The 124,160-nt window shown below is 41.6% G+C and overlaps 1 protein-coding gene and 1 long non-coding RNA gene across 7 annotated transcripts; one reads left to right on the forward strand and one right to left on the reverse strand.

Moving 5' to 3' along the window:
• The first annotated feature begins 5,098 nt into the window (after nucleotides 1–5,098).
• Nucleotides 5,099–68,375, forward strand: LOC109254081 (uncharacterized). 5 transcript variants are annotated; one of them, XR_002074640.2, is made up of 6 exons: nucleotides 5,099–8,877; nucleotides 8,973–9,094; nucleotides 13,513–13,628; nucleotides 15,131–15,263; nucleotides 53,418–53,570; nucleotides 67,752–68,375. It is a non-coding gene; the product is annotated as an uncharacterized LOC109254081 (long non-coding RNA). The 5 variants fall into 5 exon arrangements; XR_002074636.2 differs by having other exon boundaries at nucleotides 15,181–15,263; XR_002074637.2 differs by lacking the exon at nucleotides 13,513–13,628 and adding an exon at nucleotides 60,800–61,187 and having other exon boundaries at nucleotides 15,181–15,263.
• Nucleotides 68,376–94,884: 26,509 nt separating this feature from the next.
• On the reverse strand, nucleotides 94,885–117,976 carry RNASEL (ribonuclease L). Of its 2 annotated transcripts, none has more exons than XM_053909176.1 (7): nucleotides 117,812–117,976; nucleotides 113,192–114,705; nucleotides 103,504–103,589; nucleotides 102,083–102,288; nucleotides 101,063–101,195; nucleotides 98,223–98,356; nucleotides 94,885–97,119 (listed from the first exon to the last, which is right to left on the reverse strand). In XM_053909176.1, exons 2-7 carry the CDS (start codon nucleotides 114,666–114,668, stop codon nucleotides 96,981–96,983), a joined length of 2,175 nt encoding a protein of 724 aa, XP_053765151.1. In that variant the 5' UTR covers nucleotides 114,669–114,705; nucleotides 117,812–117,976; the 3' UTR covers nucleotides 94,885–96,980. The 2 variants fall into 2 exon arrangements, with proteins under 2 accessions (XP_053765151.1, XP_019283206.1); XM_019427661.2 differs by having other exon boundaries at nucleotides 113,192–114,872.
• Between the last annotated feature and the right edge of the window lie 6,184 nt (nucleotides 117,977–124,160).

The raw sequence follows: 124,160 nt of genomic DNA on the forward strand, positions 1-124,160 counted from the left end.
CTAGGCTAAATATTAGGCATGTAGTGTTGATACAGTAAAAGATGTCTTCTCCCATCCTGAAATTGTTATAGAGGCATCTTATTATTTTGTTTAATTTGATGTAATATGCCTTTTCCTTTGGTCACTCTGTAGGTTTTATTAGTAACAGGTGCTATAATTTCCCGAACACTATATATACCATTATTTTTCAAAACTAATACTTTGCCTTTTGATGTAGATTCTGAGGTGTGATTATTGCTAGTTCTTATCTCTGTGAATGCCTGTAATTGTCATTCAATCAGAGTTTTTCCATCTTTCTGTAACTATGGCCTAGAGATCTTGTCACCTCCCAGATAGTTTTAGTCCAAGCTTCCATATCTAGATTGTTAGTAAGCAACCTAAGCTTTTGCTTCAGCAAGCCATTACGCCATTCAATTGATCCAGAAGTGGTAGGACTATAAAGTAAGTGGAATTTCTACATTATGTCTTGTCTTAACCCATTCTTGTATTCACTTTTCTGTGAAGTGGGTGCCGTGATCTGATTATATGATGGATAGGATATCATCCAGATTTTAATGCTCTACTGCTGGATTTTTAAAAATAATTTTTCCTGCAAGGATAGGGTGATCCTATTCCTAATGATGTGTCTACAGTGGTGCAAGCATACAATTTATTCTGTGATGTAGGCAAGTGTCCTATATAATCAATCTGCATAATTTGGGAGGGTCTGTCACCTTTGACTTTTTATGTAGTATTCAATAATGAATAACCTCTAAGCTTTAAACTGTTGGCAATTCTCACCTTTTTTAAAATTTTCAAATTGGAGGTATTTGGTAGGTAAAACATGTTTATTTTCTCTATCCATGTTCTAGTGCCATATGTGCCAACATGAACTGTTTGATGATGTGCCCGTGGAATGATCCTAATATTTGCTGCATCTATGGGTTCAGTTTGTATATTCCATTGTCCTTCTTGTTTGTGTATGGTTGGGTTTCGAAATGATTTTTTCTTTTGCCATGAATTATTTTGTTTTTAAGGTAAATTTTAGCAATCTTTGGGGTGCCTGGATGCCTCAGTCAGTTAAGCATTGGACTTCGGCTCAGGTCATGATCTCAAGGTTCGTGAGTTCGAGCCCTACGTCAGGCTCTGTGCTAACTGTTCAGAGCCTAGAGCCTTTTTCGGATTCGGTGTCTCCCTCTCTCTCTGCCCTTCCCCTGCTCACACACTCACTCTCTCTCTCTCTCTCTCCCCCTCTCTCAAAAATAAACGTTAAAAAATTTTTTTAGGAATCTTTGCCTAAACCTGTTGAGTTTGCCTACCTAGTTATTAAATTTGGTTACTTCAGAGTTGTCCTTCTGAGGTACAAAGACATGTGTTATGAGTGCGGAGATGTCATATGGTGCTATTTTCTACCATATGTCCTTACCCTATGCATTATTTCCTATTTTCCACTTTCCCACCATGTTCCTGACCAAAATTGCTACTCAATTAGCTTCTGCCCATGAGTATGAGAAAATGTATACCTCATTCTGATTTTCTTTCAGATTGTTCATTCTTCCATTTTATGACCATTAGTTCAACATATTGTACTGATTCTCCTGAGCCTGATTGTGTCAGGTAAGACCACCATTAGTCCTCAAGACTGAAGCCTGCTAGTGTACTCCCTGTGGTGTCATGGAGGCATGTGTTGTTGAGCTCTACGGACCAAGGTTCCTATTGCCCAACTGCTTGAGCTTGGATAGGCTCACCCCATGGAAATTCCAGAGACTCCACTGGCATTGCTGGGATTTCCTCAGTTAACATAGGAAATCAACACCCAGAAATATACAATTTCCGTGTTAGAGCTTTCTGGTCAGAAGTATTTCCCCTCTGTCAGGGGTCTGCTTTACTCACTCCAGAATAGGCTGTTAGAATTTAAGTATAATTGGTTTATTTTCTGTTAGTGGTTCTGTATTTTATAGGGCCTTATCCAGCGCCCAGGTGAGACTTTCAAATGATTGATACCTGTTCTTGGACCATAGGTACTTAGGACCAAATGCTATCAGGTAAAATTTGGGGTCCTGCAGTGTTTTCATTCACAAACACCATGTTGCAATCTTCTGGGAATATAGGCACTTTCATTTATATTTAGAGTCCTCACAGGCTGGTACCAATGTATTAAAAGTTCTGACAGCACTTCTGAAATAAGTTAAGGCTTCCTCTTGAGTCTCTGTCCATCTGAATCCCCTACTCTTTCTTGTTTTAAGTTTATTTATATATTTTGAGAGAGAGAGAGTGTGTGTACGAGCAAGCGGGAGAAGGGCAGAGAGCGAGGGAGAGAGAGAGAATCCTAAGCTGACAGTGTGGAGCCTAACTCGAGGCTTGAACCCACGAACTGTGAGATCATGACCTGAGCAGAAATCAAGACTCAGAGGCTTAATTGACTGAGACACCCAGGCACCCCTCCCTAGGGTGACTTCCCTATAAAATAACCTTCCTAGTTATTTTATAAATATGTTTTAATACGATCCTCATCTGTGGTATGTGCTCTTTCCAGGACCCAAACAGTCCTATCAGTTTCTGAGCTACTGCTTTTGTGGTAGGAGTTCATATGCTGTCTTCTTTATAACTGTGTTGGTTATTTTTCTTCCTTCAGAGGATCAAATTATGCCTAGAAATTTTACTGTAGTGTGGGGTCCTGGAAAATTATGTGGGTCAATTGTTCATTCTCTGAGTGTAAGGTATTCTATTAACTGTATTGTGACTCTAGTCTGTTCCAAGTTATCCCCACAAGTAAGGGTGTCATCATATAACAAGTGCTGGTTTGTGTGTGTGTTTTGTGTTTTCCTGAAAGGCCTGGATGCCTTGTGTTAGAAGGTTGTGGGCTATTACTGGCTGTTAAGTTATTCTGTTAGTAACCTAATAAACTGATATCATCTGCTTTCTCACGTGAATGAAATCATGGGTTAGCTCTCCTTGTCTATTCCTATGTAATCAGTTCCAGATTCAGTAGTGATATTGCTTATGAAAGTGACTATATCTGGGTTCTGCCCCCTAATTTGGGGAGGTTATTTGTTTAAATTCTTAAATCTACTGTAAACCTATAACACTCGTCCAGCTTTTTATTTTTTGAATGTTTATTTATTTTTGAGAGAGAGAGAGAGAGACAGAGCATGAGCAGGGGAGGGGCAGAGAGAGAGGGAGACACAGAATCCGAAGCAGGCTCCAGGCCTCGAGCTGTCAGCACAGAGCCAGACATGGGGCTTGAACTCATGAACCATGAAATCATGACCCGAGTCAAAGTTGGACACTCAACCGACTGAGCCACCCAGGTACCCCTCATCCAGCTTTTTAATAGGTTTGATTGGGTTATTATAATGTGAACTAATAAGCACTATAATTTGTTCCTTTAGGGGTTCTTGAATATTTTCCTCAAATTTTATGTCCTATTACCTCTATTCCTAGAATGAGTTCTAAATTGGTATTTATAAGCAATTAGCTTTAATGCACACTCTATCCTCAATTGTTAAAATCTATATACCCATTCCCTGGAATTAATTTTCCTCCTAATCCTTCAATTAATCCATTTTTATTGTTAAAATTTTCTAAATGAGTAGGATATCCCTGTATCATTGTTACCTGGGACCCTGTATCTAACAACATAGTAGTTTATGTATATCTCTGCTTGCAAAAGGGGTTTCTATTGATATGGCCATTGTAATATATGGGCGATTGTCTCTGACTCCGGCCAAGAGACAGAGACCACTGAGTCCCCATGGGGGGCTCGTGGGGTGTGCATTCCTTTGGCTATCAGTGGCTTGTCTATTAATGGGATTAGGTTTTATAAAGCAGTTAGTATTTACAGTAAATGGGTTGGTGGTTATGTGTAGGTTTATTTTCTATAGGTCTAACATAAAAGCTTGGCTGTTTCCATTTCTCTGCCACTGTACACACTTTCTCAGGTTCTTATTTGAGTTTCTGTTTTTATAATTTGTTTCCAAGAGCGGTGGTCTAAATGGTTTAGGGAATCAAAAGGGCCTTATAGATTTAGGTCTAAATGGTCTATTTTAATTTGGTTTATTTTCATTAGGTGTAAGCCTGTTATGTCTATATACATGAGGCTTAAAACTATAGCCTTATCTTTTTTTTCTAATGTTTTATTTATTTTTGAGAGACACACACAAAGTGTGAGTGGGGTGGGTCAGGGAGAGAGGGAGACACAAAATCCAAAGCAGGCTCTAGGCTGTCAGCACAGAACCTGACACGGGGCTTGAACTCACGAATGGTGCTATCAGACCTGAGCCGAAGTTGGAAGCTTAACCAACTGAGCCACCCAGATGCCCCAAAGCTATCGCCTTTAGCTTAAGTTAGCCTCTCAGCTGTTCTTATCAAGTCAATCAGTTCTGTTTTTCTGCCTCACACAAATACTGTAAATAATGCTGTTCTATCCTGTAGTGCACAGCTTTTAGGCTGAACTTTTAATTTGCTTTGTTGCTTCCACATGTATCAGTAAGGATGTCCGCCCCTATCATAAATCATAGTTAATAGTCCTAATTTCATACTACTGAAATATAATAATGAAATGAAATATATTAATAGCATTCACTGTTTTCCATGGAGATATTGTTAAGAGATGATATATTAGGTATAGGTCATCTTAATCTCCAGTTTGCTGCCATATAAACAAAGATCTTTGTAAACTAATATTATTTCCCCCAGATGTTCTGAGTATTGATTCATTTTAGCATCAATGATAATGGGTTTTAGGTGCATAATCTCTACCTTTGTGAGGATCAGGTTTTGTCTTCCTTTGGACCACAAATCTAATAGCCACTGAGTTTCTGTGTCCAAATCTGTTGGAATTCCATTCTAATTTTTGTCATTTCTTATCTGGTTTTAGTTCTCTCTTCAATGACTCTGATTGGTTCCATATTAATCATTTGTTGTAGTTTTGTCTATTATCATGGGCTTTTAGCTTCTAGTTCGCTAATGTTATGAGGGTCAAAATGGTTGAAATGTAGATTGGTGCCCTTAGAGGCAAAAGGGTATGGGTTTCTTCCTAACCTGGAGATAACTTTTTTTTAAGTTTATTTACTTATTTTGAGAGAGAGAGAGAGAGAGAGAGAGAGAGAGAGTATGCGAGTGCAGGAGAGGCAGAGAGAGAGGGAGAGAGAGACCTGTGCTGTGAGATCGTGACCTGAGTGGAAATCAAGAGTCAGACACTTAACTGGGCCACCCAGGCATCCCTGGAGATAACTGTTTGTGCTGGTACTTTTCCTTTCTGCCTGTTGGCATCTGTGTTACTCTAATGCTTCTAATAAGAGCACTAGAAGATCTTCCTTACTTGCTCTAATACAAGATATAATTGACTGCATTGGTTGATCAGGCCAATATCTGGAGTTTCCTTAATTTTAACTTTTGCCCAAAGTCTTCAATAGGTCTCTATGGATCCTCAGATGGTAATATATAATCCGTTCTATCCCTAAATCACCTCTTGGATCATTTTGGAAGGGTTCGTAAGTCGGGTATATTTGCTATTGTTCTGCTGCCTTTCACAAGTATGTTCAATATATGTTTTATCAGAGAGATGCCTAATCAGATTCCAAATGATTTGTACTATGGTAAAGCAGAATAAGATAATTGTTGCGGACAACATTAGCATCCAAATTATACTAGCCCTATCAATTTTGTCTATTCAAAGGTTGGTTATAATTTCAATAAGATGCCATAAATAGTAAACAGTATCTTAAGTTTAAAATTTGTCAAGCCATTAATGGGCTTTTTAAGATTTTTGTTAATATAAATTTATTACAATTTATCACTTGTTTCAAATTTAAATGGAATATGACATATTTCACAGCAATGACTGCTGTTAATTATTATTACTTTGGTTCAGGTTGCAGACTATACCAATTGTTTTGTTTGAGGAGGTGAATTAAAGCTCAGTGACTGAGTTTGTCTTTGCCAAAAATGTACCCAACACAGCTTCACTGGGAATTTTACAAGCCACCTGCACACAGGGTAGTAATGTCTTTTAATAAAGCCAATAAAGAAATGCTATAGCCCGAACCAATGATAAATGAACCACACTATTGTCCCAGGAAAAGGGAGATGATAGGAATAAAGTCCAAATTTAGTTGAGGCATACTTTTGTTAAAAAAAAAAAGTTAACTGAGTAAATTAGAATATCTAATTGATTTTATTAAGCAATTTATGAATCCAACAGCATCACAAATAGCAAGTAGAGAGATGCTCTGAGGAGTTGTACAAATGGAAGGTTTTTATAGGAGGGAGAATGGGGCAAGGAAATTATCAGCAAAAGAAAAGAAAGTTTAGTCTCAGGCCATGACAGCTTCTTTGAAGAGGGGAGGGACCAGCAGGGTTTGTTATCATGCAGATCAACTCACTGATGCCAATCAGGAAATTTCAGATTGACTTAATTTTTTTTAAGTAGGCTCCACACCCAGTATGAAGGCCAGTTTGGGCTTGAACTCATGACCCTGAGATCAAGAGTCCGAGGCTTAATCAACTGAACCATGGAGGTACCCCCAGATTCACTTTTAAAAGGTCACATTGTTGGGGCAACTGGCTGGCTCAGTCAGAAGAGCATGCCACTCTTGATATCAGGGTCATGAATTAGAGCCCCATGATGGGTGTTAGAGAGTACTTTTAAAAATAAATAAAAGGCCACATTCCTGGGATAGGGTGAAATTGTAACTAAATCTTGGTTTGTTGTTGTTGGGGGCAAAGGACTCCATTTTGGATTTCTCTTTTTAACACTTTATAGGAGTTGACACTCAAGAGAGGCTTAGTCAAGTGAAAACTGACATCCAGAAGTCAGTGCAAAAGTTCTGTGTTGCTAGAGCTTGTTGCTAGGGAACAAGGGCACAGGTGTTGTTTGGCAAGATGATCTTCCCTACGATGCTACTTGGCTTTGCCCCTGCTTCTAAGAGAGTTGCCTTTACTGGGGGCAGAAACTAATTGTTTCAGGGTCTTTGGGAACTATTTTAAATCAGCAAAGTTTATGATTGCTCAGAGCGAGCATTCTCCAATAGTCCCCACAGCTCTCACTATTTATGGTCTCATGTCTCCTTGACAGTTACATCATCTGTTTTCATTGATAAGCTGCCAGCCAGGCCCCTCAGCAGCTGAGTTGCTGAGTTCTGATGGGAGAGAACAGATGAGACGATGATGTCCTGACACAACTTCCTTCATTCTTATATCAAAACAACTTTACCTCTGAAAACAGTTTGTCCTTCTCATAAACAAGTGGACTTGACATCATACCAAACCAATACACAACATAGGCAGAGCTGGAAGAATCTGGACTGTCTGGCCATTGGGGGCCGGGAATAATATCCTTGGATGATAGATACCTGGGAGGCTGGAGAAGCCTAGGACCCCCATCAGACAGCCAATCCAAATGAGCACAACCTGTCACAAATTTAAAGCTGCCTCCTGACAAAGACTTTCATGTGGAGGGTTCCCTATACCCTGAGGCAATTCAGGTGACTGGGTTCTGAACAGAATTTCACAGGCTTGGAGCATCCCCTGTAGCCCTAGTCCTGCTGATGAGGCGTGGACTGCATGTGCCCACTGCGTGGGTCAGGATAGCCTGGAACGAGGCAAAGTTGAAGGAAGCCAGGTCACAGGATGGGGCTATTCAGAGTATGAGTCAGCAGCCTAATATGCACGGCCTACAAGCCCATATGGAGTTTTCCCCACAAGGCAGAGCTGAAGGTTTTCCATCTGCTTTGCCAGGGAGGGAACACTGGCAGGACAGGATATCCTCCATTTAGACATATCTGGGTGTCCTGGTCCCTAGAGAAGCCTAGGACACCATTGGCTGCAAGTTCACATGGGGACCATTGCCCATTCGCAGCTTTCACTCAGGGTGATTTTTGAAAGGTGGGCTCCCTCCATGCTAAAAGCTATGAGGGTGATTGGAGCCTGGTGGGAGATTGACAAGTTTAGAGAGCTGCGTCTGCCCAAGTCCAGCTTCTGGGTGCATAATTCGCATGTACAGGCTACACAGGTAAAGCCAGGGACATGGAACAGGGCAATGTTGGGCAAGATCCAGTCACCTGAGGAGGCTTTGGAGGTAACGGACATGTGCCTAATCCCAAACTTTCACCTACACAAATAGACGTTCTCACTGAAGGCAGATCTGGAGTAATCTGGAGTGCCTGATCAGGTTTAATCAGCGGTCTGGCTAGAGTATCCTCTAATAAGGACACCTGGCAACCTTGATTACTGCAGAAGCCCCAGAACCCAGCAGACACTAAGTCTTCATGGGCTCTGCCCAGCTCCCATTTCAGAGGCTGTTCAGGGTGTTGGGTCGCTGCACCCTTGAGACTATGCAGGTGGTTGGGGATGGGTCTCAGCTCCAAAGGCCTGGTGGCCCCAGCTGCTGAAGGACAGCTAATGGGGTACATGCTCCTCATGATGTGGGCTGTGCAGGTTAATGTAGCCATGGACCTGAGAAAAGGTGAGTGTCTTGTAAGGCCAGGTCACAAGAGCAGACTATTAGAAGTATCAGGCATCTGTCTAATTATAAGGCTTCACCTAACAAATGTGTATTTTCCCCTTTAAGCAGAGCTGGAGAAATCTGGACGGCCTTACTAGGACCAGCTGGAATGCCCCCTTATAAGACACAGCTGGGATCCTTAATTGCTGGAGAAGTCAGCTCCCTTTCAGACAGTTCGAACGGGGCCTGAGAGTTCCCAGTTTAACTTAGGGCTTCAGAAAAATTTGGGGGGTGTGGACTCTCTCCACCCTGAAGGCTAGCAGGTGATAGGCAACTGGTTCGAGCCTCACAGGCCTGGAGGATTCCAACAGCCAAAAGCTGGCAGACGGTGTGGAGTGTACATTACAGCTGGCAGGTCATGATTGCCAGTGTCCCGGAACAGAGCATATCAGGTGAGACCGGGCCACAGGAGGGGGGATTGGGGGTACAAGGCATCGACCTCATGCATAAGACCTACCTATGCATTGTGCGATTTTTCCCTCTGAAGGTAGAACTGGTTGTTTTCAACTGCCTTGCCCGGGTGGGGACCTGCCAGCAAGACAGCTTACCTTTCATTTGGAGACACCTTGAAGTCCTGGTCCCTAGAGAAGCCCAGGACCCCATCAGGCAGTAAGTCCACATAGGGACTGACTATCACCCATTTGCAGCTTTCGGCTCAGAGCAATTTTTGGAAGATGAGCTCCCTCCATGCTGAAGACTATGTAGGTGATTGGGGCCTGGCCAGAGGTTCACAAGCTTGGAGGGTCTAATCTGCTTGATGCTTACAGGGTGGGGACTGTGCATGTGTGGGTCACCAGGTGAGGGTAGCCAGGGACCTGTAAAAGGGTTAGTGTCATGTGAGGCCTGTCCACAAGGACACAGGTACTTGTGAGTGCCTGGCATTTGCCTAATGCAAGCCTTAACCTACATAAATGCACATATCTTGTGCCTGAAGACAGAGCTAGAGGAATCAGGACTGCCTTGCCTGGGTGGGGCCCAGCAGGATGGCTGGGAATCTCCAGTGACACCTAAGAGACTTGATTATTGGAGAAGCCTAGGACCCCAGCAGGCAGCCAGTCCAAAAGGGGACAGACAGTCACCACTGTAAGCTGGGGCTTCAGAAAGATTTTCTGGTGGTGGCCACCATCCACCGTAAGACGACTGAGGTAGCTGAAGTTTGGCCAGAGCTCCACAGGCCTGGAGTGCCCTGGGCAGCACTATACCAGCTGGCAGTATGCAGGCCACACCTGAGCAGCCTGCATAGGTCAGTGTAGCCCTCTGAAGCCCAAGACTGGGGGTGGGGACTGTAAGTGCACAGGCCCTGCAGGTCAGGGCAGCCCAGGACCTGGAACAGGGTAATATTCCACAGAACAGGGTTACAGGAGGGGGCTATTGGGGGTGTCAAACAAAAAATAAAATTGCAAGTTATTTTGCTAGCAAAATGAGTTTGTTTGGGAATAGCAGAGGAATTGCAATTCAGGACAAGCAAACGATGGCAAGCCACAGGCAAGTTGGAAGAGACAAAAGGAAGGTCAGCTTTTATTAGGTTTTAGGAAGAAACTTGGGAGGGTTTTTGAACAAAATTTCATTAGAGAAAAGTTCAAGGTTGTGATGGTTTCTCATGGGCTGTAAGAGGTGGTCAGTGCACTGTTGCTGGGTGGGGAGAGCTCTTCCTTCCTCAAATGCAGGAAAGAAACTCCTATGTGGAAAGTGTCCTCCCTTGCTGAGATAAGAATTCTCTTCCTTCCCCTTGCTGGTTATGCAGGCTGCTCCCTCTTCAGGGATGCCCCTGAATATTTAGTAAGGTTTCCTTTACTCAGTTTCACAGGGGTAGCTGGATTCTGCCTAATTCCAACCCTTAACCTCCACAAATACAAAGAACTCCCCTGAAGGCAGGGCTGGAGGGATCTTAAGTGCTGTGCCTGGGTTGGATGGGGGGGTTGGAGGAGGCACTGCTGGCTGGGATGTTCTCCCATAAGAGACACCTGGGAGGATTGATTGCCGTAAAAGCCCAGGGGGTGTTTGACATGAAGTCTCCATGGGGTCTGTCACTTACTTTAGCAATCACCTCAGATGACTTTGACGTGATAGGTCTCCTCCACCCTTGAGTAATGCAGGTGGTTAGGGATGGCCTGGAGAGCCCTGGGTGCACAAAGGGGACATTCTGGGTTTATCGCATATGTGCAAACCCCACAAGTTAGAGTATCCAGGGACCTGTAACAGGGCAAGTGTCAGGGGAGTCTGGGTCACATGAGCTGGGTAGGGGTACCTGGGTTCTATCTTCTTCCAAAGTTCAACCTATGCAAATGTACATAGTCTCCCTGAAGGTACAAATGGGGAAATCTGGACTGCCTTGCCAGGGCATGACTGGTTGGGATGGCCAGAAGTCTTGATTGCTGGAGAAGCCTGGGACCGCATCAGGCAGCCAGCCAGTCCAAATAAGGACAGACTATTGCTGGATTGAAGTTGCTACCTCAGGACAGCCTGGGGGGAGGGGAGTGCTCCCTCCACACTCCTCAAGCCTCCTCAAGCCATTGAGGTTACATTATGGTCTGGAGTGTTTCCTGCATCCCAAGGCCAGGTGACATGGTATGAAGTGCACTGGCATGAGCCCCACAAAGTAAGATAGCCAGGGACCTGAACTGGGCAATGACTGGCAAGGAGGCTGGTCATAGGGGGATGCTACCGTGGGAACAAGGCATCAACCTAATGCACAAGGCCCACCTACCCATTGTTTAATATTCCCTCTGAAGATAGAGTCGGAGGTTTTCCAAATTCCCTGCCAGGGAAGGGCCATGCCTGCAGGACAGGGTGTCCTCCAATGGGAGACAGCTGGGAGTCCTGTTCCTAGAGAAGCCTGGGACCACATCAGGCAGCAAGTCCACATGGGGACAGACCATCACCAGGTTAAAGCTGCCACCTCAGACAGATTTTCAAGGTTCCTTGCATCCTGAGGCCATTCAGGTAGTCGGATTCCAGCCAGAGTTTCAGAGCCTGGAGAGCCCTCTACAGCCCAGAGTTCACTGACAGAGTGAGAAGTGCACAGGCTGTGAAAGTGAAGGTAGTCAGCTACCTGAACTGGGCAGCGTCAGGAGAGGCTGGGTCACAGGAGGAGGCATTCTGGGTTACAAGGCATTGGCCTAATGCGCAATGACAACCCGTTCTGGAATATTCCCCCAGGAGGCGGAGCTGTAAATTTTTCAACCGTATTGCCATGGAACAGCCATGCCAGCAGGACGGGGATCCTCCTTTGAGAAACACCTGGGAGTCCTGGTCCTAGAGAAGCCCTGAATCCAACAGGCAGGAAATTCACATGGGGACTGTCACCCATTCGCAGCTTTCTGATTAAAGCAGTTTTTCAAAATGTGGACTCCCTCTACGCTGTGGTTGGGGCCTAGCCAGGGTTTCACAAACTTGAAAAGTCCGGTCTGTTCAAGGCTGGCTTACAGGATACAATTATGCATGTGTGTCTCCCCAAAGTCAGGGTGTCCAGGTATTTGGAACAGGGCAAGCATCCAGGGAGGGCAGCTCATAGGTTCAGGCTCTTGGGTTACATGGCATCTGCCTAATTACCAGCCCTAACCCAGCACAATGTCCCACGGAAGGCAAAGCTAGAGTAATGCATCTTGCCTTGCCATGGCTGGATAAGGTTACCCAGCCAGGGTATCCTCCAATAAGACACCTCTTAGAGGCTTGATTACTATAAAAGTCAGGGACCACAGTGGACAGTAAGTCTAAATGGGGACTGAAGTAACTAATGCCCACCTCAGAGCCATTTTCAGGAAATGAGCTCCTTCCACCAGTGTTTTAAATGTATGTTTGAAGTGCAATGGTTGGAAATAAATTTTAGTTCCACAGTTCTGGAGGGCCCCAAGTACCCAAGGGTGACTTTCAGGGCATGTACTGTGCATGTGTGGATCATGTAGGTCATGGTAGCCAGGAACCTGAAATAGGGCAAGATTTGGCAAAGGGCAGGTCACAAGAGTGTGGAATTAGGGTATCTGGCATCTCCCTAATTCTAAGCCCTAACCTACACAGAAAGTGCATATTCCCACTGAATATAGAGATGGAAGAATCTGGCTTGCCTTTCCAGGGTAGAACCAAGTGGGGTGCTGTGGGATACCCTCAAATAAGAGATACCCAGGAGCCCTGATTGGTGCAGGAGACTGGGACCCCAGCAGACATTAAGTCCACATAGGAAGTATCTCATTTCAGCAGCCACCTCAGTAATTTTCATGAAATGGGTTCCCTCCCACATGGAGGCTATGCAGGTAGTTGTAGAGGGGCCTTAGCTCCACAGTTCTGGAGCGCCTGGGTTGCCCATGGGCAGCTGACAGGATACATACTGCACATGTGTAGGCACACAGGTCAGGCTTGCCAGGGACCTAAAACAGGGCAAGTGTCTGGGGACACTGGGTCATAAGAATGGGTTATTGGCAGTCCCTGGCATCTGTCTAATTCCAAGCATTAATGTGCATATTGCCACTGAGGGCACAGCTGGAGGAATCAGGTGGGATTTCTGGAGTGCCCTCTGAAAAGATATACCTGGGAGCCTTGATAGCTGGGGAAACTCAGGATCCCATCAGGTAGCCAGTCCAAAGGGGGACTGACAATGCCAGTTTAGGATGGAACCTCGGAAATACGTTTTGGGATGAGCTATCACCACACTGAATGCTTTGCAGATGGGGCACTGACCAAAGCTCCACAGGACTAGAGGGTTCTGGTTGACCAAGTCTAGATGACAGGAGACATACTGAGCATACATGGGATGTTCAGGTAAGGAAGCCAGGACCTAGGCAATGTCGGAGAATCCCTGTTTCATGAATGGGCTTTTGGAAGTCTATGGCATCTGGCCTATTGCAAACCCTAACCTACACAAATTTGCATATTTTCCTTGAAGATAAAACTATTAATCTGGACTGCCAAGACTGAGCCAAGTGGCCTGACTAGGAAACATTTACTAATGGCATCTAGGAGCCTTGCTTGTTGGTAAGCCCAGGACCTCATCAGGTAGCTGGTCCAAATGGGAGCTCTTTCTACCCTTAAAGCTAATGCCTCAGAAAGACTTTTTGGGATTCTGCACACTCTGCCCTGTAATGCAAGTGGATGAGGACCATTTGGAGCTGCAGAGGCCTACAGTGCCCCAGCTACCCAAGGCTGACAGGTGGGTACATACTGCACATTGCAGGCTGTACATGTCAGGGTAGCCAGGAACCTGTTGCAGGAAAAATATGGGCACAAGCCCAGTCACATGAGGGGGCTGTTTAGGGTACAAGGTATCTATTTCCAAGCTCGAACTTAAACAGATGTTCATATTTCCCATGAAGGCAGATCAGAAGTAAGACGTCCTGCCTTACCAGGGTAGGTCCTGGCAGATGGCCAGATGTCCTCTGATAGGAGACACCAGTTACCTTTGATTGCTAGGGAAATCTGGAACCTCATCAGAGAACCAGTCCAAATGTGGACTGCCTTTCTGTTCAAAGCTGCCTCCTCAGAAAGACTTTCAGGTAAGGGATTCTTCCACCCAGGGAGCTATGCAGAGGTTGAGGACTAGCCTGAGCTTCACGTGCCTGGAGGGCCTTGGATTCCTGTGGCTGGATATTGGGGGGCGGGGGGACATACAGCATATGTGTGGGCCATGTGGGTCAGGACAGCCAGAGACCTGGAACAGACCAAGTATTGAAAGATGGCCTGTTGGCTTTTGTGGATTATAAGCATCTGCCTAATTCCAAGCCCTAATCATCACTAATGCACATATTCCCCCTGAAGTTATGGTTGGAGGAAACTAGATGCCTTTCCAGGGTGAGGCTGGGCAGTCTGGCAGAGGTATCCTTCAGTAAGAGACACCTGGGTGCCTTGATTGCTGAAAAAAATTGGGTCCTCATCAGGGCGGCTAGTCAGATGTAGACTGACTGCTTACAATTTAAAGTTGATGCTTCAGAAGGTTTTGAAGGTAGGTTCTGCCTTCCCTGGAGGCTGTATAGGTGGTATAGACCAGCCCAGCCTCCACACCGGAGGGCCCCAGCTGCAAAAAGGTGGCTGTTAAAATGCATACCACGTACATGCCTGCTGCACAGGTCTGGGAAGCCAAAGACCTAGAACTGAGCAGTGTCTGGAGTATCCTGGTCTAAAGAGCAGTCTCTTGAGGGTCCATGGCATCTGCCTCATTCTAAGTCCTAATCTACACAAATGTGCATACGGGGGTCAGGGGTAGTCTGCCCCAAAATGTGCCATTTTGGCATATTGATCATTTTGAATTAGAAGTCATTTAATAAATAGTGCAAGAAGAACACCCAAAGCCCCTCTTGTCTCAAGAAAGCAGGAAATAGATCTCTCATGTGAAAGATACCCTTCCTGTACAGAAAGTAGAAAGTCATCATTAACACCAGAAATAGCGAATTCAGAGCACAAAAGGCTATTTACGTAAACATTGTTACTTTTACTAATTACTACCCCAGCCCAAATTCTGTTTAGAATTCCTTACTAATTGAAGGTCTCAGACATAAATTTTGTTTTTACTGCCAATTCCTCAAGCTTATTGTAATATGAAAGCTACCTGCTCAGTCATTTCTTTGGATCTCAATTTTACTATTGAGCCTCCATGCACAGTTAATTAAATTTTGTGTTATCTTCTGTTAATCGGTCATGTGTCCATTTAATTCTTAGGCCAGCTAGAAGAATCTTGAATAATAGAAAAAATTTTTCCTCCACAACAGCATAGTTGGCAGGATAAACTTTCCTAGCGGGATACTGCTGCAGCTGAGAAATCCTGGGACATCTGACAAAAAGCCAGCAAAAGGTAGGAATTCTTGCCATATCTGCCCCTGGGAGAGTCCTTTTACTCTCTCTCTAAATTTAGATCAGTAGGAGAAAATATTCATGGAACTGGTTCCTTGGGCTGAGCAACTCTGGTAAATTGGTAGCATACCCTTGGTTTTCTTCCAGAGATGGTCACAGTTTTTCTTTGTATTCGTATCATTTGTCATAAAAGGGAATCGCCATAGAGGAAGGCAGGTATGGGATCTATCAGCCTTCTGTTTGAACCAACCTCACAAAGTGGAGAGTTCATGATTCTCATAAGGCTGGAGTCTGTTTAGACAAATTTTGCTGTGGTTCCTATAGTAAAAACTGGATGAGGTTTTTCATTTTGCCTTGTTCTATGTCCTAAGAGCCTGGCTTTGTGACCTGTGAGAATATTCTCTCTGGTCTCCACCATCAGGAGGGTATATTTACTTGGGTGTACCTTAGTGGCTGATGAAACTGACCAGGGTTTCAGGACACATAATTGCTAGCAGTATTGATGCTAGCTCTCAGGAGAATTTCTCATAAGAAGTCCCAGCCCTGGGGCCCCTGGGTGGTTCAGTCAATTAAGCAACCGACTCTTGATTTCGGCTCAGGTCATCATCTCACAGTTCATGAGTTCAAGCCCAGCCTTGGGCTCTGTGCTGGTGGCACAGAGCTTTCTTGGGATTCTCTCTCTGTCCCTCCCCCAGTCACATTTTCTCTTTCTCTCTCTCTCTCCCTCTCTCTCAAAAAAATAAACAAGAAGTCCCAGCCCTTTAGGGACCTTTATTATCTTAACCTTTGTTGTTTACTGGTGCTGGAAACATATCAGTAGCATGTGCCCAGCATCACAAGTTAGCAGGTCTGTGATTGGGGGTGTCTCAAGTTTCCCTGGGACCAAAGACACCATATTTACTACACCATCCAGTAGTAAGCCAGTACAACAAAGGCTTTTGCTTTCTTAAACTATTTTTGGTAGTAAACTCTTGGATCTTTCGGTCCACATCATCTATGCCCTCTCCAGGGATACCTCTTGCATCCATGGTCTAAGCCTGGAAAATTGCCTCCAGGTCATTCCATAAAAAGGCTTATGGGTAGCTATTGATGATAAGTAAGATCCTACTTGTCAATGGCTGGACAATGGATCCTTCAAAATGGCTATATTTGAAAGAAAAAAAAATCCTTATAGAGCTCTCAAAATTGTCTTATAAGTAAGTATGACAGCTAGCCTTAGGGATTCCCTTGATAAGGTGAAAGAAAAGAAATTAGACTCAACACAGAAAGTAATGTCCACACCTAATGTCAATTTCCCTTCTCACAATCTGGTGTCATCTGCCTGTTTTAACTTCCCTTTCTCTACATGATTTACAGGGAGTGCTCTGGACTGATCTCTAGGTTCAAAGTGTATAGGTTTCTCATATAAATGCTGAAAGCGAGGAAATGAGTTTAATACAAGCTCCTGAGACTGGTAGTAAGGCTGGCTTTGTGCCTACTGTTCAGGGCCCTGTTATCTGGCTCTGCCAGCTTCAGACATTCCTATGCAATGTCCTTCGCAGATGTATCCTAGACCCCCACCAAAATGAAATTCATGTCCCCTGAACAGCAGATCTTTTAGATTATACAGCCCTTTACCTCCACTTTCAGAAGATCTTACTAAATTAGGAATTAGAAAAATTAATGGCCATTCTCAACATTCTCCTCACAGATAAAACAGGCGACCAAAATCTCCTACAAAAGATCAACGGAAGGCCACGTTTAGGGACTAATAGAAACCAATGTTGAATTGTGTATTCAGAAACAAGGCTTTTGTTGAAATGCTCTATACAGACCTTGCAAAGGCATAAGTCTTTTGATACCTATTTTAGTTAAAAATCTCTCTAGTATAAAGTAGCAAGTTTGATTAAAAAGGTGAGTCAGTCCCCTAATACTTAGGCTGTAATTCAGGTCTTTGGGGGCAATTAAAAAACCTGTCTTTGTCTTGTAAATCTCTGCAAAACCAGAAATGTAACTCTTTACTAATGTATCTTTACTAACCTCCAAACCTCACCTATTTCTCTGAAAATGCTGTAGATAAAGATGAGGATATTGAAGCAAAATTGTCCTGTACTTCTAAAAGGTATAATACAATTATCCTGAAACTCTTAGAAAAAAAAATGCATTCTTTCTCTGTTCCCCAAAGTTAGAAATCTTACCAAGTCTTTGAAATGTAAACAGTCCACAGTCATGTGAGCTTGAAGGAAAAAAGGCATAGAGGCCTTTTTAAAATACACACAGCTGAAAGGGATCTTGTGCCCAAACTCTACCAGCACAGCCTTCTTGAGGTTACTTCCAGGGACAAAGAAAAATCTTAAAAGTCATCTCCACATGTGTATGTATATACATTATATATATGGTATTTTTCTACCTCTGGAAGGTATTGCCAAAATTAATTCATAAAGGAACTCCATTTACTTGGCTTAAAAAATTTAAACACTTGTATAAATCCAATATTCATAAAATTCTCAAAAATAGAAACACTAACAAATGAATTTTAGGTTTATATGATCTGGGAAAATATTTAGTATTAAAACTAATTTAAGATTGTTGGTTTATTGAAAATAGACCTGTCTTTAAAAAAAAAAAAAAGATATGTCTTTAGAGTTATCAGTATTAAATATAATACTTTTATTCTATCCAGGTTTATTAATCAAATAAGTTCATGTTATCCCTGTAGCAAAATTTGTCAGCAAAAAATAACTTAGAATAATAATTTGTCTAATGTCTCATGAAGTTTTTGTGGGTAATCTAAACATAATTCTTGGGAGCAAAGGATTTAAATAGATGTAAGTAATATAAATATTTATAGATTAAAAAACAACAATGGTATTTTATGGTATGCATACTTAAAAATAGCTTCCAGGGTACCTGGATGGCTCAGTTGGTTAAGCCTCCAACTTCGGCTCAGGTCATGATCTCACATTTGAGCTCTGTGCTGACAGTTCAGAGCCTGGAACCTGCTTCCGATTCTGTGTCTCCTTCTCTCTCTGCCTCTCCCTGTCATGCTCTTTCTCTCTCTCTTTCTCTGTCAAAAATAAACATTAAAAAAAAATTTTTTTTAAATAGCTTCCAAAAAATTTTGGTAACCTGGAACTATACAATTTTGCTAAGTTAGGTGATAATTTAAATTCATTGAATATCCACATTATTTCCAAATAAGGTAAAATAGTGAAACATTAATTACTGAATGTAGGTTTATCTACTTTGGTCTTCCCAATTAAAAGAAACTAAAGAGGGGGTGCCTGGATGGCTCAGTTAAAGCATCCAACTGTTGATTTTGGCTCAGGTCATGATCTCACGGTTGGTGAGTTCAAGCCCCTTATTGGGCTTTGTGCTGACAGCACAGAGCCTGCTTGGGTTTCTCTCTCTCCCTGAGCTCGCTCTCTCTATCTCTGTCTCTCAAAATAGGTAAATAAACTTAAAAAAAAATAATAAAGATACATTTTGGGTTTGTGAGTAGACATGTTTTATGTTTATTTGAAAGATTGTACTATGAAGAAGCACATATTTCTAGAATAAAATGTATTCATAAATTTGCCAATCAAAAAAAAGCAGGTGTAACAGTTTATAATTGGTTACTACTAAGATCTCACTAGAAATTAGTTTCTAAGAGTTAAGAATTTTAATTAATATGAGTCCTCACTTTGGCAGCACATATGCTAATTAATATGTGTGGTTAAAGCTGCTAGAAATAAGAAAGGAAACATCTCCATATAAAATAAAAAGGAGGATGTATGCTTTCAGTTAAAAGAAGGTATGAAAAATGGAAATGCACTTTTGTTGAGGGGAGAAAAAAAGTAAGTTTCTCCAAACAGAGGCTGGAAAAGAGCGATAACATGAGACAAAGTCTTAGTGTAAAAAAGAAAGTTGTAAACGGTTTATGGAAAAAGAATCTTTGAAAAGGAAATTTATATCTGGTTAATACTGGCTAAGATGGGAGTAAATTTTTTTTTGTACTGTGTGTGTTCTTTTTTAATATGAAATTTATTGTCAGATTGGTTTCCATACAACACCCAGTGCTCATCCCAATAGATGCCCTCCTCAATGCCCATCACCCACTTTCCCCTCCCTCCCACCCCCATCAACCCTCAGTTTATTCTCAGTTTTAAGAGTCTCTTATGATTTGGCTCCCTCCTTCTTTTTTTTTTCCTTCCCCTCCCCCCATGGTCTTCTGTTAAGTTTCTCAGGATCCACATAAGAGTGAAAACATATGGTATCTGTCTTTCTCTGTATGACTTATTTCACTTAGCATCACACTCTCTAGTTCCATCCACGTTGTTACAAAAGGCCAGATTTCATTCTTTCTCATTGCCAAGTAGTATCCCATTGTATATATAAACCACAATTTCTTTATCCATTTATCAGTTGATGGACATTTAGGCTCTTTCCATAATTTGGCTATTGTTGAGAGTGCTGCTATAAACACTGGGGTACAAGTGCCCCTATGCATCAGTACTCCTGTATCCCTTGGGTAAATTCCTAGCAGTGCTATTGCTGGGTCATAGGGTAGATCTATTTTCAACTTTTTGAGGAGCCTCCACACTGTTTTCCAGAGTGGCTGCACCAGTCTGGATTCCCACCAATGGTGCAAGAGGGTTCCCGCTTCAAGATGGGAGTAAATTTAAGTAAATGAGTTTTCATATCAAAAGTACACTGATGCAAAATTGAAACTGGGTTTTCTCTTTGTTAAAAAGTAAAGTTTTCTTGGGGTGCCTGGGTGGTTAAACATCCAAGGTCAGCTCAGGTCATGATCTCATGGTTCATGGGTTCAAGCCCCACGTCAGGCTCTGTGCTGATAGCTCAGAGCCCGGAGCCTGCTTCGAATTCTGTAGTCTCCCTTTCTCTGTATCCCTCCCCCATTCATTCTCTGTCTCTGTCTCTCATAAATAAATAAATAAGTAAATAAATAAAATAAAGTTTTCTTGGACTGTCAGTTTGCTTTTAAGACATTGTAAAAAGTTTTTTCCTTTTCATGTTTTAGTTATTATTGAAGTATAATTGACATACAATGCTACATTAGTTTCAGGTGTACAGCATAGTCATTAATTCTATACATTACTCACCATAATAAGTATAGTCACCATCTGTCACATACAACATTATTACAATATTGACCATATTCCCTGGGTTGTACTTTTCATCTCCATGACTTTTTTTATAATTGAAAGTTTGTACCCATTAATTCCCCCTTATTTTGGCCAAGCTCTCCACTGTCTCCTCTCCGGCACCCACCAGTTTGTTTTTTGTATTTAAGACACTGTTTTGTTTTTTAGATTCCACATATAAATGAAGTCATAGATTTGTCTTTCTCTGTCTGACTTATTTCACTTAGCAACATATTCTCTAGGTCCATCCATGTTGTCACAAGCAGTGAGATCTCATTCTTTTTTATAACTGAGTAATAGTCAAATACACACACACACACATACACACCATATTTTCTTTATCCATTCATCTATGGATGGACACTTGGGCTTCCCATGTTTTGGCTATTGTGAATAATGCTGCAATAAACATAGGAATGCATATATCTTTTCAAATTAGAGTTTTTGTTTTCTTTGGGGAAATACTCAAATGAAATTACTGGATCATACAGTATTTCTATTCATTTCTTGAAGAAACATCCTTACTGTTTTCCACAGTGGTTGCACCAATTTACGTTTCCACCAACAGTATAAGAAAGTTCCCTTTGCTTCATACCCTTGCCAACACTTATTTTTTTGTCTTTTTGATACTAGCCATTCGACTGTTGTGAGGTAATACTTCCTTATGGTTTTGATTTGCATTTCCCTGCTCATGAGTGATGTTGAGCTTCTTTGTATGTGTCTGTTGGCCATCTGTCTGTTTTCTTTGGAGAAATACCTATTCAGGTCCTCTGCCCATTTTTTAATTGGATTGGGGTTTTTTGGTTTGTTTTTTGTTTTTTGGTGTTGACTTATATAATTTCTTTATATATTTTGGATATTACCCTTTATCAGATCTATCATTTGCAAATATCTTCTTCCATTCAGTAGGTTGCCTTTTCATTTTGTTAATGAAATGTGCAAAATGTTTTTATTTTGGTGTAGTTCCAATAGTTTGTTTTTTTTTTCCCCTTGTCTAGAAAGACATATCCATAAATATGTTGCTCAGGCTGATATCAAAGAGATTACTGCCCATGTTTTCTTTGATGGTTTCAGGTCTCACATTTAGATCTTGATTCCATTTTCAGTTTTTGAGTATGGTATAAGAAAGGGGTCTAGTTTCATTCATTTGCATGTAGCCATCAGTTTTCCCAACAACATTTATTGAAAAGACTTTCTTTTACCCATTGTATATTCTTTCCTCCTTTGTCATAGATTAATTAATCATCTATGCACGGCTTTATTTCTGGACTCTCTGTCCTGTTTCATTGATCTATGTGTCTATTTTTGTGCCAATACCATACTGTTTTGAATACTGTAACTTTGTGATATACCTTGAAATTTGAGATTGTGATACCTCTAGTTCTGTTTTTCTTTCTGAAGATTGCTAATGCTATTTGGGAGTATCTGCTATTCCATACAAAGTTTAGGACTATTCTAGTTCTGTGAAAAGTGCTCTTGGTATTTTGATGAATCTGAATGTGCATGAGTAGTATGGGCATTTCAACAATGTGGTATCACTATTTGTGTCATATACAATTTTTTTCATCAGTTTCTTACAGGTTTCAGAGTATAGGTCTTACACTTCCTAGGTTAAGTTTATTCCTGGGTACTTTATTCTTTTTAGTGTAATTGTAAATAGGATTATTTTCTTAATTTTTATTTCTGCTACTTCATTATTAACATGTATAAATTCAACATATTTCTTTTTATTAAAATTTTTTTAATGTTTATTTATTTTTGACAGAGAGAGACAGAGCATGAGCGGGAAGGGGCAGAGAGAGAGGGAGACACAGAATCTGAAAGAGGCTCCAGGCTCTGAGCTGTCAGCACAGAGCCCAACGCGGGGCCTGAACTCACAGACAACGAGATCATGACCTGAGCTGAAGTCAGACGCTCAACCGACTGAGCCACCCAGACGCCCCATTTTTTAAAAAAAAAATTTTTTTAATGTTTATTTATTTTTAAATGCAACATATTTCTGTATGTTAATTTTGTATCCTGCAACTTCACTGACCTTATTTATCATTTCTAATAGGTTTTTTTTTTTTGGTGGAGTCTTTAGGATTTTCTATATATAGTGACAATTTTACTTATTCCTTACCAATTTATATGCCTTTTAATTCTTTTTTTAAATTTATTTATTTCAATTTAATTTAGTTAACATACAGTGTAGTAGTGGCTTCAGGAGTAGAACCCAGTGATTTATCACTTACATGTGATACCCAGTGCTCATCCCAACAAGTGCCCTCCTTAATGCCCATCACCCATTTAGCCCATCGCTCCAACAACCTTCCCTCCAGCCACTGTCAGTTTGTTCTCTATGTTTAAGAGTCTCATGGTTTGCCTCCCTATCTGTTTTTACCTTTTCTTTCCCTTCCCCTATGTTCCTCTGTTTTGTTTCTTAAATTCCACATATGAGTAAAATCTTATGGTATTTGTCTTTCTCTGACTATTTCACTTAGCATAATACCCTCTAGCTCCATCCATGCTGTTGCAAATAGCATGATTTCATTCTTTTTGATCACTGAGTAGTATTCCAGTGTGTTGATGGACATTTGGGCTCTTTCCGTAATTTGGCTATTGTTGATAGTGGTGCTATAAACGTTGAGGTACATGTGCTCCTTTGAATCAGCATTTTTGTATCCTCAGGATAAATACCTAATAGAGCAATAGCTGGGTCATAGGGTAGTTCTGTTTTTAATTTTTTGAGGAACTTCCCTACTGTTTTCAGAGTGGCTGTACCAGTTTGCATTCCTACCAGCAGTGCAAAAGTGTTCCCCTTTCTCCGCATCCTCGCCAACATCTGTTGTTGCCTGAGTTGTTAATTTTAGCCATTCTGACTGGTATGAGGTGGTGTCTCATTGTGGCTTTGATTTGTATTTCTCTGATGATGAGTGGTGTTGAGGATCTTTTCATGTGTCTGTTAGCCATCTGGATGTCTTCTTTGGAAAAGTGTCTATTCATGTCTTCTGCCCATTTCTTCACTGGATTACTTGTTTTTGGGTGTTGAGTTTGACAAGTTCTTTATAGATTTTGGATACTAACCCTTTATCTAATATGTCATTTGCAAATATATTCTCCTATTCTAATAGCAGTCAGCTTACCCTGCACCACTCCCCTGCGTTTTTTTTCTTTGGCATGTGGCTGGGATTCAAAACCCAAAGTCTTAAAGGACCTGGCACTGTGCAGATCCACTCCCCTCCTCTGGAGTAGAGTCTCTCCATGCTGTGTCTGAAATCCTGTCCCTGAAAAGCAGTCCCACACCTGCACAGTATGTGGGATCTATGGTGTAGCACCCCTGAAGGTTATATTCCTCTGGGTGCATGTCTGTCCCCTGCTGATGAAAGGCCTTTGACTAGTGCCTGCAGGGTTTTTGTCCTTGGGAAGGCAATATGCCCTCTTCCAAAAGTACTCCAGGAAGGGGAATGTTCTCTCCCAGTGCACCCCAGAGATCCCCACATGACACTATGCACTCCAGGGCCAGCTCCCTACTCCCCAGGTGTGCTCTCCCCAGAGAGGTTTTTCTCTTGTGCGAACTCAATGCTGCACTTTCTCAACCTCTCTCTCTTTCTCTCCCTTTGTCTCTCCATGAAAAGGGTTCCCTTCCTTCCACAGCACTGCTGTTTTTCTCTCTCTTAATTCACTTCCACACACCTACTACTGTCTCCCTCCAACTGTGGAGGTCAAACTGTCTCTCTCCAACTGTGGAGATCCTTCTGCCACTCCAGAGATCAGTTTTCTGGGTGTTCCAAGTGATCTGACCTCAAGGCAGTTGTGTTTGAGGGGAATGGAAAGCTTAGGGTCCTGATACTTTTCCACCATCTTAACTCCTCCCACCCTAATTATTTTTCATGTCTGATTGGTATGGCTGGGAATTCCAGCATTACGTTGAATAAAAGTGGTGAGTGGGTATTCTTGTCTTGTTCTGATCTTAAAGGAAAAGCTCTCAGTTTGTCAACATTGAGTATGATGTTAGCTGTGGGTTTGTCATATATGGCCTTTATTATGTTGAGGTATATTCCCTCTAAAACCCACTTTGTTGAACATTTTTATCATAAACTTGAATTTTGTCAAATGCTTTTTTGGCATCTATTGAGATCATATGGTTTTTACTCTTTCTGTGGTTAATATGTTTTATCACACTGACTGATTTGTGAATATTGAACCACACTTGAATCTCTGGAATAAACCCCACTTGATTCTTGTGAGTTATCCTTTTAATGTATTGTTGAATGCATTTTGCTAATATTTTGTTGAGGATTTTTAAATCTATGTTCATTAGAGATATTGGCCTGAAGTTTCTTTTTTTATCGTAATTTGGATTATGGCATCAGGGTAATACTGGCCTCATAAAATGTATGTGGAAGTTTTCCTTCCTCTTCTATTTTTTTGGAATGCTTTGAGAGTAATATGCATTAACTATTCTTTAAATATTTGGTAGACTTTATCTATGAAGCCATCTGGTCCCAAACCTTGGTTTGTTCCCAAGTTTTTTGATTACTAATTCAATTTCATTACTAGTAATTGGTCTATTCAAATTTTCTATTTCTTCCTGATTCAGTTTTGGGAGATTGTAGGTCTTTACAAATGTATCCATTTCTTCTATTCCAATTTGTTGGCATATAATTTTTCATAGTAGTCTCTTACAATCCTTGTATTTCTGTGGTGTCAAATATTCTCTTCTTCCATTTCTGATTTTATTTGAGTCCTCTCTTTTTTTTTTTCTTGGTGAACAAAACTGGTTTATCAATTTTGTTTATCTTTTCAAAGAACTAGCTCTGGTTCATCTTTTCTATTGTTTTCTTTGTCTATTTCATTAATTTCTGCTCTAATCATTATTATTTACTTCATTCTACTAGCATTAGATTTAATTTGTTATTTTTCAAGTTCCTTTAGGTGTAAGTTTAGGCTGTTTATTTGAGATTTTTCTTATTTCTTGAGGAAGGCCTTTGTACCATAAACTTTCCTATTGGAACTACTTTTGCTGCATTCTAAAGTTTTTGGGCCATTGTATTTTCAATTTTTTGTTTCCATGTAACTTTTAATTTCATATTTTATTTTTTCACTGACCCTTTGGTAATTTAGTAGCATGTTGCTTACTCTCCATATGTTTGTGTTTTTCTCATAATTGATTTCTAATTTCATACTGTTGTGGTTAGAAAAGGTGTTTGATATGATTCCAAACTTGTTCAATTTATTGATACTTTCTATGTGGTCTAACATATGGTAACTTGTGGTCTGACATCTACCCTGGAGAACGTTCCACGTGCACTAGAAAAAAAAATGTGTAATCTGTTGTTTTGGTTGGAATGTTCTGCATGTATCTGTTAGGTCCATTTGGTCTAATGTGTAGTTCAAAGTCAATGTTTCCTTGGCGATTTTCTGTCTGGATGATCTATTCATTGATATAAGTAGGGTGTTAAAATTCCCTACTATTATTGTATTGCTGCCAATTTCTCCTTTCATGTATGTTAATATTTGCTTTATGTATTTAGGTGCTTCTATGTTGGATGTATACATATTTACAATTGTTATATCCTCTTGTCAGATTGATGTTTATCATTATGTACTGCCTTTCTTTGTCTCTTGCTACAGCCTTTGTTTTAATTTTTTTTTTAATGTGTATTTATTTCTGAGACAGAGACAGAGCATGAGTGGGGGAGGGGCAGAGAGAGAGAGAAGGAGATACAGAATCTGAAGCAGGATCCAGGCTCTGAGCAGTCAGCACAGAGCCCTACGCAGGGCTCAAACTCACAAATCGTGAGATCATGACCTGAGCTGAAGTCGGTCGCTCAACCACCTGAGCCACCCAGGCACCCCTACCGTCTTTGTTTTTTTTTAATTTTATTTTTTATTTTATGTTTTTTGAGAGAGAGAGAGAGAGAGAGAGAGTGTAGGCGAGGGGGAGAGAGAGAGGGAGACACAGAATCAAAGCAGGCTCCAGGCTCTGAGCTGTCAGCACAGAGCCCGACATGGGGCTTGAACCCATGAACCGTGAGATCATGATCTGAGCCGAAGTCGGACACTTAACCGACTGAGCCACCCAGACACCCCTACAGTCTTTGTTTTAAAATCTATTTTATCCGATATAAGTATTGCTACTCTGGCTTTTTTTTTTTTCCCCACTTCCATTTGCATGAAATATCTTTTTCCATCCCCTCACTTTCAGGCTGTATAAGTCTTTAGGTTCGAAGTGAGTCTCTTGTAGGCAATAAATAGATGGGTCTGGTTTGTTTATACATTCATTCACTCTATGTCTTTTGATTAGACTATTTAGTCCATTTACATGTAATTATTGATAGGTATATACTTATTGCCATTCTATTAATTGTGTTCTAGGTGTTTTTGTAGTTCTCTGTCCCTTTCTTCTTCTTTTACTCTCTTCCCTTGTGGTTTAATGGCTTTCTTTAGTGTTAAGCTTGGATTTCTATTTTTTGCTTATCTGTTATAGGAGCTTGATTTTTGGTTACCATTGGGTTCATATATAACATCTTACTTATGTAGAAGTCTATGTTAATTCGATGGTTACTTAAGTTTGAACATATTCTAAAAGCACTACATTTTCCTTCCCGCTCCATGTTTTATGTATGTAAGGTCATATTTCACATGTTTTTATTTTGTGTATTCCTTGACTAATTTTTGTAGATATAATTTTATATCTACAATATAATTTTATTATTTTTGTGTTTTAACCTCCATACTGGCTTTATAAGTGATTAATCTATCTTTACCAAATGTATGGCTTTAATTAAAAATTTTTCCTTTCATAATTTTCTTCTAGTTATGGCCTATTCTTTCCATTTAAGAATTTCTGTTAATATTTCTTGAGAGGCTGGGTTAGGAGCGATGAACTCCTTCACTTTTGGTTTGTCTGGGAAACTCTTTATCTCTTCTTATTCTGAATAATCTTGCTGGGTAGTATATTCTTGGTTGTACTTTCTTTTTTTTTTTTTTTAGCACTTTGAATATATCATGCCTCTTTTTTCTGGCCTGCAAAGTTTCTGCTGAAAAGTCAGCTAGTAGCCTTCTGGAGTTTCCATTGTGTGTAACTGTTTTCCTTTCTCTTGCAGTTTTTAAAATTCTCTCTTTATCTTTACGTTTTGCCATTTTAATTATTATGTGTCTATGATCCTCCTTGGGTTCATTTTCTTTAAAACTTTCTATGGTTTCTGGACCTGGGTGCCTGTTTCCTTCCCCAGATTAGAAGAGTTTTCAGCTATTAAGTCTTCAGATAAGTTTTCTGACCCCTTATTTCTCTCTTCTACTTCTGGAATCCCTATAATAAAAATGTTATTATGCTTGATGATGTCACAGAGCTTCCTTAACATATTCTCATTTTTTATTCTGTTTTCTTTTTGTCATTCTGCTTGTTTGCTTTCCACTACCCTGTCTTCCAGATCACTGATCTGTTCTTCTGTAACCTGTAATCTACTATAGATTTTCTCTAGCATATTTTTCATTTCAGCTATTGAATTCTTCAGCTCTGACTGGTCCTTTTTCATTTTAATTATTTAATTGAATTTAATTTTAATAACTACTTAATTTAATTTGTCTCTTTGTTGAAGTTCTCATTGAGTTATCCACTTTCGTCTCAAGTCCAGTGAGTGTCTTTATGACTATTAATTTGAACTGTTTATCAGATATATTGCTTATCTCCATTTCATTTAGGAGTTTTTTTGGTGTGGTTTTTCTTTGTTCATTCATTTTGGACATATTCCTCTGTCTCTTTTGTCTAATTCTTTGTGTTTATTTCTATGTATTAGGTCAGCTATGTCTTCTAGTCTTGAAAACAGTGGCTTTGTGTAGAAGTCCTGTGGTGCCCTATAGCATAATTCCTCCCCCACCAAATCACCAGCTTCAGGTACTCCAGGGTGTCCCCTGGTTGGACTGAGTATGTCCTCTTGTTGTGGATGATCTTCAGTTGCCTTCAGCCCAGCCAGCTGCAATAACCCACTTTGCCTGCTGTGGGCATAGTGGACAGGGTTTACTCCTTGTTCTGTTCAGAGACCTGCCTGTGGCCACTGCAAGCTTATTGGTGGGTGGGGCTAGCAGTGGGCCTATTTATGTCTCTGCCATCGCTGCAGGCCCACCGAAGGGAGGGCTTTTCCCTGTGCAGCCAGCTAAGAGATCTGGCTGCAGAAATTGTCATGTGTGCTGACATGTGTTGCCCACTCCAACCTCATCTTCAGCCTCCCACCCCCACCCCCAGGGCAAGAGTCATTTGAAGTGGTACCTGTCCAGGCCAGGTCTGTCTGTCAGGTATGTGGGGCAGGAGCCACTTTGCAGGGCCTTATACTGATTTGCATAAGTTTAAAAGCATATGATCTCCTTGTAACAGGACATAATTGGAAGCATTGTTTAGACTCAGATATAACCAGTTTTAAGGAACTAATGTTGACTTTATAGAGCCAATAAAGCCCCTTGGAAAAACAGCCTGACACATTGTTTATAGGATTCTTAGCAGCCTTACTAGGTAAGGAAACAAGATTACTTCCAAGCAAATGCAAGAACCTCTGAATATTTTGAGAACCACAAGAAGAGAGGAAGTAACACAAATCTATGTGTATTACAGGCAGTCTGATGGCAAGTATTTGGCCTTTTGCCCTTAAGAGACTTAAAATTTCAATCTGCAGATTTCCTATGAGAAGTTCCAGCAAAGCAGTTATAAAAGAGTCTATTTCATCAATTGTTATTTTGTACTTATGTAAATGATCAGGTCAGGTTTATTAAAACTAAATTTATTTTGCAAAAAATGTTAATTTGGCTAGCTTTAAAAATGTGGTCACTTCAGGGTGCCTGGGTGGCTCAGTTGGTTAAGTGTTTGACTTTAGCTCAGGTCATGATCTCACGGTTCATGAGTTCAAGCCCTGCATCAGGCTCTGTGCTGATAGTTCAGAGCCTGGAGCCTGCTTTGGATTCTGTGTCTCCCCCTCTCTCTCTCTGTTCCTTCTCTGCTTGCACTCTCTCTCTTTCTCAAAGATAAATATTTTTTTATAAATGTGGTCACTTTAGAGAGACAAATTATGTTTTAGTAACACCCCTTTGTGGATATTAGATTCTATTTCTATTAATCATCTTTGAGGTTCTGTAAATGAGACTAGATACTGAATTCTTTTATTTTCCTCCCGTGTCTGGCTACACAACTGTCAAAAATAACATTTTCCATTTTCTCCCATCGTTTCAACTTAGAATCATTGAGAACTAAAACTTCCTTTTTTCCTGAAGCCCTGCAAACTGAAAATGAATGACCTGATATAAACTTCAAGGAAATCCCCACAATAGCTTGAATATAGATAATCTTCATGCCTATTGTTCTATAGGCCATTCAGAAATATCACCAGAGGGGCGCCTGGGTGGCTTGGTCGGTTGAGCGTCCGACTTCGGCTCAGGTCATGATCTCGCGGTCCGTGAGTTGGAGCCCCGCGTCGGGCTCTGTGCTGACCGCTCAGAGCCTGGAGCTTGTTTCAGATTCTGTGTCTCCCTCTCTCTCTGCCCCTCCCCTGTTCATGCTCTGTCTCTCTCTGTCTCAAAAATAAATGTTAAAAAAAAATTAAAAAAAAAAAAGGAATATCACCAGAGACCATCAAACTACAGGCAAATTTATAAGATTGACAGAGCCTACCCTCACTCTCTCTGAAGATGCTTTGAGCTGAACCTCTATACTGTTATTTGTGGATAGGCCCACATTCCACAGGCCTGGAAGGCCCTGGCCAGCCAGGTTCATAGTGCACATGTGTGGGCTATGCAGGCCAAGCTAGGCAGAGATCTGGAACAGGACAATTGTTGAGAGAGGCTTGGTAACAGGAACCGGCTATTGGGAGTCCATGGTAGCTGCTTCAGTGCAAGGACCAACCTACACAAATACACATAAAGTTAAAGCTGGATGACTCTTAATAGCCTTGCTAGGATTGGACCAGGAGGGCTGACCTGGCATCGCCCCCGCCTCCATTCCCATTGGAGTTGTGATTGCTGGAGAAGTTCTGGACCTCATTAGGCAGCCAGCATGAAAAGGGGACTAATTGACACCAGTTTAAAGCTGCTGCCTCAGAAAGATTATGCAGAGAGGCCTTTCTTCACCCTAAGGTCATTTTGAAGGTTGAGGTTCAGCCAGAGCTCCACAGGCCTGGAGTTTCCCTTGCAGTCCAGAGTCAGGTGGCGCAGGAATGACTGTACATATGCATAGCATGAAGGTCAAGGTAGCTAGGGACCAGAAGCAAGGCTATGTTGGGTGAGGCCAGGTCACAGAAGCACTCTACTGGGGACACATGGCATCCTCCTAGTTCCAAGTTTTCCCTTGCACAAATGTGCATATTCACACTGAAGCAGAGCTGGAGAAATCTGGACTGCCTTGCCAGGTAGGGATGGGATGGCTGGCCAAGGTACCCTCCAATAATAGACTGAGGAAGGATCCCAGAAGTCTGGAGCAGCCTTGACTCTATCAGGAAGCCAGTCCAAAATGGAGGTTGACAGTCACTAGTTTAAACCTGCTACCTCAAATTCTGGGGGATTGGATTCTTTCCACTATGGAGGCCAAGTAGGTGGTTGTGAACAATCTGAGTTTCACTGCCCTGCAAGACCCCTGCAGCCAAAAGCCTACTAACAAGATGTGGACTGCACATGCATGGAAGGTACAGGTCAGGGTACCCAGGGATATGGAACAGGGCAATGTACTGTGAAGCCAGGTCACAGGACAAGGCTACTGGGGATACCTGGCATCTGCCTAATTCCAGCCCTAACCTATACCAATGCATATATTCCCCTGAAGGCAGAACTGGAGAAACATGTACCACCTTGCTAGGGCTGGATTAGGTAGGCTGGCTGACATATTTTCCAGTGAGAGACTTCTGGGAGCCTTGATTGCCACAGAAGCCTGGGACCCAGCAAACAATAAGTACACATGGGGACTGACTGTTGCCCATTCAATGGCCACCTCAGAGTGATTTTTAGGAGATGGGTTTTCTCTGTCCTTGAGGCAATGAGGTTGGATGCTCAGGACCTACCTGAGCTCCAGAGTCCTGGAGGTCCCCAGCTGGCCCTGGGCAGCTGACAGGGTGTGGACTGCTGATGCCAAGTGATGCAGGTCAGGGTATCCAGGGACCAGGAACATGGCAATGTTGGTTGAGGCTGTGGCACAGGAATAGGCTTTGGAGGTACCGGGCATCTGCCCAATTTCAAGCCCTAACCTACACAGATGCACATATTCCCCCTGGAGGCTGTTTTGTTTAGGGAAACAAATAATGCTCACAGACTCATTTGTCTTTGCCAACAATGTAATTTTTTTTTTAATTTAAGTTTTATTTACTTTGAGAGAGTGAGCAAGAGAGAGCAGGGGAGGGGCAGAGAGAGAGGGAGAGAGAGAACCCCAAGCAGGCTCCATGCTGTCAGCACAGAGCCTGAGGCAGGCTGAAATCGAGAGTTGGACGCTTAACAAACTGAGCCACTCAGATGCCCTGCCAACAATGTATTCAAAGCTGATTTACTGTGCAAACCTCACAAGCCAATAGCATACAGGATAATGTCTTTTAATAAGCCAATAAAGAAATCTACTCCAAACCAATGTCAGATGAATCACACTATTGTTCCAGGCAAGGAGAGATGGAAGCAGTCAAGTCCAAAGTTAGTTGATGTGTACCTTTATCAGAGTTGGTACCTGGCAGAGACCGCTTACCCAGCCAAGAGCTGAAGTCCAGCCGCTAGTACAAAAGCAAACGTCCTGTGTTGTTGGAGCAGATTGCTAGGGGACAACTGTGCTAGTGTTAATGGGCAAAATGATCTTTGTGAGAGGTCTCTGTACAACTTTCTCCACTGCCTGTGAAAGAGTTGCTTTTACCAGGCAGGAGTTAATTGCCCCAAGGTCTTTAAGGGCTATCAGTTCAACACAGTGTAGTCTTGCCCTGACCAATGAATCCCAGATCATCCTCACAGACCCTCAGCGTTTATAGTCTATATGCCCCCTTGCCATAATTGTTTCTTTATGTTTTTATTAATAAGCCCCCCCACTACTGGACTCCCTCAGCAGCTATTATTTTCAGTGAGAACAGACGTGATAATAACATCCTGACTCCACATATTTTTTTCTTATATTGAAACAACTTTGCTCCTAAAAACTTTTTTTTGTCTTTGTCATAAACAAGTGTATATGAAATCATATCAAACCAATATACAACATCCCGTCATTCCAAATCGCTCACATGCTAATTAATACTAAGGGTGTAATGCCCAATACAAATCTAAGCTCACAAAAATACCATTCCACCTTGATTCCACATCACTTACAATCTTAATCACAAACAGTCATATTTTGGGAGTATTTTTCCCTTGATGCACATTCTTTTACACCACAGTTTAATGACCAGTTTAAACAACCATGTCAATATAAACATAATAAAGAACTCTTTAACATGGTACCACATTAAAGACCAAACAACAAAAACTTAACCTTATTAAACTACTCAGTTTGACTTCTTGACAAATATATACCCAGGTAGAGATCATTTTTATAATGCTCCAGATTATATGCTCACATAGCATTATTAAACACACATTCAATTGTTAACATCAGAATTCAGGGATGTCATTATTTTAGGGATGCATGTTTTGTTCTCTTTTCAATTCCTGCAAAGTTATTTTGACTTTATTCGTCTCATCTTCCAAATGTGCCTAAGTTGTCCTAAGTTTTCTTGTGTTAAGTTTTATTTCTCCAGTTATTTTAATAGTTCCTTTACCTTCTATTAATCTGGAATAACATATTTTTCTTTTTAGTGTAGGATCCATTACCTGTTTTAGTTTTACACATCCCATCATGTGTTCCTTATTTTTCCCTTGACTCTAATAGGTTAGGATGAGGCTTGGCTTAGTGCATACTATCCCAGTCAGTTTATCATAGTATATGTAACTGATTGAGGGACCATCATGGCCATAGTCATAGGTACTTCTACCATAGGTATATCCACTGTCTAATAAAGGTACTTTGGTTCCATTCCAACAACAACTTAGGAACATGTTTTTCTTTTATCATAAGGAAGCTGTCTGTGGCCTGTAGGCTCCACTCTTCCTGTTGATATTGGGGAATGGCAAAAGTGTGGACCCCAATATCATGGGTTTCTTTTTTCCTTTAATGATGTAAAAATTTTTGCTTCTAATTTTCAGTTGCCCAAGGAATCACAGCCATTAGGGTATGTGATATCTACTTTACTTCTGGTTGGGTTGTCTGTTATCTCAGATGACCAGTATTGCCCCAAGATTATAGCTGTTCTAAGAGTATTCCACACATTAACAAAGTTTAATTGCAACAATTGACAATCTATAGAGAAACATATTTTGTCTTTTTTAATTGAAGGATAGTTAACATACAATGTTAACGTACAACATAGTGATTCAACAATACATTCTATGCTCACAATAAGTATAGTTGTGATCTGTCGTACGTTATTACAATATTACTGACTATATTCTCTAGGCTGCACTTGTCATCTCTGTGCCTTATTTAATAAATGGAAGTTTGTACCTATTTATCTCTTTCACCTATTTCACCCATCCTCATTTTATTCTCCATATTTATGATTCTATTTTTTTGTACATTTGGTTTTTTTTTGATTCCACAAAAATTGAAGTCATATATTTTTTTCCTTTTATTTCCCTTAGCATAATACCCTCTAGATCCATCCATGTTGTCACAAATGGCAAGATTTCATTTTTTATAACTGAGTAGTATTCCATCATTATGTACATATACCAACTTTTTAATCTATTTATCTATCAGTAGGCACTTAGTTTACTTCCATATCTCAGTTATTGTAAATAATGCTGCAATAAACCTAGGGGTGCATATATCTTTTCAAATTAGTGTTCTTATGGGGGGGGTGGTAAATACCCAGTAGTGGAATTACTGAACCATATGGTAATTCTATTTTCAATTTTTTTTTAGGAGACTCCATACTGTTTTCCATTGTGGTTGCACCAATTTATATTCCTACCAATAGTGCACAAGTGTTCCCTTTTTCTCATATCCTCTCTAATACTACTTTCTTGTCGTTTTGATACTAGACATCCTGATAAATGTAAGGTGATATCTCATTATGGTTTAATTTTACATTTTCTTTTCTTTTTTTTGTAAATAGCCCTGTGCCCAACATGGGTCTTAAACTCATGACCCTGAGATCAAGAGTTGCATGCTCTACTGACTGAGCCAGCCAGGCACCCTGATTTGCATTTTCTAGATGATTAGTGATGTTGAACACCTTTTCATGTGTCTATTGGCCATCTGTATGTTTTAGGATTTTGTTTAGGTCCTCTGCCCATTTCTTAATTGTTGGTTTTTTTTTTATTTTTTTGGTATTGAGATGCATAAATTCTTTTTTTTAATGTTTATTTATTTTTGAGAGAGAGAGTGGGGGAAGAGCAGAGAGAGGCGGGGACAGAGGATCCCAAGTATGCTCTCTGCTGAGAGCAGAGAGCCTGATGTGGGGCTTGAACTCACAAACAGTGGGATCATGACCTGAGCCGAAGTCAGATTCCACCCAGGCACCCCATAAACTCTTTATATATTTTGGCTATTAATCCCTTATTGGCAAATATCTTCTCCCAATTTGTAAGTTGCCTTTAGTTTTGTTGTTGTTTTCCTTTTGCCATGCAAAGATTTTATTTTGGTGTAGTCCCAATAGTTTATTTTTTCTTTGCTTCCATTGTCTGAGGAGACATATCTAGAAAAATGTTGCTAAGGTGGATGTCTAAGATATTACTGCCTGTGTTTTCTTTGAGGAGTTTTATGGTTTCAGGTCTCACGGTTAGGTCTTTAATCCATTTTCAGTTTATTTTTGTGTATGGTGTAAGAAAGTTGTTTCATTCTTTTGCATGTAGCTGTCTAGTTTTCCAAACACCATTTATTAAACAAACTATATTTTCCCCATTTTGTATTCTTGCCTCCTTTCATGTGGACTAATTAATCATATAAGCATGGGTTTGTTTCTCAGTTCTCCATCGTGTTCTATTGATGTATCTATTTTTGTGCCAGCACATACTGTTTTGATTACTGTAGCTTTGTATTATATCTTGAAATCTAGGATTTTGAGAACTTCAATTTGGTTCTTTCTCAATATTGCTTTGGCTATTAGGTGTATTTTGTGGTTCCATACAAATTTTAGGATTATCTATAAAAAATGCTGTTGGTATTTTGACAGGTATTGTATTGAATCTGTAGATTGCTTTGGGTAAAACATTTTAACAATATTAATTTTTCCAATCTGTGAACACAGTATTATCTTTTCATTTGTTTGTGTCTTCTTCATTTTTTTCATCAGTGTTTTATAATTTCACATCAGTGTTTTATAATTTTTCACCTTCTTGGTTAAATTTATCCCTATGTATTTTATCCTTTTTGGTTCAATTGTAAAAGAGATTATTAATTTCTATTTCTTCTACTTTGCTAGTAGTGAATAGAAATGTCTGATAGGTGGGGCGCCTGGGTGGCTCAGTCAGTTAAGCGTCCAACTTCAGCTCAGGTCAGGATCTCGCGGTCTGTGAGTTCGAGCCCCGCATCGGGCTCTGGGTTGATGGCTCAGAGCCTGGAGCCTGCTTCCAATTCTGTGTCTCCCTTTCTCTCTGCCCCTCCCCCGTTCATGCTCTGTCTCTCTCTGTCTCAAAAATAAATAAACGTTAAAAAAATTAAAAAAAAAAAAAAAAAAAGAAATGTCTGATAGGTGTAGCAGGACTCCCAGCACTATTCTGAGTAAAAGTGGAGAAAGTGGACATCCTTGTCTTGTTCCTGAGCTTAATGGGAAAGTATTCAGCTTTTCATCATTAAGTATGATGTTAGTAAAAAAGTAACTGCCAGGGGCACCTGGGTGGCTCAGGCATTAAGTGTCTGACTCTTGATCTCAGCTCAGGTCTTGATCTCAGAGTTGTGAGTTCAAGTCCCATGCTGGGTTCCATGCTGGGCATAGAGCCTACTTAAAAAAAATGACTGCCATTGTTCCTCCTATTAAACTTCCTACAAGTCCAACAAGGAACTGCAAGAGTTTCCTTCCTTCAGTGAATTTGTTTCTGGCATATGTTATAAATTGAGCATAATCAAATATGAATAAAACTGAACAAAATTTGAGGATCTGTATCTTATTTAAAGTTCTGCATATTAAATATCAAAGCATAGCCTGCTATTATAGGTTCCAATATGACCATGATAGGTTTTAGTAACCTAGGTTCCTATGTTCTTGGGGTAGAAACCTGCAGTGTGAGAGAGAAACCTGATGTCTACCATGAAGGATGATGATAAGTGTTATATGCTAAGTTTCCTATATATTGCTATACACCTGACAACTTGTCCTTATTCTTGTAAAGGCTAAACATGGTATCCATGGATTGATTTATTTTCTAATAGGTGAATATGGATTAAACAGTGTTAATTGAGTATAGTAACTGATCAGTTTCTAGCCTGTTAATATTTAAAGATATAATTGCCCATTCTGCATACTCAACTGTTACTCTTTTATAAAATACTAGCATACAAAGTATCTCAGAAATTAAATTGAGGTTTTCACAGTCTGTCATGTATCCAATGCTATACTCAATTCAGTAAGGTATGATAAGGAAAGTAGAAAAGTCAGTACCTGATTGTATTAGTATATAAGCTGGGTTATAACAGGGACCAGTTAGTAGTTCAGGCCAAACTTCATCCTTCAAATCAGTGTCTAGTAGGGAATATTGTTGAAGAGACTCTTTGGAGACTTCCACTAGATTCCCTAGTATTTGATTTTTCCATTGATTAAAGGTTTCTCAGTGAGTAGATGGTGCTGATACTGAAGGGTGAGATGGAGAGGGGTTGGACTTGGAAGTATGGATGATGCTGGTGATGCTGTTGAGTCCTTAGTTATAATAAGATGACCCAAGATGGTGATCTGTGAAGGAAGTAGAGGATGTCACAGACAGTGGAGTTGTACATGGACCAGTAGATGCATTCCACTTTGGAATGGTGGCTAACTGCTATTGCTGAGTCTGTTGGAAGAGTGTCCATACATATAGCAAGTATGATATCCAGTAGTAAGCAATAGGTAAAATAGTATGGCCAGCAAGGAGTGTGCTGCATGGATCTACTTCATAATTGTTAGAGTTGAAGATGCACAGAGGTTTTATGCCTACAAAATAAAAGCACTGTCCTCAAAATGTTTAATTTCTTCCTATTTTTCTTGCCATTCAAGGATATCTATAGTCATTATAACCATTATTGCCAATATTTCCCCAGGCATAATCACCCTGCATCATGCTAGAGTAAATAGTAGACCTCTAGTGTTGATATAATAAAAGGTGGTATATACCTATAATGAAATTTTTATAGAATCATTGTATTATTTTCCTTAATTTGATGTAATATTCCTTTTCATTAGGTCACCCAATAGGTTTTGTTAGTGGCAGGTGCTTCCTTTCCCCAGTGTTGTATATTCATTCAATAGGAGTTTTTCCATGCTTTCTATATCTATGCTTTAGAGATCTTGCCACCTCCCAGATTGCTTTAGTCCAAGCTTTCACATCTAGATTGTTAGGAAGCAGCCTAAGCTATTGCTTGAGCAAATCATTATACCTTTCAGTTGACCCAGAGGCAGTAGGGTTGTAGGGTAAGTGGAATTTCCACATTATGCCTTGTTTCTTTGCCCAATCTTATATTCACTTTCCTGTAAAGTGGGTGCTCTGATCTGATTTTTTGATGGCTGGGCTACCATAGCAAGCACCCAGATTTCTAATGCTCTGATGGCAGATTTTTGATTAATTTTTCTGCAGGGATAGGGTAATCCTATTCCTGACCATGTCTACAATGGTGCATGCATACAGTTTATTCTCTGATACAGGCATGAGACCTATGTAATCATTTGATAATTTGGAAGGGTCTGTCAGCTTTGATGTCATCTGGAGTATTCATTAATGACCCGCATGCTTTAAACTTTCAGTGATTCCCACATTTCTTAATATGAAATTGGAGGGATTTGGTAGGCTCATACGTGTTTCTTACCTCTAACATGTTCCAGTGCCATGTGTGCCACAAGATCTTTTTGACGTTGTGCCCACAGTATGATTCTGTTATTCAGCATATCTGTGTGTTCAGGTTGTAAGTCCATTGTCCTTCTTGTTTATGTATAGTTATGCTTTGAATTGGTTTCCTCATTAGCCATAAATTATTAGGTTATTTAAGTTAAATTTTAGGTCTCTCCACTTCTTTAGTTTACCTACCGAGTTTGTCTATCTGGCTATTAAATTTGGTTACTTCAGACTTGTTCTTCTGATGTGCAGAAACATCAGTGATAAACATGGAGATGCCAGCCAGTGCTATTTTCTGCCCTATGTCCTTACTTCATTATGTTCTTATTTGGTATTATTTAGTAATTTTTCTGCCCTGTTCATGTCCAAAACTGCTATTCCATTAGCTACTGTCCATAAGTCTGAGGAAAGGTCTACCTTACTCTCACTTCCCATATTACTCACCAATTTATGGCTATTTGTTAAGCACATTGTGTTCTCCAGAACCTGATTCTGTCAAGGTAAGACCATCACTAGTCCTCAAGGCCAGCATTCTCTTGATGGTGTCATGGAAGCTGATCCATCTAAAAACCAAGCACTGTTGAGTGCCATGGACCAGAGTGGTCCCCATTGCCCAACTGCTCAAGCTTCAATAGGTTCACCCCTCGGAAATTCTGTAAAATCTATGTCTGGAATTGTGGAGATTTTCTCAATTCATGCAGAGAGCTGACCCTTCATCCATTAATCCTGCATGGAAATATACATTTTCTATGTTAGGAATTTATGGTCAGGAATAATTCCTCTCTCTCAGGGGTCTGCTTTACTCCAGAATAAGCTATCGGAGTTTCAGTATAATTGGCTTACGTAGTTTTTAGGGCTTCATAGAGTGCCCAGGTGAGTCTTTCAATTGGTTAGTATCTGGTCTTGGACCATGTGAAAATATCCCATTAGTGATATGTGCTGTTTCCAATATCCAAACAGTCCTATCAGTTTCTTTTTTCTTTTTTCAATTTTTAAATGTTTGTTTATTTTTGAGAGACACAGAGAGACAACATGAGTGGGGGAGGGGCAGAGAGAAAGAGGGAGACACAGATTCCGAAGCAGGCTCCAGGCTCTGAGCTGTAAGCACAGAGCCCAACACGGGGCTCGAACTCATGAATCGTGAAATCATGACCTGAGCTGAAGTTGGATGCTTAACCGACTGAGCCACCCAGGCACCCCAGTCCTATCAGTTTCTGAGCTGTTTCTTTTGTGGTAGGAGCTGGGATACAATCTATCTTGTTTATGACTGGCTCTGTTATTTTTCTGCCTTCAGAGGATCAAATTGTGGCTAGAAATTTTACTGTAGTGTAGGGTCCTTAGACATTACTTGAGTTAATTGTCCATGCTTTGAGTGTAAGGAATTCAATGAACTCTGTTACAACCCTAGTCTGTTCCAAGTTAGCACCATAAATGAGCATGTCATCAATATAAGAAATGCTGGTGTGTGTGTGTTGTGTTGTGTTGTGTTTTCCCAAAAGGCCTGGATGTCTTGTGTTAGAAAGTTGCAAGCTGCACTTTCAACAATAGCCAAATTATGGAAAGAGCCTAAATGTCCATCAACTGATGAATGGATAAAGAAATTGTGGTTTATATACACAATGGAGTACTACGTGGCAATGAGAAAGAATGAATTCTGGCCCTTTGTAGCAACGTGAATGGAACTGGAGAGTGTTATGCTGAGTGAAATAAGCCATACAGAGAAAGACAGATACCATATGGTTTCACTCCTATGTGGATCCTGAGAAACTTAACAGGAACCCATGGGGGAGGGGAAGGAAAAAAGAGAGAGAGAGGTTAGAGTGGGAGAGAGCCAAAGCATAAGAGACTCTTAAAAACTGAGAACAAACTGAGGGCTGATGGGGGGGGGGGGGGAGGAAGGGGAGGGAGGGTGATGGGTATTGAAGAGGGCATCTTTTGGGATGAGCACTGGGTGTTGTAGGGAAACCAATTTGACAAAAAATTTCATATATTTTAAAAAAAAGAAAAAGAAAGTTGCAAGCTATTACTGGCTGTTAAGGTCTCCTGTTGGTAACCTAGTAAACCTATCATCTGCCTTCCCTTGTGAATGCATCTTGGGTTGGCTGTCTTGATCAATTGGAATAGCAAAGAATATGACAGCTAAGTCTACCCCATGTAATCAGTGCCAGATCCAGTGGTGATATTGTTCATGATAATGCCTTTATTTGGGAGTGCTCCCTCAATTTGGAGAGATTATTTTCCTAAATTCCTAAAATCTATAAATCTATATGACCTTTCTGGACTTTTTCACAGGTCAGATTGAGTTATTTATATGGTAAAATAGGAGACACAATCATTTGTTCTTTTAGAAGTTCCTGAATGTTTTCCTTTTGTTTGTCCTGTTATATCCAATCTAAGAATGTTTTCTAAATTGGGACTTATAAGGCATTTAGTTTTAAAGTCTGTCCTCATTGTTAGGAATCTACATATATATCCATGTGTATGGGGGTTAGTTTTCCTTCTAATCCTTCAATCAGTCCTTTTTTTAATTTAATTTTTCTAAATTAGTAGGATCTCCTTGTGTCACTGTTATTGGGATCCAGTATCTAACAACATAGTGGTATACATAGCGTGTTTTTATTTGCAGAAGAGGTTTCTATTTGTACAAACAATTGTCTCTGGCTTGAGCCAAGAGGAAGAGACTGCTGAATCCCTATGGGGAGCTCATAGGGTTTGCTCTCTTTGGCTATCAGTGATTTGTCCACTAATGAGATTAGGTTTTATAACAGGGTAGTATTTACAGTAAATGGACTAGTGGGTATATGTGGGTTTATTTTCTGTAGGTCTATTTACTATGAAGATTTGTTGTTTCTGTTTCTCTACCTCTCCTATATATTTCAGGGGTATCTATTTTAGTTTCTACTTTTATAATTTGTTTTCAAGGGTGGTGGTCTAAGTGGACTAGGTAGCCAAAAATGCCTTGTAGATTTGGATGGTCTATTTTGTAGATGGACTATGTAGATAGTCTAGATGGTCTATTTTGATTGGGTCTATTTTATTAGCTGTAGCTGTTGTCTATAAAGAGGAGTGTTAAAGCTACAAGCTACAGGCTTTATCTTTTTAAGTTTTTTGTCTGTTTTGTTTTGTTTTAGTATTCTGTATACCCAAAGTGGGGTTCAAATATAGCATGCTTTTCCAACTGAGCCAGCTAGGCACCCCTTACAGCCTTTCTCTTACAGCCTCTATCTTGACTTACTTCCTCAGCTGTTCTTATCAGTCAGTTCCCCTGGGTTTCTGGTGCCTGCAAATACTGTAAATAATGCTGTTCTGTCCCACCAGGATGCAGTTTAAAAGTTGACCTTTTAATTTGTTCTGTTGCTTCCACATGTTGCAGTGTATGTGTCTGTCCCTTTTCATAAATCACAGTTAATAGTCCTAATTTCATTATTATATTAGCTTCCCCTGCTGTTTTCCATGGAGATGTTGTAAGGGATAATATGTTAGGTATAGGCCCATCTTAACCTCCAGGTTGCTGATACCCAATCAAAGATCTTTGTAAATTAATATTATTTTTTCCAGTTGCTCTAAGGTGCTGATTCAATTTAGTGTCAGTGGTAATGGGTTTGAGGTACACAACCTCTGCTCCTGTGAAGATCAGGTTTTGTCCTCCTTTGAACCATAAATCTAATAGCCACTGGTTTCTGAATCCAAATCAGTTTGTTGGGATTCCATTTTATTTTTCTTATTTTTTAAAAAATTTTTATTTATTTATTTTGAGAGAGACAGAGACAGCATTAGTAGGGGAGGAGCAGAGAGAGAGAGAATCCCAAGCAGGCTCGGCACTGCCTATGCAGAGCCTGACACGGGGTCAAACCCACAAAATTGTGAAGTCATGACCCAATCCAAAATTGAGAGTCAGATGCTCAACCAAATGAGCCACCCAGGCACCCCTGTTGGGATTCCATTTTAATTTTTATCATCTCTTATCTTTTTTTTAAATTTTTTTATTTTTTAATATATGAAATTTATTGTCAAATTGGTTTCCATACAACACCCAGTGCTCATCCCAAAAGGTGCCCTCCTCAATACCCATCACCCACCCTCCCCTCCCTCCCACCCCCCATCAACCCTCAGTTTGTTCTCAGTTTTTAACAGTCTCTTATGCTTTGGCTGTATCCCACTCTAACCTCTTTTTTTTTTTTTATTCCTTCCCCTCCCCCATGGGTTTCTGTTAAGTTTCTCAGGATCCACATAAGAGTGAAACCATATGGTATCTGTCTTTCTCTGTATGGCTTATTTCACTTGGCATCACACTCTCCAGTTCCATCCACATTGCTACAAAAGGCCATATTTCATTCTTTCTCATTGCCACATAGTACTGCATTGAGTATATAAACCACAATTTCTTTATCCATTCATCAGTTGATGGACATTTAGGCTCTTTCCATAATTTGGCTATTGTTGAGAGTGCTGCTATAAACATTGGGGTACAAGTGCCCCTATGCATCAGTACTCCTGTATCCCTTGGATAAATTCCTAGCAGTGCTATTGCTAGGTCATAGGGTAGGTCTATTTTTAATTTTCTGAGGAACCTCCACACTGTTTTCCAGAGTGGCTGCACAAGTTTGCATTCCCACCAACAGTGCAAGAGGGTTCCCGTTTCTCCACATCCTCTCCAGCAACTATAGTCTCCTGATTTGTTCATTTTGGCCACTCTGACTGGCGTGAGGTGATATCTGAGTGTGGTTTTGATTTGTATTTCCCTGATAAGGAGCGACGTTGAGCATCTTTTCATGTGCCTGTTGGCCATCCGGATGTCTTCTTTAGAGATGTGTCTATTCGTGTTTTCTGCCCATTTCTTCACTGGGTTATTTGTTTTTCGGGTGTGGAGTTTGGTGAGCTCTTTATAGATTTTGGATACTAGCCCTTTGTCCGATATGTCATTTGCAAATATCTTTTCCCATTCCGTTGGTTGCCTTTTAGTTTTGTTGGTTGTTTCCTTTGCTGTGCAGAAACTTTTTATCTTCATAAGGTCCCAGTAATTCATTTTGCTTTTAATTCCCTTGCCTTTGGGGATGTGTCGAGTAAGAGGTTGCTATGGCTGAGGTCAGAGAGGTCTTTTCCTGCTTTCTCCTCTAAGGTTTTGATGGTTTCCTGTCTCACATTCAGGTCCTTTATCTATTTTGAGTTTATTTTTGTGAATGGTGTGAGAAAGTGGTCTAGTTTCAACCTTCTGCATGTTCCTGTCCAGTTCTCCCAGCACCATTTGTTAAAGAGACTGTCTTTTTTCCATTGGATGTTCTTTCCTGCTTTGTCAAAGATTAGTTGGCCATACGTTTGTGGGTCTAGTTCTGAGGTTTCTATTCTATTCCATTGGTCTATGTGTCTGTTTTTGTGCCAATACCATGCTGTCTTGATGATTACAGCTTTGTAGTAGAGGCTAAAGTCTGGGATTGTGATGCCTCCTGCTTTGGTCTTATTCTTCAAAATTACTTTGGCTATTCGGGGCCTTTTGTGGTTCCATATGAATTTTAGGATTGCTCGTTCTAGTTTTGAGAAGAATGCTGGTGCAATTTTGATTGGGATTGCATTGAATGTGTAGATAGCTTTGGGTAGTATTGACATTTTGACAATATTTATTCTTCCAATCCATGAGCATGGAATGTCTTTCCATTTCTTTATATCTTCTTCAATTTCCTTCATAAGCTTTCTATAGTTTTCAGCATACAGATCTTTTACATCTTTGGTTAGAATTATTCCTAGGTATTTTATGCTTCTTGGTGCAATTGTGAATGGGATCAGTTTCTTTATTTGTCTTTCTATTGCTTCATTGTTAGTGTATAAGAATGCAACTGATTTCTGTACATTGATTTTGTATTCTGCAACTTTGCTGAATTCATGTATCAGTTCTAGCAGACTTTTGGTGGAGTCTATCGGATTTTCCATGTATAATATCATGTCATCTGCAAAAAGTGAAAGCTTGACTTCATCTTTGCCAATTTTGATGCCTTTGATTTCCTTTTGTTGTCTGATTGCTGATGCTAGAACTTCCAGCACTATGTTAAACAACAGCGGTGAGAGTGGGCATCCCTGTCGTGTTCCTGATCTCAGGGGGAAAGCTCTCAGTTTTTCCCCATTGAGGATGATGTTAGCTGTGGGCTTTTCATAAATGGCTTTTATGATCTTTAAGTATGTTCCTTCTATCCCGACTTTCTCAAGGGTTTTTATTAAGAAAGGGTGCTGGATTTTGTCAAAGGCCTTTTCTGCATCGATTGATAGGATCATAGGTTCTTCTCTTTTTTTTTGTTAATGTGATGTATCACGTTGATTGATTTGTGAATGTTGAACCAGCCCTGCATCCCAGGAATGAATCCCACTTGATCATGGTGAATAATTCTTTTTATATGCTGTTGAATTCGATTTGCTAGTATCTTATTGAGAATTTTTGCGTCCATATTCATCAGGGATATTGGCCTGTAGTTCTCTTTTTTTACTGGGTCTCTGTCTGGTTTAGGAACCAAAGTAATACTGGCTTCATAGAATGAGTCTGGAAGTTTTCCTTCCCTTTCTATTTCTTGGAATAGCTTGAGAAGGATAGGTATTATCTCTGCTTTAAACGTCTGGTAGAACTCCCCTGGGAAGCCATCTGGTCCTGGACTCTTCTTTGTTGGGAGATTTTTGATAACCAATTCAATTTCTTCGCTGGTTATGGGTCTGTTCAAGCTTTCTATTTCCTCCTGATTGAGTTTTGAAAGAGTGTGGGTGTTTAGGAATTTGTCCATTTCTTCCAGGTTGTCCAATTTGTTGGCATATAATTTTTCATAGTGTTCCCTGATAATTGCTTGTATCTCTGAGGGATTGGTTGTAATAATTCCATTTTCATTCATGATTTTATCTATTTGGGTCATCTCCCTTTTCTTTTTGAGAAGCCTGGCTAGAGGTTTGTCAATTTTGTTTATTTTTTCAAAAAACCAACTCTTGGTTTCATTGATCTGCTCTACAGTTTTTTAAGATTCTATATTGTTTATTTCTGCTCTGATCTTTATTATTTCTCTTCTTCTGCTGGGTTTAGGCTGCCTTTGCTGTTCTGCTTCTATTTCCTTTAGGTGTGCTGTTAGATTTTGTATTTGGGATTTTTCTTGTTTCTTGAGATAGGCCTGGATTGCAATGTATTTTCCTCTCAGGACTGCCTTCGCTGCATCCCAAAGCGTTTGGATTGTTGTATTTTCATTTTCGTTTGTTTCCATATATTTTTTAATTTCTTCTCTAATTGCCTGGTTGACCCACTCATTCGTTAGTAGGGTGTTCTTTAATCTCCATGCTTTTGGAGGTTTTCCAGACTTTCTCCTGTGGTTGATTTCAAGCTTCATAGCATTGTGGTCTGAAAGTATGCATGGTATAATTTCAATTCTTGTAAACTTATGAAGGGCTGTTTTGTGACCCAGTATATGATCTATCTTGGAGAATGTTCCATGTGCACTCGAGAAGAAAGTATATTCTGTTGCTCTGGGATGCAGAGTTCTAAATATATCTGTCAAGTCCATCTGATCCAATGTATCATTCAGGGCCCTTGTTTCTTTATTGACCGTGTGTCTAGATGATCTACCCATTTCTGTAAGTGGAGTGTTAAAGTCCCCTGCAATTACCACATTCTTATCAATAAGGTTGCTTATGTTTATGAGTAATTGTTTTATATATTTGGGGGCTCCCGTATTCGGCGCATAGACATTTATAATTGTTAGCTCTTCCTGATGAATAGACCCTGTAATTATTATATAATGCCCTTCTTCATCTCTTGTTACAGCCTTTAATTTAAAGTCTAGTTTGTCTGATATAAGTATGGCTACTCCAGCTTTCTTTTGGCTTCCAGTAGCATGATAAATAGTTCTCCATCCCCTCACTCTCAATCTAAAGGTGTCCTCAGATCTAAAATGAGTCTCTTGTAGACAGCAAATAGATGGGTCTTGTTTTTTTATCCATTCTGATACCCTATGTCTTTTGGTTGGCGCATTTAATCCATTTACATTCAGTGTTATTATAGAAAGATACGGGTTTAGAGTCATTGTGATGTCTGTATGTTTTATGCTTGTAGTGATGTCTCTGGTACTTTGTCTCACAGGATCCCCCTTAGGATCTCTTGTAGGGCTGGTTTAGTGGTGATGAATTCCTTCAGTTTTTGTTTGTTTGGGAAGACCTTTATCTCTCCTTCTATTCTAAATGACAGACTTGCTGGATAAAGGATTCTCGGCTGCATATTTTTTCTGTTTAGCACACTGAAGATATCGTGCCAAGCTTTCTGGCCTGCCAAGTTTCAAAGGAGAGATCAGTCACGAGTCTTATAGGTCTCCCTTTATATGTGAGGGCATGTTTATCCCTTGCTGCTTTCAGAATTTTCTCTTTATCCTTGTATTTTGCCAGTTTCACTATGATATGTCGTGCAGAAGATCGATTCAAGTTCTGTCTGAAGGGAGTTCTCTGTGCCTCTTGGATTTCAATGCCTTTTTCCTTCCCCTAGTTCAGGGAAGTTCTCAGCTATAATTTCTTCAAGTACCCCTTTAGCACCTTTCCCTCTCTCTTCCTCCTCTGGAATACCAATTATGCGTATATTATTTCTTTTTAGTGTATCACTTAGTTCTCTAATTTTCCCCTCATACTCCTGGATTTTTTTATCTCTCTTTCTCTCAGCTTCCTCTTTTTCCATAACTTTATCTTCTAGTTCACCTATTCTCTCCTCTGCCTCTTCAATCCGAACTGTCGTCGTTTCCATTTTTTTTTTTGCATTTCGTTTAAAGCGCTTTTCAGCTCCTCATGACTGTTCCTTAGTCCCTTGATCTCTGTAGCAAGAGATTCTCTGCTGTCCTCTATACTGTTTTCAAGCCCAGTGATTAATTTTATGACTATTATTCTAAATTCACTTTCTGTTATATTATTTAAATCCTTTTTGATCAGTTCATTAGCTGTTGTTATTTCCTGGAGATTCTTCTGAGGGGAATTCTTCCGTTTGGTCATTTTGGATAGTCCCTGGAGTGGTGAGGACCTGCAGGGCACTTCCCCTGTGCTGTGGTGTATAACTGGAGTTGGTGGGGAGGGCCGCAGTCCAACCTGATGTCTGCCCCAGCCCACCGCTGGGGCCACAGTCAGACTGGTGTGTGCCTTCTCTTCCCCTCTCCTAGGGGCGGGATTCACTGTGGGGTGGCGTGGCCCGTCTGGGCTACTTGCACACTGCCAGGCTTGTGGTGCTGGGGATCTGGCATATTAGCTGGGGTGGGTAGGCAAGGTGCACGGGGCAGGAGGGGCAGGCTTAGCTCGCTTCTCCTTAGGTGATCCACTTCAGGAGGGGCCCTGTGGCAGCGGGAGGGAGTCAGATCCGCTGCCGGAGGTTTGGCTCTGCAGAAGCACAGAGTTGGCTGTTTGCGCGGAGCGAGCAAGTTCCCTGGCAGGAACTGGTTCTCTTTGGGATTTTGGCTGGGGGATGGGCGGGGGAGATGGCGCTGGCGAGCGCCTTTGTTCTCCACCAAACTGAGCTCTGCCGTCCGGGGGCTCAGCAGCTCTCCCTCCCTTTGTCCTCCAGCCTTCCCGCTTTCCGAGCAGAGCTGTTAACTTATGACCTCCCAGACGCCAAGTCGCGCTTGCTGTCGGAACACACTCCGTCCGGCCCCTCCGCTTTTGCCAGCCAGACTCGGGGGCTCTGCTTGGCCGGCGAGCCGCCCCTCCGCCCCGGCTCCCTCCCGCCAGTCCGTGGAGCGTGCACCGCCTCGCCGCCCTTCCTACCCTCTTCCGTGGGCCTCTCATCTGCGCTTGGCTCCGAAGACTCAGTTCTGCTAATCCTCTGGCAGTTTTCTGGGTTATTTAGGCAGGTGTAGGTGGAATCTAAGTGATCAGCAGGACGCGCGGTGAGCCCAGTGTCCTCCTACGCCGCCATCTTCCCTCTCCCTCCGGTCTATCATCTCTTATCTGGTATAAGCTCTCTCTTCAGGACTGATTGGTTCCCTATTATCACATTTGTCATTTTGTCTATTATCATGGGCTTAGCTTCTAGTTAATGTTACTAGGGTCAAAAGAGTTAAAGTAAGTGTCATCTTCAGGATGTGAATTAGTCCCTCAGAGGCAAAAGGTTCTGGATTTCTTCCTATCCTGGAGATAAACTTTTAAAATATAATTTCTTGTCAACTTGGTTTCCATACAACACCCAGTGCTCATCCCAATAAGTGCCCTCCTCAATGCCCATCACCCACTTTCCCTTCCCCCCAACCCCCCATCAACCCTAAGTCCATTCTCAGTATCTAAGAGTCTCTTAAGGTTTACCTCCCTCCCTCTCTCTAACTTTTTTTCCCCCCTTCCCCTCCCCCATGGTCTTCTGTTAAGTTTCTCAAGACTGGAGATACATTTTTGTGTTAGTGATGCCAGTAGGCTGGATCCCAGGACCCAGAGGGGGTCTTGCAGGACAAGCCAGGAGGATCCCTGGCTGCACACAGGATAGAAATGATATGTGAGCCAGCAGAAAGTGAAAGCAGAGTTTACTGAAGGTATAGAGGGAGTATAGATACAGGGTATCTGGGAGACTCAGAAAGGAAAGAAGAGAGTCTCAACTTCACTTGGGGCCTGGGGTTTTTATTGAGGATTGTGGTTTATTGTATGTGTCCTCTCAGGCATCAAGGAACTGGTGAGAACAAAGATGGGGCCCAGGTGTTATTCCTTGGAGCCAGGGGGTCTTGGCGTTGAGTTGTCCAGTGCCAGTGGTCTGGAATGCACATATGATGGCTTTGTCTGGTCATTCTCACCTGGTCCTTCCTTAGATGGGATCTATTCTAAAGAACTCCTTGACCCTTACAAGAAGGATGTACAGTTTGCATTATGAGGCATGTGTAAAGTGGGGGTGCTGGTTCTAGCAAGAATAGAAGCAGGAAAAGGCAGAAAACAGATTTTTTTAATTTAAATCTTTAAAAAAATTTTTTAAGTTTATTTGGAGAGAGACAGAGTGAGTGGGGGAGGGGCAGAGAGAGAGGGAGAGAAAAAGAATCCCAAGCAGGCTCCATGCGTCAGCACAGAGCCCAGTGCAGGGCTTGAACTCACCAGTTGTGAGATCATGACCTGAGCCAAAACCAAAAGTTGAACGCCTAACCGACTGAGCCACTCAGGCGACCCAAAAAACAGATGTTTATGGAGTCCTGCAGCTTCCCTGTCTCACTAGTGCTCTTCCTTTCTGCCTATAAAAATCTATGTAACTTAATGCTCCTAAGAAGAGCTTGGTAACATCTTCCTCAGTTGTACTTTTTAATATAGAATACAACTGACTGGGTTGGATGATCAGTCTAACATCTGGAGTTTCCTTAATTTTCAGTTTTGCCCAGATGAAATCTTCAGTAGGTCTCTAGGGATCTTCAGAAGTTACTACACAACCCGTTCTACCCCTAAACCACCTATTGACTAATTTTGGTAGGGTTTGTGAGCAAGGTATATTTACTATTTCCTCTGCTAATCACAAATATCTATGATATTTTATCATCAAGATGCTTAATAGAGCATTCCAAATGGTTCATACTATGGTTAATAAGTATTAAGGTAACTATTGTGGGCAACATTAGCATCAAGTTACAAGAATGTTCTATATTTAACACAGTTCTGTGTGGAATTTTATAAGCCAATAGGACATACAATAATGTCTTTTAATAAGCCAATAAAGAAATAGCATACTCCGAATCAATCACAGATTAATCACACTATTGTTCCAGGCAAAGGGCAATGAAAGGAACAAAGTCTAAATTTAGTTGAGATGAACATTTGTTAAAAAACTAAATTCAACCTAGTAAATCAGAATATCTAATTGACTTTATTAAGCAACTCATTAATAAGGCATCATCCCATCTAGCAAGCAAAGAGTTGCTCCAAGGAGTTGTACTAAATGGAAGGTTTTTATAGGAAGGAGGGTGGAGCAAGGATGTTATTAGCAAAAGAAAAGAAAGGATTGTTTCAGGCCAGGATGGCTTCTTTTAAGGATAAGGGTGGGGACCAGCAGGGTTTGTTTCTCTGTCACCACCTCACTGGTACTGATCAGGAAATTTCAGACTGACTTTTAAAAGACCACATTCCTGGGGCGCCTGGGTGGCTCGGTCGGTTAAGCATCCGACTTCGGCTCAGGTCATGATCTCACGGTCTGTGAGTTCGAGCCCCGCGTCGGGCTCTGTGCTGACAGCTCAGAGCCTGGAGCCCGTTTCAGATTCTGTATCTCCCTCTCTCTCTGCCCCTCCCCTGTTCATGCTCTGTCTCTCTGTCTCAAAAATAAAAAAACGTTAAAAAAAAAAATTAAAAAAAAAAAAAAAAGACCACATTCCTGGGATAGGGTGAAACTGTCATTAAGGTTTTGGTTTGCTGAGGTTGAAGGCAAAGGACTCCATTTTGGACTACTTGTTTCTTTTTTAAACGCTTTATATGAGTTGATACTGGGGTGGGACAGGTTAGCCAACTGAGAGCTGATGTCCAGCTGCCAGTGTAACAGGAAAAGTCCTGTGTTGCTAGAGCAGGTTACTAGGGAACGGTGGCTGGGGTGTTGATGGGCAAGATGATGATCTTAGCAAGGCCTCTGCGTGTTTTTTGCTGCTGTCAGTAAAGGGATCACCTTTACCATGGCAGGAACTAATTGTCTCAGCATCTTCAGAGAGCTATTTGAGATCAGCAAAGTGGAGACTTGTGCAGACCAATCACTCTTGGATCAACGCGCAAACTTTCAGTATTCGTAGTCTAATGTCCCCTTGCCATACTTACTTCTTCATGAGTTTTTGTTGACAAGCTCCCAGCTGCTGAGCTACTAGTTCTTGTCTGTGAGAACAGATGACATAATGACTTCCTGATACAGTTGACTTTATTCTTCTATCAAAACAACTTACCTCTGAAAATACTTTTTGTCTTAGCCATAAACAAATGGGTTTGAAATCATATCAAACCAATACATAGCAAAGGCAAAGCTGGAGGAATCTGGACTGCTTTTCTAGGAATGAGGCCAGACTAGTTGGCTAGCCAGGGGAGCATTCACTAAAAATCACCTGGGATGGGGTGCCTGGGTAGCTCAGTCGGTTAAGAGTCCACCTTTTGATTTCAGCTCAGGTCATGATCCCATGGTCCACAGGGCTCAGGATCCATATGGCTCCACTTTCTGCCTAGAGCCTGGTTGAGATTCTGTCTCCCTCATCCTCTGCCCCTCCCCTGCTCAGCTCTCTTTCTCTCAGTAAAAAAATAAATAAAAACACCTGAAAGCCATGATCAGTGGGTAAATCCAGAACTTCTTTAGGCAACCAATGGATTGGCTGCCACCTCAAGAGGATTTATGAGCAGTGGGCTCCCTCTGCCCTGGAGGCCACACCGGTGGTCAGGCATTGGCCCCAGCTCCACAGGCCTAGAGGGCCTCAGCTTCCCAAGGATGGCTGACAGACTGTGTACTGAGCTTTCAGTGCAGCTTCCTTCAGGTTAGACATTGAACTGGAATAGAGCACCGGTCTTGAGAGGCCAAGCCACTGAAGAGGGCTTTTGGGGGTACAAGGCACCACCTGATTCCAAGCTATAAACTACACAAATGTGAAGAATGCCCCCTGAAGACAGAATTGATGAAAACTGGACTGACTTGCCAGAGTGGGGCTGAGCAGACTGGACCAGGTACCCACCACTGAAAGACACCTGAGAGTCTTGATTGTTGAAGAAGCCTGGGACCCTATCAAGCAACTGGTCCAAATGTGTACTGACTGTAGCCATTTTAAAGCTGCCACCTCAGAAAGATTTCCTGGAAGTGGGTTCTTTTGCTCTGGAAGCTAGGTAAGTGGTTGGATATGAGCCCCAGCTCCACAGGGCGAAGGGGTCTGGCTAGACACTGGCAGGCTGACAGGGTACCTACGGCACATGTGCCAGCCACATGGGTCAGGGAGGCCAGGAACCCAGAACTGGGCAACTGTTGAGAGTGTCTAGGTGTCGAGAGTAAGCTCTTGGAGGTCCCTGGCATCTGCCTAATTCCAATTTTTAACCTAAACAAATGTTCATATTCCTCCTGAAGGCATCCCTGGAGGAAACTGGATGGCCTTGCCAGAATGGGACCAGTTATCAAGTCTCCCAGGTGTCTGTTATTCAGGGATATTCCATCAGTCTTGCCAGACTACACCCTGGCAAGGTGGTCCATTTTCCTACAGCTCTGCTGTTGGGAGAATATGCATATTTGTGTAGGTCAGACTTTGGAATTAGGAAGATATTTTATACCCCTAATAGCACTCTCCTGTGATTGGCATTGCTTGACACTTGACCTTTAAGAGGTCCCTAGCTACCCTGACCTATGCAGTCTGCGCATGCAGAGTACCCATCCTATCAGGCATTGGGCAGCCTAGGACTTCTGGGCTGTGTAGCTGCAACCTTCCCAAACCACCTGCATAGCCTCCAGGGCAGAGAAAATCCACACCAAGAAAATCATTCTGGAAAGGTAGCTTTAAACTGGGGACAGTCTTCATTTGATCTGCTGCCTGGTGGGGTCACAGGTTTGCCAGTATAGCTTTCCAAGGTAGCCCACCCCAAAAAGTTCAACAATGGCATATTAATCATTTTCATTTAAAGTTACCTAAAAAACAGCCAGTATAGGAAGAACACTCTGACTCTCTGTTGTCTCCAGAAACCAATGAATAAATCTCTCACATGAGGAGCCTCCCTGCACCAGGATGTAGGGAGACATCCTTTTCATCAGAGACAGGAAATTCAAAGAAGCCTAAATAAACAAACCTTGTTACTTTTACTGATTTACTGTCACAGCCCAAATCTGTTTAGAATTCCTTACTAACTGAAGCTCTTAAACTTAGATTTTGTTTTGTCACTTCCTCACAGATTTATGCTTCTTTGACTATAACTTACAAAAGCTGTGTGACCTGATTATTTCTTTGGGTATCAGTATTAATAGTTGGCCTCTGTGCACATGTAATAAACTTTGGAGTGTTTTTTTTATTCTATTAACATGTTTTCATATCACTTTTAACTCTTAGACCACCTAGAAGAACCTTGAAGGGTAGAATAAAAGTTTTCCTTCCCAACATTTGGCATAGTCAGTAGGATACACTTCCCTCACTGGACACTGTTTGCTTTGAGGCTCTTGCAGCTGACACATCCTGGAACATCTGACAAACAGCCAGCAGAAGGTAAGAATCTTTGGCAGGCTTCTTAAGGTGTTACCACATCAGCCTCCTGATCTCTGCCTGCATGGTCTAATGGAGTGATAGTGGTGAGCATCTATCTTCTCTAAATTTACATCAACAAAAGAAAATATTTGTGGAGCTGGTTTCTTGGTCTTGGTGATTCTGGTAAGATTTGGTAGGGTACTCTTCATGTGGCTGATTCATTGCCTCATAGAGATGGTCATGGTTTTTCTTTGTCTCTTTGTCTCTGTCTTTTGAGTCATTTGTTATAAAAAGAAATTACTAGAGTGAAAGAACACAGGTCTTGGGTCTTTTTAAGACTGCTGTTCAAGCCAGCCTCAAAAAGTGATGGGTTCGTGGTTCTCATAAGACTGGCATCTGTTTAGACAAAATCTGCTGTGAGTCCTCTACATAAAAACAAAATGAAGTTTTTCCTTTGTCATCTTCTATGTCCAAAGAGCTTGGCTTTATGACCAGTAAGATTATTCTCTCTGGTCTCCACAATCCAGGGGTGTGTGGAAGAAACTGCTTTACTTCTAACCCCATCCCACACACCAAGAATTTCCTGTGCTGTGAGTCCCCCACAAAGTATGATGCTTTTTGTTTGTTTGTTTGTTCTGGAGAGATAGACAGAGTGTGAGCAGGGAAGGGGCAGAGAGAGAGAGAGACACAGAACCCGAAATAGGTTCCAGGCTCTGAGCTGTCAGCACAGAGCCCGTTGTGGGGCTTGAACCCACATACCATGAGATCATGACCTGAGCTGAAGTCAGAAGCTCAACCGACTGAGCCAAACAGGTGCTCCATTTTTTTTTTTTAATTGTGGATGTGGCTTTATTTACCAAAGGTGTCAGCTCGGGGCTGGGTCTGCCAGCCAAGCCCTCAGATAGCTGGAGAGGGCGAGAGGGTCCCAGCTCAGCCCAGTCCTGGTAGCAAGGCTCAATCTGGGTTTACCTTGGTGGCCAGTTGAATAGACTGGGATTCTGAGGGACAAAATTACAAACAGCACTTTCTTTGTTTGGCTGTGTCAGCTCTCAGGGGAATTTGTCATAAGAGGTCCCAGCTCATAAGGGACCTTTATCATCTTAATCTTTGTTGTTAGTACTGGAAAGTCCCATTCCACTAGTGCTTGTCCAGCATCACAGATTAGTGGGTCTGTAACTGGAGGGGTCTTATGTTTTCAGGAGAGATCTGGGACACAGTCTTTACTGCACCATTCTTACTGCCTGTGCAAAAAAGAAAGTTTTCACTTTTTTTTTTAAAGTTTATTTATTTATTTTGAGAGAGAGACAGAGCACAAGCAGGGAAGGGGCAGAGAAAGAGGATCCCAAGCAGGCTCCACACTGTCAGCGCAGAGCTCGCCGTGGGGCTTGAACTCACAAACCATGAGATCATGCCCTGAACCAAAACCAGGAGTCAGACACTTAACTGACTGAGCCATACAGGTGCCTCTGTTTTTGCTTTTTTAAACTATTTTGGAGAGTAAATTTTTGGACCATGGGGACTGCATCATTTAAGGCTTCTCTAGGGATACTACTTGTGTCCATGGTCTAAGCCTGGAAAGTTGCTTTCATGTTTTTCAAAAAAAGATGTATTGGTCTGAATACAGACGAATAAGATCTTACTTATCAATGGCCAGATGATGAGTTCTTTAAATTGGCTAGATTTGCAAGAAGAGAAAATTATTTATAGAGATCTCTTAATTGTCTTATGGGTTTAACAGCTAACCTTAGGGATTCCCTTGACAAGATGAGAAAACAGAAATCCTACATCTAATGTAAATTCTCCTTCTCACACTCTGGCCCCATCTACCTATTTTAACTTCCCTTTCTCTATATGATTTACAGAGAGCATTCTGGCCTAATCTTTAGGTTCAAAGTATAGGGATTACTCATGTAAGTACTGAAAGTCACATAATGAATTAACACAAGCTCCGGACACTGGCAGTAAGTCTCCCTTTTCTCCTGTTTTCCAGGGCTCCGTAATCAGGCTATACCAGCTTCAGGCATTCCTGTGCAGTGTCCTTTGCAGATACATCCTAGACCCCCAACCAAAAGGCAACACATTTCCCCTGAACAACAGCAGATCTTTTCAATCATAGAGACTTTTTACTTCCATCCTCTTTCTCCCCAAATTTAGAAAAGAATTAAAAGATTAATGGCCATTCACAACACCACCCCTCCACACACACACACACACACACACACAGAAAAAACAGGTGACCAAAATCTCCTAGGCCTTCCTATAAATGATCAGCAGAAGGCCAATGTTTAGGGACTAATAGAAGCCAAGGTTGAATTATGTACTCAGAAAGAAGGCTTTTGTTAAAATTCTTTACAGACTTTACAAAGCCATAAGTCTTTTGATTCCCATTTTGGGTAAAATCTCCCTGATATAAAGTAGCTAGTTTAATTTAAAAAGATGAGTCAGTCCCTTAGTATTCAGGCTGTAACCCAGTTCTTTGGAGGGAATTAAAAACAACTGCCTTTGCCTTGCAAATCTCTAGGAAACCAGAAATGCAACTCTAGAAATAAGTCAAAACCTACTTTACTAATCCTCAAACTTTGTCTATTTCTCTCAAAATGCTTGCAGATATGACAAAAAATCAGGATATTAGGACAAAATGCCCCTTGCTTCAAAAAGGTAAATAACAATTAACACTGAATCTCTTAAAAAATAAAAATAAAATAATAAACAACTTGCATTCTTTCTCTGTCCCTTAAAGTCCTGCATTTTATGCTCTTGAAATATAAGCACAACCCCAGTCACCTTAGACTTAAGGGAAGAAAAGGAACAGGTCTTTTTAAAAACAAACCACTAAAGTTTGTGCCCAAACTCTAAGTCTTTTCCACAAATAGTAAAATACTTTATAAACTAGTGAGTTTTATACTGTTTTAAAATAGAAGCTGTGTCTGTGTATGTATGTGCATTATAGATACGGTGTTTTTCTACTTCTCAATGTTATTTCCAAAAATTATTTGTAAACAGCTCTATTGAATTGGCTTAAAAATTAAGTGTTTATAGAAATTTAGTATGATAAAAATTCTCAAAATAGAAATAGTCCAAATGAATTTCAGGTTCAAATGATCTGAGAAAATATTCAATATGAAAATTTATTTAAGGTTAATTTAATAAAATAGAAATATCTTTATAGTATCAGCTTTAAAATTAAAACTTTCATTCTGCTTGGGTTTACTGAAAGTCAAATAAGTTCATGTTATTTAGGTTACAAAATATGCCAACAAGAACAGAATAGCTTGGAAGACTGGCTTACTTTCTGTGATATCTCATGAAGTGTTTGTGGGTGATCTAACCACAATTGTTTTTTTTTTAATTTTATTTTTTTAATTTGTATCCAAATTAGTTAGCATATAGTGCAACGATTTCAGGAGTAGGTTCCTTAGTGCCCCTTACCCATTTAGCCCATCCCCCCTCCCACAATCCCTCCAGTAACCTTCTCTTTGTTCTCCATATTTATGAGTCTCTTATGTTTTGTCCCCCTCCCTGTTTTTATATTATTTTTGCTTCCTTTCCCTTATGTTCATCTGTTTTGTCTCTTAAAGTCCTCATATGAGTGAAGTCATATGATATTTGTCTTGATCTAATTTCACATAGCATAATACCCTCCAGTTCCATCCATGTAGCTGCAAATGGCAAGATTTCATTCTTTTTGATTGCCGAGTAATGCTCCATTGTATGTATATACCACATCTTCTTTATCCATTCATCCATTGATGGACATTTGGGCTCTTTCTGTACTTTGGCTATTGTGGATAGTGCTGCTATAAACATTAGGGTGCAAGTGCCCCTTTGAAACAGCATACCTGTATCCCTTGGATAAATACCTGGTATTGCAATTGCTGGGTCATAAGGTAGTTCTATTTTTAATTTTTTGAGAAACCTCCATACTGTTTTCCAGAGTGGATGCACCAGCTTGCATTCCCACCAACAATGCAAAAGAGATCCTCTTTCTCCACATCCTCACCTATCTGTTGTTGCCTGAGTTGTTAATGTTAGCCATTCTGACAGGTGTGAGGTGGTATCTCATTATGGTTTTGACTTGTATTTCCCTGAGGATGAGTGATATTGAGCATTTTCGACATGTGTCTAAAACACATGTGTCAGCCATCTGGATGTCTCCTTCAGAAAAATGTCTATTCATGTCTTTTGCCCATTTCTTCACTGGATTGTTTTTTGGGTGTTGAGTTTGATAAGTTCTTTACAGATTTTGGATACTAACCCTTTATCTGATATGTCATTTGCAAATATCTCCTCCCATTCCCTTGGTTACCTTTTAGTTTTGCTGATTGATTCCTTCACTGTGCAGAAGATTTTTATCTTCATGAGGTCCCAGTAGTTCATTTTTGCTTTTGTTTCCCTTGCCTCTGGAGACGTGTTGAGTAAGAAGTTGCTGCGGCCGAGGTTAAAGAGGTTTTTGCCTGCTTTCTCCTTGAGGATTTTGATGGCTTCCTGTCTTGCTTTTCAGTCTTTCATCCATTTTGAGTTTATTTTTGTGTCTGGTGTAAGAAAGTGGTCCAGGTTCATTCTTCTGCATGTCGCTGTCCAGTTTTCCCAGCACCACTTGCTGAAGAGACTGTCTTTACTCCATTGGATATTCTTTCTTGCTTTGTCAAAGATTAGTTGACTATACTTTTGTGGGTCCATTTCTGGAGTCTCTAGTCTATTCCATTGGTCTATGTGTCTGTTTTTGTGCCAATACCATGCTGTCTTGATGATTACAGTTTTGTAATATAGCTTGAAGTCTGGGATTGTGATGCTTCCACCTTTGGTTTTCTTTTTCAGGATTGCTTTGGTTATTCGGGTTTTTTTCTGGCTCATTACAAATTTTAGGATTGTTTGTTCTAGTTCTGTGAAGAATGCTGCTGTTATTTTGATAGGGATTGCATTGACTATGTAGATAGCTTTGGGTAGTATTGACATTTTAACAATATTTATTCTTCCAATCCAGGAGCATGGAATATTTTTCCATTTTTGTGTGTCTTCTTCAATTTCTTTCATAAGCTTTCTATAGTCTTCAGTGTATACGTTTTCTTGAAAAAGGAATCTTTAAAAAGAGATTTTAATGTGTGGTCAATTGGTTAAGATTAAAATGAATTTATTTAGGGGTGCCTAGGTGACTCAGTTGGTTAACTGTCCACCTCTTGATTTTAGCTCAGATCATGATCTCACAGTCATGAGATCAAGTGCCTCATCAGACTCCATGCTGAGCATGAAGCCTGCTTAGCATTATCTGTTCCTCTCTCTGCCCCTCCCCAACTCACACCTGCCTGCACTCTCTAAAAAAAACAAAAAAAACAAAAAAAACAAATTAAAAAATAAAATGAATTTAGTTTAAACACGAGTTTTAAGGGGCACCTGGTGGCTCAGTTGGTTAAGAGTCAGACTTTGGCTCAGGTCATGATCTCATGGTTTGTGAGTTCGAGCCCCACATTGGGCTCTCTGATGTCCGTACAGCACGGCTTGGGATCTCTGCCTCCTCTCTCTCTGCACCCCCACACCCCCCCCCCCGCCAACTCATGCTCTTACTCTTTCTCTCTCTCAAACATTTTTTAAAAATGTGTTTTAATATCAAAAGTAAGCTTGTACAAAATTAAAATTTGGCTTCTCTCTCTGTTAAAAGGATAAACTTTTCTTAGATTATTGGTCTTCTTTTAATAAGAAGTTGTAAGTAATTTTTTTCTTTACCATTTATGTAATCTACCTAGGAAAACAAAGAGTCTGTGTTGTCTTTATAAGGTCTTTGGGTTTTTTTCTATTTAATATTAAAAGAGCTAAGGCTTTTTCAGCCATGTAACTACCTGTGTTTGTCTTTGAAGTCTTTAATTGGCACTTTGGCTAAATTGATAACTAAGTATGGTTTCATAATGATCTGTGATCCTATTTATTTATTTTTTTCATATTTTTATTTTTTGGGGTTTTTTTGTTTTTTTATAATTTTTTTTTCAATATATGAAATTTATTGTCAAATTGGTTTCCATACAACACCCAGTGCTCATCCCAAAAGGTGCCCTCCTCAATACCCAGCACCCACCCTCCCCTCCCTCCCACCCCCCATCAACCCTCAGTTTGTTCTCAGTTTTTAAGAGTCTCTTATGCTTTGGCTCTCTCCCACTCTAACCTCTTTATTTTTTTTCCTTCCCCTCCCCCATGGGTTTCTGTTAAGTTTCTCAGGATCCACATAAGAGTGAAAACATATGGTATCTGTCTTTCTCTGTATGGCTTATTTCACTTAGCATCTGTGATCCTATTTAATTAAATGTCCAAACTTTTTGATATTTGACAAACCTCCCAAAATCAAATTTTAAAATGAAGTCTTGACCACCAACTAACTTTGAAATATTCCAGCAGATCCCTAGAACATTTGAAGGATTTGTTCTCCTTGTAAAAGAGAGAGAATTGTCTTACTTGGTATGTTAAATCACCTGGGAAGTAATGTCAAGTGATGCTAACCTTTCTTAGATTATATTTGTGTAAATATATGTTAAGATTAGTGTTCTAGAAATTGTATGAAACTCCTAGAAATCTGATATGTCTCAATATGTTATTGCTTGCCATTCTAGTTCTAATCTTTTTTTTTTTTAATTAATTTTTTTCAACGTTTTTTATTTATTTTTGGGACAGAGAGAGACAGAGCATGAACGGGGGAGGGGCAGAGAGAGAGGGAGACACAGAATCGGAAACAGGCTCCAGGCTCCGAGCCATCAGCCCAGAGCCTGACGCGGGGCACGAACTCACAGACCGAGAGATCGTGACCTGGCTGAAGTCGGACGCTTAACCGACTGCGCCACCCAGGCGCCCCTCTAGTTCTAATCTTGAAGTGCTGTGTGATAGAAATGACCAAATTACCTTGTCAGTAACATTGTAATGAACTCTGATCATATCCTTAACCACTGCAATTTTAAGACTTTTGTCATTTACAGACAAAAGGTTAACTCTGATGCTACTGCAAAAGTCTTTCATCTTCAAAGAGATTCAGGGAAAGGACTCTGACAAGTACTCTCAAATACAGGTCTCTACTAACTTTAAGATCATGCCATTGAACTTGGTAAGAATTTATAGAACTCTAACAGAAACTGAAGGCTTCTTAAAACTACTAACAAAAGATCAAGATCAACAAAAAATTATCACATGGGAATGAATAAACTGAGAATGATGATAATTTTTATGGCTTTTTGTTTGCAATACTGCTTGTTATTTAATCTTTTGTTTTCCAGATATAAGAAAGCCTTTCCTCTTAAACTAAATATGACTCATAGCAATTTGGTTAATTGTACCTTTGTAAGCAGAATTGCAACATCTATCTTTCTCCCCTACCTGATCTCTCCAGAATTTGGAATTTCTCAGTGAGCATTCTTATGGTTTCATAGAAATATTTGCCTAAGATCAATAAGAATCTTTTCTCTTTGTGACAAGACACAGTTGGAAACATTGGTTATATTACCAAGGCTTTGACTGAAATGTCATATTTGAGACAAACATGCATAGACTCAGATTTATGAGTCTATGCTTTATGGAACTAAGGATGACTTAATGGAGCCAATAAATCCCCCTAGGAATATCAGCCTGCTATCTTGCTTACAAGGATCTCAGCAGCCTTACCAGGTAAGGTCACATCTGGCAGATGGATAAATATCAGGATATTTGGGAGATCTTGAAAAGAAAGAAAGAATTTAATTCTACAGATATTGCAGGCAAAGCCTGATGGCAAGTATTTGGGTTGGCTTCTTAGCTTCAAGAGGCTGCTAAAAGTTCAGTCTGGAGATTCCCGATGGAAAGTTCCACCAAAGGTTTAAAAGAGCTTGTATGGCCAATTGCTACTCTTGCTGCACTCTGTAAATAATCAGGTTTCTTGAAACTAGACGTAATTGGCAAACAAATTAGTCTTACAATGGTTATCACTGATAGAAAGGAGGGTAAGTGTAGAGAGAAAAAAAACTTTCATTTGAAACTATGAAACGTACTTTTGGATTCTAGATTCTATTTCTGTTCATCGTTTTTGAGATTTTGTTTTCTACCTGTAAACTTGACTAGATCCTGAAGTCTTCTGGTTTCATCCAAACTCTGGCTACAACTCTCCAAACTAACACAATTTTCTCCCATCCTTTTGACTTGAAATCATTGAAAATGAAATCTGCCCTTTTTCCTGAGGCCTTCCAAACTGGGTATGAATGACTTGATGTAAACTTCAGGGAAATTGTCACAACAGCACATGCATGGATGATCTTTGTGCAGGTTGCTGTGTGTCCACTCAAAAAGATCAACAGAGAGTATTCAAGAGGAATATGGAGGTGTAGGAGGACACTGGGCTCACCTTGTCCTGCTGATCACTTAGATTCCACCCACATCTGCCTAAATAACCCAGAAAACTGCCAGAAGACTAGCATAACAGACTCTCTGTAGCCAAGTGTAGACAAGAGGCCCACAGAAGAGGGTAGGAAGGGCGGAGAGGTGGTGTGTGCTACACAGACTGGCAGGAGGGAGCCGGGGCGGTGGAGGGGCAGCCCGCCCAGCAAGGCAGAGCCCCCGAGTCTGGCTGGCAAAAGCAGAGGGGCTGGACAGAGTGTGTTCTGACAGCAGGACTTAACATCTGGAATGTTAAGAGTCAACAGCTCTGCTCTCAGAGAGCAGGGAGGGCAAGAGGACACTGGGAGGGAGAGTTGTCAAGCCCTGGAGGACAGGGCTCAGCTCAGTGAGGGAACAAAGGTGCTGGTAAGTGCCATCTCCCTCTCCCATCACCCAGCCAAAATCCCAAAGGGAACCAGTTCCCATCACCAAACTTGCTTGCACTGCACAAATGCCCAACGCTGTGCTTCTGTGGATCCATCCCTCCGAGGGGTCTGCCTCCCTCCCCGTGCTGCAGGGCCCCTCCCACAGGGGGCCACTGACACCAAAGCGAGCTAAGCCTGCCCTCCCGCCCCTGTGCACCTTGTGGATCCACCCCCGCTAATACGCCCTTGGCCAGATCCCATTAAAGCAGTACCACAAGCCTGGCAGTGTGCAAGTGGCCCAGACAGGGGCCACACCACTCCACAATGAGTCCTGCCCCTGGGAGAGGGGAACATAAGGTACACACCAGTCTGACTGCGGCCCCACTGGTGGGCTGGGGACAGACATTGGGTCTGACTGCAGCCCCACCCACCAACACAAATTACTCCCGACAGCACAAGGGAAGTGCCCTGCAGTTTGGAGCCACCCCAGTGACTACCCAAAATGATAAAACGGAAGAATTCTCCTCAAAAGAAACTCCCAGGAAGTAGCATCACCTAATGAATTGATCAAAACTGATTTAAGCAATATAATGGAACAAGAATTTAGAATAATAGTCCTAAAATTAATCGCTGTGCTTGAAAAATGAATAGAGGACTGCAGAGATCAAGGGACTAAGAAATAGTCATGAGCTAAAAAAAATGCTGTAAATGAGATGCAAAATAAAATGGAGGCGGCCATAGCACAGATTAAAGAGGCAGAGGAGAGAATAGGTGAATTAGAAGATAAAATTATGGAAAAAGAGGAAGCTGAGAAAAAGATAAAACAATCCAGGAGTATGAGGGAAGAATTAGAGAACTAAGTGATGCAATCAAACGGAACAATATCCGTATCATAGGAATTCCAGAAGAAGAGGAAGAGGAAGAAGAGAGAAAGGGACTGAAGGTGTACTTGAAGAAATCATAGCTGAGAACTTCCCTGATCTGGGGAAGGAAAAAGGCATCAAAATCCAAGAGGCACAGAGGTCTCCCTTCAGACGTAACTTGAATCAATCTTCTGCATGACATATCATAGTGAAAGTGGCAAAATACAAGGATAAAGAGAAAATTCTGAAAGCAGCTAGGGATAAACATGCTCTAACATATAAAGGGAGACCAATAAGACTAGTGGCAGACCTAGTTACTGAAACTTGGCAGGCCAGAAAGGAATGGCAGGAAATCTTCAATGTGTTGAACAGAAAAAAAAATATGCAGCCAAGAATCCTTTATCCAGCAAGTCTGTCATTCCGAATAGAAGGAGAGATAAAGGCTTTCCCAAACAAACAAAAACTGAAGGAATTCATCACCACTAAACCAGCCCTACAAGAGATCCTAAGGGGGATTCTGTGAGTGAAATATTTCAAGGACTACAAAGTACCAGAGACATCACTACAAGCATGAAACCTGACATCACAATGACTCTAAACCCATATCTTTCAATAATCACACTGAATGTAAATGGGCTAAATTCTCCAGCCAGAAGACATAGGATAGACATCAGAATGGATAAAAAAAACAAGACCCATCTATTTGCTGTCTACAAGAGACTCATTTTAGACCTTAGGACACCTTCAGATTGAAAGTGAGGGGATGGAGAATTATCTATCATGCTACTGGAAGTCAAAAGAAAGCTGAAGTAGCCACACTTATATCAGACAAACTAGACGTCAATTTAAAGGCTGTAACAAGAGATGAAGAAGGGCATATAATAATCATAGGGTCTATCCATCAGGAAAAGCTAACAATTATAAATGTCTATGCGCCGAATACAGGAGCCCCCAAATATATAAAACAATCACAAACATAAGCAACCTTATTGATAAGAATATGGTAATTGCAGGGGACTTTAACACTCCACTTACAACAATGGATAGATCATCTAGACACAGGATCAATAAAGAAACAAGGGCCCTGAATGATACATTGGATCAGATGGACTTGACAGATATATTTAGAACTCTGCATCCCAAAGCAACAGAATATACTTTCTTCTCAAGTGCACATGGAACCTTCTCCAAGATAGATCACATACTGGGTCACAAAGCAGCCCTTCATAAGTATAAAAGAACTGAGATCATACCATGCACATTTTCAGGCCACAATGCTATGAAACTTGAAATCAACCACAGGAAAAGGTCTGGAAAACCTCCAAAAGCATGGAGGTTAAAGAACACCCTACTAAAGAATGAATGGGTCAACCAGGCAATTAGAGAAGAAATTAAGAAATATATGGAAACAAATGAATATACAACAATCCAAACACTTTGGGATTCAGCGAAGGCAGTCCCGAGAGGAAAATACATTGCAATCCAGGCCTATCTCAAGAAACAAGAAAAATCCCAAATACAAAATCTAACAGCACATCTAAAGGAAACAGAAGCAGAACAGCAAAGACACCCCAAACCCAGCAGAAGAGAAATAAAGATCAGAGCAGAAATAAACAATATAGAATCAAAAAAACTGTAGAGCAGATCAATGAAACCAAGAGTTGGTTTTCTGAAAAAAAAAAAAAAAAATTGATAAACCTCTAGCCAGGCTTCTCAAAAAGGGAGATGACCCAACTAGATAAATTGATGAATGAAAATGGAATTATTACAACCAAACCCTCAGAAATATAAGCAATTATCAGGGAATACTATGAAAAATTATATGCCAACAAACTGGACAACCTGGAAGAAATGGACAAATTCCTAAGCACCCACACAGTTCCAAAACTCAAACAGGAAGAAATAGAAAACTTGAACAGACCCATAACCAGCGAAGAAATTGAATCAGTTATCAAAATTCTCCCAACAAATAAGAGTCCAGGACCAGATGGCTTCCCTGGGGAATTCTACTAGACATTTAAAGCAGAGATAATACCTATCCTTCTCAAGCTATTCCAAGAAATGGAAAGGGAAGGAAAACTTCCAGACTCATTCTATGAAGCTAGCATTACTTTGATTCCCAAACCAGACAGAGACCCAGCAAAACAAGAGAACTACAGACCAATATCCCTGATGAATACAGATGCAAAAATTCTCCACAAGATACTAGCAAATCGAATTCAACAGCATACAAAAGGAATTATTCACCATGATCAAGTGGGATTCATTCCTGGGCTGCAGACCTGGTTCAACATTTGCAAATCAATCAATGTGATACATGACATTAGTAAAAGAAAAGAAAAGAACCATATGATCCTGTCAATCGATGCAGAAAAAGCATTTGACAAAATTCAGCATTCTTTCTTAATTAAAACCCTTGAGAAAGGATAGAAAGAACATACTTAAAGATCATAAAAGCCATTTATGAAAAGCCCACAGCTAATATCATCCTCAATGGGGAAAAACTGACAGCTTTCCCCCTGAGATCAGGAACACGACAGGGATGTCCACTCTCACCGCTGTTGTTTAACATAGTGTTGGAAGTTCTAGCATCAGCAATCAGACAACAAAAGGAAATCAAAGTCATCAAAATTGGCAAAGATGAAGTCAAGCTTTCAGTTTTTGCAGATGACATAATATTATACATGGAAAAACCGATGTATAATAAGTTTGCTAGAACTGATACATGAATTCAGCAACATCACAGGATACAAAGTTTATGTATAGAAATGAGTTGCATTCTTATACACTAATAATGAAGCAACGAAGACAAAGAAACTGATCCCATTCACAATTGCACCAAGAAGCATAAAATACCCAGGAATAAATCTAACCAAAGATGTAAAATATCTGTATGCTGAAAACTATAGAAAGCTTATGAAGGAAATTGAAGAAGACACAAAGAAATGGAAAAACATTCCATGCTCATGGATTGGAAGAATAAATATTGTTAAAATGTCAATACTACCCAAAGCTATCTACACATTCAATGCAATCCCAATCAAAATTGCACCAGTATTCTTCTCGAAGCTAAAACAAGCAATCCTAAAATTTGTATGGAACCACAAAAGACCCCGAATAGCCAAAGTAATATTGATGAAGAAGACCAAAGTGAGAGGCATCACAACCCCCCAGACTTTAACCTCTACTACAAAGCTGTAATCATCAAGACAGCATGGTATTGGCACAAAAACAGACACATAGACCAATGGAATAGAATAGAGACTCCAGAAATGGACCCACAAAAGTATAGTCAATTAATCTTTGACAAAGCAGGAAAGAATATCCAATGGAATAAAGACAGTCTCTTCAGCAAGTGGTGCTGGGAAAACTGGACAGCGACATGCAGAAGAATGAACCTGGACCACTTTCTTACACCAGACACAAAAATAAACTCAAAATGGATGAAAGACCAAAAAGCAAGACAGAAAGCCATCAAAATCCTCAAGGAGAAAGCAGGCAAAAACCTCTTTAACCTCGGCCACAGCAACTTCTTACTCAACACGTCTCCAGAGGCAAGGGAAACAAAAGCAAAAATGAACTATTGGGACCTCCCCAAGATAAAAAGCTTCTGCACTGCAAAGGAAACAATCAATGAAACTAAAAGGCAACCAACAGAATGGGAAAAGATATTTGCAAATGACATATCAGATAAAGGGCTAGTATCCAAAATCTATGAAGAACTCACCAAACTCCACACCCAAAAAACAAATAATCCAGTGAAGAAATGGGCAGAAAACATGAATAGACACTGGTGGAAATGCAAACTGGTACAGCCACTCTGATAACCAGTGTGGAGACTCCTCAAAAAGTTAAAAATAGATCTACACTTGACCCAGAAATACCACTGCTAGGAATTTACCCAAAGGACACAGGAGTGCTCATGCATAGGGGAACTTGTACTCCAATGTTTATAGCAGCACTTTCAACAATAGCCAAATTATGGAAAGAGCCTAAATGTCCATCAACTGATGAATGGATAAAGAAATTGTGGTTTATATATACAATGGAATACTACTTGACAATGAGAAAAATGAAATCTGGCTTTTTGTAGCAACGTGGTTGGAACTGGGGAGTGTTATCTAAGTGAAATAAGTCATACAGAGAAAGACAGATACCATATGTTTTCACTCCTATGTGGATCCTGAGAAACTTAACAGAAGACCATGGGCGGGGAGGGGAAAAAGTTAGGGAGGGAGGCAAACCATAAGAGACTCTTAAAAACTCAGAATAACTGAGGGTTGATGGTGGGTGGGTGGGAGGGGAAAGTGGGTGATGGGCATTGAGGAGGGCACCTGTTGGGATGAGCACTGGGTGTTGTATGGAAACCAATTTGACAATAAATTTCATATTTAGAAAAAGAAGAAGAAAAATAATCATCAGAAACATTCAAACTACAAACCAAGAAAATCTGGAAGATGGCCATTGCTTGATTTCAATCCATCTAAAGATATTTTGACATCTAAAACTCATCTCAACTGGGTACCCTCAGAACTCTGAAACGGGTTTATAATTTGTTCCAATCCTTAACCATTGTTTTTCTCTTGTTTCCACAGAAATGCCTCTTATTTAATACCTGCTTGAACCATGAGCCTAACTTTGGGAACACACATCCATCACCACTTCCTGAAATGAATTTAGTAGAACTGACCTATTTTCAACTCTAAGAGACTAGCTCAGTGAGATAAAACAATCTACCAGCTCACATTTTAGTGTGTGGAGTTTCTAAGGAACTCTAGGGGCCCAGGCCAGGCCACCCTAAAATATGCCACTTTGTCATGTTATTTTGAATTAAAGCTATTTAAGAACAGAAGAACATTCTGACTCTCTCTGTCTCCAGATAGCAGGAAATAAATCTCCAATGTGAAAGCTATCCTTCCTGCATCAGGGAGCAGAAAGACATCCTTATCACCTGAAATAGGTATTTAGAGCCAAGAAGACTGTATAAATCAGCAAGTCTTGTTACTTTTACTAGTTTACTACCTCAGCCCAAATTCTGTTTAGAATTGTATGCTAATTAAAGCCAATGAACATAAGTTTTCTCTGCTTTGTCCATTCCTCACAGATTTATGGTTCTTTGCCTAAACATACAACAGCTGCTTGCTTTGGTCATGTGGGGAGTCTCAATTTCATTATTGGACATCTGTGTATACAAAATAAAAGTTTTTTTCTTGTGTTAATCTGTCTCATGTCAATTTAATTCTTAGACTAGTTTGAAGGGAAGAAAAGGGTAGAAAAGAAAATTCTTCGTCCCCAAAACCAATAATCAAGTCGCCCAGGTGCCTCTTAATGAAGGGTACCCCAGCCAGACCAGCTGGCCCCACACTGCTCCAACTTTGCCCTCAGAGGGAATACATGCATTTAGTGTAGGTTGGGGCTTGGCTATAGGCAGATGCCATGGACACCCAAGAGCCTGCTCTGGACATCTGGACTCTCTGGATGCTTTTTATGTTCCAGGCCCCTGGTTATACTGTCCTGCCTCACCTGTGCATGAATAATAAATATCTATCAACCAGCCTTTGGGTAGCAAGGGCCCCCCAGGTCTGTGGAGCTCTGTCTGGTCCCCAATCTTACCTGTATCACTACCAGGGCACTGAGAGGCCAACCCCAAAAATATTCCTGAGGTGTCAGCTTTAAACTGGTGAAAGTTTATATTTTCACTGGTTTTCTGATGGCTTCTGGGATTCTCCAAGGCACCCAGGTGTCCCTTATTATAGGATACTTGGGCCACTTTGCACAAGCAAACTGTGCAAGGCAGTCTAGGTTCTTCCTCCTCTGCCTTCAGGGAGAATCTGCACATCGGTGTAGGTTAGGGCTTAGAATTGGGAAGATGCCCTATACCCCCAATGGCCTACTGCCATGACCAGGCTACCCCTGACAAGTTTTCTGAAACAGGTCCCTAGATACTCTGATTTGCTTGTCTTGCACATGCACTATTACCTCCACATCAGCAGACTTCCATAACAAAACCTATTTTGAACATAGTTCTGAATGAGAACAGATTAAAAATATGCCTTGTTCACTAATCCCACCGAAATCACTCAAGAGGCGGTTTAGGGGTAGAATAGATTACATAATTAACTTCAGAGGATTCTGAGAGACCTATTGAAATTTTAGATTGGACAAAATTTGAGACTCCAGATGTTGGCCTGATCACCTGACCCACTGAGTTACATCCTGTATTAAAAAGACCAAAGACATTACAGCACTCTTATTAAGAGCATTAGCTTGCATAGATGCCTATAGATAGAAAGGAAAAGTGCCAGCACAAAAAGTGATCTCCAGGGTAGAATGCTCCTTAGGGCACCAACCCACACCCTGAGCTGATTATTTTAACCCTTTTTGACCCTGTTCATTTTAACTACCTAGAAGCTAGGCCTACGAAAATAGACAAAATTACAAATGATAATATGGAACCAATCAGAATCACTAAAGAGAAACCTTATACCAAACAAGAAAGAACAAAAACTGGAATTCCAACATACTGATTTTGACCTACAAACTCAGTGACTATTAGATTTATGGTCCAAAGGAGGACAAAACCTGATCCTCACAGGAGCAGAGATTGTGCACCTCAAACCCATTACCAGCATTGCTACATTGAATCAATACCTTAGAGCATCTGGGGAAAACAGTACTAATTTGTAAAATCTTTGGGTAGCAGCAACCTGGAGATTAAGATGGTCTACTCCAAATATATCATCCCTCACAACACCTCCATAGGAAACAGCAGGGGAAGCTACGAATATAACGAAATTAGGACTATTAACTATGATTTATGATAAGGGCAGAAACCAACACTGCTAAGTGTGGAAGCAAGAGAATAAATTAAGAAGTCTAAAAGCTGTACCCCTTCCCCTGCCCACAGTCACAACAGCATTTATAGTATTTGTAGGCCCCAGAAACAGGAGAACTAATTGGCTTGATAAGGACAGCTGAGGAACTAAGTCAAGATATAAAGGATAATTTTAACACTTATGTATATAGACAATAGAAGCCTATGCCTCATAAAAATTAAAAAAAAAAAAATACCAATCAAAATAGGCCATCTAGACCCAAATCTACAAGGCCCTTTTGGCTACCTAGACCATTTAGACCACCACCCTTGAAAACAAATTATAACCATAGAAACTCAAAAAATGCTCCAGAAACTACACAGGCAGAAAAACAACCAAACTTGTACAGTAAATAGAATTGCGGAAAATAAACCCACATATACCCACTAGTCCATTTACTGTAAATACTACCCCTTTACAAAACCTAATCCCATTAACAGACAAATCACTGCTAGCCCAAGAGAGCAAACCCTGTGAGCTCCCCACAAGACTCAGCAGTTTTTTATCCTTGGCCCAGGCCAGAGACAATTGCCTATATGTTACACTGGCCGTATAAATAGAAACTTCTCTTGCAAATAAAAATATTATGTATACTGCTGTATTGTTAGATACAGGGTCCCAGTAACAATGATACAAAGATATCCTACTAATTTTGATACAAAGATATCCTACTAATTTGAGAATTTAAACAATAAAAAGGGACCAACTGAAGGATTAGAAGGAAAATTAGCCCCATGCACATGAATATACACATAGATTCCTAACAATGAGGGCAGATTTTTTTTTAAGATTTTATTTTTAAGCAATCTCTATACCCAATGTGGGACTCAAACTCACAACCCTGAAATCAAAAGTCACACACTCTACTGACTGAGCCAGCCAGATGCCCCTGAGGACAGACTTTATTTCTTTTAATGTTTATTTTTGAGACAGAGACAGAGCATGAGTAAGGGAGGGGCAGAGAGAGAGGGAGACATAGAATCCAAAGCAGGCTCCAGGCTCTGAGCTGTCAGCAGAGAGCCCAATGCGGGGATTAAACCCACAAACCGTGAGATCATGACCTGAGATGAAGTCAGACACTTAACCCACTGAGCTACCCAGGTGCCCCACCTGAGGACAGACTTTAAGTGCCTTCAAAGTCCCAATTTAGAAAAAATTCTTGGAATTGATATAAGAGGACACATCATAAGGAACCATTCAGGAACTTCTAAAGAAACAAATGATTGTTCCTACTATTTCACCATATAAATAAATCTGTCCTGTCAAAAATCCAGAAAGGTCAGATAGATTTATCTAGTAGATATTAGGAATGTAAATACTCTCTCCAAATTGAAGGAGCACTCCTGAATATAGGCATAAACAATACCACCACTGGATCTGGAACTTATTCATGGGGATAGATTCATGTGACATGTTCTTTGCTATTCCAGTTGATAAGGAGAACCTACTCCTGACTGCATTCACATGACAAGGCAAATGATATCAGTTTACTAGATTACCAACAGGAGACCTTAACAGCCAGTAATAGCACACAACCTTCTAACACAAGACATCCAGGCTTTTCAGGAAAACAACACACACACACACACACACACACACACACACACACACACCAGCATTTCTTATATTGGTGACATGCTCATTTATGGTGCTAACTTGGAACAGACTAGGGTTGTAATAGAGTTAATTGAATTCCTTACACTGAGAGCATGGGCAATTGACCCAAGTAACATCTAAGGACCCCACACTACTGTAAAATTTCTAGGCATAATTTAGTCCTCTGAAGACAGAAAAATAACAGACCCAGTCATAAAAAGATAGATTGCATCCCAGCTCCTACCACAAAAACAGCAGTTCAGAAACTGATAGGACTGTTTAGATATTGGAAACAGCACATACCTCTAATGGGGATAATACTAAAACACATTTCTGAAGTAACAAGGAAGATAGGGAATTCAGTTGGACAGCGACTCAAAAAGCAGGCTTCAGTTATTTCAAAAATGCACTCAAATTCTTAATACATTGGTGTCAGATAGTAAGGACTCCAAATATAAACTGAAGTGTCTATACTCACAAGGTTTACAACTTGGTGTCTGTGGATTAAAACATTGCAGGACCTCAATTTTACCAGATTGTGTTTAGGACTAATAAGTTCCCATGGTCCAAGACCAGATAACTAACCAATTGGAATGTTCACTTAGGCACTCTATGTGGCCCTACAGAACACAGAGCCAGTAACAGAATATAAACCAATTATAGTTAAATGCCAATAGCCTATTTTGGAGTGGGTAAAGCAGACCCCTGACAGAGGGGAATAACTCCTGACCATAAAGTTCTAAGTGGAAATTGTGTTTTTCCAAGCAGGACTAATGGATGAAGTTTGAACCATCTGCATGAACTGAGGAAATCTCTGCAATACCAATAGTGAAGTTGCTAGAATTTCCAACAGGGTAAGCCTATCCAAGCTTGAGCACTTGGGCAATGGGAGCACCCTGGTCCTCTGAATGGTTTACAGATGGATCAGCCTCCATGACATCATCTGGATTATACTGGTAGACTGCAACCCTGAGGACTAATGATGGTCTCATCCTGACAGAAGCAGGCTCTGGAAAAGCAGCACAGTACACCAAACTAATTTTAAAATTGATGAGGGAACACTCAGTTCAAAAAAAAGTAGAATGACACATGTTTTATCAGACCCATGGGAAGTAGCTAATGGAAAAGCTCTTTGGTCAGGAACATGGCAGGAAAATGAATGGAAAATGAGAAATAGCATATGCAGTAAGGACAGATGGCAGAAAATATCACTGGCTAACATGGCCCTGTTCATCATACATGTCTCTACAGATCAAAAGGACAACTGTGAAGTAACTAAATTTAATAACTAGGTAGATAAACTCAACAAGAAAACTAGTAAATCAAAGAATCCTAAAATTTATCTTAAAAAAAAAATAATGATTCATGGCTAAGGAGATAACCAATTCAAAACATAACCATAAATAAAGAAGAAAAACATTAGAATGTAAAATCTAAATGCACAGCTATGCCAACTGATAGGATCATTGCATGGGCACATCACCAAAGAAGTCATGCTGTTACACACGGCACTAGAACATGGTTAGAGGAAAGAAGCATGTATATACCCATGAAATGTCTTCAATTTCAAATTAAGAAATATGAGAATCGCTGAAAGTTTAAAGCTTGGAAGTAATTAATGAATACACCAGATAAGGTTAAAGTGACAGACCCTTCAATATTATACAAATTGATTATACAGGACATTTGCCCATATCAAAGAATAAACTATATGCATGTGCCATTGTAGACACATGATCACCAATAGGATCATCCTATCCTTGCAGGGAAATTATTTTTAAAAATTCACCATCAGAATAGAAAATACCAATGCTTGCTATGGTATTACAACCATAATAAAATCAGATTACAGCCCACTTCACAGGAAAGTGAATATAAGAATGAGCTAAGGAAGAAGTCATAATTGGAATGTCAACTTACTCTACAATCCAGTTGCCTCTGGATCAATTGAGAAGTATAATGGTTTACTCAAGCAAAAGCTTAGAATGCTTACTAACAATCCAGATATGAAAGCTTGGACCAAAACAATCTGGGGGTGGTAAGATCTCCAAATCATCATTATATAAAGGATGGAAAAACTATTAAATAAATATTGCAGTCATCCACGGAGATAAGAATTAGCACAAACACCCCAGAATCTAAACTAAAAGGAAAAGTATTAATTAAAAACATAATATATAGGGGCACCTGGGTGGCTCAGTCAATTAAGTGTCTGAATCTTTGTCTCAGCTCAGGTCATGATCTCATGGTTCATGAGTTCGAGACTCGAGTCAGGCTCTGCACTGGCAGTGTGGAGTTTCCTTGGGATCCTCTCTTTCCCTCTCTCTGCCCCTCCCCTGCTCTCTCTCTCTCTCAAAATAAATAAACTTTACAAAACAAAACATAATAATATATATAGTACTCAGGGGAAAATAGCACCTGCTACTAATCAAACCTATTGGGTGACCAAAGGAAAAAGTATATCACATCAAGTTAAGGAAAATAATGTGATGCCTCCATAACAATTTCAGGAGGGAAGAACACCATCTTTTATTTTATCAGTACCAGATGCCTAATATTTAGCCTAACATGTGTGGGATGATTGTACTTAGAGGAGTATTGGAACAATGGCCATAATAACTATAGATTTCCTTAAGTGGCAAGAACAAGGAAGAATTGAAAATTTATAGTACAGTACACCTACCTATATTTTGTAGGCATGAATCCACTATGCATCTTTAACTCTATCAGTATCTCTAACCTGGTCAGTAGCACGCTGCCTGTTGGCTATACCATTCTGCCTACTGTTTATTGTTGGTTACCATACTCATTGCAGCGATGGATAATCTTCTGACAGCACCAGCAAGAGTAGTTGTGCCACCGTTCTGAAGCGGAATGCAACCTTCTGGTCTAGATATTCCACCCTCTGTGACATCCTCCACTTTCTTCAGAAATCAGCCTGGTCACCTTATTGCAACTGAGAACTCACCAGCATCCCCAACATTATCCACATCACCAAGCCCAGCCTCTCCATCCCATCCTTTATTATCAGTGCCATCTATTTGCTGGGAATCCTTCAATCAATGGAGAAACCAAATATTCAGGGATGCTGATGAAGCAGTGGAAACCTCCACAAGAATCCACAAGGATCCTCAACAACACTCCCTACTAGACATTGAGTTGGAGGATGAAGATTTACCGGAATTACTAACATGCTTTTGCTATTGTAACCCAGTGTATATACCAAGACAACCAGGGACTAACTTTTCTATTTTTCCCTTATCTTACTTTTGAGTTCAGCACTGGACACATGGCAGAGACTCTGTGACAATAACCCAGATTTAACTCCTGATTTACTCTGTGCTAGTATTTGTAAAAGAGCAGCTGCTTAATATGCAGAATGGATGATTATATCTTTAAGTATAAATAAGTCGAAAATTGATAATTTGCTACACTCCCAATTAACACTATTTAATCCATAATCACCTACTAGAAAATGAACAATAGATCCATGGATACTATAGCCAGACTTTAAATGAACAGAGACATCCTGTAAGGTATATAGTGAAATTTGCATAGGAAACTTAGCATATAACACATATCATTATCCTTCATGGTATATATGAGACCTCTTTTTTTAAATTTATTTTCATGTTTTATTTATTTTTGAGAGAGAGAGGGACAGAGCTTGAGTGGAAGAGAGGCAGACAGAGATGGAGACACAGAATCTGAAACAGACTCCAGGCTCTGAGCTGTTGGCACAGAGCCTGATGTGAGGCTCGAGTCCACAAACTGTGTGATCATGATCTGAGCCGAAGTCAGATGCTCAACCGACTGAACCACCCAGGTGCCCCCATGAGGCTTCTTTCTTACACCATATTTTTCTACCCCAAGAATATGGGAACCTATGTTACTAAAACCTGTCCTGGTCATATTGGAACTTACAATAGTAGGCTATGTTCTGAAGTTTAATATGCAGGATTTTCAAGCCAGATATAGATCCCAAAATTGTGCTCAGTTTTAGCACAACCTATGTCAAAAACAGATTCACTAAAAAGAAGGAAATTCTTTCAGTTCCTTGTTGGCCTTGTAGGAGGTTTAATTGGAGGAATATGTGTCCTGGTTTAGGTCCCCAACTACCCTGCAGGCATGTGTGCAGTTCCCCCTATCAGCCAGCCTTGGGTTAGGCATTCCATGGGCATTCCAGGCCTATGGAGCTCCAGCTGACCCCAAGCACTTGAGCAGCCTCAGATGGAAGAGAGCCTCCCTCTAGAAAATCTTTGTGATGCAGCAGCTTTTAAACTGGCCGTAGTCAGTCCCCACTTAGATAGGTTGCCTATGTGGCCCTGGGCTTCTCTAGCAATCAGGGCTCCCTGTTACCTATATAGTTTTATAGACATAGGTATATATGATGGGCCCTAATATACTACACTATATTCTTGCCAAGGAACAATCCAATGTGTTTGAAAGCCACTACTCTTATATCACAGTCAGGTGAGCAACAAAGGGGTCTGTTCAGCCAGCTGAAGTGGGGAATGCAAAACAACCACCCTCTCTGTCCTGTACACACACAGTGATAAACCCTCAAAGCCAAACTGTAATCACTTTTTGATAGGCTCATACTTTTTTGTGTTCTTTTCAGATTTGCACTCAGGCAACCATCTATGTAAAGGAATACTCCCCTTTTCTTCTAACTCCTTGCAAGGCTTGGAGTTCTGGTGAAGCCCTCCAGAGCCCTTGTAGCTCTGCCATCAGTTTAAAAGTTGTCCTATTTTTCATATCTTCATTCTGCCATTCAGCTTAGTGCGACCTCTTCAACAATACAGTGAGGATCCTGTTGCCCCTTCCTGTTTGATCACTCCCGGTCCAACAGAGCGGTGTGAGGATGAGCCTATACACATGAGGAAATCTCATTCTATAGTTTCCAAAAAGCATATGATTTATAACTAGATTATGTAAGAGAAGTTTACATTCTTTTAATGTAATACCTGAGCAATTATACTATCCTCTAAGAGTAAATCTGTAATTACTCTGTGCCGACTGTCTTACATTTCTTTTCTAGATAAGCTCTGTAAGTTTTTGAAATTGAGAAAAATGACATTTGAACTCTTAAAGTTGAAATTGTCACCCAAAAAGGTGTTTTCCTAAAACTACTAGAAATAATAAAAGTGAAAGAAAATACATATGAAAAATAAGTTTAAAAAATAGAATGTGTGTTTTAGATAAGGAAAGGTATGAAGAAATATGAGGGTTTTGGGGGCACCTGGGTGGCTCAGTGGGTTGAGTGTCCAACTTTAGCTCAGGTCATGATCTCATTGTTCATGAGTTCGAGCCCCACATTGGGCTCTATGCTGACAACTCAGAGCCTAGAGCCTGCTTCAGATTCTGTGTCTCCCTCTCTCTCTGCCCTTCCCCTCCTCATATTCTGTCTCTCAAAAATGAATAAATATTTTAAAAAATTACACAGAATATGAGGGTTTTTGGGTTTTTTTGTTAGTAAAGTAAAAAAAAATAATTTTGTTCTAGAGTAAAATGATTGTTTCAGAATTTAAAAAAAATTCATTTTGGGCGAATCCTGGGAAGATGGCGGCATAGGAGGACGCTGGGCTCACCGTGCGTCCTGCTGATCCCAGAAACCCAGAAAACCACCAAGCGGGACTTGACATCTGGAAGGTTATAAGCTAACAGCTCTGCTTGGAGAACGGGAGGGCTGGAGGACAATGGGAGGGAGAGTTGCTGAGCCCCGGGACACAGAGCTCAGTTTGGCGGGGAACAAAGGCGCTCACCAGTGCCATCTCCCTCGCCCATCCCCCAGCCAAAATCCCAAAGGGAAACAGTTCCTGCCAGGGAACTTGCTCGCTCCGCGCAAACACCCAACTCTGTGCTTCTGCGGATCCATCCCTCGGTGGGTCTGACTCCCTCCCGGTGCCACAGGGCCCCTCCCGAAGTGGATCTCCGAAGGAAAAGCGAGCTGAGCCTGCCCCTCCCACCCCTGTGCACCTTGCCGATCCACCCCAGCTAATACGCCAGATCCCCAGCACCACAAGCCTGGCAGTGTGCAAGTAGCCCAGACAGGCCATGCCACCCCACAGTGAATCCCGCCCCTAGGAGAGGGGAAGAGAAGGCACACACCAGTCTGACTGTGGCCCCAGCAGTGGGCTGGGGGCAGACATCAGGTCTGACTGCGGCCCCGCCCACCAACGCAAGTTATTCAAGACAGCACAGGGGAAGTGCCCCACAGTCCCTCACCACTCCAGGGACTATCCAAAATGACGAAATGGAAGAATTCCCCTCAGAAAAACGTCCAGGAAATAACGGCAGCTAACGAACTGATCAAAAAGGATTTAAACAATATAACAGAAAGTGAATTTAGAATAATAGTCATAAAATTAATCGCTGGGCTTGAAAACAGTATAAAGGACAGCAGAGAATCTATTGCTACAGACATCAGAGATCAAGGGACTAAGGAACAGCCAGGAGGAGCTAAAAAATGCTGTCAATGAACTGCAAAATAAAATGGAGACAACTACGGCTCGGACTGAAGAGGCAGAGGAGAGAATAGGTGAACTAGAAGATAAAATTATGGAAAAAGAAGAAGCTGAGAAAAAGAGAGATAAAAAAATCCAGGAGTATGAGGGGAAAATTAGAAAACTAAGTGATGCACTAAAGAGAAATAATATATGCATAATTGGTATTCCAGAGGAGGAAGAGAGAGGGAAAGGTGCTGAAGGTGTACTTGAAGAAATCATAGCTGAGAACTTCCCTGATCTGGGGAAGGAAAAAGGCATTGAAATCCAAGAGGCACAGAGAACTCCCTTCAGACAGAACTTGAATCGATCTTCTGCATGACATATAATAGTGAAATTGGCAAAATACAAGGATAAAGAGAAAATTCTGAAAGCAGCTAGAGATAAACGTGCCGTAACATATAAAGGGAGACCTATAAGACTCGTGACTGATCTCTCCTTTGAAACTTGGCAGGCCAGAAAGGAATGGCAGGAGATCGTCCATGTGATGAACAGAAAAAAATATGCAGCTGAGAATCCTTTATCCAGCAAGTCTGTCATTTAGAATAGAAGGAGAGACAAAGGTCTTCCCAACAAAGACTGAAGGAATTCATCACCACTAAACCAGCCCTACAAGCTCCTAAGGGGGATCCTGTGAGACAAAGTACCAGAGACGTCGCTACAGGCATGAAGCCTACAGACATCACAATGACTCTAAACCCATATCTTTCTATACTAACACTGAATGTAAATGGATTAAATGTGCCAACCAAAAGACATAGGGTATCAGAATGGATAAAAAAACAAGACCCATCTATTTGCTGTCTACAAGAGACACATTTTAGACCTGAGGACACCTTCAGATTGAGAGTGAGGGGATGGAGAACTATTTATCATGCCACTGGAAGTCAGAAGAAAGCTGGAGTAGCCATACTAATATCAGACAAACTAGACTTTAAATTAAAGGCTGTAACAAGAGATGAAGAAGGGCATTATATAATAATCATAGGTTCTATCCATCAGGAAAAGCTAGCAATTATAAATGTCTATGCGCCAAATACAGGAGCCCCCAAATATATAAAACAATTACTCACAAACATAAACAACCTTACTGATAAGAATGTGGTAATTGCAGGGGACTTTAACACTCCACTGACAGAAATGGATAGATCATCTAGACACACAGTCAATAAAGAAACAAGGGCCCTGAATGATACATTGGATCAGATGGACTTGACAGATATATTTAGAACTCTGCATCCCAAAGCAACAGAATATACTTTCTTCCCGAGTGCACATGGAACATTCTCCAAGATAGATCACATACTGGGTCACAAAGCAGCCCTTCATAAGTATACAAGAATTGAAATCATACCATGCATACTTTCAGACTGCAATGCTATGAAGCTTGAAATCAACCACAGGAGAAAGTCTGGAAAACCTCCAAAAGCATGGAGGTTAAAGAACACCCTACTAAAGAATGAATGGGTCAATCAGACAATTAGAGAAGAAATTTAACAATATATGGAAACAAATGAAAATGAAAATACAACCATCCAAACGCTTTGGGATGCAGCGAAGGCAGTCCCGAGAGGAAAATACATTGCAATCGAGGCCTATCTCAAGAAACAAGAAAAATCCCAAATACAAAATCTAACAGCACACCTAAAGGAAATAGAAGCAGAACAGCAAAGACCACCTAAATCCAGCAGAAGAAGAGAAATAATAAAGATCAGAGCAGAAATAAACAATATAGAATCTAAAAAAACTGTAGAGCAGATCAATGAAACCAAGAGTTGGTTTTTTGAAAAAATAAACAAAATTGATAAACCTCTAGCCAGGCTTCTCAAAAAGAAAAGGGAGATGACCCAAATACATAAAATCATGAATGAAAATGGAATTATTACAACCAATCCCTCAGAGATATAAGCAATTATCAGGGAACACTATGAAAAATTATATGCCAACAAACTGGACAACCTGGAAGAAATGGACAAATTCCTAAACACCCACACGCTTCCAAAACTCAATCAGGAGGAAATAGAAAGCTTGAACAGACCCATAACCAGCGAAGAAATTGAATCAGTCATCAAAAATCTCCCAACAAATAAGAGTCCAGGACCAGATTGCTTCCCAGGGGAGTTCTACCAGACGTTTAAAGCAGAGATAATACCTATCCGTCTCAAGCTATTCCAAAAAATAGAAAAGGAAGGAAAACTTCCAGACTCATTCTATGAAGCCAGTATTACTTTGGTTCCTAAACCAGACAGAGACCCAGTAAAAGAAGAGAACTACAGGCCAATATCCCTGATGAATATGGATGCAAAAATTCTCAATAAGATACTAGCAAATCGAATTCAACGGCATATAAAAAGAATTATTCACCATGATCAAGTGGGATTCATTCCTGGGATGCAGGGCTGGTTCAACATTCACAAATCAATCAATGTGATACATCACATTAATAAAAGAAAAGAACCATATGATGATCCTGTCAATCGATGCAGAAAAGGCCTTTGACAAAATTCAGCAACGTTTCTTAATAAAAACCCTCGAGAAAGTCAGGATAGAAGGAACATACTTAAAGATCATAAAAGCCATTTATGAAAAGCCCACAGCTAACATCATCCTCAATGGGGAAAAACAGAGCTTTTTCCCTGAGATCAGGAACACGACAGGGATGCCCACTCTCACCGCTGTTGTTTAACACAGTATTAGAAGTTCTAGCATCAGCAATCAGACAACAAAAGGAAATCAAAGGAATCAAAATTGGCAAAGATGAAGTTAAGCTTTCACTTCTTGCAGATGACATGATATTATACATGGAAAATCCGATAGACTCCACCAAAAGTCTGCTAGAACTGATACATGAATTCAGCAAAGTTGCAGGATACAAAATCAATGTACAGAAATCAGGTGCATTCTTATACACTAATAATGAAGCAACAGAAAGACAAATAAAGAAACTGATCCCATTCACAATTGCACCAAGAAGCATAAAATACCTAGGAATAAACCTAACCAAAGATGTAAAAGATCTGTATGCTGAAAACTATAGAAAGCTTATGAAGGAAATTTAAGAAGATATAAAGAAATGGAAAAACATTCCGTGCTCATGGGTTAGAAGAATAAATATTGTCAAAATGTCAATACTACCCAAAGCTATCTACACATTCAATGCAATCCCAATCAAAATTGCACCAGCATTCTTCTCAAAACTAGAACAAGCAATCCTAAAATTCATATGGAACCACAAAAGGCCCCGAATAGCCAAAGTAATTTTGAAGAAGAAGACCAAAGCAGGAGGCATCACAATCCCAGACTTTGGCCTCTACTGCAAAGCTGTAATCATCAAGACAGCATGGTATTGGCACAAAAACAGACACATAGACCAATGGAATAGAATAGAAACCCCAGAACTAGACCCACAAACGTATGGCCAACTAATCTTTGACAAAGCAGGAAAGAACATCCAATGGAAAAAAGACAGTCTCTTTAACAAATGGTGCTGGGAGAACTGGACAGCAACATGCAGAAGGTTGAAACTAGACCACTTTCTCACACCATTCACAAAAATAAACTCAAAATGGATAAAGGACCTGAATGTGAGACAGGAAACCATCAAAACCCTAGAGGAGAAAGCAGGAAAAGACCTCTCTCTCTGACCTCAGCCGTAGCAATCTCTTACTTGACACATCCCCAAAGGCAAGGGAATTAAAAGCAAAAATGAACTACTGGGACCTTATGAAGATAAAAAGTTTCTGCACAGCAAAGGAAACAACCAACAAAACTAAAAGGCAACCAACAGAATGGGAAAAGATATTTGCAAATGACATATCAGACAAAGGGCTAGTATCCAAAATCTATAAAGAGCTCACCAAACTCCACACCCGAGAAACAAATAACCCAGTGAAGAAATGGGCAGAAAACATGAATAGACACTTCTCTAAAGAAGACATCTGGATGGCCAACAGGCACATGAAAAGATGTTCAACGTCGCTCCTCATCAGGGAAATACAAATCAAAACCACACTCAGATATCACCTCACACCAATCAGAGTGGCCAAAATGAACAAATCAGGAGACTATAAATGCTGGCGAGGATGTGGAGAACCAGGAACCCTCTTGCACTGTTGGTGGGAATGCAAATTGGTGCAGCCACTCTGGAAAACAGTGTGGAGGTTCCTCAAAAAATTAAAAATAGACCTACCCTTTGACCCAGCAATAGCACTGCTAGGAATTTACCCAAGGAATACAGGAGTACTGATGCATAGGGGCACTTGTACCCCAATGTTTATAGCAGCACTCTCAACAATAGCCAAATTACGGAAAGAACCTAAATGTCCATCAACTGATGAATGGATAAAGAAATTGTGGTTTATATACACAATGGAGTACTGTGTGGCAATGAGAAAGAATGAAATATGGCCCTTTGTAGCAACGTGGATGGAACTGGAGAGTGTGATGCTAAGTGAAATAAGCCATACAGAGAAAGACAGATACCATATGGTCTCACTCTTATGTGGATCCTGAGAAACTTAACAGAAGCCCATGGGGGAGGGGAAGAAAAAAAAAAAGAGGTTAGAGTGGGAGAGAGCCAAAGCATAAGAGACTGTTAAAAACTGAGAACAAACTGAGGGTTGATGGGGGGTGGGAGGGAGGGGAGGGTGGGTGATGGGTATTGAGGAGGGCACCTTTTGGGATGAGCACTGGGTGTTGTATGGAAACCAATTTGACAATAAACTTCATATATTGAAAAAAAAAAGAAAAAAATTCATTTTAAGTAGATATATAAAGTTGTAGAAGCTTTATGGAAAAGAAATATAGAGAAATGAATTCTATATAGTCAACCTAAAATTAGAATGTATTTAAGTTAAAAAAGAGTTTTAATATCAAAAATATTTTTAAAATTCATAATCAACATTTTTCTTCGGTTAAAAGAACAAAGTTTTATTATATTATCAGTCTGTTTTCAATAAGAAGTTGTAAACAAATGTTTTCCTTACGTTTAATATAATCTGCATAGGAAACAAAGGTTTTATATTGTGTCTTTTAAAAAAAAATTTTTTAATACTTATTTACATTTGAGAGACAGAATAGGAACAGGGGAGGGACAGGGAGAGAAAGAGTCACAGATTCCAAAGTAGGCTCCCTGCTCTGAGGTGTCAGCACAGAGGCCGATGCGGGGCTCGAACTCACAAACCCGAGCTGAAGTCAGATGGTAAACTGAATGAGCCACCCAGGTGCTCTTGTTTTGTCTTCATCAGGTCTCTGAGCACTCAAGAAAACCAAGTCTTCTGCATATTAAGAGAGCTAAGTTTTGCTTCAACTTTGTGAGCCTTTGAAATCTTCCCTTGTCACTTTGGACAAATAGACAATTAAATACTGCTTCATAATGATCTGTAATTCTATTTGGTCAACTGTCCAACACCTTTTGATTTTTTTTTTTTTACAAACTTCTCAAAATTAAATTTTTTTTCATTGCTTTTAAACTTTTTTTTTCCAATCTATGAAATTTATTGTCAAATTGGTTTCCATACAACACCCAGTGCTCATCCCAAAAGGTGCCCTCCTCAATACCCATCACGCACTCTCCCCTCCCTCCCACCCCCCATCAACCCTCAGTTTGTTCTCAGTTTTTAAGAGACTCTTATGCTTTGGCTCTCTCCCACTCTAACCTCTTTTTCAAAATTAAATTTTAAATAGTCTTTTTCTCTAAAAGTAACTGAGTATTTCCACAAGATGCTTGAAACTTCTCAAAAGGTTTGCTCTCTCTCCTTATAAAAAGGGAAAGGTTAAACTGCACTAATTAGGTACATTGGGTATTTTAAATTACATGACAAGTATTGTCAAATAAGAGATGCTAAATTTGAATATTTTTGTGTAGATATATGTTAAAATAAGTGTTCTATAAATTGTGTGAAACTCCTTGAAATCTGATATGTTCTTTTTTTTTTTTTTAATGTTTGTTTATTTTTGAGAGAGACACAGACAGAGACAGAGGGGCAGAGAGACAGAGAGACACAGAATCCGAAGCAGGCTCCAGGCTCTCAGTACAGAGCCTGACGCAGGGCTTGAACTCACGAGTGTGAAATCATGACCTGAGCCAAAGTCAGATGCTTAACCAACTGAGCCACCCAGGTGCCCCTGATATGTTCTTATATATTGAGATATGACATATCTTGAAGTATGTCACAGAAATAACCAAATTCCCTTGCCAATTACCTCATAATAAACTTTCATGAGACCTCTAACCATTGCTATTTTTAAGTCTTTTGTCATCTATAGCCATGATTTTAAGTACTTCATCTTCAAGGATATTTATGGGAAATATTTGATAGTTTTTAATAAATTTAAGATTATAACACTGAACTGGGTAAGAATTTCTGATAGATTGCTTTAATGTTTTGTTTTCCAGATTTAAAGGACTTCTGTTTTTCTTCTATAATCTATAGCTCACAACAATTTTGTAAAATATATTTTTATTTAATTTACTTATTTTAGGGGAGAGAGCAAGCGGGAGAGGGGCAGAAAGAGAGGAGCAGAGGATCTGAAGCAGGCTCTTCACTGACAGGCTGACAGTAGTGAGCTTGCTGTGAGGCTCGAACTCATGAACCATGAGATCATGACCTGAGCCAAAGTCGGACGCTCAACCGACTGATCTACCCAGGTAAAGTATATCTCTAAATGAAAATTAAAGCATTTAACTTTTTCTCCCTACCTGATCCCTCTAGAATTCTGAAACTCTTATTAAATTCTTATTAAATATTTAATTAATTATCAAATATTAAACTCTTATTAAATATTCTTATCATTTATGACAATGTATATATTTACACAAGTTCATGAGAATCTGTTCTCTTTGGAATAGCATACCCAATGCAACTACTTCCTGTTTTGACCAACAGTCAATAAAAGGAGATATACTTCAATATTGGAAAGGCCTCATTGCTTCTATTAAAAATAATCACACTTTTGTAGAGCATTCATTCCACAGCATATGCTCCTGGAAGACAGAAACTAAAACATCACCTTTATAAACTGGGGACTTTATCTACTGGAAAACATATCTCCAGAAAGACTCTCTTCAACCCCGTTGGAAAGACATTAATCAGGAACTGTCAGACCAACTCTTGTGTCACCAAACTCCAAAGACCAGACTCTTGGATTCATGTGTCACATCTAAAGGAAGCGCCAACCCCTGACTAGATCCACACACTCATAGGTGACCTAAAAGTAAAGATTTCCAGGAACTGAAACATATAGCTGAAGAAGACACCTTTCCCAAGACGATAAGAACAGGCCGGTATGCCCTCTCCTTACTGTTCCTTCTTACCTTGTTTCCCGCCCTGCCCCCCACCCCTTTCACTTGGAGAGATAATACTCCTATATGCATTTCTCAGTCTATTGCAAAAAGGGAAAACCTCTCTGAGTTTTAAATCTGTCACCAGAAACTCCAATTTGTTCACAGTGTCAGAGACCCTTTGGTCTTGTAACTAATTTCTCCATAGTCCAATGCCACAACTGAATACATATATAAGCCTATAGATGTCACCAATCAGGTTAGATTGATTTGACCAGATGTTCCCATAGCTTGTTTCAACCTGTCTGCAATCATAACCATATTAGCTCAACTAACCAACTGAGCCACCCAGGAGCTTGTCCTGAATTACAATTCTGCTGCTAGTCCCAAATAAATTCATTTTGCTGATAAAATAACTGGCATTTTATTTTTAAGGTCGACACCTAAAATGTACACAAATACACACACATATAGACAAACACAGAGGTATTGTAGCTTCTGTTTTAAAACACTATAAAACTCACCAGTTTATAAATAAGAGTTGGAATAAACTGTCTACTCATTCAGATGAGTAAAGTCTTTTACTATTTGTGGGGAAGACTTTTGAGATTTGTATCTGTCCCTGGCAGTAATCTTAAGGAGGCAGTGCTAGAATTTGGGCACAAGATTCATTTTAACTGCTTGTATTTTTTAAAGGCCTCTTTCGGGGCGCCTGGGTGGCTCAGTCGGTTGAGCATCCAACTTCAGCTCAGGTCATGATCTCACGGTCTGAGTTCGAGCCCCACGTCAGGCTCTGTGCCGACAGCTCAGAGCCTGGAGTCTGTTCAGATTCTGTATCTCCCTCTCTCTCTGATCCTCCCTCATTCATGCTCTGTCTCTCTCTGTCTCAAAAAACTAAATAAAAAAAAAATTAAATAAACATTAAAAAAAATTTTTTTTAAATAAAGGCCTCTTTCCATTTTTTCCCTTTACTCTCAGGTTACTGTGAGCTATGTTTATGTTTCAAAGACATGAGATTTCTAACTTTAAAAAAGAAATAATGCACATTTTTTCTAAGATATTTGGGGTAGTTGTAATTGACCTTTTTAAAAAAAATTTTTTTTAATTTTCATTCATTTTTGAGAGAGAGACAGAGCACGAGTGGGGAAGGAGCAGAGAGAGAGGGAGACACAGAATCCAAGGCAGGCTCCAGGCTGTCAGCACAGAGCCTGATGCAGGCTCAAACCCAGGAACCATGAGATCATGGCCTGAGCCGAAGTCAGCACTTAACCGACAGAACCACCCAGGCACCCCTGTAATTGACCTTTTTAAAATACAGGACAATTTTGTTCCAATATCTTGATGCTTATCTACAAGCATTTTGAGAGATACAGGTGAGCTTTGGAGGTTAGTAAAGATAGGTGGGCTTTGGCCATTTCTTGAGTTGGATTTCTGGTTTTGTAGAGATTTGCAAGACAAAGATCGTTGTTTTTGATCCTCCCAAAGGAATTGGCTTATAGCCTAAGTATTAAGGGACTGACCCACCTTTTTAATTAAACGTGCTACTTTACATCAGGGAGATTTTAACTAGAATGAAAATCAGACAACTTAGGCCTTTGTATAAGGTCTGTTATAAAGCATTTTAACAAAAGCCTTGTTTCTGTATACACAATTCAGCATTGGCTTCTATCAGTCCCTGAACATCAGCCCTTCTGCTGATCATCTGCAGACGCACCTAGGAGATATTTTGGTCACCTATTTTCTCTGTGGGGAAGTATTGTGCATGACGACTATCTTTCTAATTGCTCCCTGAATTTGGGAGATCTTCTGAAAATGGAGGGAAAGGGCTTTATGAGTGAAGAGACATGCTTATTCAGGGGACATGAATTTCATTTTGATGGGGTGGGGGGGAGGGTCTAGGATGGATCTATAAAGGACATCGCATAGGAATGCGTGAAGCTGGCAGAGGCCTAAACAGTAGGCGCAAAGCCAGCCTTACTACCAGTCTCAGGAGCTGGTTAAATTCATTTCCTCACTTTCAGCATTTATAAGAGTAACCTGTATACTTTGAACCTAGAGATTAGGCCAGAGTGCTCCCTATAAATCATGTAGGAAAAGGGAAGTTAAAGCAGGTAGATAGGGCCAGATGGTGAGAAGGGGGATTTAAGTTGGATGCAGACATTAAATTTGGTCTTAAGTCTAATTTCCCTTCTTTCATCTTACCAAGGGAGTCCCTAAGCTAGTTGTTTTACTAATAAGACAAAGACTTGTCTTTCCTTTCAGATATAACAAATTTAAAGGATCCACCGTCTGGCCACTAACCAGTAGGCGTTTATTAACCTCAATGGCTACTCAAACCAACACACCTTGTAACAGAAAGACCCAAAGTCAACTTTCCAGGCTTAGACCATGGATGCAAAGGGCATGCTTAGAGAAGGCATCACCGATGCTGGCCCCCATGATCCCAAAAATCCTCTAAGAAAGCAAAGGTGTTCATTGCACAGGCAGTAAGGATGGTGTAGTGAAGACAGTGTCTCTGTTCTCTCCTGGAAACGTGAGACACCTCCAGTCCCAGACTGCTAATCTGTGACACCAGGCAGGCACCACTGGAATGGGACTTTCCAGTATTAACAATCAATGAAGGTTGAGACACACATATCCCTTATGGCTGGGACCCCTCATGACAAACTCCACCGAGAGCTTGGAGAAAGGGAGAGGCTCGACAAAGAGTGCTGCTGCGAGCCTTGTGTTTCAGAACTCTATTCTATCCCACTGGCCACCTGGTACACCCCGGCAAGTGCATCCTTCAGATGACAGAGACCAGAGATATTCTCACTGGTCACAAAGCCAAGTTCTTAGGACACAGAACAAGATGAAAGGAAAAACTTCATCTTGTTTTCACAGAGAGGACCCACAGCTAAGTTTGTCTAAACAGACACCGGTCTGAGGAGAACCTGAGCTCCCCCCTCTGTGAGGCTGGCTTCAACAGCAGGCGGATAAGGGCTTAGACTGGTGTCCTTTCCCTGTGGTATTATAAATCCTTTTTGTGACCAATGACACAAAAGACAAAGAAAACAGTAACCACCTCTAGGAGGAAAGGGATCAATCACACCAAGAGTATTTTACCAAATTTGCCAGAGTCACTAAGCCCAAGAAACTAGTTCCACAAATGTTTTATCTGACTAATCTAAACTTAGAAAGTGAGAGAAAATGGACTCCTCCCTCTTGCTCCATTAGACCCTGTGGGCAGAGAGCCAGGGGCTGACATGTAAATATTCCTATCTTCTGCCAGCTGCTGCTCAGATGTCCCAGGATGTCTCAGCTAACAGTGTCCAGGCAGGGAAGTTTGTCTTGCTGACTATGCCAGCTCTTGAGGAGGAAATATTTTCCTCTTCCCCAAAGTTCCTCTAGCTGGCCTAAGAATTAAACTGACAGGACACAGATTCACAGAAGAAGAAAACAAAGTTTAGCTCACTGTCTGTAACCAAATTGAGAACCAAAGAAAAGACCCAGGCAGGCAGCTTTTATACTTTTTAGACCGAAATTGACAGAAAGGAGAACACTTATGTTTGGGAGCTTCCATTAGCAAGAAATTCTAAACAGAATTTGGGCTGAGGCAGTCATTAATAAAAGTGATAAGGTTTGTTTATACAGCCTTTTCAACTCTGAATGCCCTACCTCTGATGCGGATATCTTTTAGATTTTGGTCCGGGGAGGGCACCTTTCACATGTGAGATTCTTTTCCTGCCTTCTGGAGACAAAGGGGGGGTTTGGGTGACTTTCTTGCACTGGCTGTTTCTTAACTAATGTACCAAAGTGGCACATGTTAGGGTGGCCTATCCTTGGCCTCCACAGGTGCATCTTTACAGGTTAGGGCTTAGAATAAGGCAGATGCCAAGAGCCCCCCACCATGAGACTGCTCTTGAGGCCTGGATTCTCCAGGCACTGCCCAGTTGCAGGTCCCTGAGCTCCCAGACCTGTGTGGCCCACACCAGGACAGCCAGACTTTGGCAGCTAGGGCCCTCCAGGTGGATATAGCTTGAGCCAGTTTGCAACTACTGACAGTTTCCAAGGTAGAAGGAGCTCACCCCCAAAATCTTTCTGAAGCATCAACTTAAAATTATCAGTTTCCATTTGACTGGCTGCCTGATGGGGTTCCGGACTTCAGGCATCAAACTCCCAGGTGTCTCATATTGAAAGATACCCCTGCTCACCTGCCCCACTCTCCCCTAACAAGGCATCCAATTTCCTGCAGTCCTGACTTCGGGGGAAATGTGTGCGTTTGTAAACGTTAGGGCTCAGAATTAGGCAGATACTTTTGATCCACAAAAGCCCTCACCGAGGACACGGCCTATCCTGACACTTGCCCTGTTCCTTGACTGCACTGACCTGCATGGCTCACACAAGCACTGTGTGTACCCCATCATCTGGCCATGGGCGGCCGCGGCCTCCCGGCTCAACCGGGACCTAACCACCTGCGTAGCCTCATGGGTGGAGGGATCCCTTCCCTTTCCTGAGGTGGCAGCTTTACATAGACGACAGTCAGACCACACCTGCACTGGCTGCCTGATGAGGTCCTGGGCTTCTCCAGCAATCAAGGCTCCCCAGTGTCTCTTACAGGAGGGTACCCTGGCCACTCAGGGAATCAGGCCTCATAAAACCAAGGGCCCGTTCTCATGAGCAGCTTTTGCCCACATTTTTCCTGTCACAGTCCCTGGTTATCCTGATCTGCATGGACCACACACACACAGTACGCACCCATAAGCCTGCCTTGTGCAGACCCGGCCCTCCAAGCTCATAGAGCTCCAGCCAGGCCCCGACCACTTGCATATCCTCTGGGGTGGAGGGAAAAAAGCTGAGGCCGCAGCTGCAAATGTGCAACAGTCATCTTGTGGACTTGCTGCCTGATGGGGTGCCGGCCCGAACAAGGAAGCAGGACTCCCAGGTGTCTCCTTGTGGAGGGATACCCTGTCCCGACCACCCTGCCTGTCCTCGGCAGAGCAGTTGAAAACCCTTCAGCCCTGCCTTTAGGGGGAATACTGCATAATGGGTAGGTAGGCCTTACAGTTCCGTCCATACCTTGCAACACCAAAAGCCTGTCACCAGGGACATGCCTGTCCCGACACTTGCCCTGTTCCAGGTCCCTGACTAACCTGACCTCACAGCCCACGCATGTGCAGTAAGCGCACCTTCAGCCACTTTGGGCTGCCAGGGCCCTCCTGCCCTGAGAAGCTGGAGCCCATCCCCAATCACCTGCATTGCCTCAAGGCTAGAGGCAGTCCACACTCAAAAATCACTCTGAGGCAGCAACTGAAACGTGTGACAGTCAGTCCCCGGGTGGACTTGCAGCCAGTGGCGTCCTGGGCTTCCCTAGGAACCAGGACTCCCAGGTGTCTCCAAATAGGATATCCTTTCCCTGCCTGCCTGGCCCCTCACTGTCAAGGCAGTTGAACAACCTCTCACTCTGCCTTAAGGGGGAGGATTAAACAACAGGCAGGTAGGCCTTATGCATTGGACTAATGTCTTGTCCCCACAAGAGCCCCCTACTGTGATCCAGCCTCACCCAATGTCACCCTGCCCTAGGTGCCCGGCCACCCTAACCTGCACAGTCCACACACGGTCAGCTGGATCTGGGCCGTGGGGGCATTCTGAGCCTGTGCAATGTCAGCCAGAACGCAACCACCTGAATGGCCTCAGGAACGAGGGAGCCCACTGCCCAAAGTCTTTCTGAAGTAGTGGGTTGAAACTGGCAACAGTCAGTCCCCATTTAGACCCAAGGCCTGATGGGGTCCCGGCTTCTCCAGCAATCAAGTCCCCCAGGTGTCTCTCGCTGAAGGATACACCAGCTAGCAGCCCGGCCTGTGATGGCCAAGTAGCCCAGATCTTCCAGCTCGGCCTTCAGCAGGAATATCCACATCTGTGCAGGTTAAAGCTTAGAATCAGGCTGATGCCAGGTACTTCCTCGTACTTCCCTTGTCACCCAGCCTCTCCCAACACTTGCCCTGTTCCAGGTCTCACACATGTGTATTTTGGACCCCACTGGCCATCCTCAGGAAGCTGAGTCCCTCCAGGCCCATAGAGCTTGAGCTCATCCCCAACCACCCGCACACTATCAGGGATGGAGGGAGCCCACGCCCATTGCCCTGCGGTGACTGCTGAAATGGGCAACAGTCAGCGCCCACGCAGACTTACTGTATGCTGGGGTCCCGGGCTTCTCCAGCAGTCAAGGCTCCCAGGTGTCTCTTAATTAGGATACCAGGCCAGCTCACAATGATCCAGCCCTGGCAAGCAGTCCAGATGACTCTGGCTTGGCCTTTAGCACTTGGGTAGGTTAAGGCCTATAATCAAGCGGTTGCCTTGTAACCCCAAGAGCCCGCTCCAGTGACCACCATCTCCAGAGGCTTGCGCTCGCTCTTCAGCTCCTTAACTACCCTGACCTGCCCCACCCACACATGCGCAGTAAATACCCATAAGCCAGCCTCAGGCCAGCCTGGCCCTCCAGGCCTTTGGAACTCTGGCATGGCCTCGGGCATGGAGACACCCAACATTCTGAAAATTTCTCTGAGGTGGCCGCTCCAAATGGGGGACAGACCCCATGTGGACTTGCTGTCCAGGGCTTCCTTAGGAACCAGGACTCCCAGGTGTCTCCCAATCGAGCATGTCCTTTCCTGCTCACCTGCTCCCTTGCTCCACAAGGCAGTTGAAAAACCTCCAGTTTTGCCATTAGAGTGAATATTCCACATTGCTGGATGAGGCTTGAGATTTGGCCCATGTTTTGGACCCCCAACAGCTCTCTGCTGTGACCTAGCCTCTCCTGACACTCGCTCCTTTCCGGGTCCCTGGCAAGCCTAACCTACGCCTCCCAAACAGGTGCAGTATACATTTCATCATCTGTCCCTGGGCAGCTGGGACCCTCCAGGCCTCTGAAACTATGGCTCATCCCCAACCACTTGCATTGTCTTAAGGGTGGAGGAAGCCTACCGCCCCAAATTGCTCTGAGGTAGCTGCTGAAATGGACAACGATCAAGCCCCACATGGACTAGCTACCTGATAGGGCCCCAGCTTCTGTGGCCATCAGTTCTCCCAGCTGTATCTTATTGGAGGATACCCCAGCCAGCCGGCCAGATCTAGTCCTGGTAAGGCAGTCAGGACTCCTCCAACTCTGCCTTCAGGGGACTACATATGTTTGTAGGTAGGTTAAGGCTTAGAATTAGGAGATGCCATGTACTCCCAATAGGCCTCTCCTGTGACCTTGCCTCTCCGACATTGCCCTGATCCAGGTGCCTAGTTATTCCCTATCCTGCATGGCGCACGCAGATGCTGTTCATCGTCTGTCAGTCAGTTTTGGCCTGCAGGGGGCACTCCAGGCCTGTGAAGCTCCAGGCTGACCACTTGATTGGCCTTGATTGGCTTCAGGGTAGAGAGAGCCCTTCCCAGGAAAATCTAATGTCAACTTTTAGCTGGTGAGTTAATACCCACCCCCTCCCAAATGGACTGCTCACCTGATGGGGCTCCAGGCTTCTCCAGCAATCAGGGCTTTCGGGTCTCTCTTACTGTTGAGTGCCCCAGCAACCCAACCTGACCCCCTTTGGCCAGGAAGTCCAGGCTCCTCCAGCTCTACCTTTCAGGGGAAATACGCACATTTGTGTGGATTAAGGATTAGGCAGATGCAAGGTATTTCCTGGTGTGATTTTCCTGATTTCCTTAATGATGTGGAAAGTTTTTTTCTTAATGGCAACAAATACATTTGATCATTTCAGATAGTGATTAGTCCTATGATATCTTCAAAAATAATGATCGTTGTGAACAACTTTGGACAAGGAAATCCCATCGAATGACAGCAGCTGAGGCCTAGCAGATGAAAGGAACCATCATGCTAAGATCAGCAGGATAAAACCCCAGGCAGAAAGGACCACAAAATCCAGGCCTTTGAGGAAGTGATGGTCTCAGGATTCTTGAGGAACAGAGATACAGCCAGTGCAAGATAGGAGAGTGAAAGCAATTATCACAGAGTTCTAGGACTCTCTATGTGATGGTGACAGTTTGGGTTTTATCTTAACTACAATGAAAAGTCATTGGAGGATTTTAAGCAGGGAAGTGACCTGATCTGATTTTTTTTTTTCAAGATCATTTTGTGGAGGAAGGATTGTTAGGGAACAAGTATGGAAGTCAGTTATGAGGCTGATGCTTCAGTTCCAGTGAAAAATCATTGTGGTTTGATCCACGTAGTGGAAACAAAAGGTTGTGAGCAGATTTGGGATTTATTTTGGAAGGAGAACCAACTGGGCTTGTTAATAGATTGGATGTTGAGGGGTGGAGAAAAGAATCCTACAAGACTAATAATTTGGGGGCAATTAGGTGGAAGATGGTAATATCCATAAGTAGAACCTGCATTTCAAAACATGGATGTCTTCTGCCTATTTATGATAATATTAATCATGGTATTTGAAGAGATCGTCTAAGGAGAAAGGGGGGAAAAAGTGAATTGCTTGAGGCTTAAGTCAGGGACACTCAATGTTTAGAGGATGAGCAGAAAATGAGTTGGCAAAGGACATTGTGGAGAAGCAAACAATGGGGTGAGAAAAAGTAGGTGAGTGTGGTGCTGAGAATGCTAATGGGGGCAGGTGAAAAAGCAAAAGAGTGGTCAGCTGGTAGACTGGTGAAAACAGAGAAGTGTCATTGGATTCGGTGCTATGAAGGTCATGGGTAATCTTGACCTCCTAGGCTGCACTGGAGCAACTGACGAAAGCTGCAATAAGCCCCACTCACAATTATCATTCAGCCCTGCCAAACTCACCATCTTTGGCTCTCTGGGGAGGCCACACCTGATGGAGTTGCAGACCTGGGTTTGTATCCTAGCTCTTCCACTTACCACCTTTGTGAACTCGAGCAACTTATCGATCCTTTCTGCACATTATTGCCTCTTCTGTAAAATGGAATAATTGCATCTCATAGCATTGTCCTGGGTGTTGATAGATGTCATGTATAGAAGCATTAGGCATTGGAAACCAGTAGGTGCTCAAGAAGTGGTAATTGTTACCTTTACCACAATTGTCTCCCCTGTATTGCTTGTCCAGTACATTCCAGGTGGGCAACTTCCCTCTTCTCTATGTAACTGGCACTTCTGCTTGACAAGTCCAGGCACAGGATCACCTTGCCTAACATAGCACCTAACATGAGCTACAAACTCAGTGAAATGTTTGTGATAATGAGGACCAAGTGAGAAATATTTGCAGAGCATCCACAGAAACCCTCAGAGAATGAAAGCAGAGGGTAAAACGATCAGTTCCTTCCTTCTCTCTCTACAGACACCCCAGCCTCAAATTGTTCCAGAATTACTGAAGGGCTGAAAATAGGCTCCTTTTCCCATTATTAAAGAGGAGGATGCCCTTTCTTAAAACCTAACCAGGAATTATTCATTGAGCATTTTCTATTATATTTATCACTACTCTCTATAGTGGAAATATCACTTAGAGAAAATGAGACTGAATAAGATGACTCCAAGTTTTATTGACTATGCTTTACAAATGGGCATTTTTATTGACATAACCAGGTACTTACTACAAATCAGAAAAACAAACCTTAATTTTAAAATCTAAGGCAATCCTGCTTCTCCTAAAACCTTACAGAACAGCCTTAAGTTTCTTTCTTCCAGTACCTTTTTTTTTAAGCAAGGAGAGGATGATCCATGCAATCATAGGTGAGAGTGGAGGACATCAGTGTCAATTATGTTTAGTTTGACTTCCAACTTTTCTTAACTTCATTTACTGTCGTCATCTCTTCAGAAAGAACCTAAGATACTGTTTTATCCCCAGTTCCTCCCATTACAAGGCTCCACCTTGACCACCAGAACGAGGATAAGTGGAAAATACATCAGACTTAATGACAGAAAATATGTTCAAATCAAGACAGTGATACTTTCTAGCTATGTATTAGAGTAAATCAATATGTCTCTATCCTCATCTGCAAAATGAAGATAACAACACCTACCTTACAGGATAATTTTGAAAACTAAAAGAGAAAATATGTGGGTGTAATTTATAAATTATAAAGCACGATTAAAATGTAAGGTAACATTATTATTCATTTATAAAGATGGTTCATTCATTTTTCAGTGACTATTTATCGAATGTTACCATATGGCAGACATTTTGCTAGGCACTAATGATACAAATCAAAAAATATATATTGGGGTGCCTGGGTGGCTCAGTCAGTTAAGTGTCCAACACTTGATTTCGGCTCTGATCATGATCTCATGGTTGTAGGATCGAGCCCCACGTCGAGCTCCATGCTGAGCCCTGTCCCTCCCTCGCCTATCCTCACTCTCTCTCTCAAAATAAATAAATAAACATTATAAATATCACTGGTCCTTGAAAGCTTACATTCCAGTGAGGAAGAAGCAAGCTCAAGGTGGAGAGAAGCATGCTCTGGTTATGGGTGCTAGGGGGCCAGAAAGAGCACTCAGACTGGGGGATGGAGGGTGGGGGGAGCTCAGGGGGCTTTCTGGGGAGGTGACACTGGAATTGTTTCACTACAAATCCAAAAGCAAGAAAATAAATCCAAGTCACTCCTCTGTGAGGTGGTCTACACAATCCATGGTCCTGGTCCCCAAGCCAGTTCAAAAGTGTCCCAATTCCTTAAGGCAGAGTTTCTCAGTCTTGGTACCACTGATATTTTAGGCTGGATAATTCTCTGTTGTGGGGGGCTATCCTGTGCATCATAGAATGTTTGGCATCATCCCTGACCTCCATCTATCTGATGACAATAACATTCCCTATCTCCCAGATTTAAAACCAAAAAAATCCCCAGATGATGCTAAATGGCCCCTGAGGGGCAAAACTGCCCCCAGTTGAGAACTTCCTTGAGGTCATGGAAAACCAATGTAGGTGGTTCTAGAAGGAATGGAATTCATACAATTAGTGTCTGGTCTTATACTAGGTGTTCAACAAATATTGAATGAATGAATGCATGCATAGTGGAGTAAATGAGTGAATGAGCTTTCTGGAGTCCCTTTGGCATATTCCTTTGGGGATCCATCCAGAAGATCCCTGGGCTAGTGACTAAGTTCTAAATACCCAAGAAAGTGATAACAATAACACAAAATGCATTTATACAGTGCTCTATACAAGTTGTATGATCTTGGGCAAGTCATTCAAACTCTCTGAATCTCAGGTCCGCCAGTTCTTAAATGGGGATAATAAACCCTGTCTTGCAAGGTCATTGGCAGAATTAAATGAGACAATCAAGGTAAAACATAGAAGCATTACAGGTGTAGCACTCAACTCCTGGGGTGCAACTGACAAGAGGAATCTTAGCAGGATGCCCTCCCAGCTCCTAGCACTAAGCTTTACCCATAAAAAAGACAAGGAAGGTAGTTTAAGCATATACATTTTTCTGTTGTAAACATGTAGGAAAACTGGGCACTCTGTCAGGGCCTGATATACCCGCTATCTAACATCCCCGCAAACAACCAGGTTAGTTAAGAGACCCAGACAGAGAGTTGTGACTTGCCCAAGATCACAGCTAAGTAAGTACCTCCCTGAAGTCTAAAAGCTCAGCCACCACTCAGGGATGACCTCTATCACACTAAGGCTTGTTGGGATTGAGGGTTTTGGGAAAATGCTTTTTGTATTCTGTGTTCTGTAGTTTCGTGTAGACATAGATGACCAGATCTGGAAATTTCTCCTGCAAATACTGGAAAGGTTCTCCAATTCTCGACTTCATCCTGAAATGAAACATAAACATATTGGCATGGTTGCCCCCAAATCGTCTTCCCCCATTATAGCATCTGCGTCCAAAGATCTCTTTGCTCCCTTGGTTTCTAGAGCAGAGGGAGTAAGGAGTTTAAAATCTGACAGAACAAGGGGCACCTGGGTGGCTCAGTCAGTTAAGCATCCGACTTCGGCTCAGGTCATGATGTCTCAGCTCGTGAGTTCAAGCCCTGTGTCAGGCTCTGTGCTAACATCTCAGAGCCTGGAGCCTGCTTCAGATTCCGTGTCTTCCTCTCTCTCTTCCCCTCCCCTGCTCACATTCTCTCTCTCTCAAAAATAAATAAACATTAAAAAAAATTTTTTTTAATCTGACAGAACAAGATTCATCTCCTAACTCTTCAACTAATTAGCAACTTGATTTTTGTGAACCCGTTTTATTCTCCATAACATGGAGATGATACAGTTCCACAGTCCCTTATCTACAATTCCAAAATCCAAAAGAGACCTGAAAACTGCAAGCTTTCTGTGAGTTTACAGCTAACATTTTAGGCTGCAAAAGCTGATTTCACTAACAGGGGCTACTTTTGAGACTTTTACAGCACCACATTCACTTTAGCCAGCTGCCCGGGCCCCTGCATTTCTTCCCACAAGGGAGTCACTACCCTTCTGTTCAAGAGAGCTCAGCAATAGCTAAAAAGGAGGATAAGAGCCTGCGGGGCACATCTGTCATTCACTGTAAGACCCTTGTGTTGGCCTTTTCCAGAGGGGAGGAATTACTTTTCTTCCATCAAAATAAATTTCCTATTCTAACAAATAGCAGATATAAATTTAGAATTGGATTTTTAATTTTTTTAATGTTTATTTTTGAGAGAGAGAGAGACAGAGCACACATGGGGAAGGGGCAGAGAGAGAGGAAGACACAGAATCCGAAGCGGGCTCCAGGCTTCAAGCTGTCAGCACAGAGCCCAACACAGGGCTTGAACTCATGAACCACGAGATCATGACCTGAGCTGAAGTCGTACACTCAACAGACTGAGCCTCCCAGGAGGCCCTAGAATTGGATTTTTAAATCACCCTCATTTCATAGATGACTTGCAGGAACAGAAATAGTACTTACTCTTTGTTTTTCTCTTCATTAATATGTTCTCCCAAATTCCGGATGAACTTTAACAGATCACACACAGTATTCTTATAACGTTTGCGTTTGTTTTCATAATACTTATTCATTTCTTGCATAACGTAGTTGTCAATCTACAAAACAAAATGTTAAGCAAAAATGTAGTAGCGACACAAAATAAACCCTAATGCACTATTAGTACAAAAAGGCAAAATGCGAATTTGAATATATGCCCAAATTACCACTGATTAATAAAATAAATTAATAGAAAAAGAACGGAAGTAAATACTATAACATCAAAATGCTAACAGTAGTTGTGTCTAGATGTGGGATTATAAGCAACTTCACATTCTGGTATCTATTTTCTCAGTGAATTGTTTTCATAGGAAGTTAAATATATTGAAACATGGTTTAGACATTCGTTGGCTACTATCCTAGGAAATTTACTCGTTAGACTGTACGATATTTTTATCCTGGTGGCCACCTGTCCAAGTTGGTAATTGATTACATTTCCCCCCTGAAGAGGGGTGTTCAGACTAAAATCAGACCCGGCAGCCGTTGCCAAAATGAGTGTGGTGGGTTTTGTTTTGTTCTGAATCCTATTTCCAAAGGTTCCATGTTCCTCCTTGCCTCTAAGTATCTCACAGCAGCATCTCCCAAGCCCATGCCTTTCTCTGTGTGTTTGCACCCTTGTAGGTGGCTCTCCTTTTTACAAAGCGTTAGGGGTAAGAAAATAGCACCCAACAGTCGTGAAGATAGAGTCCCTCAAGAATCACGGGTGACTAGACCACCCCAGCGAAGACCCACTGAGACAGTCCACATGTGCCACGTGCAGCACACCTGGGAGAAGGGCTGAGCCCCTGCACGCCAGCGCGGGGCACCCCGGAGGGAGGAGGCAGGAGCACACGCTGGAAAACTTGGCTCCTCGGGGCTGCCGCAAAGCTGAATGTATGACCGTGAAAATGGGCAAGTCTTGAGAAATTGACAGAAAGTCAAAGTCTCAAATGGGAATTAAAAGATAAGACTTGAGGGGCGCCTGGGGGCTCAGTCAGTTAAGCATCCAACTTTGGCTCAGGTCATGATCCTGTGGTTCATGGGTTCAAGCCCCACGTCGAGTTCTGGGCTGACAGCTCAGAGCCTAGAGCTTGCTTTGGATTCTGTATCTCCCTGTCTCTCTCTCTCTGCCCCTGCCCTGCTTGTGCTCTCCCTCTCAAAAATAAATAAATAAACTTAAAAAAAAAAACCTAAAAAACAGTAAAAAGGTAAGGCTTGAAGTCAGTCAAAATGCATCATAAGTCCATGAAGTTTTGGGGAAAGAACCGATGAACTGGGAAACAAAAGAACAGGTTTTCCTTCCCAGGCTCTGCCAATCTTTCTTTTCCAGGTCTGGCTATTTCAGGTTATACCTCCACGTCTCAATTTCCTCAGCAATTAAATGAACGGGTGGACTTCATGGCATCATCACTTCGTGCAGTGAGTAGCTTTAGCACACAGCATCAGCAGCCCGACTGCCCAGCTTCAGATTCTGTTGCTGGCTCTGTGCCTTTGGAAAAAGTATTTGCCTGTGCCTCAGTGTGCCCACCCACAAAAGGGAGGTAATTGCCTCAGAGGTTGTTATAAGGATTAGCTGTGGAAACTCTCACAAAGCCCTGGGAACTATAACTGCCACAGAGTCAGTGCTACAGAATTGTCAGCTGTTATTATCACTTGTTCTTGTTTCAAACTTCTCTGTTTCTAAAAGTTTAAGTTTTAGCTGAAGTTTTATAGATGTTCATTTAGCAAAGAGTCATGGCATACCTACTCCATGCCAGGAATTCAGTAACAGACATGACTACGGACAGTCTCTGCCCCCCTGGAATTTACAGGGTAGTGGGGGGAAATGGACACTAAGGCTGCAATTATGAGTGTGATGTGTCATCTAGAGGCAAACAAGGGAAGGAAAGCAAAATGAGACCCAGAAACAAAGAGGTGTGAGACAAGCAGTCCTAGATCAGGCATATGATTGGGAAGCTATTGGTTTCGGTCAAAGACCTGGGGATATGGATTCTCCCATAGTGCTTTGCACTGTCTCCAGGGAGCCCAGCATGTATCATACAGCCAGTGTTTCTGTGGGTCTCTTGGCCCTCCATGGACCATGCTGTACTCTGCTTTACATGCCCACAGCCTCACATGGGTCTAGCATGAAACTGGCACTCGATAGGTATCTGCTAAGTAATAATAACGAAAGTTTTGGTAGCATTGACCAGATCGAGGTGATGATTAATTTGTTATGTTTTACTGTATTTAGTTCAAGTTAGGTGGACCATTTCTTGAAGAAGAGAAATTTGAAAGATTTCTTCATGGTGTGTTTCCCCAGGCAGAATGTAGATGTGTATGTGGGCCCTCAGAGCTGGGCTGGACAGTTGGCAGAGGCAGCCAATCTCTCCCTGGACTGCGAAGTCTCATGGTGCGGGACCTCCTTGGGGTTAAACTCTATTTAATCAGCTGCTCTTGTCACAATAGTAATAGGATGATTAGCCAGGCCTCTCTTAGAACCAGGGCTGGAGGGAAAGAGCCATGAGAAAGGAAAAGACTCCTGGGCTGGGACGAGGCCATCCTGAAGAGAAGTCTAGATGAGAGTCTGTCTGTCAGGAGGGCCTAGCCTCTGAAAGATGAGACAGAGACCCAACAGGGCAGAGGGGGCTGGGATGGGGAGGAAGGCAGGGAAATCACATCTTCCACCCCTTGGCTGAGCCAGGCCAATAGTATACTGAAAGTTAAAAAAAGAAAAAAAACTAACATAACACATTACACAGATCCTTATTCCTGGAATAACTTCCAGACACAGGAATCGTTCATACCTTAGAAGTCCACTGGGCAAAACTTCTGGAACATTCAGACATTTCAAGTTGCAGTAGTTGGACAATCCTGCTATTACATTTTCGCATTTTAATGTCCGATTCATTTCCCACATCCCTAAGGGTCCTATAGCGGCTGAAGATGACAAAATTATCATGGTCATTCCACTCTGCCTTCTCTTTTCAGAAACAACAATGTTACCTTTTGGTTTTTGATAAAAGTAGTAAAACCATGTCTCTAAAAATTCTGTATGATGGAAGAAGCAGGCATCTTGCTCTCTTTCTCCGCTCCCCCTTCCCCCCCGCCCCCCGGCTTTTTCTTTTCCTCAGAAAACAAAACCAGAATCCAGAGACATTAAGTCACTACTCCAAAGATACACAATCAGGAGATGCCAAGCTGAGAGGAGAGCCCAGGTCTTCTGATTCCCAGACTAACTCCTTCCCACACCACCTAACCATGATGGTTAATTTTATGTGTTAACTTGTCTGGCCACAAGAGACCCAGATTAAATATTATTCTAGGCATATCTGTGAGGTGTTTCCAGATGAGATTAGTATTTGAACTGGTGAACTCAGTAAAGCAGATCACCTTCCCCTTGTGAATGGGCCTCGTCTAATCCCCCGAGGTCCTTGAATAGAACAAAACCTGGAATTCACCCCTTCTTGTCTTATGGCTTCATCTGGGACATCAACCTTCTTTTGCCCTCACCCCTTTTGGCTCTCAGGCCTTCAGACCCTTACTGGAATCCCCATCATCAGTGCCCCCTCGCTCTCAGGCCTTTGGATTTAGACTAAATTACACTATTGGGTTTCCTGAGTCTCCAGCTTGCAGAAGCAGATCATGAAAATTCTCAGCCTCAGTACTGCCTAAGCCATTTCCTTATGAAAAATAAATATATATATATATTTATCATTTGGATATATGATATATGATTTTATATATATTATATATAAAATCTCCTGACTAATACACTCATTGTCTCCCTTCTGGATGCCTGAAATATGCAATCAAGCTTTACTTACTTCTCCCAACTCCAAAAGAAGGGATGACCCAGCAGGCCACTTAGATGCTCCTTCACATTTTCTCCAGGGTTGAACAGGTGATGAATGAGGTTACAAGTTTCCTCATCTGGAGAAAGTTGAATCACCTCTTCATTACTTTTAGTCTTCAGGGTTTCAAAAGGGATATCTCCCTTCTTTACCACATATAGGACCAGCAGTCCAAGGGCCTGCATGAAACCCATAAATTGAGCTAAAGGTATTCATGAATTATCACTCTGTATGGAGGTGTGATATAGGTTATGACCAAATGGAAAGTGGGAGAAATCTCAAGGAGTCCACAGGCTTATTTAGGGAGAAAAGACACAGGTAGTGTATAAAGAACCCTTCGAGGCAGTATATGGTCCCCACAACTGAGGTTTATAAGCAGTGAAAAGTAATCATGGGCCAGAGTTGTCAGGGCAGACTGCTTAAAGGAAGAGGAATTTGAGCTTGATCTTAAAGTATGGACAGCATACAGATAAACAGGGGAGAAGAAAAATATTTTAAGCAAGGGAAATGGTAGGAATCTGGCTGGGAACTGGGACTTTGGGTTGGGGCTATGTCAGGGAGCAGATAAAGGAGCCAGTCCAGGTCCAGTGGGACAGAGTGATAGCCCCAGGAGTTAGGTCATGGAGGAAAGGCAAAGAAGGAGGTCAGCATAGGAACTTCATGCAGCAGGCAAGACACCAGTCAGGGAAGAAGCTAAAATCTGAGGCTTTTAACAGCAAAGGCCAGACATGGATAGAGAGCTCTTGCTCCTGGGGTTGAAAGTTGAGCACCCTGGAGAATCCCCCAGGACAAAGCTGCCCTGACAGGATCAGAAGCAATCTGGAACCTTTGGTCTGCAGAGGTCAGGCTCTGTTTTTGCCCTCTCTCCTCCCAGGAGAAACAGCTATTTCAGGGTCTTAACCCTTTTGGCCAAGATTAGTCTCTTTCAAGCTGAAGATCAATCTCATCCCTCCCTTGTGTTTCAGAGGGCTGTAGTATCTGGCCCTCCCAGGAGTTTAGCACCCCAGTTTGGATGGAATGGGAAAAGAAATCTCAACTGCTTTGTCCTTAGGCAGAAAATACCTCCTGCAGAAATTCTGGAGGTAATTTGGAGATGCTTCTTGGAGGTAATTTTAGAAGAGATGTGACATGCTCGATTTATTTACTATCTAGCTGGTGCAGGAGGAGAGAGATCCAAAGAGATACAGAAAGGAGCCACAGCAACAACCAACTCCACACCAACCCAGAGAAATGCTACTGTCTGCACAGGAGTGAAGCAGCGATCTCTGGGAAAACGCTGTGAAAGTTAGTTAAAATAGAAATGATGAACTCTAATTGGCCATAGGACATAAGGGAATGAATGAAACAAAAAAGGAAGGTGAAAGATGGAAAAGTAAACTAGTTGTAGAAATTACCTTTAGATCTGTCTTGATTTCCTGCGGCTCTCCACCCCACTTGATGCTTTTATCGAAATCTGCCAGGCAAACAGCATTCTTGGAATCTAGAGGATAGTTTGTAGAGATGCAATGAAAATCCTTTCTCTTCCTGTTGTAATTAATTTAAATAAATATGTTCCGCAATGTGCTACCATCGCCGAAGAAAGCACCAATAAAGCTTATATCTGCATGGCCATTTACTCCTTAAAGAGCCATGTGCACCACATCGTTTCACCTGTTAGTTATATGCCAAGGGCAGGATTTAAATTTTATTTTTTTCCAGTCCTGGGGGTGAGGTAGGATGAGGATAAATTTAACTAGCTCCCCATTCAGGCAATTCCTGGGAGCAAAGAGCACAGATTTATAAAGAAACTGCTGGCAGGAGTTATGTTGACTTCCTAAGGCTACACAACAGCTAACCAACAAGATTCCAAATCCAAGGCCAGATTAGCACAGCACTCCACTAAATCAAGCCCATCACCCACAGACCACTATGATGCTGTAAGCAGTTATCATGGATAAACCATGTGCTTGTTATGAGTCACTGCCTCATCCCCTCTTCAGAATCCTTCTCCCTAGAAAGAAGCCACTGAGTCCTCAGACAGAGGGATGCATGGACAGGAGAGATCCGGAACAATATGAGAGGAGAACAAGTCAGTGATCTGTCCTTGAAGAAGTAGCTCCTGCTTCTGGCTTGAAGGAGTCAAAGAAAGAAAACTGGGTAACTCCAGATAGGATGACAGTCAGTAGAATTGTGTGCTTCTCGAACCCCTTTTATTCTGAACTTAAATATCAAAGTTGCACGGAAACCCATAGTCTAACAAAAATGCTTCCACTAAATTATTCAATAAGGGTCTAGTGAGGGGGAAAATGACAGTGGAGGAGGAGAACACGGCACAGACCCTGCAGGGTTCAGAGTCGCTGAGCAAGGAGATAGATATTGAGTGAATAATTACACAAATAAACACAAAGTTAATTGCAACTTTAAAAGTACTAGCCAAAAGTGCAGGAAACTGAAAGTTTATAACAAGAACCACATGGTTGTATGTGGGAAAGAAGTCTTCCTTGAGGAAGGACTCTTAGGGCACCTGGGTGGTTCAGCTGGTTGAGCATCCAACTCTTGATTTCAGCTCAGGTTATGATCTCACAGTTTGTGAATTTGGGCCCGACATGAGGCTCCATGCTGTCATCATGGAGCCTGCTTGGGCTTCTCTCTCTCCCTCTCTCTCTCTCTCTGCCCCTCCCCTGCTTGCATTTTCTCTCTCTCTCTCTCTCTCTCTCTCTTTCTCTCTCTCTATTTCAAAATTAGAATTTGAGTGGATAAGTGGAGCAGGGAAGAGAGAATTCCAGATAGGAATTCCCAAGGCAGAAAGGAACCCGAAGAATTCCGCTCTGACAGAAAGCAGGCTGAGTACCTGGAGAGGAGGGATGTAGTTGGAAAGTAGGTTGAAGGGGCAGATGGGATGCAGATCATAACCAGGGACTGTTTTCAGCTATTTGAACTAATAAATCCCCTTCATTGTTTAAGCCACTTGGAGCTGAGTTCTACTACTTAAATTGGCAAGTGCCTGATGGAACACTTCACATCTCTGCCTAACACTTGATTTTTTTAACAAGCCCCAGTTTTGTTTTGTTTTGTTTAGATTCAATAGACATTGTTAAAGTGCTATCAAAATTTTAAACTTACATCATCACAGACTGTTAACAGTCGATGGGCAGAGTCCGGACAAAATCTGCCTACTCCACCCTGCTGTCAATGAATGAATCAAGAACCTCTTCATCCTCACTCCCACCACAGTGATGTCATCTAAGATTAATATATTTGTAATTCTTAAAAAAAACCAATGTGCATAATTTACATAAACAATGAATTCTTTCTTTGTTTATTCTTTGCTTCTTGTAAGTTACTATTTTCTCCCAGACTCTCTCTCCTTCCTTATGCATATCCTCTAGCAGATCTTTCATGTAGGGTCTGTGGGCAGAAAGTTTTCCTGGATCCTTGAATGCTTAAAAAATGTATTTCAACAAATGGTGTTGGGAAAACTAAACAGCTACATGCAAAAGAATGAAAATAGACCACTTTCTTACACCATACACAAAAATAAACTCAAAATGGATCAAAGACCTAAATGTGAGAGCTGGAACCATTAAATTCTAGAAAAAGAAAAACATAGGCAGTAATTTCTTTGACATTGGCCATAGAAACATTTTTTCTAGATATGTCTCCTCAGGAAGAGAAGACAAAAGCAAAATTAACTATTGGGACTACACTGAAATAAAAAGCTTCTGTACAACAAAGGAAACCATCAGCAAAACGACAAGGTAACCTACTCAGTGGGAGAAGATATTTGCAAATGAGATATCCAATAAGGGGTTAATGCCAAAAAGGTATAAAGAACATATGCAACTCAACACCAAAAAAACCCCAAACAATTCAATTAAAAATGGGCAGAGGGCCTGAATAGAAACTTTTTCCAAAGCAGACATACAAATGGCCAACAAACACATGAAAAGATTCTCAACATCACTCATCATCAGGTAATGCAAATCAAAACCACAATGAGATATCACCTTATGCCTGTCAAAATGGCTACAATCAAAAGGACAAAAAATAAATGTTGGTAAAAATGTGGAGAAAAAGTGTGCACTGTTTGTAGGAATGTAAATTACTATAGCCACTGTGGAAAACAGTATGGAGGTTCCTCAAAAAATTAAAAATAGATATGATATGATCCAGTAATTCCACTACCAGATATTTACCCAAAGAAAACAAAACACTAATTTGAAAAGTTATATGCACCCTTATGTTTACTGCAGCGTTATTTACAATAACCAAGATAAGGAAGTAGCCCAAGTGTCTATCAACAGATGAGTGGATAAAGAAGATATATATATATATATATATATATATATATATATATATATATATATATTGAGAGAGAGAGAGAGAGAATGAAATATTACTCGGCAATCAAAAAGAATGAAATCTTGCCATTTGTAACAATATGGATGGTCCTAGAGGCTATAATGCTAAGTGAAATAAGTCAGAGAAACCTAAACACCATAGGATTTCATCACATGTGGAATTTAAGAAACAAAACAAATGAACAAAGAAAAAAAAGGGGGCAAACAAAAAAACAGGCTCTTAAATACAGAGAACAAACTGGTGGTTTCCAGAGGGGAAGTGGAGGGGGATGGGTGAAATAAATAAAGGGGATTAAAGTGTGCTTATTGTGATGAGCAGTGGGTAATGTATAGAATTGTTGAATCATTATATTATACATCTGAAACTAATAAAACACTGTGTGCTAATAATACTGCAGTCAAAAATATGTATTTATTCTGAATCACATGTGAACAGTAATAATGTGACTGTTCTCTCAGTCAGTCCTGGGTGCTATGACAAATCACAATAGACTGAGTGGCTTAAACAACAGAAATTTATTTCTCACAGTTCTGAATATTGGAAATCTGAGATGAGAGTGTCAGCAGGACTGGGTTCATGGTGAAGACCCTCTTACTGGTTTATAGACAGCCATCTTCTTGCTGTGTCCTCATATGGTGGAAAGATAACTAGCTAGCTCTATGACTTCTTTTTTTTTTTAATGTTTATTTATTTGTTTATTTATTTTGAGAGAGAAAGTGCAAGTGGCAGAGTGGCAGAGAAAGAGGGAAAGAGAGAATCTCAAGCAGGCTCCATGCTATCAGCACAGAGCCCAACACAGGGCTTAACCTCAAAAACCATGAGATCATGACCTGAGTGGATATGAAGAGTCAGAGAATCAACCAACTGAGCTGCCCAGGCAGCCCTCTATGACCTCTTCTTATAAGGGCATTAATCCATCCAAAGCAATTTTGAGAAAGAACACATCTAGAGGCATCACACTTCCTGGTTTTTAACTATATCACAAAGCTCTAATAATCAAAACAATGTAGTACTGGTATAAAATGAATGAAACAGAATCAAGAGCCCCCAAATAAACCCACACATATGTATTCTTCACAAGGGAGCCAAGAATACCCAATGGGGAAAAGACAATCTCTTCAAAAAATGATGTTGGAAAAAAACAGATAGTTACATGCAAAAGAATGAAAGTGGAACCCTGTCTTACACCACTTAAAAAACTACTTTGAAATGGCTTAAGGCTGAAATGTAAGACCTGAAGCCCTATAACTCCTAGAAGAAAACATAGAGGAAAAGCTCTTTGATATTGGTCTCAGCAGTGATAGTTTAGATCCGACACCAAAAGCACAGGCAACAAAAGCAAAAAAAATGAACAAGAGGGACTACATCAAACTAAAAGCTTCTGCACAGGAAAAGAAACCATCAACAAAATTAAAAGGGAATGTACAGAATTTAAAAAAAGCTATTTGCAAATCAGATATCCGGTTTGGAGTGAATTATAAAATTCATTCAATACAATAGCAAAGATAAAGTGTTCTGACTGAAAAATGGGCAAAGGACCTGAATAGACATTTTTTCCAAAGAAGATATTAAAAGAGCCAAAAGATACATGAAAAGGTGCTCAATATCAGTAGTTATTAGTGAAGTGCAAAACAAAACTATAATGTAATATCATCCCATACATCTGTTAGAATAATCACCAAAAGACAGATGACAAGCACTGGTGAGGATGTGGAGGAAAGGAAACTCTAGTGTGTTGTTGGTAGGAATGTAAATTGGTGCAGCCTCTATGGAAAACACCGTGAAGGTTTCTCAAAAAAATTAAAAATTGATAAAATAGAAAAGTATATTTGAAGGAAATAAAATCACCGTCTTGAAGAGGTAACTGCGTCTCCAGGTTCATCACACCATTATTTATGTTAGCCAACACATAGAAACTGGCTGTGTCCATTGACAGATGAAGGGATAAATAAATAAATAAATGGTACACACACACACACACACACACACACACACACACAGAGCGGAACACTATGTAGCCATAAAAAGACAGAAATCCTGCCATTTATGACAACATGGATGAACTTTGAAGGCATTATGCTAAGTTTAAGAAGTCAGACAAAGAAACACAAATGCTATATGATCTCACTTATATGTGAAATCTAAAACAAAACAAAACAAAACAAAACAAAACAAAACAAAACTGAGGGGCACCTCGGTGGCTCAGTTGGTTAAGCATCCAACTTTGGCTCAGGTCATGATCTCATGGTTCATGAGTTCAGGCCCCAAGTTGGGCTCTGTAATGACAGCTCAGAGGTTGGAGCCTGCTTCAGATTCTGTGTCTCCCTCTCTCTCTGCCCCTTCCCCGTTCATGCTCTGTCTCTCTGTCTCTCTGTCTCTCTGTCTCTCTCTCTTAAAAATAAACATTTAAAAAAATGTTTTTAAATAATAAAAAAAAAAAAAACTGAACTCATAGAAGCAGAGAGTAGATTGGTGGTTGCCAGTGGTGGAGGTCAGGGAAATGGCTAAAGGCAGTCAAAGGGTACAAACTTCCAGTTACAAGATGACTAAATTCTGGGAATGTCATGCACAGCACAGTGACTATAGTTAACAATACTGTATTATATACTTGAAGTTGCTGAGAGTAAATGTTATAAGTTCTCACCACACATACATACAACGGCAACTATGTGAGGTAATGTGTTAACTAACTGTATTGTAGTAATCATCTTGCAATATAGACGTATATTATATCATCACATTATATACCTTAAACTCACACAATGTTACATGTCAATTTTGTCTTAATAAAGCTGGAGAAAATGAAAAAAATTATTTCTAATTGTGAAAAAAAAAAGGCACTAATGTCATTCATGAAGGCTCCACCCTCATGATCCAATCTCCTCCCAAAGGTCTTATCTCCAAGTGCCCTCATATGGAGATTAATGTTTCAACATATGAATTCTGGGGTGACACTAACATTCAGCTGTTAAATAGGCTCTTTCTCATCAGTGCCTTCCTTTGGCATTCAGGTTGCTGATGAGAGAAGTCTCTTACCAATCTGATTTTGGTTTCTATGTAGGTAATTTTTTTTTCTCTTGGGAGCTTTTGAGGTTTTCTCTTTTTTCTTTGATGCTTTGAAATTCCTTTAAGATGTGGCTCAATGGGGTTTTTTCCATACTTATCCTCAGCTCTTGGTGAGTCTTTTCAATAAGAGAACTACATCTATCTTTTAGTTCTGGGACATTCTCAGCGATTTTTTTTTCAAATATTGTTTCAGCCTCACTCTCTTCTTCCCTCTGGAATGCCTATTAGAACTTCTGGATCTAATTCCTGACTTCTTAAACTTTTTCCCTTTCCATCCCTTTATACTTTTCTATTATTTCCTTGGAGAATTTCTTGGGCACATCCTCTAGTTCACTCATTTAATCTTCAACCCAGTCTTGAGTTTTAAATTTTTATTTTATTATGTTTTTATTTTATTTTTGAGAGAGAAAGACAGAGCATGAGTGGAAAAGGGACAGACAGAGAGGGAGACACAGAATCTGAAGCAGGCTCCAGACTCTCAGCTATCAGCACAGAGCCTGATGTGGGGCTGGAACTCACAGACAGTGAGATCATGACCTAAAGTGAAGTCAGACACTCAACCGACTGAGTCACCCAGGCACCCCAAGTTTTAAAATTTTAAACAATCATATTTTTAAATTCCAAATTCTCTATTTGGTTATTTTCACAATGCTTATTCTTGCTTCTTGGAAGACATGACCTATCTTTGTTCTCTGGTTTTATTAATTATATTTAAAGTTGTATTGTGGTTACTTAATAAGGTAAGCTAAGTAAATGCCCATGTACTAATCCGTGGAATCTGTGAATATTACTTTATTTTTTTAAATTTTTTTAATGTTTTATTTATTTTTGAGACAGAGAGAGAGAGACAAAGCATGAGCAGGGGAGGGGCAGAGAGAGAGGGAGACACAGAATCAGAAGCAGGCTCCAGGCTCTGAGCTGTCAGCACAGAGCCCCACGCGGGACTCGAACACACAAACTGTGAGATCATGACCTGAGCCGAAGTTAGATGCTCAACCGACTGAGCCACCCAGGCGCCCCTGAATATTACTTTATATAGTCAAAACAAAAAAGGATTTTGCAGATGTGACTAAGAATCTTAAAATAGGAGAGATTATCCTGGGTTAGCAGGGTGAGTCCAAAGTGTAATCACATACATCCTTATGTAGTGAGAACTTTTAACAACTACCCTCTGTGGAGGCAAAGGGAGATCTGACAACACAAGAGAAAGCAATATGACTACAGAGGCAGAGATTAAGTGATGCTACAAGTCAAGGAATATCAGCAGCCAAGAGGAAGAGGCAAGGAACAGTCTCCCCCCACAGCCTACAGAGGGAATTTGGTCTTGCTGACACCTGATTTGGGGCCAGTGGTACTGATTTCTGGCCTCCAGAACTGTGGGAGAATAGGTTTCTATTGTTTAAAAAATTTTTAATGTTTATTTACTTTTGAGAAAAAGAGAGAGTGTGCAAGCAGGGGAGGAGCACAGAGAGACAGAGACCAACTCTGAAGCAGGCTCCAGGCTCTGAGCTGTAAGCACAGAGCCTGCCCCGACACAGGGCTCGAACTCAGGAGCCATGAGATCATGACCTGAGTCAAAGTTGGAGGCTTAACTGACTGAGCCACCTAGGCGCCCCATAAGGTTCTATTAAGACACCAAGTTTGTGATCATTTGTTTCAGCAACCATAGGAAACTAATACATTCAATTAGCTTTGTTTCCTTGGGTGTTAATTCTTCTATTTCATGCATCTCTTTTATGGTATCAGTACTTCATGAATATCTTAAGTGATTTTTTACTATAAGCCTCACTTTGCAGTTGAGAATCCCTGATGCCCTGTGAGTTGTTTCTGTTAATGCTATCCAACATAGGGGGATGGAGGCAGTTGTCAGAACTGCTTTACATTTTATTCAGTGAAACTTAGGGGTAAGAAGGACATGCCATTCAGCAGGGTGCTTTGGCACAAATCTTGTGGGTTTAAATGTTCTTTGTTTCTCTTGAGATCATCAACCACCCAGTGTCTTGAGTAGCAGCCCTGTCTCCCTGTCTGCAGACAGACAGGCCTGTCATAGATGCTTGGTCTGTGGGGGAGAGGGGATGCACAGGGTTTGAGCTTCCTAGTTTCTACCAATGCAGTAATCTGCCTGTTACCTGGTCCTTTGTCCTCTCCTGCCTCTGGCTTCCATTACTCTTGAGTGGGGCTTCTTTGCACTGATCCCACTTTTATGAGTAACATCTAGTTGTGGCCTTCTGCATTTATACTGGCTCCTGTGTCCTTCTTTAACCCCATCCAATCATGTTCAGTCTCTTAATGACTCTTCAAAGATTTTGTCCTGTAAAACTTCTTTTGTTATTGTGATCTCAGCTATGAAGTCATTTAACCATCTTTCCCTATCATTTTAGGGATTTAATACAAAGAATAGTCTCTAGTATATGTTAGGTTCACCACCTGAGGCAGAAATATAGTCTATTCTTTATTGTTCAAGCTTAAGAATAGAAGAGGTGGTGCCAGAGGTTCTGAAGAATAGGTAGTGACAAGTAATTTTCTTTAGAACATAATATATGACACTTTTGCATCAAGATAGACATTTAGAAGCGGGAAGGAACCTGCCCTTGGCTGAATCTTGAGACTGCTTCACTTGGTAGAGCTGCACATATTTCTGGCCTTTGTCAGTCTCCCCAGCAAAGTTGGTTAACACCAGGAAGGAGTGCCACTAGTGGCTTCAAACTAAAAGCCAGATTCCAGTTGTGTTCTTAGATTTACCTACTTCTTTCCAGGTCTTGTCCAGGACCTTAAACACTGTTCTCTGCCTTTCCATACCTGAACCCTCTTTTTGTCTTGTTCCCCTACACCTAGCTTGAATCTCAATGCATGCCTGTATATTAGGTACCTGTTTCTGCTTAGCCCTCTAGACAAGAACTTGGCCTTGGTTGAGCACCTATAGCACAGGTAACTTGTCTAACATACTGCACTTAGACCTCATAACAACCTTATCAAAGCAGTATTATCAGTCTTAAATGAGAGAACTAAGCCTCACAGAACCAAGTGACTTTGAGGTTGCAAAGCTACCAAGTGGCAGGACTGGGCTGCAAGCCTCCCTCAACCTGTCTAAAGCCAAGACTCTTTCTACTGCACCACATTGCCTCCTGGGACTTTACATTCAGCTCTGCTTCTTTTCTTTAATGTTGCTTTCATTTGTTTGTTTGTTTGTTTGTTTGTATGTTTGTTTATTGGCTTGAGCCAGTGGGTAGTGCCTTGTTCTGCCTACTTGGAGGCTGTTTCACTGTGTTGCATCTTATCCTGGCATGCCCAATTTTGACCTCAGTTTTGCCATTCAGTTTTACGGTGACTACCATCTTGTCTGAAGGAACATAACTTCAGGATTCTCTGACTTGCAGGCTACTTTAGGAATTCAAATTTCTGGAGCTGACCCCGTCTAAGACATACCTTCATACTTGCATTTGCCAAAGGAAGTATAAGGTTAGCCTGGTATTCCATTGGCATCTGGGACCTCCATGTGGGGTAAAGGTTATACCTCGTAGCAGGAGAGACTGCACTATAATTATGAATCAGTTTCGTTAGTCCTTGAACAGAATAGTATACACGTACTCTACTCCTTTCCTATCTATAATGAAAATCCTTTCCTTTTGTAAATAAAGATCCCACAATTTTTAAGAGAAGACTGGGGAGACTCACCTATTAAGATGTTTCTGGGGTGCAGATCCTGATGAGTGTATCCACACAGTAGATGTAGTTCTTCCACAGCCTTAAATACAGAGAAAAGGACATGCCGGGCAAATTCATCTTCCTCATTTCCCACAGCCTCCCCTCTGTGCTTATCCAAGTGCTCCTCCAGTGTCTGCTCACAGAGGGCAAGGCACACATACAGACAGTCCTTGTGGCTCTCACTCCCATAGAACGTCACCAAGTCACTGTTTGCTCGGCTGCTCTGCAGACAGGAGACCTCCTTTTGTCCATGTGTGCTGCCTTCATAGAAGCGTTTCACAGCTACTTCCTGCCCTTCATAGAACCCCAGGTAGACGCCCCCTTCAGAAGTGTCAGCAATTTTATATTCCTCATCAATAAAGATCTTGAGTTTGCCAATCATAGGGCGGTATATTCTGTGGAGATGTTCCAAGGCCTCCCCCCAACGTGAGCTTTGAGGCTTCCAGTCTTCAGCAGGAGAGTGAAAATCTTCTCTGGCTCCATGAAGGAGAAGAAACTTTGCAAGGGAACTGTCATAGTTGCGCCTCGCTATCATAACAAGATCTCCACAGTCTGTGCTGGCTCCTTTCTCGCATAACAGTTGAGCAATTTCTGCCAGTTTGAGTTGGACAGCCAGCAGAAGTGCTGTATTGCCCTCACTGTCTGTGTCATTAATCTCTATATGCTCTTGTTCCAGAAGCATCTGCACCAAACCCAAGTGCTTCTTTTCCACTGCCAGGATCAGGGGTGTCTTCCCTTTCTCTCCCCTCACATTGACATCAGCCCCATGGTCCAGCAGAAGGCGAGTGAGGTCCTCCACCTTTCTATCATCAGAGTTCCTAAGTGCATAGATCAAAGCGTTTCTGCCCATGTTGTCACGGGCTTTGACATCTGCCCCCATCTCATCAAGGAGGACCTTCAAGGCATCTACATGTCCATTTTCAGCAGCATCCATTAGAGCTGTGGCCCCTCCTTTTCTAAGCCTCTTTTGATCCTCCTTTGTCCTTCGACTCAAATTCACCTTTGCCCCACTCTTATATAGGAATCTTAAGGCTTCGACTTTACCATTCACAGCAGCTTCCATGAAAGCTGTGAAGCCATTAGCATCATACTCATTGACCTCTGCACCTTTAGAAAGTAAAAGTTCGAGCACCTTCACCTTTCCTCCGATCCCAGCGATGATGAAGGGAGTGGCCTCATTCTTCTTCCTCAGACAAGGATTAGCGCCATAACGAAACAGAAGATGCAGCATGTCCTCCTGGCCACTTTGTACCGCATTATGCAACGGTGACCAGCCCCACTCCTTTTCCTGGAAATTGACATCAGCCCCTCCTTCCAGCAATTGCTGAACCAGCTTGATGTCTTCTTTTTCAACCGCTTTGATCAACTGGTTGTCCTCCACTGATGCCCTCCCCTTGCTGGAGGGTGTGGGTCTCTCCTGAAGGTTGTCATGGCTCTTGCTCTCCATGATGGTAATTACCAATGGCTACAACTCTGTGCCTTTCCTTTAAGAAAATGAAAATTTATCTTCTTGGGACTTGATCAAAGAGACATGGAGCTCTTAGAACTCCTGTCAGGGTAAATCGGAATTATCTGACTGTGGACCAGCAGTATGAGGGAAAACAATACTCTTGCAGTCTTCTGACATCCCACCAGGAGATGAGAGAGCTATCTGTAATTTCACAATAGTGAGGAAGCATTTGAATTGGAAAAATTAATCTGGTTATTAATATAGAACTATTTGCTCTAGAAAATTATTATGCTACAGTCCCACCACCCAGAAATAATCATTGTTAACATTTTAGTATATTTCTATACATTTTTTAAAAATAGTTGAGATCATGCTATGTAAAGATGTTGTATAAATATCCTGCTTTCTTTCACTTAATGCCATAGTGTAAATAATTTCCTATGTTACTGCAAAGTCTTTTAAAATATTGTTAATGGTTGGGGCACCTGGGTGGCTCAGTTGGTTGAGCAGCCAACTCTTGATTTCAGCCCAGGTAATGATCTCACAGTTTGAGACATCAAGCCCCTGCCTCAGAGTCGGAACTGATAGCATCAAGCCTGCTTAGGATTTTCTCTCTCTCTCTCTTTCTCTCTCAAGAATAAATAAATAAACTTAAAAAAATTTAATGGCACTATGCCACCAAACAGTTGCTTCATTTCCTTATTACCGAGCAGTATTTATTTATTTATTTTTATTTTTTTTAATGTTTATTTATTTTTTTGAGACAGAGCATGAACAGGGGGAGGGTCAGAGAGAGAGAGGGAGACACAGAACCCAAAGCCGGCTCCAGGCTCTGAGCTGTCAGCACAGAGCCCAATGCGGGGCTTGGACTCACGGACCGCGAGATCATGACCTGAACCGAAGTCGGCCGCCCAACCGACTGAGCCACCCAGGCGCCCCTATTTATTTTTAAATGTTTATTTTTGAGAGAGAGTGCAGGCAAGGGAGGGACAGAGAGAGAGGCGGAGAGAGGATCCCAAGAGGACTCTGTGCTGACAACGGCGAGCTCAATGCAGGGCTCGAAGTCATAAACCACGAGATCATGACCTGGGCTGAAGTCAGAGGCTCAACTGACTGATCCACCCAGGCACCACTACTGAGCAGTTTTTAAAAACAATTTTTAAACAAGACGTTTAAAATTAGAATTTTTTTAACCATTCTAAATAATGGTTCAGTTAATTTAGCTTTTTAAACTTTATTTTCTTTCTTTTTTTTAATGTTTATTTTTGAGAGAGAGAGGGAGAGAGTGCAAGTGGGGTATGGGCAGACAGAGAGAATCTGAAGCTGGGTCCAGGCTCTGAGCTGTCAGCACAGAACCCGACACAGGACCCGAACCCACGAACTGCAAGATTAACCTGAGCCGAAGTTGGACGCTTAACCAACTGCACCCAGGTGCCCCTAAAGCTTGTTTTCTTATGAGAAATCTTATAATAGATTTCTTACGATAGATTTCAAAGAACTGAATGCCTGGTCAAAGAGTAATGGCACACTAACAGGTCTTAAGTGTTAATTTGCTTCAAGCCTATGCACTTGTGTGTGCTGACCTAAGTCCCTCGGTCTGTAGCGGAACTAATCTACTTTCCTTGAGATGTGCAGACCCCTGGCCTTGAGGAGTGAAGGGCCAGCTGCTGCTGATGCCAATATGTCTGTTCAAGGTCATACTGACAAATGACTAACTGCCTGGGCATCTGCTTCTTGGGCACGCAGCCCCCACCCCCTCCCTTTCCCCATGCCTTCCCCAGCTTCCCTTGCATGGGGAAGATGGTCTTTGAGACGTTAGTCTGCCATCTTCCCGGGTTGTCAGTTTCCTGAATAAAGCAACCTTCCCTTTCCCACCATCACCTGTCTCTCTAGTATTGATTTTTGAGCAGCTAGAAGCCAAACCTGAGTTTGGAACCAGTTCTCTGTCCCACAACAAAAGGATATGATCGTTTTAAAAACTCTCAAGCTGTGTTAATAAATGTCTTCTGATGTCATATAAACATACTCTTGCCAGAAATAGATGGGCTCTTAAAAAAAAAAAGAAAGAAAGAACTCTCATTTATAGGGGGAAAAAGTCTGTGTTATGTCAATTTGCATTTCCTACGCCACAGGAAGTGTGATTCCTCTCAGCGTGTTTGTTCGCTGGCGCTGGGCAGGTCTTCTTTGTGCTTCTATTCAAAATAATACAGAAAAGCGGAAAGAGCTTAAGCTCCAACCTCACAAGATTGAAGTCTGAACCGCTGGTTGTGTAACTTCGGACTGTTACTTCCTAATTGTGTAGCATTAGATTATTCTCAATTTTGTTTCCTCCAGAGGGGGCAACAGTAAATACAGTCATGCATGTCACGTATGGCAAATATTAGGCATTCAATAAATGAGAGAACTAATAATGTCCCACTATGAAAAAATAATAATAATTCAGCGAATCCTGGTCTCTCCACCTGTGTGCACACACACAGCACATAAACAGGGGACCTGATGGTGTTGATTTAGTCCAACGGCCCTCCACCAGGTGTGAGTAACAGAACTGCAATTCAAGCATGAGCACCAAACTGTTACTTGTGTATCTGTAAAACTGCACCTGCTACAGAACCCACATAGCAACCACTTTTTAGCAATCTGGCCACCCTGACAGTATCAAAGTCCCCTCCCTCAGAGATCTAATCGATCGTGCTATGAAAGCACAACACCCTGGCAATGAAAACTTTGAGACAAATGTTCACGTGCAGGGTTCCTGTTACAGCAGGTATGAGATGGGCTGGTAGAAATAAAGGAGCAGGGAAGGGAAGGGAGTCAAAGAAATCCCAAACAAAATATCAGAGTAAAGAGACACTGCAGCAAAAGCGCTATCATAGACAACAGCCGGCTTTCAGTTTCGTTTTCTCCGACTCACCAGAGGTGCCGGACAAAGAAGGCTTGAGTTAAGCAATGTGTGAACTGTGGCCAAACCTTGGGGCTCCCAGGAGGGCTCCGGACCAAAGGGCCCCCTGCCAGCGGGCTCTGAGCTCCCTCCCGTGTGTCCCACACCCCCTTCCACCTCCAGACCCCGGAGCCCAAGGAATCCCTCGAAGGGAACAGCTTCTCAAGCTTTCCCAGCTCTCCTCTTTGTGAGGTCTTACCTTCTAAACTCAGATGCCCCTCAGCTATTCCTTTGAAGTCCTATACGCCCCTCAGCTATTCCTTTGAGGTCGTATAATCTTCAAAGCCTGTCGCCTACAGGAAAGCACTTCTTGCAAGAGGTCCCTGAGCCACAGGGCGGAGCTGAGAGAAGGAGAAAAAACTGAGCCAGAAAAGAAAGGATCAGGGCCTGAGCAGAGAGCCCTCTAGAGGACAGTGGAGCCCCCACTCTGACTGCCCATGGCTAATTTGACATCCAGTATAGAGCTGTTCATCTTTCAGCCCTTTAGGCTTTCAGGCCACTGCTTCCAGCTCCATCTTTACATGTTCTTCTAAATCCCGACCTTTCTGAGGGAAATGAGTGGTAAATGCATATTTATTGAACTCTGACTGTGTGCCAGGCGCCCTGCCCATTGCTTCACAAGTGACATGACCCCAGTTGACCCCTAACAAACCTGTTGATAATGAACCTGTGGCTCAGAGAAGCTAGATAAACCCAAAGCCCAAGCTCCCTCACTCATGTGGGCATACTCAACTCACTCACTGCCCGAGGCACGGAGGCCTCCTCAGGCGGGCACCAGGATGGCAGTCTGGAGACTTGGTCCTGCAGCCAGCACTGTGGCTGTTTAGGGGAGTGACCTCAGGTGGGTGGATGGTTTAACCGCGTCGAGCCTCATGCTCGTGGAGCATGGTTTTTAAGATTCCTTTCTACTCTAGAAGTTCGGTTCTTGCCACTCTCCTCGCACTGAGATGCATACTGTGTACTCAGTGCTGCAGTGGGAAATATTCCTGTCCACAAGGAATATCCAGTCTTGCTGGGGAGACAAACTCCTGACCATCTTGAACCAGGAGAAGCAAAGAGGGGGTGGCTCAAGAGACAGGTAGAGTGTGACAGCGGGCCTGGTAGGAGGAGACTTCGTTCTGCTCACAGAGACGCCAGCCACTAGGCTGGTGCACAGCTCCAGACTCTGAAGAAGGAGCCACCAAGAGCAGAGGCAAGCAGGTCCAGGAGTGAGTGGGAAACTGAGGCAAGAGCATGCAGAGAAACATAGGCCAAGGCTACATATCATGATGTCCCCCTCCATCCCTTGGGCTTCCCCTTTCCACACACAACATGCTAGGATGGGGACACAGGGTCCTTCCCCTTTCCTTCTTTGGACCAGAAAGAGCCCTAAGGCTGCAAGGATTAGCCCTAAAGTGCGACTAAACTGCATGTTACTTACCAGAATCTCTTCTTGTTGGATCTTGGCAAGAAGACAATGGGGTCGAGTTGAATCAAATACATGACTGATGTTCTCACAGCTTCCTCGCAATTTTGCTAATGAAATCTAGGTTTCCCTGCTTTCCTTTGACTGTAGTAATCATGCACCTCACCTATTCTGTGAGCCTGTTAAGAACAGATGAGAAAGTAGAGATGTGGCTAAAATCAGAAATTAAAATTTGCAACCAAAACAAACAAAAACAGGATGCTCATGACCCAAGTGATCATAAAGCAGAATTCTGAAGGAATAAACAAAGGAGTAGCAAGAAATGTGGGCAAGACGAAACAGCTAGCATAGCTAGAAACTCCCTAGCACCTGCGATTGAATAGAGGCTGTTGCCAGGGTATTCCATGCTTAGGAGCAGGAAATGGCAAGACTCTTGCTAGCAGATGTCAAGGCACTGAGTCTCCAAAATGCTTTAGAGCAAGGACACCGGAACCAGGCTGCCTCGCTTCAAAGCCGACTCTCCCACTATAATAGAATAATTACCAAAAAAGAGCCACATTTTTTTTTCCATCTTCCCTTCACCCATGCTCTTCACAGTTTAACTTCATACTGGAATTCTCATTAAGTGCTCTCGTTACTCCCCTCTTTGAATCTTGGCTGGCCCCGTGACTTGGTTGGCCCAGTAGAATGTGGCAAAAGTAATAGTGCACCAGTTCCAAGCCTAAGCATGTTTTCACTCCCTCGGGACCCTGCCACCATATGAAGAAGCTTGGACTAGCCTGCTGGGTGGTAAGAGAGACACAGGGCCCAGACACCACCATTGCCCAAGCCAACAACCAACCAATCCTTAGATGTACGACTAAGGCCATCCTAGACCTGCCAACTCTTACCAGACCACCAGCAGATCACAGATGCAAAACCAAGCCTAGCTGATATTAGCTGAGCCTGGCCAGATAAGCAGAAGTGCCTACCTGACCCACCGACTCATAAGCAATAATACAGGCTTATTATTTGAAACCACGGAGTCTTGGAATGGTTTGTTATGCAGCAACAGCTAACTAATATAGCTAACTAATATATAACTAGCTAACTCTTTGAATTTAGGCAATTTCCTTAAGCCTTCTGGCCTCGGTTTCTACATCTGTAATATGGTGATAATAATAACAGTAGTGACCTCAAAGGAAGGTTGTGAGGGTTACAGAAATGAATATGTGTGAAGCACTTAGGATAGTGCCTATGGCATATAAGCAGCTACAATTTGTTGAGCACTTACTGCCTGTGGGGCACTGTGATGAATATTTGTCATAAATTTTCTCATTCCGTCATCACAAAAGCCCTGTGAAGCCAGTACTATTGTTATTCACAGGTTACAGGAAAAAGTGATGCTCTGAGAAATCCAGTAATGTGCTGAAGTTTACTCCACTGAGAAGTAGCAGGTGTGGGACTGACTTCAGAGCCCGCTGTCTAAAGCAGGACCCTACATTGTCTGTGAAACTGCCTCTTGGAACGGGCATGATGGGATAAGTTAAGGCACTTATCCTCTCCAGCAGAGAACTCTTTCTTAAGTGGGGGCCCATCACAAATAAAAGGTTAATCCACACAGCATTGCTTTTCTCAAAGTTTAAAGCAAATCCTCGTCTAAGTTCCTTCCAAGGCTTGGAAATCACCAACACTGTAAGTCGAGAGGTATCTTTTCTAAATGATGGAGACTCAAACTCCATTATCTAGCAGCTAACTGCATTACATCCCTCACCCTTGGGATCTTTCCTCCGTTATTTAAATTTCAAATTTCTTTTCTTCCCTAAAGCAATTTGAATAGCTGGACCAATTTAAAAGTTTCAGTAAAAGGGAATTACCTTGAGATCAGCCCTTAATATGCCCTGAACACCTTTCTCTCTTCACCTAAGAGCTTCAGTTTTTAAAGTTAATTTAGCCTTATTGACTAAAGTTCACTAAAGAAATCTTGTTCTAAACCCTGTACCCATCGGGCTGTCTTAAAAGTTACGCTAATTGGGGCGCCTGGGTGGCTCAGTCGGTTGGGCGGCCGACTTCAGCTCAGGTCATGATCTCACGGTCCCTGAGGGCTGTGAGTTCGAGCCCCGCGTCGGGCTCTGTGCTGACAGCTCAGAGCCTGGAGCCTGTTTCAGACTCTGTGTCTCCCTCTCTCTGACCCTCCCCTGTTCATGCTCTGTCTCTCTCTGTCTCAAAAATAAATAAATGTTAAAAAAAAAATTAAAAAAAAAAGGTTACGCTAATAATTTTCATTCATATTAAAATTTCACGTGTTTATTAAAAAGCATTAATAAACAAAACTATAAGTTATACCTCTTGGATACCATTCCAAAGGAAGTAGCCAAACAAAATATGGCCGAAGTCAAGCAATACGGAAAAAGTATGCATTGCCTGATATGGCCACAGGGAGGCAGCAGAGGGTGAAAGATGGGCCAGGGGTCCTTGGCAGTCTTGTGGAAGCAACAACAGCACCATGTGGAAGCAGCACTAGCTGACTGGGGTGGGGAGGGGGGTTGAGCGAGTTGATGAATGGCTCAACCCTTGATTTTCTCACTTGAAATTCTGTAATACTCTGCACATCAGATGATATACAATACTGGAACAGTTGGACTATTTTTGAAAGAAAAGTAGATTTGGAATCCTGATTCTTCCAATCTGCTCAAAGTCGGTAAATAATTACTATCTGATGCCCACCGTGTACAAGGCACTGTTTTAAGTACTAGGGATCAGGTAATAATAATAGTAACTAACATTCATGGGAAAATAAGTGCCAAACACTTATTTCATTCAATGTTCCCAAAGAGGGGTGCACTTTTATTATCTTCATTTTACTGTGAGGGAACTACCTTAATAACTTCCCAAGGTCATAAAGCAAATGAGCCAGGATTCCAACCCAAATATTTTGACTCCACAGCCAGAGCTGTGAACCATTTTGCTGCAATCTGTCCGGTCCCATCTTATCAAGGTAAAGGATATGGCTTTTGACCTTGAAGAGACCAGTTTAGGGGAAGGAAAACAGCATGAATTGCACCATGCAGTATGTACAACAGAGTGAAAAAAAGAGTGTGTCCTAGAATCACGGAAGTGGGAGAGATTAACTCTGTGCAGTTGACATCTGGGAAGGCTTCACTGAAGAGGTGATGTTTTTGTTGGATTTAGAGGAAGGCATTTCCCTCCTCACCCCAAAACCCCCATTTAAAAAAAAAAAAAAGAGGAAGAGGGCATTCCCAGCACAGGGAGCAGCATGTGTGTAAAGGCCATCTGGGCAGAGGACAGGTCAGAAGAGGGACTTGGTTCAGCTCAGAATGAGCCTCAGATGCCATGGTCAGATCTGGACTTTCTCTTGTAGACAAAGGTGAGCCATTTTAATGCAGCCATCACACGCTCATATCTGTGCATTATGGGTGAAGATTGGCAGTGTGGGAAATGAATGGGAGAGGACGGGGAGGGAGACCAGGTGGAAAGCTGTCTTTGTAGCTCAGACTGGAGAGGACAAAAGGCTCCTCTAAGGAGGTCTCCGTGAGCCTGGGAAGGAGAAGCTGGACTCAACCCATTTCCAAGACTGGATGCGATGACATAGGGAAGAGATGGAGAAACCTGAAAAATGGGTGGCCAGCCCCTGTGTATATCAGGGTTAGAGAAACAGAAGGCAGTGCATATTGGTGGGGGATGATGATAACCTTGGTTTTGAATGTGTTATGTATGAAGAGCCTGTGGGACATCCAGGGACGGATCTGGATGGAAGTTGGAAACCGTAATCTAAACTTTTCTCCTGCTGGATTTAAAACTAATCATTAACTCAAGAGCCATTTCCTGAATGCTTATAGGCGAGGCCCTGGGGAGGAAGACCTGCCTAATCCCAGGAGCTTGCCCTCAGGTAAAGAGAAGCAGAAAGCAGGGATCTAAGTGCTCTAATTCAGTTATGAGCAGCTGTGGTACATTGAAAGAGAGGCATCCGTAATCAGACCCAAAGGTTCGGGGAAGGCTTCCCAGAAAGATCCTCGAGTTGGTCTTTGGAAGATGCCTCCCTAGCTGAGTAGACGTGGTGGAAAGCAATGATGAGAGGAGGGGACACAGCAGGCAGATGGTCCAGGATGAGGAAGCAAGGAAGCCCGAGACAGTAACAGCAGATCTGGGAACTGTGACAGATTTGTTTTCAAGGGACAGGGGAGAGAGTAGCGACAGAGGCCTAGGAGGCCAGCATTTCCCACTTAGGAAATGCTTTGCCTGCTGAGTCAAAGCCTAGAGTGCTCTGGGGAAGGGGCTAAGGATACCAGAGACACTTGCTTAGCAATGTGATCTTCAAGAAGTCACTTAAACTCTCAGAGAATCATTAGAGCATGGGACGGTTTTGAGCCTGACACCTGGGTCAGCAAAGAGGTGTGTTTTTTGTTTGTTTTTCTTTATCTTGAGAGAAAGAGCATGCAGGAGGGCAGAGAGAGAAGGAGACAGAATCTCAAGCAGGCTCCGCACTGTCAGCATGGACCCCAATGTAGGGCTTGAACTGAGGAACCATGAGATCATGACCTGAGCCAAAACCAAGTCAGACGCCCAACCTACTGAATCACCCAGGTGCCCCAGCAAAGAGCTATTCTTATCTCTGATGTGTACCTACCACCTTCAGCCACACCACGGAAGCCAAGCCACTTTTCATGTGAGAGGGAGGTTTAGTGGGGTGGGGACAAGCCTTGAGGATGGTCCCACTGGACTGTGGGGTCTGCGGCACACACCGCAGATATAGGAGGTCTCCCATCCCCGTTCGTTTCTCTCTCACTCACTGATTACACCTGCCTTTTCCTACTGACCACCCACACTGCTTAAAAAATGTGTGCCCGTGTCTAGCCGCATTCAGAATCCCCACCCGCTATGAAATAAATGAAGCTACTTTCTGGTGAAAGTACAGTTATTGCTTTTGGTTTTCTGCCAGGCACCCAGTGGACACACTCAGATTCCTGAGAAGGTGAAGAGATGGAAGGAAAGTAAGAAGAGGACAATGTGGATAGCTCCCCGCCTCCCTGGGGACCCGTCTTTCTTGTCATCCATCACATCCCTCCTCCCATCTCTCACACACTGGACACCCCCCAATGGTGTAACTGGGCTCACAGCTCATCTCTGCTGCTCTCTCGAGCCA

Source organism: Panthera pardus, unplaced genomic scaffold (assembly GCF_024362965.1).
Source record: "Panthera pardus isolate Hobbes unplaced genomic scaffold, ASM2436296v1 HiC_scaffold_21, whole genome shotgun sequence".
Classification (NCBI taxonomy): domain Eukaryota; kingdom Metazoa; phylum Chordata; class Mammalia; order Carnivora; family Felidae; genus Panthera; species Panthera pardus.

Coding starts and splice junctions, on each gene's coding strand:
- RNASEL (XM_053909176.1), bottom strand. CDS start 114,668: ATGGAGAGCAAGAGCCATGACAACCTTCAGGAGAGACCCACACCCTCC. Junction 102,289..103,503: donor AAATCAAGACAGATCTAAAG/GTAATTTCTACA, acceptor GGTTTCATGCAG/GCCCTTGGACTGCTGGTCCT. Junction 97,120..98,222: donor AATGAAGAGAAAAACAAAGA/GTAAGTACTATT, acceptor GTTTCATTTCAG/GATGAAGTCGAGAATTGGAG.